General features: G+C 42.9%; 2 protein-coding genes across 6 annotated transcripts; both read left to right on the top strand.

The window, feature by feature from the left end:
- Positions 1 to 16,498: 16,498 nt before the first annotated feature.
- LOC124005609 (diacylglycerol kinase beta-like) lies at positions 16,499 to 77,086 on the top strand. 5 transcript variants are annotated; one of them, XM_046315022.1, is made up of 25 exons: positions 16,499 to 16,580; positions 20,522 to 20,647; positions 28,586 to 28,662; positions 29,030 to 29,050; positions 29,160 to 29,307; positions 29,973 to 30,122; positions 31,899 to 31,948; positions 36,554 to 36,628; positions 36,818 to 36,937; positions 39,933 to 40,050; positions 40,259 to 40,347; positions 40,619 to 40,735; positions 41,218 to 41,316; positions 41,465 to 41,569; positions 42,511 to 42,584; positions 43,268 to 43,342; positions 44,938 to 45,023; positions 46,203 to 46,292; positions 46,621 to 46,781; positions 51,589 to 51,653; positions 64,864 to 64,954; positions 66,056 to 66,251; positions 72,629 to 72,749; positions 72,920 to 72,980; positions 74,723 to 77,086. In XM_046315022.1, the coding sequence occupies exons 2-25, from the start codon at positions 20,578 to 20,580 to the stop codon at positions 74,828 to 74,830; spliced, it is 2,367 nt and encodes a 788-aa protein (XP_046170978.1). In that variant the 5' UTR covers positions 16,499 to 16,580; positions 20,522 to 20,577; the 3' UTR covers positions 74,831 to 77,086. The 5 variants fall into 5 exon arrangements, with proteins under 5 accessions (XP_046170978.1, XP_046170977.1, XP_046170979.1 ...); XM_046315021.1 differs by lacking the exon at positions 16,499 to 16,580 and adding an exon at positions 16,958 to 17,178; XM_046315023.1 differs by lacking the exons at positions 16,499 to 16,580; positions 29,030 to 29,050 and adding an exon at positions 16,958 to 17,178.
- Positions 77,087 to 80,171: 3,085 nt separating this feature from the next.
- Positions 80,172 to 102,033, top strand: LOC124005648 (ETS translocation variant 1-like). Its single transcript, XM_046315087.1, is given in 15 exon segments — positions 80,172 to 80,278; positions 80,657 to 80,777; positions 81,192 to 81,282; positions 81,614 to 81,661; positions 82,287 to 82,352; positions 86,365 to 86,418; positions 94,494 to 94,623; positions 95,644 to 95,701; positions 95,704 to 95,837; positions 96,067 to 96,314; positions 98,220 to 98,291; positions 98,394 to 98,462; positions 98,604 to 98,773; positions 100,029 to 100,130; positions 100,304 to 102,033. Coding segments are annotated over 14 exon segments (1,515 nt in total). The 5' UTR covers positions 80,172 to 80,278; positions 80,657 to 80,732; the 3' UTR covers positions 100,532 to 102,033.
- The last annotated feature ends 10,877 nt before the right edge of the window (positions 102,034 to 112,910 follow it).

Here is a 112,910-nt window from a genome sequence, read left to right as displayed (position 1 = left end):
GTTGCAAATATATGCATATTATTATTAGTATTTGATAGAAAACACTCTGAAGTTTCTAAAACTGTTTGAATGATGTCTGTGAGTATAAGAGAACTCATATGGCAGGCAAAAACCTGAGAAGAAATCCAAACAGGAAGTGAGAAATCTGAGGTTGGTCGATTTTCAACCCAGCCCCTATTGAATTCACAGTGGGATATGGATGAAGTTGCACTTCCTAGGGCTTCCACTGGATGTAAACCACCTTTAGAAACTTGAATGAGGCTTCTACTGGGTTGTGGGGCTGAATGGGAGCTGAAGGAGCCAGGTGTCTGGCAGAGAGCCAAGGGCTGGTCACTTGCAATTCACATGATAGCGACCTGCGTTCCATGGCTTCTCTACAGACAAAGGAATTCTCCAGTTGGAACTTTATTGAAGATGTATGATAACAGCACCATAATGATTGATTCTATACTTAGTTTGACAAGTTTCTTCGACCTGTAATATAACTTTTTGAAGTTTTTGTCGTTCGGATGGACCTGCACGAGTGATTCAAGCCCGAATCGAATCAAGCATTTATTGTGTACCTGGTGTTCCTGGGAGTGTATTCTGATGAAGATCATCAAAGGTAAGGGAATATTTATAATGTGATTTCTGATTTCTGTTGACTTCAACATGGCGGATCATTTCATTTATTTTCTGAGCGCCGTCTCAGATTATTGCATGGTTTGCTTTTTCCGTAAAGTCTTTTTGAAATCTGACGCAGCGGTTGCATTAAGGAGAGGTATATCTATAATTCCATGTGTATAACTTGTATGTTCATCTCCATTTATGTTGAGTATTTATGTTGAATTGATGTGGCTATGCAAAATCACTGGATGTTTTTGGAACTAGTGAACGTAACGTGCCAATGTAAACTCAGATTTTTTATATAAATATGAACTTTATCAAACAAAACATACATGTATTTTTGAAGAATTTTAATTATGAGATTTCTGTTGTTTTGAATTTGGCGTCCTGCACATTCACTGGCTGTTGTCATATCATCCCATTAACAGGATTGCAGCCCTAAGAAGTTTTAATCTCCCCTCCATTTTTTCCCTGCTCTCAGCATTAGGAGATGATTCACAGACACTGCATTTTCTTCCTACATCACTGGCTCAGTATGAAGATAAATTATGCCAGTGTGATATCATCAAAGCACTTGCGTGAGTCTAAGAGTGTTCCGCTCAGTCGACCAACACTAACTCACGTTAGCAGTCAGCTGAAACACAATGTGGCATTCCCCTGTGCAATGCATTTCAGTATCTCTCACCTCTGACATGTCAGTAATTGCAACCTGGACGTAAATACGAGAGGATATGCTGTCTGAAATAGCCGTAACACCTTTCCAACATCGATAGCCATATAGTAAGAAACTAAAACAACGTTTGGGGATATGATATAATTGTGGATATCTAATAGATGTGTTCTTTTTCTGGGATTTTCTTCTTCTACGGCACCAGCCAGCAGATGGATTTTTCTTCTCCCGCTGCCATAAATGTTCTAGTGACTCATGTTATGGTTATAGCCTTGTGCTACCAACTGTCAGCATGGCACTGGAAGGAGTAGTACACATACCACACACACACACACACACACACACACACACACACACACACACACACACACACACACACACACACACACACACACACACACACACACACACACACACACACACACACACACACACACACACACACACACACACACACACACACACACACACACACACACACACACACACATTCAATCGGACACATTGATCAGACAACGCTCCACTACCCCATCCCATCCATCTTCAATCTCTCCAAACCATAACATTTACATTTACATTTAAGTCATTTAGCAGACGCTCTTATCCAGAGCGACTTACAAATTGGTGCATTCACCTTATGACATCCAGTAGAACAGTCACTTTACAATAGTGCATCTAAATCTTAAAGGGGGGGGGTGAGAAGGATTACTTATCCTATCCTAGGTATTCCTTAATAACGCTGTCTTGTCTTGTGCTCTTGTGCCCTGTTTTATACTGTAGAATTGAGTGATGGATGGACAGATGGAGAAGTTGAGAGAATATAGATGCCCATTTAGAACGAGTGATGACATGAGGTAACTGTGGAGGAGGTCTGTGGAGAACAACTGTCAATCCCTTCAAAGTTCATGCTCCCATGCACCTCTCTGTGGGCATATACACAATGAGAGGCCCAACTGTCCAATAGGTAACTATCAAAACAGACCGCCAGCCACTAGGGACCCGTATTGTAGTTGCTGGAGTATACTGGGGATGGCACTTATGTAATATCCTATTATTATACACAGCCAGCCAGCCATACTAGATCGCCAATCAGCGGTCTACTCACATGAATATGTTTAATGACCGGTATACGCCCACACCATTCTGTTTGTTGGAGTACGCCTACACCATTTTTAATGGTATGTTTATTTGAACAGTGAGAGACAGAATAACAACAAAAAAATCCAGAGAAAGCCATGTCAAAAATGTTATAAATTGATTTGCATTTTAATGGGGGGAAAAAGTATTTGACCCCTCTCAATCAGAAAGATTTCTGTCTCTCAGATGTCTTTTATACAGGTAACGAGCCGAGATTAGGAGCACACTCTTAAAGGGAGTGCTCCTAATCTCAGTTTGTTACCTGTATAAAAGACACCTGTCCACAGAAGCAATCAATCAATCAGATTCCAAACTCTCCACCATGGCCAAGACCAAAGAGCTCTCCAAGGATGTCAGAGAAAAGATTGTAGACCTACATAAGGCTGGAATGGGCTACAAGACCATCACCAAGCAGCTTGGTGAGAAGGTGACAACAGTTGGTGCGATTATTCGCAAATGGAAGATACACAAAAGAACTGTCAATCTCCCTCGGCCTGGGGCTCCATGCAAGATCTCACCTCGTGGAGTTGCAATGATCATGAGAACGATGAAGCTCTGAAAGAGCTTCAAAATCTGGATCCCTACAAATCCGCCGGGCGAGACAATCTGGACCCTTTCTTTCTAAAATTATCTGCCAAAATTGGTGCAACCCCTATTACTAGCCTGTTCAACCTCTCTTTCGTGTCGTCTGAGATCCCAAAGATTGGAAAGCAGCTGCGGTCAAGCCCCCTCTTCAAAGGGGGGGCACTCTTGACCCAAACTGCTACAGACCTATATCTATCCTACCCTGCCTTTCTAAGGTATTTCAAAGCCAAGTCAACAAACAGATTACCGACCATTTCAAATCCCACCGCACCTTCTCCGCTATGCAATCTGGTTTCAGAGCTGGTCATGGGTGCACCTCAGCCACGCTCAAGGTCCTAAACGATAAAAGACAGTACTGTGCAGCCGTCTTCATCGACCTTGCCAAGGCTTTTGACTCTGTCAGACCTTAGATAGGCAGGGCAGGATGGATATAGGTCTGTAACAGTTTGGGTCCAGGGTGTCTCCCCCCTTCGAAGAGGGGGATGACTGCGGCAGCTTTCCAATCCTTGGGGATCTCAGACGATATGAAAGGGAGGTTGAACAGAGGTTGAACAGGCTGGTAATAGGGGTTGCGACAATGGCGGCGGATAGTTTCAGAAATAGAGGGTCCAGATTGTCAAGCCCAGCTGATTTATACGGGTCCAGGTTTTGCAGCTCTTTCAGAACATCTGCTATCTGGATTTGGGTAAAGGAGAACCTGGAGAGGCTTGGGCGAGGAGCTATGGGGGGGGGGGGGGGGAGCGGAGCTGTTGGCCGAGGTTGGAGTAGCCAGGCGGAAGGCACGGCCAGCCGTTGAGAAATGCTTGATGAAGTTTTCGATAATCATGGATTTATCGGTGGTGACCGTGTTACCTAGCCTCAGTGCAGTGGGCAGCTGGGAGGAGGTGCTCTTGTTCTCCATGGACTTCACAGTGTCCCAGAACTTTTTGGAGTTGGAGCTACAGGATGCAAACTTCTGCCTGAAGAAGCTGGCCTTAGCTTTCCTGACTGACTGCGTGTATTGGTTCCTGACTTCCCTGAACAGTTGCATATCGCGGGGACTATTCGATGCTATTGCAGTCCGCCACAGGATGTTTTTGTGCTGGTCGATGGCAGTCAGGTCTGGATTGCACCAAGGGCTGTATCTGTTCTTAGTTCTGCATTTTTTGAACGGAGCATGCTTATCTAAAATGGTGAGGAAGTTACTTTTAAAGAATGACCAGGCATCCTCAACTGACGGGATGAGGTCAATGTCCTTCCAGGATACTCGGGCCAGGTCGATTAGAAAGGCCTGCGAACAGAAGTGTTTCAGGGAGCATTTGACAGTGATGAGGGGTGGTCGTTTGACTGCGGCTCCGTAGCGGATACAGGCAATGAGGCAGTGATCGCTGAGATCCTGGTTGAAGACAGCGGAGGTGTATTTGGAGGGCCAGTTGGTCAGGATGACGTCTATGAGGGTGCCCTTGCTTACAGAGTTGGGGTTGTACCTGGTGGATTCCTTGATGATTTGTGTGAGATTGAGGGCATCTAGCTTAGATTGTAGGACTGCCGGGGTGTTAAGCATATCCCAGTTTAGGTCACCTAACAGAACAAACTCTGAAGCTAGATGGGGGGCGATCAATTCACAAATGGTGTCCAGGGCACAGCTGGGAGCTGAGGGGGGTCGGTAGCAGGCGGTAACAGTGAGAGACTTATTTCTGGAGAGAGTGATTTTCAAAATTAGTAGTTCGAACTGTTTGGGTATGGACCTGGTTAGACAGTAAACTCTCCTTCCAGACTCACATCAAACATCTCCAATCCGAAGTTAAACAATACTGTGCAGCCGTATTCATTGACCTGGCCAAGGCTTTCGACTCTGTCAATCACCACATCCTCTTCGGCAGACTTGATAGCCTTGGTTTCTCAAATGATTGCCTCGCCTGGTTCACCAACTACTTCTCTGATAGAGTTCAGTGTATCAAATCAGAGGGCCTGTTGTCCGGTTCTCTGGCAGTCTCTATGGGGGTGCCACAGGGTTCAATTCTTGGGCTGACTCTCTTCTCTGTATTCCTCAATGATGTCGCTCTTGCTGCTTGTGAGTCTCTAATCCACCCCTATACACCATTCTGTATACTTCTGGCCCTTCTTTGGACACTGTGTTAACAACCCTCCAGACGAGCTTCAATGCCATACAACTCTCCTTCCGTGGCCTCCAACTGCTCTTAAATACAAGTTAAACTAAATGCATGCTCTTCAACTGATCTCTGCCTGCACCTGCCCACCCGTCCAGCATCACTACTCTAGACGGTTCTGACTTAGAAAATGTGGACAACTACAAATACCTAGGTGTCTGGTTAGACAGTAAACTCTCCTTCCAGACTCACATCAAACATCTCCAATCTGAAGTTAAATCTCGAATTGGCTTCCTATTTCGCAACAAAGCATCCTTCACTCATGCTGCCAAACATACCCTTGTAAAACTGACCATCCTACCGATCCTCCACTTTGGCGATGTCATTTACAAAATAGCCTCCAATACCCTACTCAATAAATTGGATGCAGTCTATCACAGTGCCATCCGTTTTGTCACCAAAGCCCCATGTACTACCCACCACTGCAACCTGTACGCTCTTGTTGGCTGGCCCTTGCTTCATACTCGTCGCCAAACCCACTGGCTCCAGGTCATCTACAAGACCCTGCTCGGTAAAGTCCCCCCCTATCTCAGCTCGCTGGTCACCATAGCAGCACCCACCTGTGGCACGCGCTCCAGCAGGTATATTTCTCTGGACACCCCCAAAACCAATTATTCCTTTGGCCACCTCTCCTTCCAGTTCTCTGCTGCCAATGACTGGAACGAACAAAATCTCTGAAACTGGAAACACGTATCTCCCTTGCTAGCTTTAAGCACCAGCTGTCAGAGCAGCTCACAGATTACTGCACCTGTACATAGCCCATCTATAATTTAGCCCAAACAACTACCTCTCCCCTACTGTATTTATTTATTTATTGTGCTCCATTGCACTCCATTATTTCTATTTCTACTTTGCACATTCTTCCACTGCAAATCTACCATTCCAGTGTTTTACTTGCTATATTGTATTTACTTCGCCACCATTGCCTTTTTTTGCCTTTACCTCCCTTATCTCACCTCATTTGCTCACATCGTATATAGACTTATTTTTCTACTGTAGTATTGACTGTATGTTTGTTTTACTCCATGTGTAACTCTGTGTTGTTGTATGTGTCGAACTGCTTTGCTTTATCTTGGCCAGGTCGCAATTGTAAATGAGAACTTGTTCTCAACGTGCCTACCTGGTTAAATAAAGGTGAAATAAAAAAATAAAAAATAAAAAATCCAGTTGAAGTCAGACGTCTACATACAGTTTAGTCAAATACATTTAATCTCTGTTTTTCACAATTCCTGACATATAATCCTAGTAAAACTCCCATGTTTTAGGTCAGTTACGATCACTACTTTATTCTAAGAATGTGAAATGTCAGAACAATAGAAGAGAGAATGATTTATTTCAGATTTGATTTCTTTCATCACATTCTGAGTGGGTTAGAAGTTTACATACAGTCAATTAGTATTTGGTAGCATTGCCTTTAAATTGTTTCACTTGGGTCAGATGTTTCGGGTAGCCTTCTACAACCTTCCCACAATAAGTTGGGTGAATTTTGGCCCATTCCTCCTGACAGAGCTGGTGTAACTGAATCAGGTTTTTAGGCCTCTTTGCTCGCACATGCTTTTTCAGTTCTGCCCACAAAGTTTCTATAGGATTGAGGTCAGGGCTTTGTGATGGCCACTCCAATACCTTGACTTTATTGTCTAAAAGCCATTTTGCCACAACTTTGGAAGTATGCTTGGGGTCATTGTCAATTTGGAAGACCCATTTGCGACCAAGTTTTAACTTCCTGACTGATGTCATGAGATGTTGCTTCAATATATCCACATCACTTCATCCCTCATGATGCCATCTATTTTGTGAAGAGCAGCAGTCCCTCCTGCAGCAAAGCACCCCCACAATATGATGCTGCCACCCCCGTGCTTCACAGTTGGGATGGTGTTCTTCAGATTGCAAGCCTCCCCCTTTTTCCTCCAAACATAACGATGATCATTATGGCCAAACAGTTCCATTTTTGTTTCATCAGACCAGAGGACATTTCTCCAAAAAGTGCGATCTTTGTCACCATGTGCAGTTGCAAACCGTAGTCTGGCCTTTTATGGCGGCTTTGGAGCAGCGGCTTCTTCCTTGCTGAGAAGCCTTTCAGGTTATGTTAATATAGGAATTGTTTTACTGTGGATATAGATACTTTTATACCTGTTTCCTCCAGCATCTTCACAAGGTCCTTTGCTTTGTTCTGGGAATGATTTGCACTTTTTGCACCAAAGTAGGTTAATCTCTAGGAGACCGAACGCGTCTGTCATGTTTTGTCATTTATTATCTTGTCTTGTCCCTGTGCTTCCCATTCTATTCGTTTCCCTCTGCTGGTCTTATTAGGTTCTTTCCCTCTTTCTATCCCTCTCTCTCCCCCTCCCTCTCTCACTCTCTTGCTCTCTCTTCTCTCTATCGTTCCGTTCCTGCTCCCAGCTGTTCCTATTCCCCTAATCAATCATTTAGTCTTCCCACACCTGTTCCCGATCCTTTCCCCTGATTAGAGTCCCTATTTCTTCCTTTGTGTTCCGTTCCTGTCCTGTCGGTTCCTTGTCTAGAATTCACCGTGCTGTGTTTGTGTATCGCCCTGTCGTGTCGTGTTTTCCTCAGATGCTGCGTGGTGAGCAGGTGTCTGAGTCTGTCTGGTTCAAGTGCCTTCCCGAGGCAACCTGCTGTTCACCTGCTGTTCAAGATCGAGTCTCCAGTTTGTCCTCGTCATTTCGAGTGAAAGTTGTGTTTTTTGTTTGTATTTACTTTACTGGATTAAAGACTCTGTTTTCGCCAAGTCGCTTTTGGGTCCTCTTTCACCTGCATGACAGAAGGAACCGACCAAGGAATGGACCCAGCGACTTCAGACGCTCGTTACACTGCCGTCGAGATCCAAGGAGCCATGCTCGGCAGACACGAGCAGGAATTGTCTGCTGCTCGCCATGCCGTGGAGAACCTGGCCGCTCAGGTTTCCGACCTCTCTGGACAGTTCCAGAGTCTACGTCTCGTGCCACCTGTTACTTCCTGGCCTGCCGAGCCTCCAGAACCTAGGGTTAATAACCCACCTTGCTACTCCGGGCAGCCCACTGAGTGCCGCTCCTTTCTCACGCAGTGTGAGATTGTGTTCTCTCTCCAACCCAACACATACTCTAGAGAGAGAGCTCGGGTTGCTTACGTCATTTCACTCCTTACTGGCCGGGCTCGAGAATGGGGCACAGCTATCTGGGAGGCAAGGGCTGATTGCTCTAACAAGTTCCAGAACTTTAAAGAGGAGATGATTCGGGTTTTTGACCGTTCAGTTTTTGGTAGGGAGGCTTCTAGGGCCCTGGCTTCCTTATGCCAAGGTGAACGGTCCATAACGGATTATTCTATTGAGTTTCGCACTCTTGCTGCCTCTAGTGAGTGGAACGAGCCGGCGCTGCTCGCTCGTTTTCTGGAGGGACTCCACGCAGTGGTTAAGGATGAGATTCTCTCCCGGGAGGTTCCTTCAGATGTGGACTCTTTGATTGCTCTCGCCATCCGCATAGAACGACGGGTAGATCTTCGTCACCGGGCTCGTGGAAGAGAGCTCGCATCAACGGTGTTTCCCTGCTCCGCATCGCAACCATCTCCCTCCTCTGGCTCAGAGTCTGAGCCCATGCAGCTGGGAGGGATTCGCATCTCGACTAAGGAGAGGGAACGGAGGATCACCAACCGCCTGTGCCTCTATTGCGGAGTTGCTGGACATTTTGTTAATTCATGTCCAGTAAAAGCCAGAGCTCATCTGTAAGCGGAGGGCTACAGGTGAGCGCAACTACTCAAGTCTCTCCATCAAAATCCTGTACTACTTTGTCGGTCCATCTACGCTGGACCGGTTCGGGTGCTACATGTAGTGCCTTGATAGACTCTGGGGCTGAGGGTTGTTTCATGGACGAAGCATGGGTTCGGAAACATGACATTCCTTTCAGAGAGTTAGAGAAGCCTACGCCCATGTTCGCCTTAGATGGTAGTCATCTTCCCAGTATCAGATTTGAGACACTACCTTTAACCCTCACAGTATCTGGTAACCACAGTGAGACTATTTCTTTTTTGATTTTTCGTTCACCGTTTACACCTGTTGTTTTGGGTCATCCCTGGCTAGTATGTCATAATCCTTCTATTAATTGGTCTAGTAATTCTATCCTATCCTGGAACGTTTCTTGTCATGTGAAGTGTTTAATGTCTGCCATCCCTCCCGTTTCTTCTGTCCCTACTTCTCAGGAGGAACCTGGCGATTTGACAGGAGTGCCGGAGGAATATCATGATCTGCGCACGGTCTTCAGTCGGTCCCGAGCCAACTCCCTTCCTCCTCACCGGTCGTATGATTGTAGTATTGATCTCCTTCCGGGGACCACTCCTCCTCGGGGTAGACTATACTCTCTGTCGGCTCCCGAACGTAAGGCTCTCGAGGATTATTTGTCTGTGTCTCTTGACGCCGGTACCATAGTGCCTTCTTCCTCTCCGGCCGGGGCGGGGTTCTTTTTGTTAAGAAGAAGGACGGTACTCTGCGCCCTGCGTGGATTATCGAGGGCTGAATGACATAACGGTTAAGAATCGTTATCCGCTTCCCCTTATGTCATCAGCCTTCGAGATTCTGCAGGGAGCCAGGTGCTTTACTAAGTTGGACCTTCGTAACGCTTACCATCTCGTGCGCATCAGAGAGGGGGACGAGTGGAAAACGGCGTTTAACACTCCGTTAGGGCATTTTGAGTACCGGGTTCTGCCGTTTGGTCTCGCCAATGCGCCAGCTGTTTTTCAGGCATTAGTTAATGATGTTCTGAGAGACATGCTGAACATCTTTGTTTTTGTCTATCTTGACGATATCCTGATTTTTTCTCCGTCACTCGAGATTCATGTTCAGCACGTTCGACGTGTTCTACAGCGCCTTTTAGAGAATTGTCTCTACGTAAAGTCTGAGAAGTGCTCTTTTCATGTCTCCTCCGTTACTTTTCTCGGTTCCGTTATTTCCGCTGAAGGCATTCAGATGGATTCCGCTAAGGTCCAAGCTGTCAGTGATTGGCCCGTTCCAAGGTCACGTGTCGAGTTGCAGCGCTTTTTAGGTTTCGCTAATTTCTATCGGCGTTTCATTCGTAATTTCGGTCAAGTTGCTGCCCCTCTCACAGCTCTTACTTCTGTCAAGACGTGTTTTAAGTGGTCCGGTTCCGCCCAGGGAGCTTTTGATCTTCTAAAAGAACGTTTTACGTCCGCTCCTATCCTCGTTACTCCTGACGTCACTAGACAATTCATTGTCGAGGTTGACGCTTCAGAGGTAGGCGTGGGAGCCATTCTATCCCAGCGCTTCCAGTCTGACGATAAGGTTCATCCTTGCGCTTATTTTTCTCATCGCCTGTCGCCATCTGAGCGCAACTATGATGTGGGTAACCGTGAACTGCTCGCCATCCGCTTAGCCCTAGGCGAATGGCGACAGTGGTTGGAGGGGGCGACCGTTCCTTTTGTCGTTTGGACAGACCATAAGAACCTTGAGTACATCCGTTCTGCCAAACGACTTAATGCCCGTCAAGCTCGTTGGGCGTTGTTTTTCGCTCGTTTCGAGTTTGTGATTTCTTACCGTCCGGGTAGCAAGAACACCAAGCCTGATGCCTTATCCCGTCTGTTTAGTTCTTCTGTGGCTTCTACTGATCCCGAGGGGATTCTTCCTTATGGGCGTGTTGTCGGGTTAACAGTCTGGGGAATTGAAAGACAGGTTAAGCAAGCACTCACGCACACTGCGTCGCCGCGCGCTTGTCCTAGTAACCTCCTTTTCGTTCCTGTTTCCACTCGTCTGGCTGTTCTTCAGTGGGCTCACTCTGCCAAGTTAGCTGGTCATCCCGGTGTTCGAGGCACTCTTGCGTCTATTCGCCAGCGCTTTTGGTGGCCGACTCAGGAGCGTGACACGCGCCGTTTCGTGGCTGCTTGTTCGGACTGCGCGCAGACTAAGTCGGGTAACTCTCCTCCTGCCGGTCGTCTCAGACCGCTCCCCATTCCTTCTCGACCATGGTCTCACATCGCCCTAGACTTCATTACCGGTCTGCCTTTGTCTGCGGGGAAGACTGTGATTCTTACGGTTGTCGATAGGTTCTCTAAGGCGGCACATTTCATTCCCCTCGCTAAACTTCCTTCCGCTAAGGAGACGGCACAAATCATTATCGAGAATGTATTCAGAATTCATGGCCTCCCGTTAGACGCCGTTTCAGACAGAGGCCCGCAATTCACGTCACAGTTTTGGAGGGAGTTCTGTCGTTTGATTGGTGCGTCCGTCAGTCTCTCTTCCGGGTTTCATCCCCAGTCTAACGGTCAAGCAGAGAGGGCCAATCAGACGATTGGTCGCATACTACGCAGCCTTTCTTTCAGAAACCCTGCGTCTTGGGCAGAACAGCTCCCCTGGGCAGAATACGCTCACAATTCGCTTCCTTCGTCTGCTACCGGGTTATCTCCGTTTCAGAGTAGTCTGGGTTACCAGCCTCCTCTGTTCTCATCCCAGCTTGCCGAGTCCAGCGTTCCCTCCGCTCAAGCGTTTGTCCAACGTTGTGAGCGCACCTGGAGGAGGGTGAGGTCTGCACTTTGCCGTTACAGGGCACAGACTGTGAGAGCCGCCAATAAACGCAGGATTAAGAGTCCAAGGTATTGTTGCGGCCAGAGAGTGTGGCTTTCCACTCGCAACCTTCCTCTTACAACAGCTTCTCGTAAGTTGACTCCGCGGTTCATTGGTCCGTTCCGTGTCTCCCAGGTCGTCAATCCTGTCGCTGTGCGACTGCTTCTTCCGCGACATCTTCGTCGCGTCCATCCTGTCTTCCATGTCTCCTGTGTCAAGCCCTTTCTTCGCACCCCGTTCGTCTTCCCTCCCCCTCCCGTCCTTGTCGAGCGCACCTATTTACAAGGTACATAAGATCATGGACATGCGTTCTCGGGGACGGGGTCACCAATACTTAGTGGATTGGGAGGGTTACGGTCCTGAGGAGAGGAGTTGGGTTCCGTCTCGGGACGTGCTGGACCGTTCACTCATTGATGATTTCCTCCGTTGCCGCCAGGATTCCTCCTCGAGTGCGCCAGGAGGCGCTCGGTGAGTGGGGGGTACTGTCATGTTTTGTCATTTATTATCTTGTCTTGTCCCTGTGCTTCCCATTCTATTCGTTTCCCTCTGCTGGTCTTATTAGGTTCTTTCCCTCTTTCTATCCCTCTCTCTCCCCCTCCCTCTCTCACTCTCTCGCTCTCTCTTCTCTCTATCGTTCCGTTCCTGCTCCCAGCTGTTCCTATTCCCCTAATCAATCATTTAGTCTTCCCACACCTGTTCCCGATCCTTTCCCCTGATTAGAGTCCCTATTTCTTCCTTTGTGTTCCGTTCCTGTCCTGTCGGTTCCTTGTCTAGAATTCACCGTGCTGTGTTTGTGTATCGCCCTGTCGTGTCGTGTTTTCCTCAGATGCTGCGTGGTGAGCAGGTGTCTGAGTCTGTCTGGTTCAAGTGCCTTCCCGAGGCAACCTGCTGTTCACCTGCTGTTCAAGATCGAGTCTCCAGTTTGTCCTCGTCATTTCGAGTGAAAGTTGTGTTTTTTGTTTGTATTTACTTTACTGGATTAAAGACTCTGTTTTCGCCAAGTCGCTTTTGGGTCCTCTTTCACCTGCATGACAGCGTCTCCTTCCTAAGCGGTATGATGGCTGCGTGGTCCCATGGTGTTTATACTTGCGCACTATTGTTTGTACAGATGAACGTGGTACCTTCAGGCATTTGGAAACTGCTCCCAAGGATTAATATTTTTTTTATGAGGTCTTGGCTGATTTCTTTTAAAAAATGTTTTAAATTCAAGCAAAGAGGCACTGAGTTTGAAGGTAGGCCTTGAAATACATCCACAGGTACACCTCCAATTGACTCAAATGATGTCAATTAGCCCATCACAAGCTTCTAAAGCCTTGACGTAATTTTGTGGAATTTTCCAAGCTGTTTAAAGGCACAGTCAACTTAGTGTTTGTAAACTTCTGACCCACTGGAATTGTGATACAGTGAATTATAAGTGAAATAATCTGTCTGTAAACAATTGTTGGAAAAATGACCTGTGTCATGCACGAAGTAGATGTCCTAACTGACTTGCCAAAACTATAGTTTGTTAACAAGAAATTTGTGGAGTGGTTGAAAAACGAGTTTTAATGACTCCAACCTAAATGTATGTCAACTTCCGACTTCAACTGTATAGTTTATAGCTTTATCATATTGCTCTATATTTGCTAAGTAATATTATTTGATTACTAAGCCCACAGGCTAAAGCCTCATCTGTGTGGTGGATGATCTACGGAAGACAAAAGTCAATTATAGTGATGCTAAGATCAATAACGATTGTGTCAGGAAGTGGAATGACGTAGGTCTAGTCTATGCCCTCGCTCATACTTTGCTTGAGTGACTATTCATCACCACAGCGACTGACTGTTTTCATTCATAGTAGGGATGACGTAAGCATGGCACAACAGGCAGACAATCTGACTCATCTAGCTACTGCATTTTGATCGTATGCAATTCTATTAGCATTTACGTAGTGGGGTTTTCATGTCGTTCAGCCGCCATTGTTTTGGTCTGCGTCACTGGATCCATCCATAACATGGATGGGTGATGCGTGTGCTTGGAATCTCCCTCCAAAAATAAGCCAGCCACTACCACCCTACTAAACTCAGCAAAAAAAGAAATGTCCCTTTTTCAGGACACTGTCTTTCAGAGATAATTCATAAAATCTAAATAACTTCACAGATCTTCATTGTAAAGGGTTTAAACACTGTTTCCAATGCTTGTTCAATGAACCATCAACAATTAATGAACATGCACCTGTGGAACGGTTGTTAAGACACTAACAGCTTACAGATGGTAGGCAATTATGGTAGGCAAAATTGAGGACACTAAGGAAGCCTTTCTACTGACTCTGAAAAACACCAAAAGAAAGATGCCCAGGGTCCCTGCTCATCTGCGTGAACGTGCCTTAGGCATGCTGCAAGGAGGCATGAGGACTGCAGATGTGGCCAGGGCAATAAATTGCAATGTCCGTACTGTGAGGCACATAAGACAGCGCTACAGGGAGACAGGACGAACAGCTGATCATCCTCACAGTGGCAGACCACATGTAACAACACCTGCACAGGATCGGTCCATCCAAACATCACACCTGCGGGACAGGTACAGGATGGCAACAACAACTGCCCAAGTTACACCAGGAACGCACAATCCCTCCATCAGTGCTCAGACTGTCCGCAATAGGCTGAGGGAGGCTGGACTGTGGGCTTGTAGGCCTGTTGTACGGCAAGTCCTCACCAGACATCACTGGCAACAACGTCGCCTATGGGCACAAACCCACCGTCGCTGGACCAGGCAGGACTGGCAAAAAGTGCTCTTCACTGACGAGTCGCGGTTTTGTCTCACCAGGGGTGATGGTTGGATTCGTGTTTATCGTCAAAGGAATGAGCGTTACACCGAGGCCTGTACTCTGGAGCGGGATCGATTTGGAGGTGGAGGGTCTGAGCTTGGACTGAGCTTGTTGTCATTGCAGGCAATCTCAATGCTGTGCGTTACAGCGAAGACATCCTCCTCCCTCATGTGGTATCCTTCTTGCAGACTCATCCTGACATGACCCTCCAGCATGACAATGCCATCAGCCGTACTGCTCGTTCTCTGCATGATTTCCTGCAAGACAGGAATGTCAGTGTTCTGCCATGGCCAGCGTGGAGCCCTGATCTCAATCCCATTGAGCACGTCTCGGACCTGTTAGATCGAAAGGTGAGGGCTAGGGCCATTCCCCCCAGAAATGTCTGGGAACTTGCTGGTGCCTTGGTGGAAGAGTGGGGTAACATCCCACAGCAAGAACTGGCAAATCTGGTGCAGTCCATGAGGAGGAGATGCACTGCAGTACTTAATGCAGCTGGTGCCGCACCAGATAATGACTGTTACTTTTGATTTTGACCCCCTCTTTGTTTCCTGGACACATTATTTAATGTCTGTTAGTCCCTTGTCTGTGGAACTTGTTCAGTTTATGTCTCAGTTGTTGACTCTTGTTATGTTCATACAAATATTTACACATGTTAAGTTTTCTGAAATATATGCAGTTGACAGTGAGAGGACGTTTCTTTTTTTGCTGAGTTTATATACACTAATTGCACAGTCATGGGTTAGCACTGACATACCCTGTATAGTAAATCCATATTCAATTTGAAACCTGGAGTGGAATATGACAAGTATATGTTCTTTATTGCTGATCAAATGTGATAAACAACTGCTAGGGAATGGTATGTTCTCTACGTCAATGTGATGCGTATTCTCCCAACCACCAACTGTCACATGGGAGAAATTGTCAATACCTAGATTGGAGCCAGGCCCACTGGCAAACAACACAAATACCATTGGCCTCGGTCGGGCTAAAGACCGAGAGAGAGCCTGGAGGTGTTTCTGAAAACATAAACGGTATTGGCAGATTTGGCACATTGGTCAATGATTTCGCCTCTATTTTCACTCAACGTTTCAGGGATCTGATATTCAATTCAATACACTGCGACCTTCGTGTCAAATGAGACAGCCATTATTTGGAAGGTTGTGTGAAAGGTGTGGGGGCGATAGATAGCTGACTACGTGTAATCCGGGACTGTTAAATGAATTGGTGGGTATTAGCTTTGGTCCAAATAGCAGAGTAGACTGCTGGGAGGCACAGTGTGTTTTGTCCGACATGTTCTCTCTTTTGTAAGGCTGGTATATAACAGCAGCAAGTTGTTCATTCTGTATGAGTAGAAATAATGTCGCTGCTTTTCAGCAATAGCTATTATTGTATTCATATGTTGTGTGCTACCTTGGTGAACATGTGTCGTCAAACTATAATATATTGTAGCCCTCCAGTCTTTTCCCTTTGCATTTCAGCTACAGCCATAGAAAAAATGTACTGTATTTGAATTATCTAAAATGTCAAGGGCCCTGCCTATCCTTTTTCCTATTGATTCTGAATGTAATTGGCCTTGGGCTGCTGTTAAATAGCCCTCCACAGCTGCAGCACCACAGTGATGAGAGAATATTACTCCTGATTCATGTCTGTTGAACACGACACCCCCTCCCCTAGACCCCCGGCCCCTGCCCCTTTCACATCCCATCAGTTCAATCAAGAGGTATTCCCACAGGTCGCCGCGGTTACCACCTGCCTGCTGAATACTAATGGTGATAGGCGACACGGCAAAGGGAGAGAGAGACCGGAAGAAAGAAAGTGAGGGAGAGGGAAAGTGTGAGAGAGCGATAGAGAGAGTGGGAGAGAGCGTGAGGAAGAGAGAGGGAGGGAGAGAGAGAAAGAGAGAGAGAGGGAGAGAGTGAGAGAGAGAGAGAGAGAGAGAGAGAGAGAGAGAGAGAGAGAGAGAGAGAGAGAGAGAGAGAGAGAGAGAGAGCTCAGGACATCAGCCTCACCAGGGAATAGGGGAACAGAAAGAGGAGGAGAAGAGGGATAAGGGTGACGTAAGCAGTGAGTATGAGAACTGATTATCATTGCGGACAAGCGGTAGATCGTTCTGTGCTTTTTATCACTCTCTCCCTCTCTCCCTCTCTCCCTCTCTCCCTCTCTCCCTCTCTCACACACACTCACACACACTCCCCCTTTTTCTATTGGAGTTTCTATCCTCTAGCACTGACTGCTTCTAAAAAACACACACTTACACACACAAACACAGCCACACACGGATAATCTTACACACACAGCAGAGGGGGGGCGGGTCTAACACACACACACACACACACACACACACACACACACACACACACACACACACACACACACACACACACACACACACACACACACACACACACACACACACACACACACACACACACACACACACACACACACACACACACACACACACACACACCATCTGATGACAAACCCTCTACGCTCTCCTCCAGTACATTCAGCAAGGATGTGAGTGAGGGTGTGTATTCGTATGTGAGCGTGTGAGAAAGAGCAAGATGCGTGTGTGTGAGAGTGTGTAAGCGTCATCTGTTAAACATCTGTCTGGAAGACTACTCCCTGCTCCCGGCAGTTTGCCTTGGCTATCCAGCAGGTGAGTATCACCTTGATACTGCATTCTATTGTTTGTTTGTTCATTGACTGTATGTGAGTGTGTATATGTGTGTGTGTGTGTGTGTGTGTGTGTGTGTGTGTGTGTGTGTGTGTGTAATGTAGTGGGTTTATTTGTTCATGTGTAGTGTCAGCTACTCTTTAGTTGTATCGCTGGTGTCTCTTGCAGTAGAATCCTCTACCGGGGTTGGTATTACCGATGAATTCATTGATAGATACAGAGATTAAGGGAGAGGAGGACAGCAACAGTATTTGATAACCTACTGTTGCACCACTGGAAATGAATCAAGCCTATCAGTATCACAGTGCTGCTACGATAGATACTGTACACTGCTCGTGTAATTAGACTCGCAGCATTGAGAAATATGCTAAAGGGTTGAAATACTGCTGTGCTAATGTCGTTGCAGTTCTATGGATTGCAGTTCTATTATGATGAGGATATGTGCATTATACTGTATGTATACCAATGGAGGCTGGTGGGAGGAGCTATAGGAGGACGGGCTCATTGTAATGGGATGGAATGGACTAAATGGAAGGGAGTCAAACGGGGTTTCCATATGTTTTATGTGTTTGATACCGTTCCATTTATTCCATTCCAGCCATTACGTTGAGCCCGTCCTCCTATAGCTCCTCCCACCAGCCTCCAGTGATGTAAACGGATTATAAACAATAGAGAATGAGAATCATTTTGAGAATTTGTATTTTCTGTGTATCTAACACTCATATATGGAATGTATTGTAAATGTGAATTACAAGACAAATATAACAACTAGTATTTATGATAGCAATAAGTATAAGTCCTAGAGAGGGATTGCAGAGTTGCGATATGTATTTGTCACACAAGCAATAGATCGAAGATTATGGGAGGGAGTACAATGCCTATAGCGATTTGATTGACTACTGTGATTTTTCGAAGTCTAAATAGCAAAATAATGCATACATGGCACCACATTATGGTCTATTTAGTCACAGATGCTGAATGTATTTCAGAGATATACAGTATATTCTTCTTCAATCATCTGTCTATACTGTACAATTGCATCGATAATGTATAGAGTGCATTCGGAAAGTATTCAGACCCCTTTACTTTTTCCACATTTTGTTACACTACAGCCTTATTCTAAAATGGATTAAATCGTTTTTTCCCCTCATCAATCTACACACATTAAACCCATAAGGACAAAGCTAAAATATATTTTTGGGAAATTTTTGCACATTTATAAAAAATAAATAAAATAATTAAATATCACAGTATTCAGACCCTTTACTCAGTACTTTGTTGAAGCAAAGCTATCATTCGCTATCATCCAGAAGGCGAGGTCAGTACAGGTGCGTCAAAGCTGGGACCGAGAGACTGAAAAACAGCTTCTATCTCAAGGCCATCAGACTGTTAAACAGCCATCACTAGCACAGAGAGGCTGCTGCCTATAGGCATAGACTAGAAATCACTGGCCATTTTAAGGAATGGAACACTAGGCACTTTAATAATGTTTACCTATCTGGAATTTCTCATCTCATATGTATATACGGTATTCTGTACTATTCTACAGCATCTTATTCACTTAATAATGTTTACCTATCTGGAATTACTCATCTCATATGTATATACTGTATTCTATACTATTCACGGTATCTTAGTCACTTAATGTTTACATTTCTGGCATTACTCATCTCATATGTATATACTGTTTTCTATACTATTCTACTGTATCTTAGTCTGTTCCGCTCTGACATCACTCGTCCATACTGTATGTGCAGACACACACATGCACGCACACACGCATGCACTCATACTAGTACACTAATGGATGATTCCATGCCAGCTCTTTCATTAGGAAATTGTTGTGAACTGAGGTGGTAAAGTACTGTTACATGCACTTGTTGCTGTGAGGTTTTATAATTGGTCAGAGGGAATTGGGTCAAAAAGGAAGGAAGCTGGCTCTGAGACGAACACAGGTGCATTAAGAGAGCAGGGGGGAGTGGAATATTCAGCTTCAGTAGTCCACAGAACACAATACTCTAGGCTATATACTGTAGTAACCGACTACCCCAAAACACTCATGCACACACACACACACACACTCACATATGATTTATTTCCCTTTACATGAATGTGTAATGCTTTTTGAACCCTTCTCAGTAGTTAAAGTAGTTACAATGTAGAACGGATTAAGTTTACAGTAAGCATATCCTGTTTTTTGTCAACCCAGTGGGGGGTGTGTGTGTGTGTGTGTGTGTGTGTGTGTGTGTGTGTGTGTGTGTGTGTGTGTGTGTGTGTGTGTGTGTGTGTGTGTGTGTGTGTGTGTGTGTGTGTGTGTGTGTGTGTGTGTGTGTGTGTGTTGGTGGGGGGCTCTACAGCAAAGGAAAAGTGGCATAACATCTCCTCTTTTCTGACACTGTCCAATATTCTGTCACCATGGCATTGTCCATAATCAGTGATGCCAGCTGTCTGTCCCCTGGCAGCCGGCCCATCATTCTGTTGTTGTCAACAGGACATGCAGCAGTCCTGGACAATCATAACTTAAACTCCTACATGTCCCTTATACTGTCTGTCATAAATGCTTCTTTACACATAAACTAAATGTTGTCTTAGGTACAGCTGTAGGATCTTAATTTGAGCCAGTTTGCTAAAGCAGGCAACAGGAAATGTGAATTATTATGTGGATTATAATTAATGGACATTTTTGTAGGGGTTGATATATTTCTTGTAAGGGAAAACAAAGTCTGAAATTTCAGCATTTCTAGACCTCAAATACAAAGTTTGACCTCAAAGTTTTCCTGCAACAGGGTGATCAAATTAAGATCCTACATCTGTAAGTAAGAAATATGTCAAATTAATGCAGTGAGTTGTTGAGTTCATCTTGACATGCCAGTTAGCAAATTACTAGCTAGCTATAGCACATAGTGCTGGATAGTACAAGGTAGCATTAGCTTGGCTGTGAGCCATACTAAGATTAATGTACTTGTCTGATGTAATACTTATGGTAGCATGAAAAATGCATTGATTACGGGATTCAGTAATTATTATGAATCAAACAAGTCCCTAGACTCAGTCTCTAATTGACTGACAGACTGACTGATATACTTTTTGGTTACAGATGGACATAAGCATTTCTTGGTTTCTCCTAAACTATACTATACTATATTGTACTACACTATAGCAATGTAATGATGTGAGGATCAATATTCAATACATTTATGCAATTTTATGACCAGTGATGATGGAATGAATGTCAGAACCCAAACCCAATATCTTTCTGTTAACAGCCTGCCACAAAAGACTATAATGAAAGAGGCCTAACAACTTTTTCTATGTTCTGTTCCAGAGAGTGGACTGTGGGCTGATAGTTTGGGGATGTGAGGGAGAAGAGGACTCATCACAATGACCAACCAGGACAAGTGGGTCACTCTGACCCCAGCTGAATTCTCCCTTCTGCAGGAGTACGCTCAATGTAAGTCTGTGTCTCTGACAGTGGGTGTGAGTGCGTGAGCGTTTGTGTGTGTTGTGTGTGTGTGTGTGTGTGTGTGTGTGTGTGTGTGTGTGTGTGTGTGTGCGTGCGTGCGTGCGTGCGTGCGTGCGTGCGTGCGTGCGTGTGCGTGCGTGCGTGTGTGTGTATGCACGTGTACACCGTCACTTTACGCTCGCAATCAAGTTTAAACTTCGTTGAAAATTGAATCTAGTCAGGTATAAAATGTGACACTGGATTAGTAAACTACTGTAGATCCCATCTCAGGAGCATGTCCTGATCCACCTCACACAGAGAGAGATTTTATCTACTGCTTGACTACGGCAGGATAACAGAGCCCAGTTACTGTAATGGTGACTGCATAAGAGCAGAGCAGAGACTGTCTCCATGCACTGGCACTGTATTATGAAACCCAGCTTAATCCAACTTGATTTGGTGTAAAGCTCAAACAGTACAACACCCCCTCTTTCTCTGATGACTTGGAATCATCCATATGTCTGTAATCTGTTAGTGGAGCCCCTTGCTGATTTCGCAGAAAAACCAGCTCAAGCAGTACATCTGTCTGGTGCTCTGGTGCTCTTTATGATAAAACATGATCAATCATAACACAAAAGCATCCCCTGCAGGCCAAAGAGAGTTATGAACATCTTGAAGTTATTTTCAAGAACGCTACTGCAAGTATTCAGGTTTTTGTAAAATGAAAAATTTGACTGTGTATGTTTTGAGATAGATGGTTTTTCTTGCCTTCAGTGGGAATAGTGAGATATACTGAAACTTTTCTTGCATTGGTTGTTTCCAGGATTACAATTAGGTTTAGTATCATTATTATTTTCTATATTTGTTATATTTTGGTTTTAAAAAGTGTTTTTTTCGGAAAAGGGAGGATTCTCAAAAGACTTCCCACATCTCCAGAACAATAAGAACTTCCTCCCAGTGTGTCACACCCTGACCATAGAGAGCCCTTGTTTCTCTATGGTGTAGTAGGTCAGGGGCGTGACTAGTGTACTAGTTTATTTTTCTATGTTGGTGATTTGTATGAATTCCAATTAGAGGCAGCTGGTAATCGTTGTCTCTAATTGGGGATCATATTTAGGTAGCATTTTTTTGGATATTATTTTGTGTTTTGTGCATGTGGCCCCGCGTAGTCACGGTTCATTGTTCGTTTATTTGATTTTTTTTTTTTTTTTTGCTAAGCTTCACTTTATAATAAATATGTGGAACTCTACATCCGCTGCGCCTTGGTCCGTCTCTCCTCACGTACGTGACACGGTGTGTTAGAGAAGACTAAAACAACAGAGCTAATTTGAGCAGCAATAAGGACCATAAATCTATATAGCATCTTAACTGGAGGTATTTTATTAGATATTCACAGACCTCTGTCCAAATCTAAATAATGAATGTTTTTTTTGCTTGAGATCTCTTCTGCAGGCAAAGGGTTTCACTTGGCCATGACATCTCTCTCGTTAACTGCTCTACGTGTCTTGACAACATTGTTCCACTGACTATAAGCAACTCTCCAGCATATCTTTACTGTCTCTGATTCGGATGGATTTTTCTTCTTCTTCTGTAATGTTTACCAGGGGCGCAACTTTTGTTTTAGAAGTGGGGGGGACATAAAATCAGATTTAATATTGCAGTTAGATTGTGGCTTCCATCAATGTAATTGCCTGCATCATTTCTGATCTTTCAAAATGTTTTGTAAATATTTTCCATAAATGTATATATATATTTACAAAAAAATATATATGGGGATTGGAAATGATGCAGACAATTACATTGATGGAAACTACAATCTATCTGCAATATTAAAGCTGATCTACCACCTAAAATAAAATCCGGCTCCACTATAATGTTGAAAGTCTGAGAAGAGACAGGGTACGGGAACGGTGGGAAATGAGAAAGCGTGAGGGACAGTATGTGATAGAGAGATTTGGATAATCGTGTTTCAAATTGGCTCGCAGCTAGTCATTATCCCTGTGCAGCGAAAGGTTATAAAATATCCCATTCCCCGAGGTGCAACAATGGACCTTCTGCTGTTTCCACCTCTTCCTCCCTCCTTTTCAGTCCCTCCAGCTCACTTTAGCCCCCTCTCTTCTCATTAAAAGGTGAAATGAGCTCTATTGCACACTTTCCTCACTTCACATACTGCATGAGCACCAATACTCTACAGTCTACTTCACTGCAGTTATGATTTCATAATCAGAGACGATTATTAGAATGGATTGTTTTGCTTAGTGACATTGCGGTGTGTATTTTTCCAGGTGTTGTGTAAAAGAACATTGATGTGACATGTATTTTGGCCTAAAGTAACCTACGCTGGTCACCATACCAGCACACGCTCCAGCAGGTATATCTCTCTGGTCACCCCCAAAGCCAATTCCTCCTTTGGCCGCCTCTCCTTCCAGTTTTCTGCTGCCAATGACTGGAACGAACTACAAAAATCTCTGAAACTGGAAACACTTATCTCCCTCACTAGCTTTAAGCACCAGCTGTCAGAGTAGCTCCCAGATTACTGCACCTGTACATAGCCCATCTACAGTATAATTTAGCCCAAACAACTACCTTACATTTACATTTACATTTAAGTCATTTAGCAGACGCTCTTATCCAGAGCGACTTACAATCAAGGAATCTTTGTGTTGTCTGTGAATTTATATCACGACTTTTGATGTTCCTTGGTTGGGGTCTGAGCAGATTATTTGTTGCAATTGCAAACGTAATAAAATAGTGGTCCGATAGTCCAGGATTATGAGGAAAAACATTAAGATCCACAACATTTATTCCATGGGACAAAACTAGGTCCAGCGTATGACTGTTGTCCGCTGGCTACGTCCCTTCCGTCTTCAAGAGAGCGAGAGTTGCACCCCTTCTGAAAAAACCTACACTCGATCCCTCCGATGTCAACAACTACAGACCAGTATCCCTTCTTTCTTTTCTCTCCAAAACTCTTGAACGTGCCGTCCTTGGTCAGCTCTCCCGCTATCTCTCTCAGAATGACCTTCTTGATCCAAATCAGTCAGGTTTCAAGACTAGTCATTCAACTGAGACTGCTCTTCTCTGTATCACGGAGGCGCTCCGCACCGCTAAAGCTAACTCTCTCTCCTCTGCTCTCATCCTTCTAGACCTATCGGCTGCCTTCGATACTGTGAACCATCAGATCCTACTCTCCACCCTCTCCGAGTTGGGCATCTCCGGCGTGGCCCACGCTTGGATTGCGTCCTACCTGACAGGTCGCTCCTACCAGGTGGCTTGGCGAGAATCTGTCTCCTCACCATGCGCTCTCACCACTGGTGTCCCCCAGGGCTCTGTTCTAGGCCCTCTCCTATTCTCGCTATACACCAAGTCACTTGGCTCTGTCATAACCTCACATGGTCTCTCCTATCATTGCTATGCAGACGACACACAATTAATCTTCTCCTTTCCCCCTTCTGATGACCAGGTGGCGAATCGCATCTCTGCATGTCTGGCAGACATATCAGTGTGGATGACGGATCACCACCTCAAGCTGAACTTCGGCAAGACGGAGCTGCTCTTCCTCCCGGGGAAGGACTGCCCGTTCCATGATCTCGCCATCACGGTTGACAACTCCATTGTGTCCTCCTCCCAGAGCGCTAAGAACCTTGGCGTGATCCTGGACAACACCCTGTCGTTATCAACTAACATCAAGGCGGTGGCCCGTTCCTGTAGGTTCATGCTCTACAACATCCGCAGAGTATGACCCTGCCTCACACAGGAAGCGGCGCAGGTCCTAATCCAGGCACTTGTCATCTCCCGTCTGGATTACTGCAACTCGCTGTTGGCTGGGCTCCCTGCCTGTGCCATTAAACCCCTACAACTCATCCAGAACGCCGCAGCCCGTCTAGTGTTCAACCTTCCCAAGTTCTCTCACGTCACCCCGCTCCTCCGCTCTCTCCACTGGCTTCCAGTTGAAGCTCGCATCCGCTACAAGACCATGGTGCTTGCCTACGGAGCTGTGAGGGGAACGGCACCTCAGTACCTCCAGGCTCTGATCAGGCCCTACACCCAAATAAGGGCACTGCGTTCATCCACCTCTGGCCTGCTCGCCTCCCTACCACTGAGGAAGTACAGTTCCCGCTCAGCCCAGTCAAAACTGTTCGCTGCTCTGGCTCCCCAATGGTGGAACAAACTCCCTCACGACGCCAGGACAGCGGAGTCAATCACCACCTTCCGGAGACACCTGAAACCCCACCTCTTTAAGGAATACCTAGGATAGGATAAAGTAATCCTTCTCACCCCCCCTTAAAATATGTAGATGCACTATTGTAAAGTGGCTGTTCCACTGGATGTCATAAGGTGAATGCACCAATTTGTAAGTCGCTCTGGATAAGAGCGTCTGCTAAATGACTTAAATGTAAATGACTGTGACAGTGAGTGGGTCCAGAGACATGTTGGACAAAACCCACTGAGTCGATGATGGCTCCGAAAGCCTTTTGGAGTGAGTCTGTGGACTTTTCCATGTGAATATTAAAGTCACCAAAGAATATAATATTATCTGCTATGACTACAAGGTCCGATAGGAATTCAGGGAACTCAGTGAGGAACGCTGTATATGGCCCAGGAGGCCTGTAAACAGTAGCTTTAAAAAGTGATCGAGTAGGCTGCATAGAATTCATGACTAGAAGCTCAAAAGACGAAAACAGATTTTTTTTTTGTAAATTGAAATTTGCTATCGTAAATGTTAGCAACACCTCCGCCTTTGCGGGATGCACGGGGGATATGGTCACTAGTGTAGCCAGGAGGTGAGGCCTCATTTAACACAGTAAATCACATCAAGATTATGATCCGTGATTAGTTCATTGACTATAATTGCCTTTGAAGTAAGGGATCTAACATTAACTACCTCTTCCCCTAGTGTATTTATTTATTTATTTTGCTCCTTTGCACCCCATTATTTCTATTTCTACTTTGCACATTCTTCCACTGCAAATCTACCATTCCAGTGTTTTATTTGCTATATTGTATTTACTTCGCCATCATGGCCTTTTTTTGTTGCCTTTACCTCCCTTATCTCACCTCATTTGCTCACATTGTATATCGACTTATTTTTCTACTGTATTATTGACTGTATGTTTGTTTAACTCCATGTGTAACTCTGTGTTGTTGTATGTGTCAAACTGCTTTGCTTTATCTTGGCCAGGTCGCAATTGTAAATGAGAACCTGTTCTCAACTTGCCAATCTGGTTAAATAAAGGTGAAATAAATAAAAACATATTTAAAAAATGTCCTTTTAAGTGTTAGCATTAGGATGACAACTTGACAGTTTTTTGACCATATAGAGGAGTGATAAGAAAGTTAATACTTTATAACTTATTTTTGGTGGGTTTATCACATAGGCACCCAGGCACACGTTTCATGGTTTCATGTGGTCATCCTTCCAAATCTAGTCTTGTTGCTCCAGAAGCTACAATGAATGAAATGAATTCATGAATGACATTTTATTTTCGTGTCCAATCGCCATTTGGCAACCCATCCCTTAATGGATTAATTGACACATAAACAAACATTACAGTAATTCACTGTGGTAATTAAATGTTAATTATTCGTCTGGCGTTCTCCGTATGCGCATCACATAAAGAATGAAAGAAAAATGAAAAAAAGTACATTAATACATAATAGTAAGTAAGGTAATCCAAACAATAATTATATCCATAGAGCAGTAAAATAATATACAATAACATACAATAATACATATATACATACATACGGAAGTTTACATACACCTCAGCCAAATCGGAAGTTTACATACACCTCAGTAAGTCGGAAGTTTACATACACCTCAGCCAAATACATTTAAACTCAGTTTTTCAATTTCTGACATTTAATCCTAGTAAAACATTCCCTGTCTCAGGTCAGTTAGGATCACCCCTTTATTTTAAGAATGAGAAATGTCAGAATAACAGTAGAGAGAATGATTTATTTCAGTTTTTATTTCTTTCATCACATTCCCAGTGGGTCAGAAGTTTACATACGCTCAATTAGTATTTGGTAGCATTGCCTTTAAATTGTTTCACTTGGGTCAAATGTTTTGGGTACCCTTTCACAAGCTTCCCACAATAAGTTGGGTGAATTTTGAACCATTTCTCCTGACAGAGCTGGTGTAACTGAGTCAGGTTTGTAGGCCACCTTGCTCACACACGCTTTTTCAGTTCTGCCCACAAAGTTTCTATAGGGTTGAGGTCAGGGCTTTGTGATGGCCACTCCAATACATTGACTTTGTTGTCTTTAAGCCATTTTGCCACAACTTTGGAAGTATGCTTGGGGTCATTCTCCATTTGGAAGACCCATTTGCGACCAAGCTTTAACTTCCTGACTGATGTCTTGAGATTTTACTTCAATATATCAACATAATATTTATCCCTCATGATACCATCTATTTTGTGAAGTGCACAAGTCCCTCCTGCAGAAAAGCACCCCCACAACATGATGCTGCCACCCCCGTGCTTCACGGTTGGGACGGTGTTCTTCGGCTTGCAAGCCTCCCCTTTTTCCTCCAAACGTAACGATGGTCATTATGGCCAAACAGTTCTACTTTTTGTTTCATCAGACCAGAGGACATTTCTCCAAAAAGTACAATGTTTGTCCCCATGTGCAGTTGCAAATCGTAGTCTGGCTTTTTTATGGTGGTTTTGGAGCAGCGGCTTCTTCCTCGCTGGGCGACCTTTCAGGTTGTGTCGATATAGGACTCGTTTTACTGTGGATATAGATACTTTTCTAACTGTTTCCTCCAGCATCTTCACAAGGTCCTTTGCGGTTGTTCTGGGATTGATTTGCACTTTCGCACCAACGTACGTTCATCTCTAGGAGACAGAACGCGTCTCCTTCCTGAGCGGTATGATGGCTGCATGGTCCCATGGTGTTTATACTTGCGTACTGTTGTTTGTACAGATGAACGTGGTACCTTCAGACGTTTGGAAATTGCTTCCCAAGGATGAACCAGACTTGTGAAGGTCTGCAATTTGTTTCTGAGGTCTTGGCTGATATCATTTGATTTTCCCATGATGTCAAGCAAAGAGGCACTGAGTTTGAAGGTAGGCCTTGAAATACATCCACAGGTACACCTCCAATTGACTCAATTTATGTAAATTAGTCTATCAGAAGCTTCTAAAGCCATGACATCATTTTCTGGAATTTCCCAAGCTGTTTAAAGGCACAGTCAATTTAGTGATGTAAACTTCTAACCCACTGGAATTGTGATACAGTGAAATATTCTGTCTGTAAACAATTGTTGGAAATATTACTTGTGTCATCCACAAAGTAGATCTCCTAACCGACTTGCCAAAACTGTAGTTTGTTAACAAGACATTTGTGGAGTGGTTGAAAAACGAGTTTTAATGATTCCAACCTAAGTGTGTGTAAACTTCCGACTTCAAATGTACATACCATATTCAGACAAATAAATGCAGAAAAAAAAGAAACAGAAGTCCCTTGAAACCAGTCTGACACAACAAGAAGATTCATATGGTAGACAAGCCTATACACAATCTATATACACACACCATTAACCACTACAAATAACATAATGGAAGAGCTAGAATAACATAATAAAACAATGTCTACACCAGGGGCCCAAATGGACCAGTCCTGCCAGGTCACTCCTGGGACTAAACTCCCATAGTTTGAAAATACAGGAAGAGATCTTGACAGGAACCAGACCAAACGGACCAGGCAGAGGAGTCTAACCTGCTACCCGTTCCAGAGTCTGGTGATTCCCCCCTGTGATTTCGATGCGGTCTGGTGGGTGTCAGATGTGATTTCTCCTGAGCTGTGGACTGAACCTTTTTTTTTATAGACAATTAGATGAGTTCCTGCAGTGGGATCTCCCTTCACAGACATGTTGATATCATTTGCTATTTAATGGGAAGCATTTATGGTTATCACATGTGCTGAATGTTTTTCTTTTAGACTCAACCAAGAAGCTGAAAGATGTGCTGCAGGAGTTCCATGGAGACGGAGTGTTGGCGAAATATAACCCAGAGGAGGTAGTCTTTCTTCCCATAAGACACTGTTCTGACTGTTCTGGTAGTGATGTGGCATCATTAGCATTGCATGAACCATTGCAGAACTACTTTGAGGCTTCTTCGTAATGTAGACCAGTACCATCACTTCAGACTTGCTACCAATTCTTTGTCATTTTGATGTCAACAACATTCAACAATGTTATCTGTCTATATTCACCTCAAACCAATATCTTTGTTAGTTTTGGCATTTGAAATTAAGAGCCACTACTTACTTTGGTTATGGAGGGGATGCTGAAAATGTCACACCAGCTTTTCAGGATATGAGTAATTGACTTTTTAAAAGTTCGATTTATTGAGATGCCTAATGTCTTTATTCAATGCTGCATAGAAGCAAGACATACTCAATCAGGTAATGTAATTCCTTGTTCTCCCAGGCATGATATGGTAATGATATGGTTATGAAATCTTCCCTCATGGGAATTATACCAACCAGGATCATGTTCTGTGTCTTGTTTCAGGAGATTGACTTTGAAGGCTTCAAGGTCTTCATGCAGACGTTTCTGGAGAGCGAGCTGGCAGAGGAGTTCTGTCAACACCTCTTCTTATCATTCAGTAACAAGGGACCAAAACCCAGCCCCACTTCCATAGACAAGCCCAGAGTTAGTGGTAAGACCCTGCACTTCAGCTATAACCTTCAGATGACGTCCTTAAGGGGCCAACTAGCTTTTATATTGTCTGTGTGCACTGTTACTGAATTTTTAAAGCTACTTTGCCAGAAAGACCACCGCACCTTCACTTCAGACACAAACAAAGGAACAGATCAAGAAGGCCTAGAAACTATGACCTCAGCAGCAGACAAACAATCTCTCTAACACCAAATAAAAGGCTATAGTTGTTTAGGTCTGCTTTAGTTTTTACTCCTACCACAAAGAGCAGTGCCACTGGGTGATACTGTTGTAATTGGTTCAGTATTGTTAATTCTGTCGTCAGACCACCCCAGATTGCCTTGTTGTCGTGGACTGTAGCTTACAGGCAAGTCATTGAGTGCAGCGTTTGTAGCATCAGCTTGTACTTTTTCACAAAATGTGTCCTGAGGTACTAACTACAATCTTCACAAACTAAAACTGTGCCTTCTAGTCAACATTTACTACCGTAATATTGGCAAAAACTACACCTATATAACATCTGCAATCAATTTCACAACATGAATTTAGATTTATTGGTAGACAGTTTGAAAGACAGTTTGAGGTTGACATTAGAGGCATAAGCTCAGCAATGATCATAACCGGCCTACATTTTGACCTTCTTCTCTGGCCTTCTTCTCTCTGCAGGCCTCAAGTTGATCAAAGGGAACTCGACCCCTCTGAAGGTGCCCCCTCTACCCAGGACTCTGCCCAGACCTCTAGGCATGGTTCAACTGAAGGACATCGTCTGCTACCTCTCACTGCTGGAGGGTGGCCGACCCGAGGACAAACTGGAGTGTGAGGACTCATTATTATTTTTCCTCTGAAAGGGGAATATACTGGAGCTCCTTTGGCTATAATGTTATTTTGGGGTTTACCCATGAGAAAAATGACATTTATGTACCGTAAATACAAACACTCATAGCCAAACAAGTTAGAGCTTCGTCCCAATATGCTGCTCTATATTTCCCATTACCTAAGCAGGAGCAGCAGGTTACCCCTTTCGCTGTAGTCTACTTGAATCATTATGTTTACTGAAAGCCCTTATTAGCGTTGCCATGGTATCTCTTTATTCCACTTAAACTTTAGATGTGTACTTATTTATTTATGACATTATATTAGATAATTGAACATCGGACTTTTTATGTGTTCTTATAATTCTCATCCAACTGCTGAATAATTGAAGAGCAGAGCCGTTCATTAAAAATTAAGTGTGTTCATAATTTAGCAGGTCTGGCCCAGGGAGCACATTGGTTTAGCCTTGGATGCTACAGTATCTCTCCTTGCAGAGAGAATCCCACTCTGCCCAACCTACATCTCATGACTGTGGGTCGCTTTGGATAAAAGCGTCTGCTAAATGGCATATATTATTATTATTATTATCTCCTTCAGTCTGGCCTCGCTGATGTCTTGGGGTGCTAACAGGCCCCCTGCTGGTTCTTCTAAGAATGACTGGTTTCAATTCACACTTACAGTACATTCACTTTAGCTGCTATATCTGTAGGTCTAAATTCGTTGTGCAAAGTCAGGGAATGCATGGCAAAAAGAGAAACATCTCAAAAGTGAGTATTGATCATCATCAGTAGCAAGCTAAATTCCCTTGGTTCTGTATGACTGAGGAAATATACCCTGTCACTACAGTGGATTCAGTAAAACTTACTGCAACTAGTATTAGTTCAGCTTTGAAGAGCAGGTGAGGACAACGACAAATAACAGTCTTTATACTGTAGGTTCATATGGTTAGACAACTTAGCTCTATGCTTTTTTTGAGTGACTTCACTGCATGCTATTCCTCCCATCTCTCTATACACCATCACCTTCCTGTGGCCACGTTGGATTACCACCACAAACACCTTCCCAGCTCCAGCAGAGTTCCCAATCCTCCAGGCATCTACCTCACTTCCCCTTCCTCCTGACCGCACCACAGCAGGAAGCTGTCAATTAGCTCCTAATTAGTGTCTGACAAACAGCAGTTTGACGTCAACCCCATATGAAATTAACAACCCTCCTCTTCGAGTCCTTAGTGAACTCACCGGCTCACCCTCCTCAATCCAGCTGGGTTTGTCACGAGCCGCACCACTACTGATATTGGGGGAGGGGGTAGGTTCATGCGGAGACTGGGCTAAAAACACTTTTCCACGTATTGGAAACATCCATTAGTATGTAAATTACTTAGGGCAGAGGAGTGTGTTGTCATGATTATATTACTATAGTAATATGGTGTGTTTGTGTGTGTAATCTCTGTCAGTCACACTTGTATTGGATAGCCAATCACTGTTCTGTTGAGGTAGCTGCCTGTTTCCATGGTGACGGTATTGAGTGGTGGCTGGGGGCTAGTGGAGGAACCAATCAAACTTCAACACTGTGAGGCTAAGAACACTTTTATGTGGGGAAACATTGCTTTGAATTGATGGGAGCTGATTGTACCCTTAAAAAATAAAGGAAGTTTTAGTTCTTCGACATAGTAAAGTGCATCCGTGAAACTAAATTGGTCGTAAAAATGTGTCTCAATGACATCTATTGCCTCTAAAACACCAATTGAAACTCATAAATGTTTGATCTCTTTCTCCACAGTTATGTTTCGTCTCTATGATACTGATGGGAATGGGTCTCTGGATAGTTCGGTAATCATTTTTCCTTCTTCATATGTGTTCAAAAAATATGCCAAACAAATTATTTGAACACAGCCTTACATGAAACATCATCTTTGTTATTTGCTAAAGCCTATACCAGAGCCATGTTTGGTTCTGTCCTATACATGCCATGTTATTTACTGCACTGAAAAACGATTGGTGCTGCAACCATGAACTCAAGGGTAGATTTAACATAGTAAATGTAAATCCGTGACACTCCAATTAGAATGATATGTTAAGTATGGTATGGTACGTATTAATTTGTGGATGTATGTCATCCATTTCGCATGATGTGTTACACATTTGCAATACGTGTGATATGTTACGAATTCCAATTTGTTGTGGCTAACATTAGCTAGGTGGCTAACGCTAACGTTAGCTAGGTGGCTACCATTAGCAAGGCTAGGGGTTAGGGTAAGGTGACCAGATTTCTGAAATAAAAACCGGGGACATTTCCAGTTTGACAGTCAAACGTTATTATCTATGAAATGAAGAAGGGGGACAATTCCGGTTTCATGTATTTAGTCCAACAGGCACACTGTGATAGAGAAAACAACTATACTACAGAAACACTACAGACAAGACAGAACTGATCTGAACAGCCATTCAGTGGTCCTGGTAGTCTGGGTAGAATAAGAGCAGAAAAGAACATGAGCAAAATAGAAAAAACAGACAATAGTATATGTGAAATGCTTAACATAATAAAGAAATACGATTATGAGATTGTTAAACTACATAATATACTTATACCAACCTAATCTGTATATTTCTCAGAAGAAGGTATTTTCTTCAGGATTGCTCTGTCTTTGTCCAGCTTCTCCATTAACTCCTGGCGCAGGGGAGGTTGAAGTTTGTCATCACAATAAGCATGGCCTTGATGGTAGGAACAGTGAACCTATTTCTTGCTGCTGTCCATATATCATTCATTTGGGAGAACACTCTCTCGACTGGTGCATTACTTCCAGGTAAGCACATGACAACAGACGCTAATCAGCCACGTTAGTGTGTGGGATGTCATTCTCTTTGAAGTGGGTAACCACCGTGCTCCATCTCTGACTAAGCAGTGTCTCAGATGTTTTCCATTCTTCAAGCGATCCCCCCTTTATGATCTCTTGCAGGCCAGTAACCTCGTCAAACAATGCATCCTCATTGATGGTCACATTGGGGCATTTTTCCTGCAGTGTGGCTGCTGCCTTCTAGATCTCTTCATGCTGAGGTTGCCTTTTTAACAGGAGACAATGTAAATCTTTTAGATTATCTGTGTGCTTTCCCCAATGCTTGCAAGTAGTTCACAGCCGTAGTGAAGAACGATTGGGATGTTTTGGGAAAGCTCTCCTTAGACATTGCTTAATGTTCCTCTAGCTCTCTCAGAAGTCCTCTGACCAAAACTGGAATGAAGTTGTCATCACGTCTTGCAGTCAATTTTGCCTCAACGTTTCTCAGAATTGCAGCTGACTCCACAGCACTTTGCCTGGCCTCCAAGCATCTTGATCGTGTCACTGAATACGGTCAGGTTTCCATTTCAATGGCACATACATTTTCAGCACTCTTTCTAGAGCAGGGAGCATGGACAGCCAGCGAACATTGCTGTGTCCTAAAATGTTATGGTACTCCTGGCCAACAATGTCACAAATGCTCTTCAGTCTTTCTACTCTGATGGTGAAAATATCCAAATATCTTTGTGAGCAAGGTACTCAACAACAAGGGGAATCATATCCAAAGCTGTTCTGGCCGTGTTATGAATGATGTGGGCAGGACAACCTAAGCCAATCACCTCCCGCTGCAGAGCATTTTTAACTTTGGTATGGACATTGACCCTCCCCAGCCTATTCAGTCCTCCAAAGTTGGTATTTGTGTTGTCGGCAGAGAATGCCATGACTTTGTTTTCCAGGTAAAGTTTTGGGAAGACCACCAGGGAGCTCAGCTGCAATTTCCTCTGCTTTTTCTCCTTTCAATTCAACAAAATCAAGCAGTTTTGTTTCCACAGATGTGCTTCCATCATATATCTTACAATATCTTACTACTATTAGCAGCAACTTTACATGTCCATGATTGGACACCTCAATGGACAGGGACACATTCAACCTGGTCTAGGTCCTGTGTTACCAAAGTAGTTGCCCATGGTGCTAACACGTTACTCACTATGGCGTCACATTTTTTCCTAGCACGTGAACTTTGGCTCATAAATCTTTCGTGTCAGTTCTACTGTGCAGTCCATAGATCTGTAACTATGATTGTGTCGCATAGTGTGGTACGCAAAGACACCCTCCTGCACAGCTAAATCATATTATTCTTGGGAAGGTTCTACCTTCTTGAAGAATGTGGTGACTGAGGGCATACCAACACGGGCAATCAGAGAGGCTTTATGCTTTTTGGTCTGTTGATGTTCTACCACTGCCGTTATTCCCCAGCTGCCAATTGAAAAAGAGGAATTACAAAGGGTGCAGTGAACCATTCTATCGTCTTGACCTGAGCTTATAAATGGAAATTCTCTCATCATGTTGTCATTAAAATGACATTTCAGTTTCTTGGAAAGAGCCATTGTACCTCCTCTGTGTGCTCTTCTTCACTCACTTTGTGTCACTCTTCTTACTCTCTTTCTTCCTTTCCTTCTCTTTACCTCACTCTTCCACACTCTCCTCGCGTCACTCTTTTTACTCCCTTCATTTTTCATTCTAACTCTCTTCTCCTTCCTCTCTAATCTTTAATAATAAATAGTACACTAATAGATCAAATACTTTGGTTAACAGATTTCCATTGCTTGCCTCATTTTTGTATTTTATCTTAAAAACATTGTTTGAAATAATAAATTGGCAGGCTCTGTAATCATATCACCTTTCCTATCACCTTTCCTCCTCTCCCTCGTTCACTCTTCTTCCTATCCAGTCTTATTCCTCTCCACTCTCTAACAGAAAACATAATGGTAATGTTGTCCATGAAAATGTCTAAATATATTTTCACAAACCATTAAAATTTTAATCAACAAATAAATATTCAAATAATTAATTGTGCATTATCTTAATATAATCATATTTTCAAATTAGCCCGTTCACTGCATGTTTACATGTCAACCTTTTTTTTTACCTAGCTACCAGTAGTTACCTAACCTATAACTAGCTAATTTAGTCTACATACTGTAGCTAATGTTAGCTAGCATAACCTATTTAAAACCGTATAGAGCAGATCATCTATCTATTGTCACGTTCTGACCTTAGTTCCTTTGTTTTTGTCTTTTAGTATGGTCAGGGCATGAGTTGGGGTGGGCAGTCTGTTTGTTTTTCTATGTTGGTTTTTGAGTTCGGCCTAGTATGGTTCTCAATCAGAGGCAGCTGTCAATTGTTGTCCATGATTGAGAATCATACTTAGGTAGGCTGGGGTTCACTTTTGGTTTGTGGGTGTTTGTTTCCGTGTGAGTGTTTGGGCCACACGGTACTGTTTCATTTTGTTCACATCGTTTATTGTTTTGTTCCAGTGTTCAGTTTGTTTATTAAAAAGACATGAACACTTACCACGCTGCACCTTGGTCCTCCTCTCTATCTCCAGACGACAGCCGTTACATCTCTATAATAATCTGTGACATTATAACATCACTAGGTAGTATCTCAAACGATTGTAACTCACCTGGCTTGAAAAGACGTTTGTGGTGATGTTGTGGATTCATATGACACTTGCTAGTTTCTGGCCAAGTGTTCCACAGGAGTTTTCTCTATTACTAGCGCTAGCAAGTAGAAGCAAGTAGAAGAAGAAGAGTGAATGAAGCTGCTATAGCGAGCAGGGGTTAAGGTTAGAGTTAATATTAGGGTGGTTAAGGTTAGGGGAAGGGTTAGCTAACATGCTTGTAGTTGCAAAGTAGCTAACAAGTAGTAAGTTGTTGTAAATTTGCTGATTAGCTAAAATGCTAAAGTTGTCTGTGATGAAATTCTAACACGCAATCCTTTTGGGTTGCAAGACGTTTGCGTTATAAGTCTACCCATCCAACCCGACCAACCACCCTGCTTTCGTTTTTGCCTTAAGTAACCTCGTGTCTTATGTAACTATACCAAGCATAACATATCATACTAATTTGAGTGTCCCAGATATATTTTACTATGTTACGTCTAGTCTATGAGACCATGCTGGGTACAATGGTACATGATAGCTACCTAATGTTCTATAAATACAATTCTGCAGTAGAGGACCTTCTGGAAATCTGAATCTTACCTTTATCTCATTCTAACCATGACACTGACACATGGAAATGTAGAATATCTTGTACAATATAATCTAAAGTAACATTACACAAGCCCTCTAAAAAGCTTGGGCTTGTTACGGAGGAGCAGGCGGGTAAATGTCTCATGTTCATTGCTCTGGTCTGCATGTGATGACTCTCCCACTACACGATAATTGCCCTCCCGTAGGGCAACCATTGTAATTAAGTCATCAAGCCTGTATCAGTTTTCAAGCTGCTTTTGTTGTGCATTGTACAACTCATTTGGAGAGAGAAGATTGTACCAACTGACCAACTGACATGCTGTTCATCAGTCTAAAACCATAAATTAAAGAATGGCTATTGTATCATAGGTATATTTTGATGCAAGATTGGTTTTCCACTTCTAGGAACTGGATCACATCATCTCTCAAATGATGCATGTTGCTGAGTACTTGGAATGGGATGTGACAGAACTGAAGCCGGTAAAATGCGTATTTTTTCATAAACATTTAATATACTGCAGATCCATAGACATAAAGCTCTAGGGCCCGCTAGTTTCAGTTATATGAATAACAAGAAAATACTGTAACTTTGTATAGCTTGAATGAGGGTGTCATATATAATCTGTGTTGACCGATCCCACTGTACTGTCTCTGATTGGTTGTGAGTAGATTCTGCAGGAGATGATGCAGGAGATTGACTATGACCATGACGGCACAGTGTCTCTGGAGGAGTGGATCCAGGGAGGCAGCACGACCATCCCCCTGCTGGTGCTACTGGGCCTAGAGACGGTGAGTAGTCACGAATGTGTTACCGAAACATCATCACTGTTGTTACTTTCAATGGCAAATGTTCTAGACCGGAGCCAAAGCGATTGTCTATGTATGGCTCTGAAGTATCCAGTTCTGGTCCTGGATGGCCAGAGTGTGTGCAGGACTGCAAGTACCTCTCAAGCAAGAATTTAGCTAAAACCAGCTGCAGGCAGGTTTGGAAGTCTCTTTGTTATTGGTAACTTATTTACTGCCATTCAAGCAAAAACTGTTGATCCTGCGCAGATTGCATTTTCTTTTCTTTTGAAATTTTACCCCCTTTTCTCCCCAATTTCGTGGTATCCAATTGTTAGTAGTTACTATCTTGTCTCTTCGCTACAACTCCCGTACGGGCTCGGGAGAGACCAAGGTTGAAAGCCATGCGTCCTCTGAAACACAACCCAACCATGTGTCCTCCGAAACACAACCCGACCAAGCCGCACTGCTTTAACACTCTTTAACACTGCACGCATCCAACCCGGAAGCCAGCCGCACCTGGTGACCTGGCACCTGGCCAGCCGCACCTGGCCAGCCGCACCTGGCCAGCCGCACCTGGTGACCTGGTTAGCGTACACTGCGCCCGGCCAGTCACAGGAGTCGCTGGTGCACGATGAGACAAGGATATCCCTACTGGCCGAACCCTCCCTAACAATGCTAGGCCAGTTGTACATCGCCCCACGGACCTCCCGGCCTCGGCCGGCTGCGACAGAGCCTGGGCGTGATCCCAGAGTCTTTGGTGGCACAGCCACCCGGGAGGCCCCCTAGATTGCATTTTCAACCAGCAACTGGGTCGTTACACAAAGTGGGTGCCTTTTACGTGTCCCGTTAATATTTTAAGTAGGAATTGTGCACCAATATTGAATTTTAAAATAATGTTATATTAAATGAAGTGCCCTTTAATATAGACCACATGAGGAATTCAATATATCGTATTTTTAATATGAATAAAGGCATTTTCACGTCCCTCCATCCACCCTGTGTCACTTCTATGAAGATTTAAATCTACTTCATCCCAAAATGTATCACAGTATCATTATTGTAAAGCCCTAGTTATTTTTGTTGCTTTGACAAAGTCATCTCTGAAGATGATGGTTTTTTTGTGATTAGTGATTCATTTACGCATTTCCCTCATTTTCAGGAGAAACCTGTTGCGTGAACTGAACTTGTTTCAATATGGTGAAACTCCTCCTTTGGAAAAATGTTTTTCTAAAGAAACAATGAACATCAAATAGTCATCAAATAGTGTACAAGCAGGAGAGCTGGTTCTACTCTTTTTGCCGATTTTTCTGGTGTTTTGTGGTAGAAAAAGGAGCTGGTCGGGCGTAACACATCAACCCAGGCTAGAAATGTTTTAGATGTTACATTTTTTTATGAAGCTTGCATTCAGTTGCCACTCCCTGTTGCACACAACAAACTTGCATTCCTCATGCCACACAGGGATTTATGGCTGATTTAAGATGAAATCGTCATTCCTGTTACATTCCACTCTGTTACTTTATTTGACACATAATAGGTACTTACCTTAGTCGTTTTTGTTATTTTACCTCTTGAGAAAGCATGTGCTCTTTGTTTCAGAATGTTAACATTCTCAGTACCTCCAGGCTCTGATCAGGCCCTACACCCAAATAAGGGCACTGCGTTCATCCACCTCTGGCCTGCTCGCTTCCCTACCATTGAGGAAGTACAGTTTCCGCTCAGCCCAGTCAAAACTGTTCGCTGCTCTGGCTCCCCAATGGTGGAACAAACTCCCTCACGACGCCAGGACAGCGGAGTCAATCACCACCTTCCGGAGACACCTGAAACCCCACCTCTTTAAGGAATACCTACGATAGGATAAAGTAATCCTTCTCACCCCCCTTAAAATATTTAGATGCACTATTGTAAAGTGGCTGTTCCACTGGATGTCATAAGGTGAATGCACCAATTTGTAAGTCGCTCTGGATAAGAGCGTCTGCTAAATGACTTAAATGTAAATGTAAGTGTTAACATGAGGTGAAAACAAACGTCTTTTTTGACCAAGTTGCACTTTTTTACAGGCACCGGATTGGTGGAACGACCCAACTATCAGGAAATAACACAGAAACAAATTTACAGTGTTATTTTCATCAGCTGTTGTATAATATGATACAAAACACAGACAAAACATCATTTTGACTGCACTGGGCCTTTAAACCCTCTGTAGCCTGATTCACACTACCAGGCCAAACCGAGCCAAAGCCAGCTGTGTTAGGCCAGCCTGGTTCCTCGTCCACCATAGTTGCTGTAACCGTGCTGGAAAGGACAATGTGGGGAAAAAAATATTTGAGCCAGCACAGCATGTTTGGGGTGGGCCCTATTTTGTGAATCAGGTACAAGGTCTGGACATTCCCACCACTGCCTAACTACCCAATAGCTTCGTCAGATGGCACCACTGTTGTCCTAGCTCTCTTTGTCCACTAGATGGAGTCATCTTTTCAGTTTTTTGCTGCCTTGTCTTCAATGATCTTGAACAAGCCGTCACTTATCACAATGCTAATGAGACAGTTTCTTACAGTGTCGTCAGACTGTCATTTTGCTGTGATTGACATAATAGATGACATGATTAATGACACAGGATTAAAGGGAAGAACCCGGGCAATCCTCCCCACTAAAGTTGATGGCTTTGGAGAACAGTAAAAAATTAGCAAAATCTTTCACATGGGCCACATTCAGTTGCCAAACGTTGTCGAACGCTGCAGATCAAAATGCCACGAATAGAGCCGATGTGAATCCTTATTGTACATGTCAGAGAGGCATGTTTGTTTTACATGGCCTATTTATATCTGCCATATACACCTGCATTGCTTGCTGTTTGGGGTTTTAGGCTGGGTTTCTTTCTGTACAGCACTTTGAGATATCAGCTGATGTACGAAGGGCTATATAAATACATTTTGATTTGATATAACGAATGACCCAATTATCCAGTCAATAATTAACCAATCAATCATCTTCCCTTTAGAATGTGAAAGACGATGGGCAGCATGTGTGGAGACTGAAGCACTTCAACAAGCCTGCCTACTGTAACCTGTGTCTGAACATGCTTATAGGCCTGGGCAAGCAAGGGCTGTGCTGCTCATGTGAGTATGGTAACAGTAACACTTGTTTCCTCATGTCTACTCTCATTTTTGCCATTCATACACTTTTTCATCATTAAGAAGGCATTTTTGTGATCCAAATCGCCCCCTGAAAATGTGAATCTCCAACCTCAATTTAATGTTTGCAATTTTTTAATTGTTTTTGTGATGTTTTTTGTTGTTGTCAAAATGTGTGTTCCACCTCTCCCAGTCTGCAAGTACACTGTCCATGAGCGCTGTGTGGCCCGTGCTCCTCTGTCGTGCATCAAAACCTACGTCAAGAGCAAGAAAAACATAGAGGTGCATCCAATTGGAGTGTTTACTAATCGGCACGATCGGATCAGCGATGCTCCACGGAGCTTAGATCCAGGGCTCCTTCCCCACTAATGGAATTAAACAAGTCATTCTGATATTAAGCATAGCTAATTACAATATTTAGTCTGGTTTAAATACATGCCCAATACACAAACAACATTGTTACATTTTTCTTTCTTTCTTTACTATTATGGATATCTCACTTGTTGTCTGTTCTGCTTTCCTCCTCTGTTTCTCTCTGTTTCTCGCTCCACAGGTGATGCACCATTTCTGGGTGGAGGGAAACTGCCCGACCAAGTGTGACAAGTGTCACAAAACCATTAAGTGTTACCAGGGTCTGACTGGGCTTCACTGTGTGTGGTGCCAAATCACGGTACAACCCCCCTCCCTCCCCACCCCCCCAGGAGAATCAGCCACCTCCTCATTATTTTCCACTGTATCTTGCTGTTTATGATTTATTTTTTGCACCTTTTATCCGAGTCCTCTCACTTTACCAATTTACACCAAGTAACAGTTATTTCCAGTATTCTGCAAATGGAAAATAAACCACAGTTAAAATGTGTTTTGATATCAGTCTTTTTTAAATAAACCCAATGTTAGGAGTTGTGTTATTGTAAATTACACAACATGCTCTTGCTTTTTACTCAACAGCACTTGGCGTTTAGCTAAAAACAATTCTACTTAGCTGATACAAACTGAACGTTATATTTTATTGTCCCCATACATTTTAAAGGAACTGGACTATATTATCAAATTACAAATGACAATCGAATGAAAGGTAACATTGAATAATATTTTATGATCTTGAATGTCACCCTGATACTAATATGGTTGTAATTGATTCCCCTCATCCAGCTTCATAATAAGTGTGCCTCCCATGTGAAACCTGAGTGTGACTGTGGACCACTGAAGGACCATGTCCTGCCCCCCAACACAATCTGTCCTGTTATACTGGTGAATTTAACTTTCAACATGATACCATATTCTGCTTATATACAAATTTACCACAGGATAGCTTTATCATACGTAGATCACAGTTTCCCATATTTTTGATAACGTGCATTAGATTGTTTTCAAGATGTCTGTGCACTTTGACCCCCAGGAAAGACAGTCTATGGTGAGGAAAGATTCCAGATCCAGCCAATCAGGGGGCAGAGGGAAGATGCAGAGAGCCAACTCAGTCACAGTGGATGGCCAAGGACTACAAGTGACAATCCAAACATTTTTCTTTTTCTTCTATAGAAGCACCAGGATAACATTTAGTAGAATTTAGTGAAAAATGTGTACTTTAAATTGAAATTTCGATTCTAACCACAATTTAGACTTTGATGGGCGCAGGATAATATAAAATTACTCTGTTAGGATTAATATGAGATTAGTTTCTACTGGTGAACAAAACAAGAATCAGCTCCATCCAAATCCTCCCTAATATCTAACAGACAGACAACCGGTGACAATCAACCTGAATCATCTCCCCGCCACATCCATCTCTGCCTTCTCCGGCTAACCAGCATAATAATCAGGATTATTATTTATAATTAGAGGAAGTAATGGATCACTCCTGGCTGGACAGGGAGCTCATTAATCCACCGCTCGGCCTGCTGGGATAGCAGACGGAGAGTTAAGAGCTTCATCTGTGTCAGGGAGCTGCACGGGCGCACTGTCACCGCCGACCCGCCACTGAGCGGCAGGAAGGCCAACTCGTAGGCTACAGCCTGCGATTAGGGCTTGTTTTGTTTATGCCTCGCCTCAGCCCTGGCTGCCTCCTCTGTGGTAGAGGCCTACTGCTTCTCTCTAGCCACTGCTCTGCCAGAGGTAGCGATAGAGGGGCTTGTCTCTAAGGATAGCCCCCGTGTCACTCAAGACTCAAACTGCTTCTTCCAATCAGGAGATGGTGAAGGTTATAACTTGAATTAGGAGGGGTATTGTTCAGTTGATTTCCTGGGATTTTGTTTGTCTGTGGTTCACATGAGAAATGTTTGAACTTTTAATTGTCGATACCAGTAACTAGAATATATATAAATATACATATTTTTTATTCACAGTTTATAATAATGATTTTACGCTATACTTTAACGTAAGATCAGCCTACTACATTATAAGCAATTGGACTGAAATCGCTTTCTGTTTTGATATATTTTCCTATAGATCACAACAATAGAGGGAACTCATCCTCTGCTCGTGTTTGTGAATCCAAAGAGTGGAGGGAAGCAGGGCGACAGGTAAGCACACTCTCTCCCCACGCTCTACCTCTTTGTAAAAAGCCATTCTCAGAACTGCTCTTCAATCAAAGAGCTGCGTAGCCCGGCTGCACACGGAGTGCTCAAGGCTTAGTTAGTCAAATAGAAACACAATAACATGTACCTACGGACTCCTGCCTGGTTCAGCAGAGGTTCTTAGATGGCGCTGTCGTTGACTGTCACATCCCTGGTGGTCAGTGTATAGGTTAAACCTCCTTCTTTAAACCAGGGCCTAATTGGGTTATTACTGAACATATTCATTCTACTCCTTATTACTCCAGTCCTCATTTGTTTAAATGATGAGATCAAAACATGACTTGAGCCAGTTGATATAATGAAATGTAAATGAAAATGAATTAGTCTTTCTAATGACTTCTTCCTATAGCCCTCCCAGTTGCTGACAATGACACTGGGATAGGGCATTGGAGCTGTCAATCATACTGTAGCAAAATGGCATACAGACAATGTACAGGGGTTCAGTTCATCACATTTCAGTTAAGTGTTTGCATTTGGACTTTTCTTCACAATCCAGATGTTCTGTGGTAGCTGTAAGGGGGAGATGTTTCATTAGGTGTCTGTGGGTCAACTCAACACTGTATTGCTGGCTGTCACAATTTCATCCTCTTCTTTCTTCCTTTCCTTGTTTATCCTCTCCTCTCCACCAGGATCTACAGAAAATTCCAGTACCTCTTAAACCCTCGGCAGGTATACAACCTGGCCAAGAACGGACCCATGCCTGGGTAAGTTCTGCTCTAATCATCTCACACAGACTCCGCAACATCACCTAAAGTGCACAGAACACTATACAGTCATGATTCAACTATCATTATTATCCTCAAGTTACATGTGGAATCAGAGTGGTGGATGAGCGACTGTTTACAAAGCCCTAATGTATTCCGCTGTTGCCCAGTCATAATATCCAACATCTCATGCAAGGGAGGTCTCTCAAATTGAGCCTCTCACTCAATCAGGATTCATATGCAGACGTGATTGAAAGGTGAGATCAGAGATCACAAGCAGTGAGACAACAACACTGTGCTTGAGTCTAGTAGTGGTTACAGTGGGTGGCAATAGCGATATATTGTGAGTGACGCGATGCATGTTGATGTGTGATCACGCATACCGCTGTAGGCTGCACAGGCATGGGTCTGGGGTTGTTGGACTATCCGTGTCTATGGTTAAGAAGATGAGCAGGTCATGTCGATGCACAAGGTTCCGCCCCTTCTGTTGTAGACACATTACTTTGGGAGCATTCTGAAATGCAGGAACACGTCACTGCCGTGCTCTAATTTTGCTTGATTTTGATTAGGTTTTGAAAGCAGAATGTAATTGGTTAGCGAAGAGGAAAAACTTTTGTAGACGGTTTAGTTTGTGCTCATAATTACAGTGGCCCAGAGGGGCAAAACAATGGCTTTACTCCATAGATCTATCTTACACAGTCGTAAGATTTGAAATTGACCTTGTCGGCCATATTGTGTCTTCGCTGTTGATTCTCTGTGTTTGGAGCTTTGTTGGCTGGGAAGGCCATGTTTATTGACGAGGCTCTTAGAGACGTGTTGCGCTCAGAAGAAGCCTCTCTCTATCTTTAGCTGGGAACATTCCAGATGACCTTGCCCGGCTGTAACCTTGTTAATATTTGGTGAAGTGTATGTAATGCGGTTGGCATTAACAAGGTGACTGGTCACCGTGGCCACTAGCAGGCTGAGGCAGTTGCACACACTGCTGTCAATTAGCACTAGCGCTAACGCAATTAGCCCAAATTAAGTGTTTGTTTCTTGGTATTTAAATATCCCCAAAGTTGCCTTTCATGTTCGCGGCCGTCTGTTTTGCACCTAATACGGTTTGCAGTCCCAGTTGGAGAGTAATTGAGCGAATAATTTATCCGCCATATGAGGTTTGGAGGCTCCCTCATTCAGTTAGGGCTTTGTTATTGTGAAGGAACGGAAGAAGTTGGACTGAACATTGGCCATCTTGATCCGATTAGCCTCTGAACAGACTAGCTGGCTGAAGGAATAATTGTCAATGTGATCTGTGTTATTTTGTGAGATTATAGGGGCCTTTGCAGAGCCGCTCCAGTGCATCAGAGTTACAGTATAGATGTGAGATAAAATAGGGATAAGTATGGAGATCAAACACTTCCAGTACCTTTGAATAAGATAGCCTTGAGTTCAATTTACTATTGGACAAAATAGTACATTCTTTCAGGGCAGAATGTCTAAAGACTTTAATGAATTTATAGTAGATAAAGAAAATATTATGTTTCACTCTGAAAGGGGATTATTTCCTGCATTACATGATTGATATTGTGAATAGGATTTTTTTTGTTGTGTTCAAGGTTGAATTTCTTCCGAGAGGTCCCAGATTTCAGAGTGTTAGCTTGTGGTGGGGATGGGACCGTCGGTTGGATTCTGGATTTCATAGGTGAGTGTCCACTTCCACTGCCACACCAGTGTTACACTGGTGAACAGACTGGTGAACACATCCTGGTATACACTAGTGAGAGTATACTAGTGGGATGAATGGAACTAGCCCTAAGTATGAATTTGGTCCTCACAATTTCATAATCAAAATTGTATTTACATTGTAAATATAACAACTTTTGCATTATAACAGTTTTCCCCTTTCCTTAACATTTCATCGTTCTCTCTTCAAAACCTTGTGCTGTACTGTCAAATCTTTTGTGTGTTTTGATTATTATTATGTTGTATTACTTTGCTGAAATAAACAGTGCTCTCGTTATTTTGCAAGAAATCATCAAATATACTTTTATGATTTGTATATAAATATTTTCATTACGTCCAAGCCTGCGCATTCAAGGGAGGTAAAATAGGGTGATTATGTGAGTTCAAAATCGGCATATTAGTCGCCATTTGAGAAACAGCCTGCCTGAAGTCAATTTTTTCTCGAAGACATATTCCTTGTTCTGCCTTTAAAAATTGCCTCAATTTTTTATCAATCAAAACAAAGAGAAGTAATAACATGGACAGAATGAATGCTACAGTACTCCAGAAATAGACCGTGAGACTGGACATTCACGTCGAGTCAACGTCTATCTGTTGTTGCACAGATTTTAGATTTGAGTGATGGTCAGATAACCATGCTGCACTGACTGAGATTTTTTTTTTTTACCCAGAGACCTGGGCAAATCAAAGTGAAATCAAATAAAATAAAGATACAGTATATTAAAGTGGATTCGTGTTCAGTTTTGTTGTTGTGGTCAGAATGTAGGGGTGTGGTCCTCTGTAGCTCAGTTGGTAGAGCATGGAGCATGGACCACCCATACGTAAAATGCTTTATTTAACTAGGCAAGTCAGTTAAGAAAAAATTCTTATTTACAATGACGGCCTGCCCCGGCCAAACCCGGACGACGCTGGGCCAATTGTGCGCGGCCCTATGGAACTCCCAATCACAGCCGGTTGTGATACAGCCTGGAATCGAACCAGGCTCTGTAGTGAGACTCTAGCACTGAGATGTGATGCCTTAGACTGCTGCGCCACTCGGGAGCCCTGCTTGACTGTAAGTTGCTCTGGATAAAAGTGTCTGATAAATGGCATAGTAGTAATACTAAAGTAGGATGTTTTTGTTGTACCTCTTGTGTAGATAAGGCCAATCTGGACAGGAACCCCCCTGTGTGTGTACTTCCCCTTGGAACAGGAAATGACCTGGCAAGGTGTCTGCGATGGGGAGGAGGTATGTTTAGCAATTTAATGACCCAAAGTGTGCAAAAAATGTTTAATGAATTATATCATTCCTCTTAAATGAAGGAAACAAATGTGTGTACTCTATTTTTTTTTGTCCAATTACATGATTCATGATATTGAATTTAGATTTGACTATATTTTATTTTGTCTATGTTTTCATGGAGGAATAAACCAGTATAAATAAATAGTTAGAATAGCTAAAAGTCCTGAGAATAATGTTATATTAAAATACTTATGGCCTATACTATAATGTGTTTTAGCTTATGTTCTGAGGTATTATCTCCGACATAAGCTAACCTACGTTGTTTCTGTGTTAGGTTATGAGGGAGAGAGCATTCTGAACATCCTGAGGGACATAGAGAACAGCTCCGAGGTGATGTTGGACCGCTGGAAGATTGACGTCACACCCACGGACAAGGAAGAGAGGGGAGACCCTGTGCCTTACAGCATCGTCAACAACTATTTCTCCATTGGGGTGGTGAGTTGCCTACACTAATATACAGAGCATTTGTCACATTAAAGGCATAGTTAAGCGGTTTGAAAAATGTGTTTCCTAATACTAGCAAATCTTGGCAGTGGCTGTTTGAACAAAACGAACGTGTGGATTGCAGTCTCTCCATGTCCATAGATGGCTTTCAAGATAAGTAAACACATATCGAAATATCTAAAACGTATCCCTTTGAGCAAGAACAGTGGGTCAACAAACTGGACCAGTCAATAGGAGAGGGGCCATGTTAGATCTAAGGCTCTCGCCTAAAACAACAAGGCTGACAACTTCATGCTTATCGTGAATCATCCATTTCAATCGAATAATCTATATAAAGTCCTCAATTGGATAACACTGTATACCGAATTTAAAGCAGCAACGTAATCATATGTTCTTCTGAGTAATCTTACTCGTTTTGATCAAATGCTAGTTAATAAGCCTTTATTGAGATGTGCTTAAACTTAAATGACCTCTGGTTGAAGAATATGTAGTATGTTGTGCATCTGCGTGGTGTTACGCACCTTTAAACTCGTCTACAGCAGAGTCAGGCCCATCTCTGTCCATCTTCAACATAATGACACTGATTACACCCTGCTCATGTGGGTCATTACTGATAAATGTCAGGGGAAATATGGTAACTGACATTTGCAGGTTGGGAGACTCCGGCGTCTTGGTGTTGTGACATTCGAACAAGACGGGGAAATGAGTGATGCATGTCCTTACAAATGTTAGTCAAATAAATGCCTTTGTCCCGTATTGACGAAGGTAGGTCCACTTAACAGACGAAGGGGTCGTAAGCATTGGAATAAGTAGAGATCTTTTCTCTCATAATTCCTCAATATTCGTCATGGCTTGAGGCAAAACATGTTTTCGGGAATGCATACACAGATATTGCAATACCCTTCTACCAAACAACAGTAGTAGCCTTAGCAGAAGTATTACTTTAAGCCATTGCAAACAATCGTCTTCGTTGTTATAACACTATTTTCATGGCCTTCTAACGGTGGGATTAGTATCTAACGAACGTGTTGACAAATGAAGTTGTTTGCCCGGGATTAGGAAGATTCTGAGCTCTCGATGGAATTGAGTGTGATATATTTTGTGTCACATTTCACATCAAATGTTGCTTTCCGTTGGGGGGAAAAAAAACACAGAATACAATAATGATTACAAAACAAGTCAAGCTAATAATTACCTCAGAGATTATGCAGATGAAGAAAGATTGTTTCTGTAATGACATTTCTGTAGAGTCAAACTCGGAGGATCAGTAGTAACCAGAAGGGTTCACTATGTCGAGCCACAGAAAAGTGTAATCATAAGCATCTTATTCTTGGATTTCAAACATTTTATGTACAGTGTGCACATTGTTTTCATCTTAACAATTCTAAGCATTGCGTCACAGGTTGACATTTATTGGCATTATTGCAATTGGAGGCAGCTCTGCAGAACGGTTACTGGCTGGCACAGCCACAAAGTCATAATATCTGATTTTAAACCTAACCTTAAATTAAGACAAAAAATATCATTTTTGTTGTCCTGAATTTTTACAATATAGCCAATTTTGACTTTGCAGCTAGTGGAAATGGCTAATTTCTGTCTCCAGGGCAAGATTTATGACAATAAGCATCAACCTGCCATTGCATCAGGCGTTAAAGGTCGCTAGGGCATTGCACAAACCGAAAGGCGTCTGTTTGAACTTGTACAAGCCCAGGGGTCGGTGAATGAATGGGTAAAAGTGTTGTATGGGGAGAGTATATTTCAAAACGTACCATTCCTGTCAAACTTCACAAAGTACTAGGATCACCTACAACTTCCTCTTCCATTTTTACAAGATTTACACCAAACACAAGTCATAAAGTCTTCCCAATAGACCATCATCCGACCACATCGTCAACTATTGTAGCACACCTCCTGTTCCTATCCTTCCAATCCAGCCATTCCGTCCAGTTGAATGGAATTAATGGCGCCATCCCTTTATGAGGACGTTAAAAGTGACGTGAAGTGTAATGATCTCAATCAGGGCTTAGTGTGCTGAGGGACAGACCTAATCACAGAGGAGGTCCTAAGATGATGCAGTCAGTTCATCTAATGACCCAGGCTCGCATGTCAAAGTCATTACTCTCCCGGTGAAGGAGAGTCATCAGCTGCCTGAGTACCACTCATAATTGGACTAAACTTTGAGCTATGAGGGCATATTACATTACACATGTACTGTATTAATTTGGGTGCCAGAGTTTTACAATGGTAATTATTTGAAGGCGGCCCCAAGATGAGTGAGAGGGAGCGTGAGAGAGAGAGAGAGAGAGAGAGAGACTTCATTGTCCGACTGCTGTTTGGGGATTGAGGTTGAAGATGTTTGTATCATCAGTTCAGATGATCTACTGTTAATGTCCTCTTAATGTACATATGAATTCGCTCTACATTACATTGGCCCGAAGTGACAAAGTAGCTTTAGTGGAATGTAGTTGCCGTAGCAGTCCATCTAGTTACAGTTCGAGACTGACGGGAACTTCTACAGGGAGTTTAGGAACTTCTACAGGCGCACCATTGAGAGCACTCTGTGGGGCTGTATCACCGCCTGGAACTGCACCGTCCGGGACTGCAGGGCATTCCAGAGGGTGCTGGCATCTAGAGCACCTGGTGTCACAGGAAGGCCAAGAAGATCATTGAGTACCCTAGCCACCCGAGCCATGGCCTGTTCACCCCGCCACAATCTGGAGACAGTACAAGTGCATCAAAGCTGGGACAGAGAAACAGCTTCTATCTCCAGGCCATCAGACTGTTAAATAGTCACTACTAGCTGGCCTCTGCCCAGTGCCCTGCCCTGAACTTTAGTCACTGTTACTACCCGGCTAACACCCAGTACTCAAGACTGCTGCCCTATGTACATAGTCAGTGATAACTGGTCACTTTAATAATGTTTACATACTGTTTTATCTACTTCTTATGTATATACTGTATTCTAGTCAAGGCACGTCCTATATAACTACTACTGTACACACATTTTCCATTCATATACTGTCCATAATGTCTATACACACCAGTCTCTAACATTGCTCATTCTAATATTTCTTAATTCCTTTATTTGTATTTTTTTGATTGGCACGTATTGTTTTGCACTGCTGGAGCTAGGAACATAAGTGTTTCACTACACCCGTGATAACATCTGCATAATATGTGTATGCGACCAATAAAATTAGCTTTGATTTGATTCAACATACCGTATACAGGGTTATAGTGTACCTTCTTCAATTTGGAGGTTACTTGAAGTGGATCCTCCCTGGTTTCTGAGCTGCAGTATATTTTCAAACAACTCCTCCTTCCTTTCGCTCTCTCGTTTTCAGTTATTGTCCTGTTTGTACGAAAATCAAGTTCCAATCTTTCAGATATATATCCATCATCTCACCTCTTCTGGCTCATGTTGAAGATAAATCGAGTCTGCGGGGATCTTGGAAATTCTTTGGTCTTTATTTAACAGAGTCTTGAAAAGACATCAAGAAAACGGCATTGATTTTTTTGTTGGTTTCTCCTACATGTTGTACTGAGAGCTAGCAGGGGGTCCTCCCTGTGGCTGGCGTTTCAATAGAGCCACTCAACATGGAGCGGGTCAAAACAGATTGCTCAAGTGGGGGGGGGGATAGGAACAAACCCTAAAAGTTTCCTGAAGTTTTCCCCCTTTTTTGTGGTTGACAACTGTTCGTCAGTTGTTGTTCTTACTTGGCAATCATCGTGACTCACAAAGACCATGGGCAATTCTGGCCCAGGGGTAGTATACTTTTTGGTAGCATTTCATAGAACACACAGATTTTTCAACAAACACGCACAGATTTACTTACGCCTTAGATTCTCTTGATTAATAGAGTAGCTGTCAATCTCACAGTCTGTCATTCTCATCACACATGCCTGCACGCAAACACACACACTCACACCCAACACTGCCAGTGAGTCTACCAATGTGGTAGACTTCTAGCCCCGGGTCAGAGAAAGAGAGAGAGAGAGAGTAAGAGCGAGAGAGTAAGAGAGAGAGAGAGAGAGAGAGAGAGAGAGAGAGAGAGAGAACAAGTTGGTTGCCAGGGGAGCCGGCAGCATCCTGTACGTTGGGAGCTGTGATTACGAGCAATGTGTGTTTAATTAATTAGCCTGTGTGGAAAGACGGCGTGCTGTTCGTCAAGCTCTCTGTCAATACCCTCATCCCTGGCTCAAACCTCAACCACCGCCCGCCTTCCAGTTGGCCAGGAATTCAAAAACACCCTGGTTCTGTTTAGGCATATCAATATGCATCGGGCATATGTGTTGTTTTTTGGGTGCAATAGAAAGTTGGCTGAGATGCTTATCAGCAGAGGGGAAGAAGTTGACTTTAATTGGTGTTAAAAAGCCATCTTATTGATTTTAGTACCAACATCTTGCCTGTATTTTGCGACATCTTTATATCTCATCAATTAATTAATTGAAATAACAATATCCCAAATAGAAATCTAAACTATTTTAGTTGTGTAGCTTATTTCAAAATGAAAATATTTATTTAGGTTTATACCCATAATATACAGTACCAGTCAAATGTTTGGACACGCCTACTCATTCCATGGTTTTTCTTTATTTTTACTATTTTCTACATTGTAGAATAATAGTGAATACCTCAAAACTATGAAATAACACATATGGAATCATGTAGCAACCAAAAAAGTGGAAAAATGGAATGAGTAGGTGTGTTCATTGGTGTCCATTGGTTAATAGGCCTTTTCCACTGTATAAATGAGTATCAAAATAAAAGTCATGTTATTTTCTCTCCCTTATTTAGGATGCTTCCATTGCACATCGGTTCCACATGATGAGGGAGAGACACCCTGAACGCTTTAACAGCAGGTATGTGTTGTTGGTTTGTAACCAACACTTCACCAACACCGCATGTTAACTCCTCCCCCCCTGTTGATTGTCAGCACCTGTGAAGCTGCCACTTCTAACTGGTATGTGGTTAGCACTGGTATTTCCTCCCCCTCTCTCTCTCCTCGTACTTTAGCCCATCTCTTACTGAATTCATTTTGTTTACTACAAATATACAAGGGGGACTTTTAGATTGTTTGATTGGTCAATGTATACAGTGGGTTCTGTCAAAGTATGTAGTTCAAACATACTAGGGATGGTTCTGAAGTTTAACATTCATTTAGCAATATGGGGAAAAAAAGTGGCATTCAAAACCTCTGGTAGTGTGACATCTATGAACAGAAATACTCACCAAGTCAGAAAGCTCTAAAAACATGGCCGGAATCCTCATTGCAATAGACTCTTCTTCTTCTTCTTCTTCTTCATTTTTCAGTAGTCACTTGATACTGTAAATGGACTTGTCTCATATTTAGCATCTGTGATTACCTTAAATAGATGTGTTCACCTTTGGAGATGAACAAATGTGGCATCTATGTTCCCATCAATATTTAACACGACCAATACGTCTCCACTAGCAGTAGGGAGTAATGGCGTGGGTAATTGAATTTGCTTGGGTAGTTTGACATCATGCGTGTGTCGGAGTGATGACACACAGTCTCCTAATAATCCCATTTGTACTCATTTATCATGTTTACTCTGACTTTAGTTCAACATACAGCAAACTATTGTCCAAAGGTTCGTTTGGGATACGTGATCTGCAAGGGTTGCTGCAGTGCAAAGAGATATATGTGAGAGAACTCAAATGTTCCTTACATTGCCGTTTGTGTTTTTACTGATCGGTATGTGTGTTTTAGGCATATTCTAATGCTACTGTTGCCATACATTGAAGGTACAGGTTTAGCCACACTGTATATTGTTTGAATCATTAGGTTAAATCTCCATTCCCAAACTGTTCAGTAACACGATATGGCTGTACATATTAATACACAGGACGAAAAGAATGTATACAAAGACATCAAATATATTGTTTTATACCATTTTTAAGCGCATGTGAAAAATGATTGAGATATTTAAAGAAAATGATACCATCTGTTATTTGAATTCAATGAATAATTTACAGGAGGGAATGGGTTTAGGATCTCTCTATTACACACTATCCTTGCCAATTGAATAATGCATGATTATAGTTTTTCAAGGTAGCGTATATTTTGTTGGATTTGTCCAAGGGGCTCATGTCCGTTGCAAGTAGAATGCAACTTATCATGGAGCCATTTCCTTCCGAGTGTATGAACCGTGTTCAATAGCAAGTGTAAGGCAGAGAACACTGTCTGTACAGGATAGAACATATGGGTCTGTGTAAAGCCAACACCAAGACACATGAAAGTGCACAGCAGTCTTAACTCAAAAACACAGCCTGACACACATTCCCACATGTCACAGTTGAACTGCACATCACTGACTCTTCCAAATCAGATATATTCACCATCTCTCAGTTACTGTATTAGAGTCTTTCAGCAGCCATCAGGCCTGGCACCGGAGGCTACTAAGTTACAATGAGTGGAAGAAGCATTCCCCACTCCCTACCTTTTCCCCGCAGGGCCCCTGTGGACCTGGACAGAGGCCGCCCTCGGACCTCATTTGAGGATGAAATCGTTTGTCTGACCAGGATGTCATCTATAATTAATGGCCACTTGTGAGTGTAATTTAGAGAGATCTCACCTGTGGCCCTGTCCCCAGCCCAGCGTGAATGTACACACAGTCACACACATGCGCATACGCAGGCAAGTGAGCGCATACATATACTGTACACACAAAGATAAACAAACGCACACACTCACTAATGCATGGACATACACACACACACACAGCCGTATCCTATATAAACTTAGTTTCACACTTGTCTGGACCTCAGAAGTGAGCCACCAGTCTTCTTCAGTACATTCCATAAACTCTAATTCAAACTGGTTGGTATGTAATATTTCATATGATACTTCTATACAGGCTTAGAAAGAAAAGGTGTAGAACCCGTTTGGGTTCCAGGTATCACCTTTTGGGGTTCCATGTCGAACCGTTTCCAAAGAGGGTGATGTCACAGTTGAACTGCACATAAATGACTCTTCCAAATCAGATATATTCACCATCTCTCAGTTACTGCATTAGTCTTTCAGCAGCCATCAGGCCTGGCACCGGAGGCTACTAAGTTACAATGAGTGGAAGAAGCATTCCCCACTCCCTTCCTCCCCCCCCATCGAAATCACAACCGACTCTGCACTCCTTTCCTCATTTATTTCTCTGTCTTTCTCTCTTTCTTCAGAGCGTGTCATTTACATTTGTCGTCGGGTTGACCTTAAAGAAGACATACATATTTGATCAGGTTTAATTAGCAACAAAATAATGGCATATTGTTTTTTAAATTATGGAATGAGGGGATTTGGTTGATGAATGTAATGAATGCTGGGGCCGGGCCGGGGGTGACTCCCTCTCTGTTTTGGCACCTCTGGGCGATTATGAGGGAGAATGTGTGAAGATTTGACACGTCGGCAGATAGATTCATTTACTGACTGCAGCCTGGCCAAGAGGTGATAATGAGGTCGAGGATTAAAAGTAAGACAATCAGTCGACCCGTGACGACGCCACACACTACCTCCCTCTGCCTAGTTCAAACATACTACTCCTTTTTTCTCTCTCTTGTTACTGATCTCCCATGTAATTACACACTAATCTCTGCCTCAGCAAGAGAGAGAGAAAGTAAGGGAGAGGGGGGGAGAAAGAGAGAGAGATGGAGAGAAAGAAAAATACACAATTATAGCGAGATAGACTTTGTCGTCGTCGTCTTTGCCTTTGTACCCTCAAAAGCAGTTACACTTTCAGCCAATTTCAATAATCTGTTAGCAACAGTTCAATGGCCACCGACACGGGTCTGTGTTCTAAGCCTGAGGTATTGTATATGATGTATGGCAGTCTATTACTATTACTATTACTACTACTGTCGTAAGCACTGGTTCTATTACCACTCTCCCTTATGTAGCCTGTGGCTGTTCTGTTGAACCATTCTGGCGTTAACCTTTCCTGGAGGCACAGGGAAGCCCAGGCATGGAGCGCTCTTTAGCATAATGAGTGTGTTCATCAAAGCCTGCCGTGTGTGCAGGGCCCACTGAATCCACTCGCACACTGCCACACACACTCCCAAACCGCTTCCCCGCAGGGCCCCTGTGGACCCGGGCAGAGGCTGCCTTCGGACCTCATTTGAGGATGAAATCGTTTGTCTGACCAGGATGTCATCTATAATTAATGGCCACTTGTGAGTGTAATTTAGAGAGATCTCACCTGTGGCCCTGTCCCCAGCCCAGCGTGAATGTACACACAGTCACACACATGCGCATACGCAGGCAAGTGAGCGCATACATATACTGTACATACAAAGATAAACAAACGCACACACTCGCTAATGTATGGACACACACACACACACACACACACACACACACACACACACACACACACACACACACACACACACACACACACACACACACACACACACACACACACACACACACACACACACACACACACAACCGTATCCTATATATACATAGTTTCACACTTGTCTGGACCTCAGAAGTGAGCCACCAGTCTTCTTCAGTAAATTCCATAAACTCTAATTCAAACTGGTTGGTATGTAATATTTCATATGATACTTCTATACAGGCTTAGAAAGAAAAGGTGTAGAACCCTTTGGGTTCCAGATATCACCTTTTGGGGTTCCATTTCGAACCGTTTCCATAGATGGTGATACACGGAACCAAAATGGATTCTGCCTAGAACCATAAAGGGTTCTCCTATGGGGACATCCATTGAACCCTTTTGTTCTAAGATTGTAGATGAAAGCCCTATAGTAGTCTCAATGCCCTCTGATTTCTCACATTGTAGCAACAGCTCTTACTGTCCAAGACCCCAACCACATATTGACTCCCCATCACTCCTCCAAAAGTCTCCTAGTCCCTGTTGTGTCCCCCATCCTCTGTCGAGCCCCCATAGCCCCTGTAGAGCCACCAGCTGGCTACACGGTTTCCTTCTCACACCTTCCCACCAGCAGTATGTTCACGTCTAGGGTGAGAGATAACAGACAGAAAATAATGTACATTAAATAAATAGATAGTTTTTAGATTTTATGTGTCTGATTACTGTAGTCCCTATGTTATAACAATTGATAGGACCATATCCCTTACAAGCCCTTCTGTTACTTCAGTATATTTATTGTGATGAATCTAGGATTATTTGTATTTTGATATTGGACAAAAAAAACAAGACCTCACTTTATAAACTCAGCAAAAAAAGTAACATCCCTTTTTCAGGACTGTCTTTCAAAGATAATTTCGTAAACATCCAAATAACTTCATAGATCTTCATTTTTAAAGGGTTTAAACACTGTTTCCCATGCTTGTTCAATGACCTATAAACAATTAATGAACATGCACCTGTGGAACGGTCGTTAAGACACTAACAGCTTACAGACGGTAGGCAATTAAGGTCATAGTTATGAAAACTTAGGACACTAAAGAGGCCTTTCTACTGACTCTGAAAAACACCAAAAGAAAGATGCCCAGGGTCCTTGCTCATCTGCGTGAACGTGCATTAGGCATGCTGCAAGGAGGCATGAGGACTGCAGATGTGGCCAGGGCAATAAATTGCAATGTCCGTACTATTAGATGCCTAAGACAGCTGATCGTCCTTGCAGTGGCAGACCACATGTAACAACACCTGCCCAGGATCAGTACATCCGAACATCACACCTGCAGGACAGTTACAGGAAGGCAACAACAACTGCCCGAGTTACACCAGGAATGCACAATCCCTCATCAGTGGTCAGACTGTCCTCAATAGGCTGAGAGAGGCTGGACTGAGGGCTTGTAGGCCTGTTGTAAGGCAGGTCCTCACCAGACATCACCAGCAACTACGTCGCCTATGGGCACAAACCCACCGTCGCTGGACCAGACAGGACTGGCAAAAAGTGCTCTTCACTGACGACTCGCGGTTTTGTCTCACCAGGGGTGATGGTCGGATTTGCGTTTATCGACGAAGGAATGAGTGTTACACCGAGGCCTGTACTCTGGCGCGGGATCGATTTGGAAGTGGAGGGTCCGTCATGGTCTGGTGCGGTGTGTCACAGCATCATCGGACTGAGCTTGTTGTCGTTGCAGGCAATCTCAATGCTGTGCGTTACAGGGAAGACATCCTACTCCCTCATGTGGTACCCTTCTTGCAGACTCATCCTGACATGACCCTCCAGCATGACAATGCCATCAGCCATACTGCTCGTTCTATTTGTGATTTCCTGTAAGACAGAAATGTCAGTGTTCTGCCATGGCCAGCAAAGGGCCTGGATCTCAATCCCATTGAGCACGTCTGGGACCTGTTGGATCGAAGGGTGAGTGCTCGGGCCATTCTCCCCAGAAATGTCCTGGAGCTTGCAGGTGCCTTGATGGAAGAGTGGGCTAACATCTCACAGCAAGTCACTGGCAAATCTGGTGCAGTCCATGAGGAGAAGATGCACTGCAGTACTTAATGCAGCTGGTGGCCACACCAGAGACTGACTGTTGCTTTTAATTTTGATCACAACTTTTTTCAGGGACACATTATTCAATTTCTGTTAGTCACATTTCTGTGGAACGTGTTCAGTTTATGTCTCAGTTGTTGAATCTTGTTATGTTCATACAAATATTTACATATGTTAAGTTTGCTGAAAATAAACGCAGTTGACAGTGAGAGGACTTTTCTTTTTTTGCTGAGTTCAGTATGAGCTGAGCTTTGCAACAGAAAAGTTCCAATGACAAGGACATTTTTTATAAACTCAGATAAAATGATTAGAGCTATCCCAGAAAACCGGGAACATTCCCAGAACATTAGCTAAGATTCCCATTAAGTTCTAGTTAGGGTTGTATTAACATTATGATGATAACATCCCAAAAACATGAAAATAATGTTTTTGATAACAACATTTAATTAAATGGATGAAATGAAATGCTGTGTGTCTGTATCACTTTGTAGTTGGCCAACAATACAATCTTAAAATTCAAATTGCCATTAAATCTATAGGGAAACATAATTGGGATGTATTCCAATCTGCTTTCTTATGCTTCAAGGAACTAGAAATATGTATGCTGAGAATGTTGTGATAATATTAGGTAAAACTTTAATATAACATTTTCTAAATGTTCTTGAAATTTTCTGAGGGCTTCCAAGACAATGTTAGTCTGGAGGCGAAAGAAACTCACAGCTGTTTAGGCGAGGTGCTGGCTAGCGGAGTAGAACACTTGAAGAAGATAAGGCGAGCCGTACACTCTAGGAGTTCAGATGCAAAAATGTAATAACCAATGTTTCGAAAGACTGTCTTCATAAGGGTACCTCCAAGACCAGGTCAAATATATATTGTGTGAACATCAATGGAATAGTATGCTAAACCTAAAACAAATAAAAGTAATAAAAACAGACTCATTTGCAAATTGTGGAACACTGTGCAACATTGTGGTTATGTTCTATGCAGCCTTTTAAGTACAATATGTGAGAATCACAAGAATATTCTTGCAACATCCCAGACAACTCCCATAACTTAATACAATGTTCTGGAAACCTTTAAAAAAATGGACCAGGTGTTTTGTCAACATTCTTAAAACATTAAGGGAATGTCGTGTCCAACCTAACTTAAACATTGTATAAACGTCATCACAACTGATCATATCTTGTACCCACACTGTTCCCATAACCTAATTAAATGTTCTGGGAACCTTTTAAGAACTCGCACGCTGTTCTGTCCACATTCTTGCAACACCAACGGAACGTTTTGTGCACCCTGAGACAAACATTATCTGAATGTCAGGACAACTGGACAGTTTGTGTTTTGGGAATCTTGTGATATCCCCACAATGTTCCGACAATTTAGTGAAACATTCTGGGAACCTTTTAAAGGCAGGCTAAATGTGTTCTGGGAATGATCTTGCAACATCAGGCGAATGTTTCATACAAACTCATCAAGACTGAACCGTTTTTGTGTTATGAGAACAATTTTAGTTTGCTGAGATGATACTGATATGATAATTACACCCAGGGATAATGTTCTTGTAGTTTAAACCCATTTCATTCTACTGTTTTTATTTGGAATATCTCTTTAAGAAAGGGGAGACGACACAACACAGGCCATTTTTCAAGCTGCCAGTCAGAGTTGTAAGCACTCGGGGCGGTGTCATGTTAAACAAAACAGTGCATTGATGCAATGCACAAAGACTTGGTTATGTCAATGTGATATTTATCACCTCTGATCAAAAATAAATTAGTGTGAAAATAAGGTCATAGATCATGGGGGCTTAGATGAAGTGTCAGAGGGAAAAATCAATGGCGCTGTGCCTCGTGCTAACAGTGGACAGTAGAAAGAGCATTGAAGAGTATTACATGGCGCTGTGCCTCGTGCTAACAGTGGACAGTAGAAAGAGCATTGAAGAGTATTACAAGGTGCTGTGGCCTGGGGAGAGCCTAGCCATGCTACACTGAAGCCTGTTTGCCTTTGACACTTTTTAATACAGTGACAAGACAGGGGTTTATAAAGTAGATGAGTTGACTGATGAGGGGAGAACAGGGGCATAATACTGTGTTAAGTCTGCGCAGGCGAGCTGCTTGCTTCAGTGGTTGGTGAAACCTGAGACAGTGTTGTCTTTTGACATTGCAGTTGTAGCTACAAATTGTCTCTCGTGCACTCAGTGGTGTAACAAGTACCTTTCTTTGTTTACCTGATCTTCAAAATGAATTTACATTTGCGATATATTATAAGTTATGATATTATGGACACACTCTGGTTAATGAAACCCCTTTATATGAACTTTTATTGCAAAGTCAAACCTCTTGACCCACATTAAAAATATCAGCCTGTTCAGACGATCATTTTCAGTTGATTCTCCATTGATCCTCAATGGCCATCTCATTGGAGCTTCTCCCTGTTCCAGCTGGGTTTCAGATCATGGTGCTGAGCGCCAGTCTATCAGCACATAAAGGATGGGAATCCGATGGGGCCAATGGGATGCTCCTAATTATCTAATGAGCAGGGAGATAAGGCCGTGATTTGTTGCCATGGCTCTCTTGTTAGGTTAAGTGGAGGGAATCGACAGGACAGTCAGATGTCGACTATCAATTCCATTTATTCCCATGTTTAACTACTACACAAAGTTGTAGACGCCAAAGTGCTGCGTTTTGGTTTTGGTTATATTGTACTGTAAAGAAGTCAATGTGTAGTAGTATATATTCAGTAGTATACATTCAGTAGACTTGGGGACGACAAAGTGCTGCGTTTTGGTTTTGGTTACAGTAAAATATAACCTTGATATAGTACTATAATTGTGAATTTGCTGTAACAACTACTGTATGTTTTTACAAGTGTTTTAGACATCCTAAGTGGAGGGAACAAACGGGACATTCAGATGTCAGCTATCTATTCCCATTTTTAACTACTACAAAGTCGACTTGAGACTCTCTAGAAAGTGCCATGTCTGGTGTTGGTTATATTGTACTGTATGTGCTGTGTGTACTGTATGTGCTGTGTTTTAGACATACTGTATTAAGCTTATTAAGCCTATTACTGTGATGATATGGGGTGCACTGTACAAAAAGGTAGTGCACGTCAGAGGAGATGAGTTTGCCTCTCATGTAAACAGAGAGAAACTTTCCGCCTGGCAACCAAATAATACAGCTGCTTGGAGACCTGGGTAGTTCCCCTGTGTCTAGAGGACGCTATGCTTCAGATGTGCGAGGGCCTCTTGAAAATAACAAAAACAAACCCCCAATCCAACAGCTTCAGAAAGACTGCACATCGAGGTTTCAGCCTGCTTTGAATAGACTCGTGAATAGGCCACTGCATTTGTTTGCTTGCAAATTATGCTCACGTCTGTATTTGTGTTTTGTCTACAACAGGAGTGTGTTTTCGTTCTCGGCTGTCATAGACAGGTTTCTCAAGAGAAGGAACCAGACCTGGGTTCAAATAGTATTTGAAATAGCCTACATTGCGCATTTGCTTTAGCCTGCTTTAGCCTAGGTCGGGAGGGTGAGGGGGGGGTTGTGCACTTTTGGGACTTTTCTATTAGTACATTTCAACAGGCAAGTTCAATCAAGCACAATTTGAGTAATTTAAATGATTTCAAATCATATTTGAACCTAGGTCTGCTAAGCACACAGATTTATGGTGAGGTTTGCACATGGAGCCCAGGGCAGCTGTTGGAAGTCATGTTAGAGAGATGCTAAATGTGTTATTGTGTAGTAGGCCCTCTCAGCATGCCCCCATGTCTCCCTCCACTGTCTCTCTCTCTCTTTCGCTCTCTCTTTTTCTCTCCCTTTCTCTCCTTTACTCCTCTCTTCCCGCACCTATTGACCATCTTGCACATTATAAATCAACATCGAGCCGGGCTATCCTGCAAGTGGCTAATGAAAGCTAATTTATAAAGCGGCTAAATGGTCCTGACAAAACTCCTAATGAGGAAATCAATAATTTAGTGATTGTTACTTTGCTTACACTAATACATCCCGCTAGTAAGGCTTTGATTCCTAGCGAAAAGAAGGCCATTTTTTATTGCATTCAGTTCTGCATGTCAGCACTGTTGTAAGGTTGTTTTTCTCTCTCTCCATGATGATAAATCATCTGTTGCGGTCTCTGGCTAAATTAACCAATGGCTGTGAGGTGTGCTTTCAAAGAACTCTCGAAAGAAAGTCAAGCATTTCGCTATAAAGAGACATTGGTGCTCATAAACTTTCTCGATATGGATGTGATGCTATGAATGTTAGAGCAGCATTCAGTCCACAATCAATTACATTTTTTATTTATTTATTTTACCTTTATTTAACCAGGCAAGTCAGTTAAGAACATATTCTTTTCTTCAATGACGAATGAAATCAGATGTTATTGGTCACATACACATGGATAGCAGATGTTATTGCGAGTGTAGCAATGCTTGTGCTTCTAGTTCCGACAGTGAAGCAATATCTAACAAGTAATATCTAACAATTCCACAACAACTACCTAATGGAATAAGGAATGGAATGGAATGAGAATATATACAGTTGAAGTCGGAAGTTTACATACACCTTAGCCAAATACATTTAAATTTAGTTTTTCACAATTCCTATTTAATCCTAGTAAAAATCCTCTGTCTTAGGTCTGTTAGGATCACCACTTTATTTTAAGAATGCGAAATGTCAAAATAATAGTAGAGAGAATGGTTTATTTCAGCTTTTATTTCTTTCATCACATTCCCAGTGGGTCAGACATTTACATACACTCAATTAGTATTTGGTAGCATTGCTTTAAATTGTTTAACTTGGGTCAAACATTTTGGGTAGCCTTCCACAAGCTTCCCACAATAAGTTGGGTGAATTTGGGCACATTCCTCGTGACAGAGCTGGTGTAACTGAGTCAGGTTTGTAGGCCACCTTGCTCGCGCACGCTTTTTCAGTTCTGCCCACAAATGTTCTATAGGATTGAGGTCAGGGCTTTGTGACGGCCACTCCAATACCTTGCCTTTGTTGTACTTAAGCCATTTTGACACCTTTGGAAGTATGCTTGGGGTCATTGTCCATTTGGAAGACCCATTTGTGAACAAGCTTTCACTTCCTGACTGATGTCTTCAATATATCTAATTTTCCTACCTCATGATGCCACCTATTTTGTGAAGTGCACCAGTCCCTCCTGCAGCAAAGCACCCCCACAACATGATGTAGCCACCCCCGTGCTTCACGGTTGGGATGGTGTTCTTCGGCTTGCAAGCCTACCCCTTTTTCCTCCAAACAGAACGATGGTTATTATGGCCAAACAGTTCTATTTTTGTTTCATCTGACCAGAGGCCATTCCTCCAAAAAGTACAATCTTCGTCACCATGTGCATTTGCAAACCGTAGTCTAGCTTTTTTATGGCGGTTTTGGAGCAGTGGCTTCTTCCTTGCTGAGCGGCCTTTCAGATTATGTTGATAAGGGAATTATTTTACTGTGGATATAGATACTTTTGTATTCGTTGAAAAACAAGTTTTAATGACTCCTACCTAAGTGTATGTAAACTTGTGACTTCAACTGTAAATATATGGATGAGCAATGACAGAGTGACATGGGCTAAGATGCAATAGATAGTATAGAATACAGTATATACATTTGAGATGAGTAATGCAAGATATTTAAACATTATTAAAGTGGCATTATTAAAGTGACTAGTGTTCCATTTATTGAAGTGGCCAATGATTCAAGTCTGTATGTAGGCAGCAGCCTCTCTGTGCTAGTGATGGCTGTTTAACAGTCTGATGGCTTTGAGATAGAAGCTGTTTTTCAGTCTCTCGGTCCCAGCTTTGACGCACATGTCCTGACCTTGCCTTCTGGATGGTAGCAGTGTGAACAGGCCGTGGCTCGGGTGGTTGTTGTCCTTGATGATCTTTTTGGCTTTCCTGTGACATCGGGTGCTGTAGGGATCCTGGAGGGCTGGTATTATGCTCCAGGTGATGCGTTGTGTAAACCACACAACCCTCTGGAGAGCCCTGCGGTTGTGGGTGGTGCAGTTGCCGACTGGATGCTCTCAATTGTGCATCTGTAAAAATTTGTGAGGTTTTTAGGTGACAAGCCAAATTTCTTCAGACTCCTGAGGTTGATTAATGCCTCATTAAATTAACTTATTAAACTTAACTCCAATGTGTACTACATGTACAGTACAGAATCTACAAAGAGTAGCTAATATTCCTCAGACTGCTCCATCTGTTTTTTTTTCTTAGCACATCTTGATAGATATCTTCTTTCCCCACTTAATTCTTGCTCGAAGGGGGATGAGCTGTGAGTTATTATGAATCTTTCAAGGCTCACTAACTCTATGGGCAGAGTGCAATAAGTTGAGACAAGTAATCTTTGCTGGCCAAACTGTGGCTACCAGAGCGTTTAGTAATATTGATTCACCTTGTAGGCCTTTTAAGCCTGGAGAGTCTATAAAAATCCTGTCTTCATAGAGAATTTTATTCTCTGTTCTGTATGTTCATTTCCCTTTGTGTATTAGGCCTACAGTTCTCCATTCTCACTCAGCGGTCCACGTGGAGTATTTCAGAGTTTCTATTTGCTTTGTTTTACAGCTTGCTCTGTCTTAAGATGTAGCCTACATTCTGCACCAATCTTCAGATTAACGTCTGGGACAGTATTCATAAAGCATCTCAGAGTAGGAGTGTTGGTCTAGGATCAGTTTGACCTTTTAGATTGTAATGAATGGACAGTGGGGACCAGATCCTAGATCTGCACTCCTGCTCTGAGACGCTTAATAAATACAAGCCGGCTCAGTAAAGTAAAAGCATACAGCTCTATACAGAGTATCACACTGTTATAAAGACAGATGGTGACTCTAACTAGCAGGGTCATTGATCATCAGGCTTAGCTCTGGGATCATGTGTCCCTAGGAACCAGGAGCAGCACCCCAGTCCTCGGTTAATTGAAGGGCCAGTTAGATTACCCTCTCTCACCCCTTGCTGTGTTTTAATGCAAGGTACCCACCCCACATACGCTAGTGGTTAATCGGCTTTACGTTAGTCTTTGGGCTTCTACGTGTGTGAGACATGATTAATGAGTGACGTATGTTTTTGGAGATTGGATTTTGTGAATATGTTTTAAAATCCAATATCAAATGTATTTTATATTCTCAAACAATGGTGGATGGTATTCACGGTAACGGGTTATAAGGCAGCAGGTAGCCTAGCGGTTAGAATGATAGCGGTTGATGATTTGAATACCCAAGCCAACAAGGTGAAAAAATTGTCGACGTGCCCTTGAGCAAGGCCTTTAACCCTAATTTGCTCCATGGGCGCCGTACTACTATGGCTGACCCTGTAAAACAACACTGCACCTCTCCTGTGTATATGACGATAAAACATTTGTTTATTATTAGATGGTGGAGAATACTTCCAAGTCAATTCTGAAAAGTCTGAAATAAATATATTTCTGACAAACTACATCAATCAATGCTATTATAGAGAGCTATTCCATAAAACCCAGACTAACTAAAAGCGAGAAATTGCGAGGAGAGAGGGAAATCACTTCAACCACTTTTTGTATTGCTGACTGTATGGCAGTAGATTTTGATGTGGGGAGAGAGAGATTTTCCTCCTAGTCCCCTTACACTTCTTGTTGTCTTGTTTTTCAGAACAAAGAATAAGCTGTGGTATTTTGAGTTTGGCACTTCTGAGACCTTCTCGGCCACATGCAAGAAGCTCCACGACTTTCTGGAGGTTGAGGTAAGTACAACTGCCTGCTTTCAATTTTGGGAGATTGGGACTGAGTATTTTTATGCCATTTAATCCTATTACTTGTCACCTTTTTAATTGCACTACTGTGTAATGAATATGTAATAATTCAACATAAACTACTCTCACTTGTACTGTTCTCTGCAACAATAACACATACTGTTAACATGCTAAATGAAGTCTTTTGAAAGCAGACACAATGCAGTGAGAACAAGAAGCAAAAAGTAAAGCACCTAGGTACAATCTCCCTGGGAGAAAGAATAATGCCTCTAATCTAGTGCACACCATTTTAAGACACTGAGCACCAGCCACCTCCTGATCCACAAATAGCCTTCCATTTGTACCAATTTCAGTCTTGAAGTGTTGAGGAGGGAGGGAGGCATCCCCTCTACCCCTCCCACTCCCCTAACGGATACTCAGCCCAACACACAGGTAATTATCCCGGCACGGCCCTGCTGTGTGTGATATTGAGGGATAATGAAGGTGGTGTCTATCTGATCCATCTCCCCCTCCTCAGAGCCATCAGCGGTGGTAGAGGTCTTCATTAATTAGCCGTGGATGGCTACTTAGTATGGTACTGAAGGGGAGCAGGTTCGGTGTGGAATACATGCCATGTATATAACTCCACTGAGAGGGAGGACAGAGAAGTGGCCTTTTATTACACATCTGGCAACTGAGGGTATTCCTAATATGGATGCTGTACTAGTATAAGGTTGTTAGGAGTCATGGCTGGTGGCAGGTCCCCTTCTGGTGGACATTTACACCTTGTCAAAGATCAAATGGCTTCGACATAAACTGTTAATCATCACTCAGCAGTGAACACTGTCAGATGAGCGTGGTAAAGTTTTGAAAACACCTAACTGAGAAGCTCTGGCTCAAGCAAAATTAGCATGATCTACTTAACATTATTTTATTGCTACACAAATGTTTCAAGAGGAACACTTTGATTATTGATATGATGTAATCACTCTCTCTTGCTCCCTCCATTTTCCCCCTCCTCTCTCTCTCTCTCTCTCTCTCTCTCTCTCTCTCTCTCTCTCTCTCTCTCTCTCTCTCTCTCGCTTTCTTTCCTGACCCTTGTCCTTTGTAAAGTGCGATGGCATCACTCTAGACCTAGACAGCATCTCTTTGGAAGGCATCGCCATTTTAAACATTCCCAGCATGCATGGCGGCTCCAACCTGTGGGGTGAGAGCAGGAAAAGGCGGAGCAACCGCCGGGGAGGGAAGAAGACCCAGGATAAGAGGACAACAGTGCTGGACCCCAAAGAGCTTCAATTTGCTGTCCAAGGTAGCTATCGTAATGATGGATACTGGTGAATTTGAAATGTATTTATTGCAATTCCAACTTTGAGGAAACATTGTTCACATTGTCACATTTATTTTACATGGGGTATTTTACATAGGTCCTTTAAGGTCTTTTAAAATGTCAAAGGCTTGCTCATATTCAGGTATGCCTCTTACAGATCAGTACTACAACCAAACAAACACCGGATAACAGCCTTGAAATGCTACAACTCAATGGCTGATCGGCTGCCATTTTGTGTATAGTTTTGTTAGCATAGAAGACCCTTTCTCCTAATAACCTGTGACACTAAGAGGCAAGACCTTGTCCAATCAGAGACAAACTTTGGGACAAAGTTTTCCCTGGCGCTGGTATGAATATTTCACCAATGACAAGTTGAATCACAGTGCTTAGATTTGGTTTGGGATGAAGGGGTGCGGTTTAATGTCACTGTTTCGCACTGTCACTTGACTGGTAATGGCTTGTGTAGGTGGAAGTGGACAACCTTGTGTAATGGGAGCAGACTGAAGGAGCTCAGTGTCAATTCTGCTGCCTTTATGGGCACTGAATACAGAAATATGTCAGATGGGAAGCCCATCAAGGAGAATCTATGAATTAACACACATTATTGTTTAGGAGGAGTTAAGGTCAGCCGGTAAACTGATGAACTGTCTACTCATGTCTAGTTTGCAGATGATCACCTTAGTCACTGGTTAAGTTCCTGTAAACACGCATTTATCACCTTCTTAGGCAATACTATGTCGAGGGTTGTCCTCACATGGAGCAGCATCATGTAGGGAAGTGTAATTCACAGTGGACTAGGGCTACCGCTTACACCTCGATCACAGCGACAGCGTCACTGCGTTTTGGTACACCAGAAGTACATTCATTTCCAACGGAACGCTGCTTTTGCTTTGCAGCATCCCATTGCAGAGGCAGTTGCAGTGAGTTCTGTGAGGTGCATGCTTTGGAGTTATCAAACACATCATCAAGTTGTATGTGTAGACCGCTTGACAGAAATGGGGAGTGTTAAACTTTTGTTGCACACATGTCCTGATGATCATACGTACCATTGTGCGCAATGATGCTGTAGCTGTGATCAAGGTGTTTATATTAGAAGGTGTACAGTATTTTATTGCAAGGGCATTGGATCTTAATTTGACCAGCATTGTTGTAGCAAAATAATAGATTTAAACGCTTAGTCCATAATGTTGCTTGATTGGTGGTTAGGCTATTAGTTGGAAAAAAGTATGCCACATGAAAAGTGCTTTACTGTTAATACAACCGTGTTTTAGTGCGGGTTTTCAGTGAATTTATGTAAATCACTAAACTAATCTGCCTTTCCTGCACCGCAGGAAGATTCTCAGCAACAAAAGTGATCAAATTAAGATTCTACATCAGTAGAATGTGGTAGTATTTTGCTGGTGTATTATGTCCAGGCTTGATTAGATCATAGATCACCCAAATCAGATTCATACAGTGCATAGTGAAAGTCAAATCACACAAGACTGGGTATGTGACAATTTTTCATTGTCAAATGTGCAATCATACCAAGGATGTTTTCATGAATTAGTACCACTGCGGTGTACACTGCACTGTATAATAGGCAACCCATTGACTACATACTCTGGGATGTATCCTCCCCAGTTAAAATCAAAGTACCAAATCCATTATGTGCTTCACCAACAGTGAAGTATCGAGGAGATTCCCCCTGCTCTTTAATTTCAGTCAATACGAGTCAAGCACTGATGAATGCACCCATTTGGATCATGCATGTTCTTTCTAATAACCTAGGGCATCATCCATTTCACTGAGTTCTACTCTTATAGACTGGGAGAGAGGCAATGGACAGAGCCTTAGAAATGACAGCTTTGGCAAGGGGGGTTAAGATGGTAGTGGTGGTCGGAGATGATCAATTCACACCCCATCGATACACTACAATAGTCCTTCCCTTCCGTTAATTCACCCACATATCATTTGATTTGGTGCAAATCATTTTGTTTTGTTTTATCCTAACCCTCAGCCTGAACCTGAACAGGCACTTAGTGGCCAGTGAGTGAGTGCTGGTTGCTGGTTGCCCTTGCTGAAGGTGTGCTCAAGATGAGAGGCCCATCTTGTCAGATCAGAGAATGGAGTATTAGAGGGGCCCATAAACACCGAGTGCATTAGCCTGGGGGGGCTGTGGTGGGGCTGGGGGGCTGTGGTGGGGCTGGGGGTCGTGGGGGCTGGGGGCTGTACACGTACCCAGAGCACAGAGTGCGAAGTGTGGATCAAACTGGGGGAAAAAACGACTGACCTTTCTGGAGCTGTTAAGTCATCCCGCTGTTGACGCCAGGAGACAAGCCCCTCAGGTGGAAGGGAATGGCTCGGGGTGAATTATTTAGAACGGGGACAGAGGGGAGTGGCAATGGGGCGAGGGGGGGGACTGATTCCCTGAGACATGTACCATGGAGATTCTAAAGGTGGTCTCAACGTTGTTCACCCACTCCCTCTCTGTCACTCTGCATGTTGTCAGTGGAGTAGAGACTGCCCTGGACAGGTATTTGACAATGACAAGGATTCTGGGACTAATCGTGCACTGTGACAACTCGATTATGAGGCGTGGGCTGCCTAATATAGGACTTGGCTGTGTGTGTGTAAGCCACTGTAACATCTCTGTGACTCAGTCTTGTCTTCTATCTGAGATAAGTCATGTCGATGTGCGATCAGGAACGATTTGGTCTTTATTTAGTCCCCTCTTTTAAAACAGATTGTTTTGAAACCACTATGAGTGTAAAACTACATTTGTATTATTTGTATGACTGTATTTTCCATTTATCTACAAGGACAAGTTTTAGTGCAAGCGATTAACCAAAATCAAGACCACGTTAACCACATGAGAGAGAAATGTACACAACACTACTACGAGTGATAGAGATAGAGACAGTTTGTGAAAGTATGCCTTATCTATTTTGAAGAACTCGTAAAATGATTTCTTCAGACAGCTCTGCAGCATACTTGGGCAGGCTAGCCTAGCTAAACAAGATGACAACAGACAGTACAGTATGGCCAGAGAGAGATGAGATGATGACTTTAAGGAATGAAAAATAATAAAGCCATCAAATAAAAATTAAGTAATATACACAACAGAAATGTTGTATTATTTCATAGTAAATTGCTATGTTTCTAATGATGTCTACCCAGTGTGAACCTGACAGAGACAATATTTTAAATGTTTTGGCGATTGAATTATCACTATTTTTGGCTTTGGAATTTCCATAAAAAAACTCTAAAATCGGGGCCTCCCGGGTGGCGCAGTGGTTAAGGGCCCTGTACTGCAGCGCCAGCTGTGCCAGCAGAGACCCTGTGTTTGCACCCAGGCTCTGTCGTAACCGGCCGCGACCGGGAGGTCCGTGGGGCGACGCACAATTGGCCTAACGTCATCCGGGTGAGGGAGGGCTTGGCCGGTAGGGATATCCTTGTCTCACCGCGCACCAGCGACTCCTGTGGCGGGCCGGGCGCAGTGCGCGCTAACCAAGGTTGCCAGGTGCATGGTGTTTCCTCCGACATATTGGTGCAGCTGGCTTCCGGGTTGGATGCGCGCTGTGTTAAGAAGCAGTGCGGCTTGGTTGGGTTGTGTATCGGAGGACGCATGACTTTCAACCTTCGTCTCTCCCGAGCCGGTACGGGAGTTGTAGCGATGAGACAAGATAGTAGCCACTAAACAATTGGATACCACGAAATTGGGGAGAAAAAGGGGGGAAAAAAACAACATCTAAACCAATAATTTTTTTGTAATGCATCATGCCAAAACATTCAACCGAAACTGCACCGACCACAAAAATCACTAATCGCTCAACACCAACAAGTTTTTATTTCTGCAAGATCTATGTTTCCACTTCACCCTCCACCTTTTGCCCATTTAAACACTGCATGATGAGTGGATGACGGTCTTCTCTCAGAGCGCTTGATGATATGTCCCAAAACCTCTCCGCTATGACCAACTCTCAACCAATAACACATGACCAGAATGTAGTAGACAGATAAGTGAGAGCAGAGCCATATATTTACATGGCTCTGAGTTAGAGAAACCTTTCCGGAAGTGCTGGTGTAACTAGTGTTGCCCTTTAAAAAAAAAATCACTTCACAAGAAGAAAGAAAAATACATCTTTAATCGGTCTCTCTCGTCTGACACGTGCAACCAGTGCCTCTGAGCTCATCCTTTTCAAATCTGGGGAAACTGGAGACTGTTCTTTCTTCCATGACTATAGACTACAGACCAGGCTATAGTTATGCACCCATCACTATTATTAAACGGGCACTGCACTGGTTGTAACAGTCAGATAGTATTATACAGGCATTTATTCATCCTTAAGTGTCACCTTTGCCTCAATCTAAGTAACGTAATAATAAAATCCCCATCAAAATCTGTCAGTTTAAGCTAGAGCTTAAACTGTTTTTTTTTTGCATGGGCTGTGTCTCAATCCACCTCATCTGCCGATTTCGGCCTTGGAAGGTGGCAGAGCTACAGCAGTGTTTGTCAGACCATGAGACATCCCGAAAATCAGTCTTCTCAAGAAAACGTCTGTAGTGTCCCGAACAGTTTGGACTACAAACGAATATGACTTCACTATGGAAAAGGGAGTCTCTCGCGACCGCGATGTTCTCCATTATGCTCTACTGACCTCCTCAAGTCTCACGGGACTCATCTGAAGTACAAACTAATGGAAGTAGTTTTGTGCCACAGAAAATAGTTGAATATTTAGCAAATTCATGAATGTGTTATTCATGCATTTCTATGGACTATAGTAGTAAAGGCCATATTTAATATTTTCCCAAATTATTTTATTTTATTTTTGGGGGATTCAATTCTAAATCAAATAGCTAAATGATCCATGGTATGACCATGTTAAAATAATTAAAAATGTTAGCTTAGTCCCTCACCCCTCCCCCAACGGCATAAACTTAAACAACTGAAGTAGCCTCATGAAAATACTAATACAACCACCACTGTTTATGATAATCATATACCAATCGTTTGCTATTTTCAAGAATAGACAAATTCAAAGCCTTATGAAGCCATATGTCCATTGACAACCTCCCTGCCCTGACCTTGGTTACTGAGAGCAGAGCACACTCCTGGCCCACAGTAAGCACTCGGGGTATACTATATGACCTGTGTGTAGCCCCGGGCAACCAGGAATCTCCACACGTTTATCCATTGCCGTGGTGACGCTGTCCATCGTGCGTGTCAGCCAGGGGCTCTGTGAGCCAGCAGCGCTAACGTGACAAGGCATGCTGGGGGGGGGGGCAGTATCAGTGGGCTAGCACATTGTGTACACACACACACACACACACACACACACACACACACACACACACACACACACACACACACACACACACACACACACACACACACACACACACACACACACACACACACACACACACAGGCATGGAGGCAGGCATAAACACACACACAGGTGTGAACACACACGTATTCACACACAAGCACACACGTGCGAACGCACACAAACACGTGCGAACGCACACAAACTCTCTTTTTAGCTCTCATGCCAGGGCAAGCTCTCCATTCACAATTTAACACAGAGGGTGCCGACCCAGCCTGTTGCTATAGTTACAGCTGGACACTACCCCTCAACAGTAACATCCATAGAAATGAAAATATGGTTGATTTATATACTGTGTCAAAGGCATCACTCAAACATCTTAGAAGCCCTCAACATCAGCCTGACCCTAGCAGCAGCAACCTAGCATTAGAAACAGCACCATACAGCACGATCAATGACAGCATGCTAGTTTGTTCTACCATACCCACCAAGTCCCTAAAATGGGTCTTAGTTTCAATTAGTGTCTCTCTGCACTCCCAACAGGGCTTAATTTGCGGAGGGGTAGTCTGAGAGTAGGAGGAGTAACAGGCCCGCTGAAACAGATGGGCTCAGCGCGACACTGGGCTTCCAGCAGGGGCAAAATCAATGCTCATAACTTCAAAACAGAAAATAAATTAATAATTATAGGAAGACAAGATTGCTTTGCATTGCCTGTGCAATCTAATTAATAGGTGTTTTGTTTATGGCTGCTGGTTGTTGTTCTTGTTGCTTCTTTTTTCCTTTCAACAGTGAATATTCAGACTTCAGAGAGCGGAAGGCAAACTGTGCACCTTGAAAATGAAGCACACTTCCTTTTTGCCTCTTTTATCCCTCCTGTTCTCATCTTTCATCTTCTTCTTCTTCTTCTTCTTACTCAAGATGCATGGATTCCAGAGTTAACCAATGGCTTGATTTAGGATCAATTCAAACTGTAATGCTCGGCTCAACAAGCTGGTCGAGAGATGGTCTGAGTTCTATGTGTGGCTGTGTTTATGTCTCCGTGTCTGTTAGACCCGTCAGACCAGCTGTTGGAGGTGGTGGGTCTGGAGGGAGCCATGGAGATGGGACAGATCCACATCGGCCTGAGGAGCGCAGGAAGACGCCTGGCCCAGTGCTCCTCGGTCACCATCAGGTCGGTACCCCTTGACCACAACCACTGATCACTGTCTGACCACAGTCGACCTTCTTTAATCCCATCCAGCCGTTTTGAACACTGACAACAACATAGAAACAATCTAGATAGAAGACATGACAGAAGTCAAGAATCATGTTTTAAGGGGGATTTTTGTTTGTCATTGTCAGGACCACCAAAGCCCTCCCCATGCAGATTGATGGAGAGCCCTGGATGCAGACTCCCTGTACTGTAAGTCATGTCAATGTTCTGTGTATTGTGGTATTAATGCATGTAGAATGTGCGGCACACAGGTGGTTCATATAGAAAGTTCATCATCTAATTGTCACTATGCTCCCACATAAGAGATGAATGCTTTAAAGTACCCCGGCAGAAGGTTCTCGAGAGGGAAGTTGCATTGTTTTAAATATTTGTAATTTATCATAACTGACATGTAATAACACGACCCTTTCTTTGAATGTATTCACCTGGTCCCTCAAACTACTCCCCTGCACAAGTACAAGTGTTTGTTTTGTTTTACGTTTTGTTCACTTTTCAAAATGAAATGGCTCAATTTGTGCTGATTAAACCAGTGTTTGCTTTTAATTACAATCTGACAGCATCACAGATGAAGTGGAGCCAGAATTTACATACAGATCTTTCAGTTATTATGGGAGAATCTAGTGCATGACAAAACAAGTAGTTTGTAAGTGCACTTGTGTCTGTTGGCAAAACTCCACAAATCAAAGTTAGGCTCTGACAATACATAATTGTGTGTTGGATGATTTCCATGGTGAGTTACAGACGTCTCGATGCTGAATTTTGAATCGGTCAACCTGTTAAAAGTTCATTAAAATGATTAACAACAACAGTTATGCAAATCATGTCTCGCATACATAAGATAATTAACCACATTCATTTGCACTTATAACATGTATTACTACATCTCTATTGTACACTGGAATAACCTTTTAAAGGGCCATACATTTTTTTTAAAGTATAAATAATCATGGATTATTGACGACTATAACTTGTAAATTCCTTAATTATCTTAGTTTAACCGTTGTACAGCATCAGAACCCAAAATATACTTTTGTTTTACTCCATTGTTTGTAAACCAGTCAGTTGTAAACAAACACTGACCGTGTAGCTTTAAAACATGGTTAAAACTCTCATTTTGATCTGATGGATGGTCAGTCCCAGTATTGATAGCATTGTTTGGTTACGTTCTCCAGCACCATCCCTCAGCTATTTACCAAAACAGTGGCAGGGTAGCCACTTTGTTGTGCTTTGCAGATTGCCCCTTTTAATTCATCTATTTGACAATGAGTATCAATTTCTTTACCATAAAATACAAAACTCTTATAGCCCTTTAAGCTTTCAAACACGGCCGGCTTCTCTTTCAAGTCCTTGTTTTGTGCTGAACCTTTTTTTGACCTCAATTCTCGTGGAAAGGTTCATTTGTCAACGAAATGATACTCCAGTAACATTCAGTTCGGTCACGTTGAATATGATTTGGACATCAAGCCCACGCACAATAGCGGCCACTACAGTGTTAGAGTTCATGGACGATGAACGGCACGCGTCTCTTTGAAGTAGAAGGGTTTCTTTTATGCTGATGATACTGTTCACCTTGCTCATTATTCTTGTTTATACTGCGAGGGCTATAGCGTAATGAGCTGCGTCCAGGTCAGGGCATACCTTGATGGTTGATATTTACCTTCTCATTGATCTGTGGTAGTTTCACTTGTTCTTGTTCTTCTGACATACTAATAGCGTCTAATACTCATAGAATTCAAGCATCAAGCTTTTCTCTGTGGTCGCTAATTGGAATGGTAAGATTACATTATTACACAGGCCATGACCTCCCTTGCTGTACAGTGTACAGGTATGTTCAGTGGGTCCGTGTTCTCCATGTTATGAAAGCATTCACCCAACCATAGCATACCACCATGTAACTCTGTCCTGTTTCCCTCACTCTCTGTCCACACCAGATTGAAATAGTGCATAAGAACCAGGCCCCGATGTTGATGGGTCCCCCACAAGGCAACAGCTTCTTCTCCTCTGTGATCCGACGAACATGCAGCGAGAGCAAAGACTGAGAGAGAGAGAGAGACTTAGCCTTCGTCCTCTTCTCCAGAGAATCAAGCCGTCTTACCCACGGAGGTCGCTAGGTGTGATGCCAGGATGCTAATTTGTTAGCCTAGCTCCATGTGGGTCGCTAGGTTATGATGCTAGGATTCCAATTTGTTAGCCTAGCTCTATTCAATAGCATACTGTAGCTGTGCATGCTACTTCTGCCATAGAAATGTCAGTGCCCCCCTTACTTATTTAGAGTGAGGAACTACAAGGACAGAAGCTTTGGTTCATGATGCGGTGCCACTCCACAATGCCAACACAGTGGTATTGTCATTACATTTACATTTAAGTCGTTTAGCAGACACTCTTATCCAGAGCGACTTACAAATTGGTGCATTCACCTTATGACATCCAGTAGAACAGTCACTTTACAATAGTGCATCTAAATCTTAAAGGGGGGGGGGGGTCCCTCTGGAACAGTTGTTTACCTTTCCAGATTTCAACTTTATACTGTTACGATGGCATGTTTTTTTTCTAAATGTCATTTCTATAGTGGTCTTGTGCAACGTGCCATGTGGATCAAGTCCTTTGAAGGAAGTGACACATTTCTGTCAATCATTGAAAATCATTTGTATGATAAGGTATTGATTTTATGCGGCGTCAATGTTTTGAATGTGTTTGCGTTTGAACACCCCCAATGCATGATGGACATTGGATCACTGTTTATGAGGTGAACATATCTTTCAGGGTGCATAAGGACAGTGATGACATTGAGTTAACATATACTTTAAGCATTTGGTCTAAGTTAACGTTTCAGGTTATTTGCTTCGCATTTCTTCGGGCACTGACTATCTCTTCAATGTTGACTTCATCGGAGAATGGATTTAAGAATCTCAAAGGCTCTGTTAGGTTTCCCACAAAACATGTTTGACAGGTTCTTGCTCAAATGTCTTGCAGCTGGATCATAGAAACGATTTCCATTAAGGCTCATAGACCAATTAAGGGAAATGAATTGGTAACAAACGCATGCACACGTCACATGACATATACACTTTTTCTATATTGCACGGGATATCCAGACAATTTCTTCTAATTGTGCTGTGCACATCTTGAGTTGCATGGATAACCAAGATCTATTTTTGAACGTGGAATTGTACTGTGTTGTTCATTTTGGAAGTAAAACACTTTGTCAGGGTTCAACTACTGCCTTTCTCTCACACTAAATGAAATCATATCAACCTGAAATCAACCTTTTGTGGTCAGGGAGTCCTGTTTTTCAGGGGCAGGTACTCAGGTATTTTTAAGATATAATATTGCTCAAAGGTTTATACACCTAACTATTATTATAGAAAAACCTTTCAATGAATAGAATTGAGTACATCGTGTAGTACAATTATCACAGTCAAGACTCCAGAGCAGGTTTTGACCTCCTTAGGTCATTGATTTGTTCAGTCTTTTCCAGCGGTTTGCCATTGAGCATGTTTACAATACATGACTCATACATGCACACATTAACCAATTAGAACTCAAGTCCAAATGTGAAATTACTATTGACATACTTGAGCTAGAATTGAAGAATCAATCTTGAGAATCAGTCTAATCAATTTGCACGACTGGGTTATTCAGAGACAAGAAGAAGCTCTGCATTCTCCCTCTAGATATCTGCAGAGGCTATTTGGTCTGGCATATAATGTGCAGATAAGTAAGACTAACCATAGGAATGGCCTGATATTGTTAACCTGAACAGTATATTGTATTCTTAATTTTCTGAAATCTATAGTGACTTTTCATTATATTGACATCCTTCGTCCAGTTTTCACCAAAACCTCTGACCCATATCTCAATATAATATACTACCAAAGATAAACAGAACGGAAGGCCATAATCAGATCTCAGATCAGATCCATACACTATATGAAATTCTTCAAATCTGTTACACATGAATGACACCCAAACAGTACATGAATAGATACACGTTTTCAAGTGAACTGCATTCCTGCATGTTGTCTAAGTACATACAATTCAATGATCGAAGATGACTGTATTGGATTTCTGTCTCTGTTCAAAGTCCCACCCTGCTTATGGAAGATTTGGTTCCACCAACTTTTCCATTACTTTGATTTGTATGTGCAGTGTTTGCTTTGTACAGTGAAGTTGTATTTTTGTACACAATGTTATTTTTCTGCGTAAAGCATTGCTCTCCTCTGTAAATCACGCCAATGTGTTCTTCTGTTCAAAAACTGAACAGAACATGAAAACAATTAAATGTTGTCGTTTGACATGCTCACCGACATGTCTTCTTACCTTTGACCCTGTTGACACCTAATGGCACTCAATGGCACAATGTCACCTGAGACGGGTTGACTGTCACCGACAGGACACTCACGATCCTGTTAGTGTTCTTACACCTGCTCTAAAGCTATTTATACAGTGGATACACTCAAGCCATGAGAGATGCCTGTCAAACTTTCTTATGGCTCATGGTATGTCACACTTGACAGTGCTGTGTACAGTTTGCACCCTGATCCTGCGATGACCCTTCAGTGACCCTGTAACATGCTTTTTTCTTGTTGCTTGAGTCAACTAAATCAATATAGGATTAGTCTTAAAATAAATGTCCCTTAACAAATCTAATCATTTCCTTTAGCCTACATTACTTTTAAAATAATGGAAATATTTGTGATTATATTACATCATTTCAATCATAACTCCTCATTCATTATGATCTCATTTATATCTTTACTGTAGGCTTATGTGACACATAAAACAATCAATGCCTTCTGCACAAAGTAACTACATGGTGTTGCTACTAATACAATACAATGTCAAATCTCAACTGGAACACATAGCTAATGTTTGTTTTCCTAACTCTCTAGGGATGAGGCAAATGAGTGTGTTTACCTCTTCGCTTGGTGTCAGATGGACAGGACACCTACGCTTGACCTGTGTTTCTCAGGCCTCCGGGGGGGGGGTTCCACGGGAGTGACAAGATAATTCACTTCCTATCCCCATCAATGTCTTAGGCATCAGGTAGCTTAGCAGTCAGAGCTTTATGCCAGTAACCGAATGGTCGCTGGTTTGAGTACCCGACCCGACAAGGTGAAAAATATGTTGATGTGCCCTTGAGCAAAGCTCTTAGCCCTGATTTTTCTCCAGGGGTGCCGTACTACCATGGCTGACCCGGTAAAACAACACATTTCACTGCACCTCTCCATTGTGTGTATCAATACAACATGTATTTTTTAAATGTAATAATGGCCATAGGACGACTTCAAGATTTCTACTGACATATAACATCCTTTCAACTGAACATTACATGTGTTTCTTTGATATTTTCATCAGCCATGCAAGTGTTTTGATTAATGTAATAACCAATTTGTATATTATTAGAATAAATGTTTAGAATTTCCCCCAAATTATTCGATTTTTATATTTGATAATAACATTTGAGTAATTTAGCAGACAGCTTATCCAGAGCAACTTAGAGTTAGTGCATTTATTTAGTGCATTTATAGCTAGCTGGGACAACCACATATCATAGTCTTAGTACGTACATGTTTCCTCAATAAAGTAGCTATCAGCAAAGTCAGAGCTAGTAGGGGGGGGAGTCAGGTGTGAGTGTTAGTGATATCTTTATTTTGTAAAGCACCAGACTGCTCTCACTGTGTGTCAGTGTCGTATTGACTGTGATGCAAACCTGTCCTCAGTTGCCCAGTGACCTGTGATTTACTTACAGGTCAGTGCCTTCTGCAGGTCTGAGGCACACAGCAGTGCATCCCTTACATTAGGGGAGAGCTGCAGCTTTAGCAAGTCCCTCTGGAACCACTTCAAAATGCTGTTTCCATGGTCACAAAGTGTGTGTGCTCACATCTGTGTGTGTGTTGCCTCTGATTGAGAAAGAAGGACAGAGGGAGCGTGTGTGTGTGTGTGTGTGTGTGTGTGTGTGTGTGTGTGTGTGTGTGTGTGTGTGTGTGTGTGTGTGTGTGTGTGTGTGTGTGTGTGTGTGTGTGTGTGTGTGTGTGTGTGTGTGTGTGTGTGTGTGTGTGTGTGTGTGGACGTGTTTAACTATACTTGTTGGGACCAAAATGTGACCAACTGGGGACATTTTGTTGGTCCCCACAAGGTCAAATGCTATTTAGGGTTACGGTTAGAATTAGTGTTTGGGTTAGAATTAGGTTCAGGGTTAAGGTTAGGAGCTAGGTTTAGGGTTAAGGTTAGAGTTAGTGTTTGGGTTAGAATTAGGTTCATGGTTAAGGTTAGGAGCTAGGGTTAGGTTTAGGGTTAAGGTCAGTTTTTGGGTTAAGGTTAGGGTTAGGCTAAGTGTGTGTGTGTGTGTGTGTGTGTGTGTGTGTGTGTGTGTGTGTGTGTGTGTGTGTGTGTGTGTGTGTGTGTGTGTGTGTGTGTGTGTGTGTGTGTGTGTGTGTGTGTGTGTGTGTGTGTGTGTGTGTGTGTGTGTGTGTGTGTGTGTGTGGATTGGTTATTCTATCCTTGTGGGGACCTAAAATCACAAGGATAGTAAAACAAGGAAAAACATTCCTCGTGGGGACATTTCCCATGTTCCCATGAGGACAAAGGCTATTTTAAGTTTAGGGGTTAGGTTTAGGGTTAGTGGTTAGGTTTAGTGTTAGGGGTTAGGGAAAATGGGAGAACATAAGGTTTGTGTGTGTCTATGCGACTGTGCGTTTACGCGACTGTGTGTTTACGCGACTGTGTGTGAATGCGACTGTGTGGGTATGTGACTGTGTGTGTGTGTGTGTTTGATCAAGAACGTGCTCTGAGAAACATGTTCTCAAACAAAACAAAACAGGTTCTGTACACAGGTAACCTATTTCCTTCTTCAAATGTAATGTTATGTTCTGTTAATTACTGATGACCCCTTTAAGGATGGAGCACCCTAGTCATGCGCAGTGTTGTTCTATGTTATTCTGGTACTAACTCGTTTGAGTAAATGTGAAGCTCCAGTTCAATTGCTTGTATTCAGAGTCTTTCTTATTACATAAATAAGTACTAAGTGTTAAGACACTACAATGGCATCAAGTAAAAGTATAATAAGTGGCTTTTTAAAAGCCCAATTTTTGAGAAACATTGTGCAAAGTGATAAAGTTTAAAACAGACATGCACACGCAATTACAAGCACACAGACAGACAGGCAGGCAGGCAGACAGACAGTTGTGACACTGTTCCTCACAAGTTGTTCTCTATAGAAGTTAAACACACATGATTAAAAATGTGCCTGAATGAAGGGTGGAAATCGGATCCAGTGAAAGACTGACAACCAATAGGAAACGGAGCGCCTTCTTTTTCCATGGGGGGCCCCAGAAGGCGAAGCCAAGCGGCGCCAAACCAACACTAGAGCTGAGTGTGCGCAGGCTTCAGCCGTCAGATTCAGCAGCGGGCTTCACATCGCTGACTTTTGTTTCTTACTAAATACAGACAGAAACCCGTGAATGAATGCGGCGCAGATTAATTAGGTGAGTGTCCCTATTATTTTATTTTCTATTTTGTGTTTACGACATGCTTTAGAGTATTATTTAGTACAGCTTTTGGTCACGTTAGGTGGTGTTTCTCAATATTTATCGCCATCCTTGCGCACAGCCTATAGCTAGAAGTTGACCGTTTGTAAACAACCTTATGCATAGCCTACCTCTTTACAAAGGTGAGTAAACACAACTCATTGAGAGCTATGCAGCTAATATGTCAATTATTTACTTTTGTAGGGGGATAATCGTAGTGCAAGTTCACTGCGGAGGTGTTTGTACCTTTATGAATGAAACTGTTTCAGGTCGACTACCTCGGCAAGTTTAGACGGTCCATTAATTTTATTCTTCCCCCAATCCATCTTGATATAGGGTGGTCGGACGGCACACACCGCGGACAATTCTGGCTAATTGCTTATCAATTAAAGTAGAGCATTAGCGTTGGAGAATGGATGGGGTTCAAGACCAACAAGTGCCTTATATTAAATCCAATGTGAGTGAGAGACACGTTTTTTTATACGTATAACCCGAGACCAAATAACAAATAAACAGCACTTAGATATCAGGATAATGTTATTCATTACTGTGTTATTAAGTTGATGTAAAACCTGCAAGCTGGTCACTCGGTCGCAGATGTATGAACGGATAGCGTAATATTTAAACTATTACTGTGTAATACATGATGTTATATATATTCTAAGAAATATTGTAATAACGTTATTACTAGTAATCACTGAAGTGTTGCCTTTCCTCTGTAGTTATAGGTAAAGAAAAGGGACAGGGTCAAGTTTAAAAGTGTGTGAGATGTGTGATTGATGGCCATCTATTGCTCTCTCAGCTGTCATCTGTGCTAGTACACAACAGAATCACTCCAGTGGGAGACATTGATTTGTTTCCTCCCGTTTAGAGGCCACACGGGAAGACGACTTGCAGTGAGAGACCGGCAAATGACAGAAAAAGAAAATTAATTAACTCTGACCTAGCCCTGGACACTGAAGGTAGGTAGAGCAGAGGGGAGGGAAAAGTCCATTTCACGGCTTCTTAACATTTAGCTAAATTCAATTGGTTTGTGGCCACCTGCACTCGTAAGCAAAATCTCAATTACAAGACATTCACCTGTGAAGATTGCGAGTAGCATCTGTCAGTGGCTACAGGCCCAAACTGAGTTGTTATTAGTTACACACGTGCCTCTGAATCATCCGGCCAAGCCTCCAATGGCATTCTAAGCCTATCAGCCCGTCACAGTGGAGGGAATCGTTTCTGAAGCTTTTTTTTTGTCCTGTTTTTTCTTCCCCTCCATGATTGTCCTCCATTGTTTTATTCTCCTAGAACTCTTCCAGGACCTCAGTCAACTGCAAGAGACCTGGCTGGCGGAAGGTAAGTGTTTACCCATTTACTGTAGTGCCGAAGCTCAACAAGCTCACTTGGTTTAAAAGACAGAGTAAGAGAATTGGAGAAAGGGAACGGGAAAGGTAGAGATGTAGAAAAAATTGGCCCCAAGTTCCATTCCTACTAACGTGCGGTCCAATTAAAGCCTGTGTGGAAGAGGCACCTTGTGTGTCATGCATACATTAGAGACTGTGATGAGCGTGGTCTTGAGGGAGACTGAGGAGGCTCTACCCAGAGTGTCATCACAAATTACCAGGAGAAAGCTCTCCGCTGCTCACTGTCTCTTCTGCCTTTGGCAAGAGCTAACGCACGCGAGCCGCCACCACCGCACCACCTCCACCGGTCCTCTACCATCTCCTCTCTATCGCTCTCTCTCTCTCTCTCTCTCACACTCCCTCACTCATTCTTTCTTTTCCTCTCAGCGCATCTCCCTAGAAATCATCCTCCATAGCTGTAGTATCAGCTGTCTTCTCCGTTTCTTTATCTTTCTATTGGAAGAAAAATAACGGATTGACTTGTTTTTTTTTTGTTGAGAGTTTATTTTTTTGTTTGTTTTTGTTTATTTAATTATTTTTTTCTAATGGCAAGACTTGCTCTGTGTGGTATAACTCAGACGTGATGCTTCAGGATTTAAGCGCGGGTGTCTTCTTTCCGCCCTGTTTGCAGCACAGAAGTTTTGGTTAGTAAAGAATATTGATCATATTGTACCTGTACCATTTTCGTAAGATGCATGTTTCATGTGTTTGTGCATGTCTAAGTCTGTCAACGTATTAGTCTGTCGGTTGTATCTACATTTCATCTTCTTGAATGTCATTTACATATTGAAAATGCTTTTCTTTGCATGGGACATTTGCATTAGTTTGCCATGTTTCTTCCTTACAATTGATTGCTAATAAGCTGCAATATGCATTAACAGAAAAACATGGCCTTTTATTCTTTAAAACTTTTGTTGCTACATTTCTGGATGTTAATATTGCTTTGATTACATTTAGAGTGACCTATAAATTATAATATGCAGTATGTCCAATCTATGTTATTGGCATTAGGTTTTAAAACAGGAAATCACAAAGTTTCTGACTCTGAGTAAATAGTGGTGTAAATATGAAGTAGGTTGTGGATTCAACGCGCGAGTTCTTTGTAGCTTCTATAAAAGTCATCTACATTACTTTTTAATCATTTTAATTTCCCATGTCAATATGATTGTATGCATGCATGACAAATCTTGAAGTTTGTACTTGCCGCTTGCTTAGGGACCGAAACAAGCCCACAACATTATGTGCTGTATAATGTGGTCCCATCATCTTATCTCGTATTGTAAATGCACCATGTGTTCCCTTTCTACACAAAATATAACTACGTTTATCTCTGTATGTGGGATATCTTTCTCAAAAAAATTTTTTTTAAATGGATCCTTTATTTAACTAGGCAGGTCAGTTAAGAACAAATTATTATTTATAATGACAGCCTAGGAACAGTGGGTTTAACTGCCTTGTTCAGGGGCAAAATGACACATTTTTACCTTGTCAGCTCAGGGATTCAATCCAGCAACCTTTCGGTTACTGGCCCAATGCTCTAACCAGTAGGCTACCTGCCGCCCCAATGCACTGCATATTTACTTTTCTCCTTAAATGCACTGCATTTGTGCACTGTGGACTGCATTATGGAAGACAAAAACATGCCAACATCTTGTGTCAGCTAACTATTTAAAACAAATTTCGTTTGGATTAGAATTAGGCTACATTTGGTATCAATAATGACATCATTCTTTTGTTGTTCAATCTATGTCAGTGTCAGGGCTTTTGTTCTTTGTTGGTCTCTCGGGTTTTGAGGGGAATCGAGGTTTGATGACAGATTGAACTTTTGAGGATTTATATTCAGACCACATATTTGAAATTAATCTAGAAAAATGTGTACTTATGGGAAATTGTTTAGATATTTTCTCCAGCTCTACTGTTGCGCTATGTTAATATTGAACAAGACAGCATGTTTCTTTATCCAGTAGGCCTTAGTCTCTACTGGCAGATGATTCTAGTTGTAATGTCAAGGTCTAAAGTGTAAATCCTTAACCAGTAATATACATTTTTATCATACTCTTATCAACTGTGATGTTTTTCTGGTAAGTTTTTTGAAGTTATCTTATTACATTTTCCAAAGAGGTAGAAAAATATTTCCCCCTGCTTTGCACAGGTGGATAGGCAACTTAATCATTGATGAGATTCATCTATTCTTTAATACATTTAAAAATGCTTGCAGTGTAATTTAGGGGTTTTAAAAATGAAAAGTATGCTTTGAAATAGATATTGGAATACTTTACCAGCTACTCTCTGCCAGTTAGATTATGAAGTATATACCGCAGGGCTTGTAAAAGAATAAGATGTCGTTTTAATATTTTAGTATTTAAGTGGGGGGAAAAGGCCTTGGTTCCTGATATAGATATTACTGTAAGGAGTACAGTTCTGCATGTCGTGGATCATTGTGATGTACGTTTCAAGATTGAAGTAGATTTAATAAATTACTTCCTGTCCATTAAGATAAAAAGGAATACCTACCTACCTATATCAAAGATTTATTCATTCAGGTAATTGGAAATAAGAGGAGGAATTATGGGAGACAGACTGAATTTCTGACATCACAAACCGAGAGGTTGAAGGGTTCTTAACCTGGCCATTTTGGCCAAGGCTATTTTTCTCTTTCTTTTTGGGAGTTCTTCAAAGTATCAATTTCACTTTGAAATCTATTCGGTGAGGTTGCCACAATTTTATAATACTGTAATTTTTTAAATAAAATGTTGACACAAATGTGAAAATGATAGCTGATGCAGTCTGGTCTATTGAATTCAAACTTTTAAAAAGGAGACAGTAAATCTTTTCCTCAACCCGTTCTTTTCATCTCAGCCCTGTTGTTGGCGCGCTCGCTAGATTTGTTTGAAACCTAACACCATCAGACACACAGTACTTGTAGGTACAGGAGCCTGATGGTGTTGGGCTGGGATGAAAAGAATGGGCTGAAGAAAAGACAAAGGATGTGCCACTACTACTCAGGGCCTGTGAATGGGGCTTGGCTGTTTTTCTTTTCTCTCTTCTTTTCTCTCTCTCTCTCTCTCCCTCTCTCTTTCTTTCTCTCTCTCTTTTTTTTGTGAATGGCGGCAGAGTTCTAATTTTGGTGCTCTCCCCGGGAATTTTTGCAGGGATCAGCTGGCCCATTCACAGACTGGGTCCGGTGACTCATGCATCCGGCTTCAACATCACTTTCTCCCTCTCTCCTTTCGTTTCCGCCTGTCTGTCGCCATCCTTCTTCCCCTCTCGCTTTGAACCTTGCGACTTTGTGATGCCTGCAGTGCGCGTGTGTTACACAGTGCTCGCGAACTTGAGGTAGAAAGAAGTTGTACACGGTTGTGGTGGAGACATTGTTTCCTTTTCTTTGAGTGGTCCGGCTTGCACTGGGGGAATGTTTTCCAGTCATGGTTTTGTGGTGGAGCCTGTATTTTGAATTGAGAGAAAGTTCTGGTCTGTAATTATTTGTGGTGGCAAGGTATGACACGATTTTGCACGAAAAGGTGCTTTGTAGTTCTTACAATGGCCATCTTGATGCAGAAATCACAGTGCACACCACAATCCCACTGCAAGAGGGGGCTTGGCTGGCACAAAGAATTGAAGTCAGCAGGTGCACAGGGTTTTTACAATTATACTTCAGTTGCTGTTATGTTGATCTTTACAGTATTGCACCATACCATATATAATTCATCTTTCCTAGTGTGTATCAGATCAGTCTACTGTATTGACACTTGTTTTACAGTGAACATTAGTTCACACAAGGCTGGACCTAATAGTTTTCCACCTGTTTTTCCACCACGCATATTGTGAGAAAATAGGTTTTCCCCTATTTCTATTTTGTTGGATCGTTCCTTTTCTCTCATTTTGAAAAGTGAAAATACAAAACATGATCATCTAATACCGACCTGCCTCGACATGATACTGATTCAGTGATAATGAGAATCCACCTCTTTGTGCGTAAAAATAGACGTGCTAATGACACATTTTTAAAAAATCTCTCATATTGCCGTTTGCCACAATTCTCCAAACTCGTCAAACTTCAGGGACCTAAAAAGTGCAAATATGTGTGATATAAATATGTACATGCCTAATTGGACCCTGTGCAGAGACTTCATTGTCTTAGCATTAGCCGAAAGCACAGGAGTGTGAATGATAGGTGAAACACTCTGGATTGGAGCAGAGCTGACTCGGCAGGTACAGGTGGATTCAGCAGTGGGGAAGAACCCAATTAGCTACTGTTAACAATGGGTGTTATTGCTATCGGCGTGGAGATAGCAAACTCCTGAAGCTACAGCATCATCTAAAGACGGACCAGACAACCTCAGGACATATGCAATCAAGAGAAAGTGGGGAAGAACACAATTCATTCTCCCTAGAGACTGTTATTTTAGCTTTTAGCTGCTCCATTTGCATTCTATTTGTCCGTTGGTGCATTCTAACTCGGATAAACATTGGGAGGATTCTGCATTTACATTGCTTTGTTCATGAATAGATACATGTCCATAAAGGGATTTTTTTTATGTCTTTAGAGGCTTTTGCCAAAATAAATGATTGAGAGGGTTAGACTGGATATCGTGAGTCTGGTGTTGTCCATCGGCATGAAAATCTGCTTTTCCTTTCCTCTGCTTCTTTCTCTAGCTCAAGTTCCCGACAATGACGAGCAGTTTGTCCCAGACTACCAGACTGAAAACTGTGAGTATATGATGCCACAATGTTATTGTATTTGTGTATGTATGTGTGAGTCTCTGTGTTTGGGTGTGAGTGCGTGTGATTTTTTTTTCCATGTCTGTCAGTACCCCCACCTTCACTCTCACATGTGGTCTCCGGAGAGCTCGTCTTGCAGGTTGGCAGACAGGTGCAGAAGAGAGGGGGTGGAAGAGAGATTGTGGAAGAGAGGGGGTAGAAGAGAGGGTAGAAGAGAGGGGGTGGAAAGAGGGGGTGGAAGAAAGGGGGTGGAAGAGGGAGCTATGATATTATAGCACTGGGGTTTATTTATGTAGGAAAACATCAAAATATTTTGAGTCATTTGCAATGAGTGATAATAATCAGATAGTGTTTATATAAAATAATAATAATCTCAAACTAATTTTTTTCCAACAGTATTTTATCCTCTGTAACTGTCAGCATTTGTTGTGGCGGTTATACGGGAAGAAATCCAATATGTCTTGACATAAATGCACTATACATTATGATGCACTTGGTGGCACAGTACAATGAGCACTTAAAGTGAGTGGAGACGAGGCTGTTGTTGGCACAGTGGGGTTATGAAGGAAGTCTGCCAACGTGGAGACAGAAGTGGAGTGAGTGGAGCTCAGTGGGATCCAGTGCTAGCACATGTCTTTTAGATGAGCCAAAAGGCCTGTGCAGCAGTGAGAAAGCAGGAAACTGTGTCTGTAATGACCATTACCCCCCTTTATCGCTCACATGTTAGATATTCACCTCAGAATATTTTATTCATTTCAATACTTTTATTTCTACATTTGTCTCAAGAAACTGTTTGCCTTTGAGGAACCTCTTACCAGTTTCTCTGAGCTCCGTAGACGTACAGTATGGTACATATCCACTATAGGATCCAAAATGGTTGCACAGTAACATCCATAAGGTCTTGAGGTCCCCATGTCCTTCAAAGCCATCCAGGGCCCATCGTGTCCATTGTAGTAGGGGACTGCTGACCATAGGAAACGTCCTGTTGGCATGCTGGAGCAGACTGGAGAGGCAGAAACAGATGGTGGGTGGGAGGGCGAGGGCACTGTGGTTGGGCTCTCGAGCAGGCGTCCCAGCCTGCAGGACTCCAATATGGGTTTCACCAAGGAGAGAGGATGGTGGGATTGTTTAGAGGTCAATAGAGGTAAAACGAGGTGTATGACATGTATAGTCAATTCATTCGTACGGTATGAGAAAATAGACATAGAGAACAGGTGGAAACATGGAAATAGATCACTGCGGATATTTTTGACATGTTTTTTTTTGCGCTTCATAGAGAAGCATTCACGTCCTCACTTTATCACCTCACTTGTGGACAATTTTCCCATGTCCATCAGCCATACTTAACATCACATTTGAAGGGGAAACTTCCAGACATTGAATCTTAAGGCTTTGCGCATGGAGGAGACATGTTCTTTGTCTATTACCTTCAAATTTAGTGGTTTCCAAGCTCTCATTAGCATAACTTAGCAGGGTCTGAAGAAGTACTGTAGATGGTGTAAAATGAGTCCATGTAATCAGCGGATCGGAGCTACTAACATTAACAGTAATGGCAAGCACTTACACTGTGTGAAAATTGACGTTTTTTTCCCCCTGTTGCCAAAAGACTGATATTTTATGAATGGACTGGAGAAATATCTGCCAAAAGTAGACTTCGCTGTAAATGCCAAAATACACAGTTTGTAACCCAATGCACACAACTGTCGCCCTCAAGGGGGTTTTGTGGTAATTAGGAATGATTGGCACCAAAATGACATTTCTTAGCTTGCAGCTAATATAGTGGCTGTATTGAGAAAATTCACTGTGAACGGCATAGCTGGTTGGGGGGTATTTCAGATATGATTTAAATAAGGGAACCAAAATAATCAGTGAAAGAGATTGTGTGCACTGCAAAGCGTAAAGTCAGACAAAATGCAAATACACTCAAATCTGTATTTATAAAAATCAATGATCAAAATGTTGTTTTGAATCAAATGTATAGTTTGGTTTCTAAATAAGGAATAGGGCCAAACAAACAATAGTAATTTATTTATCTAAATACTAAAATGCCAATTAATGTGGGCAAGCATAACACATGTTCATTTTGTACAGAAAACTAGCCAAAGAAGTTGACAGAATATTTGAGAAATTCAAATGAAACCATTCAAAATGGTGCAAATAACTGTCAAAAATGCTTGTTCTTAAAATGCACAGTCATTTAGATAAATCAATCTGTAGATACTCACAGCAATTTAACATGGATGGACCTGACATTCTAAAAAGATTTATCTGTTGTCATTACAGGTGATGTCTTCCATATTGATTAGTGTACCTTGGCACCCCACTGATAAATCTATTGTGACATTTCCATCTCTATTTTAGGTGCCTCTCTTAGAGCGCATGAGCTGTTCTTAACGTTGTAGTTCATTCAGTTCATGTGCATATTAACTTACTGTGTTGTAGGACAAATACATCATTTCCTAAACCATAATTATATTGAACAAAAATAGAAATGCAACATGCAACAATTTAAAAGATTTTACTGAGTTACAGTACATATTAGGAAATCAGTCACCTGAAATAAATAAATTAGGGCCTAATCTATGGATTTCACATGACAGGGCAGGGATGCAGCCATGGGTCAGCCTTGGAGGGCTGATATAAATAAAGATATAAATAAAAAATATAAATGCAACATGAAGAACGTGAAGAAGCCTGGATTTGAGGTCCTGGGCTGGCGTGGTTACACATGGTCTGAGGTGAAGAAGCTGGATGTGGAGGTCCTGGGCTGGCGTGGTTACACATGGTCTGAGGTGAAGAAGCCTGGATTTGAGGTCCTGGGCTGGCGTGGTTACACATGGTCTGAGGTGAAGAAGCCTGGATTTGAGGTCCTGGGCTGGCGTGGTTACACATGGTCTGAGGTGAAGAAGCCTGGATTTGAGGTCCTGGGCTGGCGTGGTTACACATGGTCTGAGGTGAAGAAGCTGGATGTGGAGGTCCTGGGCTGGCGTGGTTACACATGGTCTGAGGTGAAGAAGCCTGGATTTGAGGTCCTGGGCTGGCGTGGTTACACATGGTCTGAGGTGAAGAAGCCTGGATTTGAGGTCCTGGGCTGGCGTGGTTACACATGGTCTGAGGTGAAGAAGCCTGGATTTGAGGTCCTGGGCTGGCGTGGTTACACATGGTCTGAGGTGAAGAAGCCTGGATTTGAGGTCCTGGGCTGGCGTGGTTACACATGGTCTGAGGTGAAGAAGCCTGGATTTGAGGTCCTGGGCTGGCGTGGTTACACATGGTCTGAGGTGAAGAAGCCTGGATTTGAGGTCCTGGGCTGGCGTGGTTACACATGGTCTGAGGTGAAGAAGCCTGGATTTGAGGTCCTGGGCTGGCGTGGTTACACATGGTCTGAGGTGAAGAAGCCTGGATTTGAGGTCCTGGGCTGGCGTGGTTACACATGGTCTGAGGTGAAGAAGCTGGATGTGGAGGTCCTGGGCTGGCGTGGTTACACGTGGTCTGAGGTGAAGAAGCTGGATGTGGAGGTCCTGGGCTGGCGTGGTTACACGTGGTCTGAGGTGAAGAAGCTGGACGTGGAGGTCCTGGGCTGCCGTGGTTACACGTGGTCTGAGGTGAAGAAGCTGGATGTGGAGGTCCTGGGCTGGCGTGGTTACACGTGGTCTGAGGTGAAGAAGCTGGATGTGAAGGTCCTGGGCTGGCGTGGTTACACGTGGTCTGAGGTGAAGAAGCTGGATGTGGAGGTCCTGGGCTGGCGTGGTTACACATGGTCTGAGGTGAAGAAGCTGGATGTGGAGGTCCTGGGCTGGCGTGGTTACACGTGGTCTGAGGTGAAGAAGCTGGATGTGGAGGTCCTGGGCTGGCGTGGTTACACGTGGTCTGAGGTGAAGAAGCTGGATGTGGAGGTCCTGGGCTGGCGTGGTTACACGTGGTCTGAGGTGAAGAAGCTGGATGTGGAGGTCCTGGGCTGGCGTGGTTACACGTGGTCTGAGGTGAAGAAGCTGGATGTGGAGGTCCTGGGCTGGCGTGGTTACACGTGGTCTGAGGTGAAGAAGCTGGATGTGGAGGTCCTGGGCTGGCGTGGTTACACGTGGTCTGAGGTGAAGAAGCTGGATGTGGAGGTCCTGGGCTGGCGTGGTTACACGTGGTCTGAGGTGAAGAAGCTGGATGTGGAGGTCCTGGGCTGGCGTGGTTACACGTGGTCTGAGGTGAAGAAGCTGGATGTGGAGGTCCTGGGCTGGCGTGGTTACACGTGGTCTGAGGTGAAGAAGCTGGATGTGGAGGTCCTGGGCTGGCGTGGTTACACGTGGTCTGAGGTGAAGAAGCTGGATGTGGAGGTCCTGGGCTGGCGTGGTTACACGTGGTCTGAGGTGAAGAAGCTGGATGTGGAGGTCCTGGGCTGGCGTGGTTACACGTGGTCTGAGGTGAAGAAGCTGGATGTGGAGGTCCTGGGCTGGCGTGGTTACACGTGGTCTGAGGTGAAGAAGCTGGATGTGGAGGTCCTGGGCTGGCGTGGTTACACGTGGTCTGAGGTGAAGAAGCTGGATGTGGAGGTCCTGGGCTGGCGTGGTTACACGTGGTCTGAGGTGAAGAAGCTGGATGTGGAGGTCCTGGGCTGGCGTGGTTACACGTGGTCTGAGGTGAAGAAGCTGGATGTGGAGGTCCTGGGCTGGCGTGGTTACACGTGGTCTGAGGTGAAGAAGCTGGATGTGGAGGTCCTGGGCTGGCGTGGTTACACGTGGTCTGAGGTGAAGAAGCTGGATGTGGAGGTCCTGGGCTGGCGTGGTTACACGTGGTCTGAGGTGAAGAAGCTGGATGTGAAGGTCCTGGGCTGGCGTGGTTACACGTGGTCTGAGGTGAAGAAGCTGGATGTGGAGGTCCTGGGCTGGCGTGGTTACACGTGGTCTGAGGTGAAGAAGCTGGATGTGGAGGTCCTGGGCTGGCGTGGTTACACGTGGTCTGAGGTGAAGAAGCTGGATGTGGAGGTCCTGGGCTGGCGTGGTTACACGTGGTCTGAGGTGAAGAAGCTGGATGTGGAGGTCCTGGGCTGGCGTGGTTACACGTGGTCTGAGGTGAAGAAGCTGGATGTGGAGGTCCTGGGCTGGCGTGGTTACACGTGGTCTGAGGTGAAGAAGCTGGATGTGGAGGTCCTGGGCTGGCGTGGTTACACGTGGTCTGAGGTGAAGAAGCTGGATGTGGAGGTCATGGGCTGGCGTGGTTACACGTGGTCTGAGGTGAAGAAGCTGGATGTGGAGGTCCTGGGCTGCCGTGGTTACACGTGGTCTGAGGTGAAGAAGCTGGATGTGAAGGTCCTGGGCTGGCGTGGTTACACGTGGTCTGAGGTGAAGAAGCTGGATGTGGAGGTCCTGGGCTGGCGTGGTTACACGTGGTCTGAGGTGAAGAAGCTGGATGTGGAGGTCCTGGGCTGGCGTGGTTACACGTGGTCTGAGGTGAAGAAGCTGGACGTGGAGGTCATGGGCTGGCGTGGTTACACGTGGTCTGAGGTGAAGAAGCTGGATGTGGAGGTCCTGGGCTGGCGTGGTTACACGTGGTCTGAGGTGAAGAAGCTGGATGTGAAGGTCCTGGGCTGGCGTGGTTACACGTGGTCTGAGGTGAAGAAGCTGGATGTGGAGGTCCTTGGCTGGCGTGGTTACACGTGGTCTGAGGTGAAGAAGCTGGATGTGGAGGTCCTGGGCTGGCGTGGTTACACGTGGTCTGAGGTGAAGAAGCTGGATGTGGAGGTCCTGGGCTGGCGTGGTTACACGTGGTCTGAGGTGAAGAAGCTGGATGTGGAGGTCCTGGGCTGGCGTGGTTACACGTGGTCTGAGGTGAAGAAGCTGGATGTGGAGGTCATGGGCTGGCGTGGTTACACGTGGTCTGAGGTGAAGAAGCTGGATGTGAAGGTCCTGGGCTGGCGTGGTTACACGTGGTCTGAGGTGAAGAAGCTGTATTTGAGGTCCTGGGCTGGCGTGGTTACACGTGGTCTGAGGTGAAGAAGCTGGATTTGAGGTCCTGGGCTGGCGTGGTTACACGTGGTCTGAGGTGAAGAAGCTGGATGTGAAGGTCCTGGGCTGGCGTGGTTACACATGGTCTGAGGTGAAGAAGCTGGATGTGGAGGTCCTGGGCTGGCGTGGTTACACGTGGTCTGCGGTTGTAAGGCCGGTTGGACATCAAATTCTCTAAAATGATGTTGGAGGAAGCTTATGGTAGATAAATGAACATTAAATCATTCTCTCTGGTGGACATTCCTGCAGTCAGTATGCCAATTGCATGCTCCCTCAAAACTTGAGATATCTGAGGCAATTGTGTTGCGTGACAAAACTGCACTTTTTAAAGTGGCCTTTTATTGCCCCCAGCACAAGGTGGACTTGTGTAATGATCATGCTGTTTAATCAGCTTCTTGATATGCCACACTTGTCAGGTGGATGGATTATCTTGGCAAAGGGGAAATGGTCACTAACCAGGGATGTAAACAACATTGGAGAAAAATAAGCTTTTTGTGTTGTCTGGGATTCTTCATTTCAGCTCATGAAACATGGGGCCACCACTTCACATGCTGCGCTTATATTTTTATTCAGTGTATGTTCACTAATAAATACATGTAGATCACAAAACAGTAAACAATATGTCTCTGTTACTTATTGTACCTCTTGCCATAAGCCTTTAATTAGCCAGATAAGGCTGCAGCCTCTGTGTCTGCGACGCCTGTGACGCCGTTCGACCTCGTCAAAGGTCTCCCCTCAGGAGGTACCACTTTGACCACCGATCGATGAGCCGTAAAGGTCACGCCCCACCGAGGCCAGCGAGACCTGTGAACATCCCCTGTGCTTTGCCCCAACGTGCCCCGTGCATCAGTCCCCTGGGACACAGGCGTCAGATGGGGTGTTGACAGATCGACTCCTCCACACAGAGAGACTGTGACACTGTCACACAGGCCAAGCTGTCAGTCACCAGTGAGAAACTCAAAACATCCGCTTCTCTCAGCTCCTCAACCCCTAAACTACTTCCTCAGTCATCAGCTCTGGAAAGGGCTTGTTTTCTAAGGCCCATTCTAGAAAAACTGGCCCGGCAATCCCCCAGGTAGACAGTTGAGCATGGTTCTAGCCCTAAATAACCAGAGAAAAGACAAGCATTTTTAGTGCTTTGTTTAGTTTGATTGATTTTCACTTCCATTCATGATCGGTATCTACTTTGTTTTGACGTCACTGTGGGTCGGATGCAGATTTTAACATGAAGATTGACAAACCACTTCCTGCGAACGGTAACGAGGAAATGATTGTGCCATATTCTCTGCATAAGTAAAGCACTTTGGGTTTATACTCTCCTCAGCAGTTGTGCATGTGCCTGGTGCAACCGCGTGTGCATGTTCGCGCACGTACGTAGCCTATGTGTGTTTATTAGCGGTGACACGCTAGCTCTCCAGGTACCCGGGACTGACTTGATCCTGAGTGACTTGGTTTTCATCACCGTGGCCAATTGAATTAGTGTTGATCATGACTCAAGATGATGGGATGTTAATCAGGACTGATTTGGCACTTAACAGCTTCTTAAATGCACAGGCCACTGTGGGAAACTGGGCATAGGTACAGAGAGTGGGTTCAGATCAATGGGCCTTGTTAGTGTTGTCTGGACAGTATTGGCAGTTAGCTGAAACGTAATAGGGATTTACTGGTGTCTAGCCCTGCTTTGAGATTGTCATATTTCAGGAAGGAAGAGACTCCCATTGTGTAACTGCGAGAAGTGAGTTACAGTGAGTGATGAAGACTGGGATTCTGGACATAGAAATAGTCTGCATAGATATTCCCTGTCCTTCGGGATAGCAGTGGAGTAAGATGAAGTACTGGACATGTATGCCTATTACCCAAGTGTTGAATAAGGATTTTGTATGTGGTGGAAGGGCCTTTAACATAGGTTTACTTTTCATGGGGACTATATGACTATTGTACATTTGGACATATAGAGTACTGATAAATAATGAATTAGTTACTGAATAAATGTTTCAACGTCACCAATCTAAAGTCTCCTCCTCCATCCTCCCTCCTTCCTTCACTCCCTCTCACACATGCATGTCATAGTGGCATTCCACGGACTGCAGCTGAAGATCAAGAAGGAGCCCCACAGCCCCTGCTCCGAGCTGGGCTCCGCCTGTAGCCAGGAGCGGCCCTTCAAACTCCACTATGGGGAGAAGTGCCTGTACAACATCAGGTAGGTAAGCCACAGCACCAGCCTCAGCTTGATAAAATAAGTATTAACAGGTTGAAAACATCCGAGCTCTCTGCATCAGCCAGTATGACATCACATGAGGTTCCACTTTCCCCTGTCTGGAACCAACAGAGCCAGATTGCACACAAAGAGATGGACTAACACACAAAAATGAACATTATAGGTTTTGGTGGTTTGGAAAATATCCTGTGGGATATTGAAGTTGTATTTATTTTACCTGTAGTGAAATCTCACAAGGATTCTGCAGGTAAATCTGGTTTGATGAAAATGAAAATGAATCACATTTTGTACAGTCTTTTTTCATCCCCACAGGTTGTCCAATATATCGCCACGCTGTTAGATGGATAATGACTGCTTCATTATGATTGCTTGATAAACTACAGTACTTCTGGCTTCCCACCCTGTTTTCAACGTTGTATTACTTCCTTCCATTTTGAGAATTCAAGACATTGGAATTGCAGCCATTCCCTATGAAACAAAAGGCCAGGTGCTGTGCTAAATGTTTCAAGTGGGATGCGCTTGACTTGGGGAATAGATCTTGGATAATATACTGTCTACCTAAGGTGTTTTTTCAAATGAACCAAAATGCCTATGGCACAATAATTGCCTAGTTACATCAAATCGTGAATTGATTTGACTTGTGATATATGGCATTGTGATATATGCTTGCGATATTACAGTGCCGTGCACGTCAAGGGTCATCATGAAGATGTATTCTAGAAGAGGAAACACAAAAGTATTTTAAACCCTGAACATACGCTAAAATATATATTTATATATTCTTAAAGAAGGAAAATGTGTCAAAATTCAAGTTCAAATTTTTGCCCGAAAAGTTTTTAAACTGTCATTTTGACAATAACTATAACATAAAAGACGATTGGATATGGAAAAGGATAGCGTTCAAATACTAGGCCACACTACAATGGCTTCTGTCAAATGGCATGCGTCGACATAATGTAAAAACAACAACAGACTGATCCCTCCACCCCGTGTGTCTCTCAGTGCCTACCAGCAGCACAAGCACCCCACAGGCATGAAGCCCTCCAGCCCAGCGACGCCCCCCCTGCAGCAACCCCGTGTCCCCCCCTTCGTAATGGCTCCCCCACGGCCATCCCCACCCCCAAACCAGACAGGACGTACCCCCACCTCCAGCCCTCCCAGCCCCTCCCGGACAACACTTACTCCATGGACCACAGGTAAAATGGCACTAACAAAACATTATCGACATAGTTTCAAGTGCACATTTTAAGTTTATTTGATCATTATAGTACATTCAGTACAGCTTACCTGAATCCCGATGTACCATTCTAATTATACACAACAGGTTGTAAGTTTTAGGTATAAAAATGTGTATTGACGTCAGTCCATCTGTCTCAATCGGTTATCATGAGAATTTGTGAAAATGTCATTTTCTTGCCTTTTCAGATTTCGACGTCAGCTGTCGGAGCCCTGCCACTCATTCCCCTCCCCACCGTCGATGTCTCGGGACGGAAGGCCCATGTACCACAGACAGATGTCCGAACCCAACATCCTGTTCCCCCCACAAGGCTTCAAGCAGGAGTACTCCGACCCCTTGTTTGAGCACCCTGCCATGGTAGGGGCGCCCATTCCCCCCACGTACCCCCCCTCCATGATGATCAAACAGGAGCCCAGGGATTTCACCTATGACTCAGGTGAGTGGGTGTGTTAGTTGTCCTCTTCTTTTTGGGGGGAGGAGGTGGTGGTAATAGAGATGCAGTAAAATGTGTTGTATTTAATATTGTGGTGTCATTGTCTTATTTAGTCTTTGGTGTTTTAGTAGGATCCCTATTAGCTGTTGCGAAAGCAGCAGCTCCTCTTCCTGGGGTCCAACACAGGACACGAAACATGAGATAATACAGAACATTAATAGACAAGAACTGATCAAGGACAGAACTACACACCTTTAAAAACATCACACAATAGCCTACGTATCTATACATACAGCCTGCAGGTCTTGCTTTGTGGAGTGTGGTGTCAAAAAAGAGTTTGTTTATTACGGACAGACCTCTCCCCACCTTTACGACCGTTGAATCTATAACCTTGGTTAGAGCTATAGAAACATGTAGCCTACTGTATATTTATATTTTAGTGTACATCATTAGAGAAATAAGACAAAATTCGGACAAAGGAGACTCTTTTCACTCAATAATATCACCAAATACTTGAGCATTTGGACCCACCACAGCATCAAACCACCCTGTTTTTAATCAGACCAGATAGTTGTCATTTGAGGAATGGGCCTGTTGATTGGATTAACCCATTATTAGCGCAGGGGTTTCTGGTTTGGGTGTCTGTGCCGGGCTCCATTTCCTGTGGTGCTCTAATGTCTGTGCCTGGTCACAGTCCTCCCCCGCAGAAGGGGTGGTGGGGTGTTCTAATCCCGCTGGCTTCATTCATAAGCTAGAGCCAAGGAGAGATTACTGTGGAGTGGTGCAATAGTGTGCCCAGTCAGGGTGGAATGTGGCGTCCACTCTGCTGCCTCATGCAGAGAAAGATTTCAATATAAACAGCACTGAGCTCCCTTTGAGTTGGCCTTCTCTCTGTAACATGAGCCCTTTTCAACAGGGACATGTTCATAAGAGAGCGCGTACAGAAAACATTTGCAACAGAAGACAAATGTTTCTATATCCAGGTAGTCCTCACTATTTACATCTGAGCTATTCAGCAGGCTCTCTTATCCAGAATGACTGACAGTAGTGAGTGCATACATTTTCACACCGTTCCCCCGTGGAGTGGAACCCACAGCTGTGGTGTTGCAAAGCACCATGCTCTACCAACTGAGCTACACAGGTTTATTTCAGTCTGTTGTCTTCAGTTTGGTGCCTAATGAACACCACCCTGCAAACATTTACGCAGGTTTCCCAAGTATCTCGATGGCGTGGATGAACAGAGGGAGCCCTTTTCCAGCATGTTTTATATCCCAGATTGACCATTTAGGCGAATTTATTAGCAGTCATTCTGCAGCTTGTTTACTAGACCAGGCCTGTGGAGAGGATGGGAGGGGAGCCTGGTAATTTCATTAGCAGTAATTTCCTCTACAAGCCCATTACTTTGATGAAGTTCAGAGAAATGTTGATGGACCCTAAATGAACGGGGTTAGTCATTTTATTGACCATTCACTTTGTAACTGTTTCGGCCCTTTGATTGTAACCAGCAGCTGTAATGTTGTAGGAGGGCCAGACATATGTAATATTATACTGTTGTAAATAGTACCAGTAAAGTTGCAGTCAGTGAAACAAAGCCATCACAGCCATCATGCTTCACTGCTGAAGAAACAGAATGAGCCGAAAACATGCCCAACATTTTATGCTACATTCACTACGATGCTGCTAATAGGTTATCTTGAGCTTAGCCTAGACTACGACACTGCACTGTTCAGGACTAGTGTCATATTGTGCGCTTAGTGTTGGCTGAGCTCCAGTGTCATGCTAGAAGACATGTTCTTTAATCAGGGGCAGTGGTGCAGTGAGTGAGCAGTAACTGACTGCTCTCAGATAGCTGATACTGTCCTAATGCTCCCTTAAGGGCTTCTAACACCCATTCTTCCCTGTCTCCAGTAGAAGTGCCTAGCTGCCATTCTGTCTACCTGAGGCAAGACGGCTATCTGGCTCACAGCAGCAGGACTGAAGGTGAGGGATGACGCTTGGAGACATGCATGTTGGTTGGGTTATTCATCCCGTCCAAGTTGCCGTTTCCCTAACGTGATTTCTCAACACTGTCTCGTCTCTCAGGCTGCATGTTCGATAAAGTCGCAAGACATTTCTACGACGACACCTGCGTGGTCCCCGAAAAGGTTGAAGGTGAGATGTCCAAGAGTCGACACATAACCGGCTGCTTTCACTTGGAATTTCAATCAAAGATATTAATTGAAACGTGAAATAACAACCTCCCCTCCATCCCTCCCTCCCTCCATCCTCCTCCTCCCTCCACCCCCCCTCTAGGTGACATAAAGCAGGAGTCAGGTCTATACCGTGAAGGTCCAACCTACCAGCGCCGAGGCTCACTGCAGCTCTGGCAGTTCCTGGTGGCTCTCCTGGATGACCCGTCCAACTCTCACTTTATCGCCTGGACCGGCCGGGGCATGGAGTTCAAACTCATCGAGCCAGAGGAGGTGAGTGCATGTCTGTCTCATCATATTCCACATGGAGTATCTTTGTCCCTTCAAGCAACAGTGACCAGCTTATTCTGATCATTGAAGTGAGTTTGAGGTGAAATCTGTTCTTCAAACGGTCAGAATAATGTGTTAGGAAACGTTTGAACGAGGCAATGTACCGTACTGACGTTCCTTTTCTATTGCCTCACCCCGTGCTAAAAGTATGAAATCTGATCAAATCAAACACACTGTCAACCGGAGAGTGGCCTACTAAATGTTTCAATGAACCTGTTCCTAAAAATATAAACGGTGTTGACGGTTCTGCCCTTTGAAATGGAACAGGTCTGGGTTTGTGCGCTCACATCGCAGACAGAGAGGCACAGTCAGTGTCTGGTGTGTTGGTAGGGTAATGGTTAGAGGAGTGTGTGTGTATGTGTGTGTTGGGGGGGGTAACTTGGCATCGGTCCACATGGCCCAACTCAGTGGGACCAGCCAGCTGCAGCGAACAGGGGGGCATTCATACCATCAGGTGACCAAACGCGCTAACTTTGGGCCGTAAATTCTGCCTTTGGCCCGGGCAGGTGTAACACATGAATGAGCACATGAAAGGGGGTGCATCGTTTTTAGTGTTGGGTCCAGGGAGGGAGGGAGAGGGAGGGAGAGGGAGGGAGAGAGGGAGAGAGGGAGGGAGGGAGAGAGAGGAGAGGGAGAGAGAGAGAGAGGAGAGAGAGAGAGAGAGAGAGAGAGAGAGAGAGAGAGAGAGAGAGAGAGAGAGAGAGAGAGAGAGAGAGAGAGAGAGAGAGAGAGAGAGAGAGAGAGAGAGAGAGAGAGAGAGAGAGAGAGAGAGAGAGAGAGAGAGAGAGAGAGAGAGAGAGTAGGGCTTTAGAATGGAGGATGGGAGGTTGTGTGGTCTGGTAGACAGGTGCTGTAACATCTGCTGCCTGCTCCACTGGGTGGGTGACAAGTTCCTAATGAACACATCCCTGTCAAGGGGTGTGGAGTCTGGTTCCACTCTAATTGCTGTTATTAGGAAATATGGATTAGTAAGCTCTGACATGAAGACAACGTCATTGCATTTTTACCGGGAAGTTGTGCAACAGGGGGGCGTGTTATGTTCTCACCTCTTATTATGCACAAGGGATATGTTACAAGACTGAAGCCACTAATCTGTACAATGGGATCCTTCTATGACATTCTGGTTCTATTCATTTCAGCATAACCATTTCCCCTTTGTTTATGTGTGTCTGTCTGTTCGTGGATGTGTGTGACAAAGGTTGCACGTCGATGGGGAATCCAGAAGAATCGACCTGCTATGAACTACGACAAGCTCAGCCGATCGTTACGCTATTACTACGAAAAAGGCATTATGCAGAAGGTAAACGAGAGGCCTAAGGCGGCACCCTGACAAGAGACATATGACGATGGTTCCACGTTTGATTAGCTGTAATACCGTCTTCTCCATAGTCAACCATGGGCTCTGACAACTGTCCCTTTGGGGACAATACATTTCATCTCATTTCATCTTATCTAATCTTATCTTATCCCCAGGTGGCAGGGGAGAGATACGTGTACAAATTTGTGTGCGACCCCGAGGCTCTGTTCTCCATGGCCTTCCCTGACAATCAGCGGCCCGTGCTGAAGACGGACATGGAGCGGCAGATCAACGAGGAGGACACAGTGCCGCTGTCACACTTTGACGAGAACATGGCCTACGTACAGGAGGCGGGGCCCTACTGCAACCCGCCACACCCGTACAGCGAGGGCTACGTTTATTAACGTAAAGCCCCAGGACGCCGAACTGGTGTACTTCACAGTCGCTACGAACGGAGGGGAAAGACTTTTGTCATTCAGAGGATCCCGAGTCACCCTCTCTCACAAACACCACCCCTTTTTCTTCCATTTTTTTTTTTTTTTTGACGTCCAAGCTGTGCTGCAGGATGGAGAGTGCACTTTATGGACTGACTGACAGTTTGTGAACCTGCGGGGGCTAGCTATGTAATTTAAAGGAGGGACCCCCCCCCCATAAGCATGCCGTATTCGTATGAGACAGGACTCAAAGGCCAAAGGTCACATATGGACATATTCCTGCAGTCTAGGCAGCTGAATCCTCAAGAGCTTGAAGAAAAAAAATCCTCCTGATCTTTTCGACAGCTACAGGAAGCATCCTCAATTATTTCTTTCATTCCTCTTTTTGTTCAATTGCCCTTTCATCTCCATCATGTGTACTTTCTTACTCATTTAAGTGAATAATGCAATGTATCGTAATGACATGCTTTTAAGATACTTTTATGGTGAAGTGACATAATTCTAGACTTGAAACAGTACCGTAATTATAACAATCTTAGTTGACATCTACATGCTGCCTTGCTGCCAGTTTTAAACGTGCCCCTTTGCCAGTACTGACTGACCCACAGTGCATCATGATATGACTGAGTTTTGGGTTCCTTTTCAAAACTGCATTGACTGTGTAGACCTGTAGGAATTCCACAAGAAACGATCAGATGCAGACAAATTCACCCTAAACATACTTTATTATATGTAATGCAAATGACCTGTATTCAAAAGACAAACGAAGCAGAGACTGTACCTTATTTAGTCTTTGCAGTGTTGTGTATATCACACCAGCGGCCAACTTAATGATTTACATATGTATAACAAACATTTAATTCTGATTTGTCCTACATGATACGACACAAATGTTTTTTTTTATGTCAATGATGTGTATTAATTCAGCCATAACACGAGTTATCCAATATTTCAAGGCCACAATGTGGGAATTGTACAAAACAAACATTCCCTTTATATCCTATCACACAATGTTGTTGTCCCCCTTTTAAAACCAAACGTAATGTGAGGAATGGATACAAACAAAGAGTTCAATCAAATCATATCTAACTTTTTCCGTTTTGTTTGTAGACAAATGATGTACGTGTTGCATTTGAATAAAAAGGTATCAGAACTATTTTGAATTTTCTAGTATTATAAAGATCCATGTTATATCTGAAATAGGGTTTCCATGTATAATCAGGGAAATGCACATTGGTTGCTGCTTCGAATTGTAACTGTCATTTTATAGTCTAAGAATAATGGCAAACTGCAATCTGCAATTCTGCGTTCTGTGTTTAAGTGTTTTGTTTAGTCATATGTTTTGTTTTATATTCTTCAAAAAGGGAAAGAAATGAAGTCACCACGATGAAGTTCTGTAAAAAAAAGTATACAGGTTGTGAAGGAATTAGCAATAGACAAAATTCTGTAATAAAATAGTGCTGAAAAACTGGTACATGCGTGATTGTCACCCATGAAAATATATACATTTGTTTTACCATGAATACAATATTTTCAGATTTATTAGCAAGTAAACATTTTTAAAGAGAATTGAAGTATGGGATCTTGGTGAGCTATCTACTGCAACTACTGAAATAGAACATATCATTTTTAAAGATAATTGAAGTATGGGATCTTGGTGAGCTATCTACTGCAACTACTGAAATAGAACATATCATTTTTAAAGAGAATTGAAGTATGGGATCTTGGTGAGCTATCTACTGCAACTACTGAAATAGAACATATCATTTTTAAAGAGAATTGAAGTATGGGATCTTGGTGAGCTATCTACTGCAACTACTGAAATAGAACATATCATTTTTAAAGAGAATTGAAGTATGGGATCTTGGTGAGCTATCTACTGCAACTACTGAAATAGAACATATCATTTTTAAAGAGAATTGAAGTATGGGATCTTGGTGAGCTATCTACTGCAACTACTGAAATAGAACATATCATTTTTAAAGAGAATTGAAGTATGGGATCTTGGTGAGCTATCTACTGCAACTACTGAAATAGAACATATCATTTTTAAAGAGAATTGAAGTATGGGATCTTGGTGAGCTATCTACTGCAACTACTGAAATAGAACATATCATTTTTAAAGAGAATTGAAGTATGGGATCTTGGTGAGCTATCTACTGCAACTACTGAAATAGAACATATCATTTTTAAAGAGAATTGAAGTATGGGATCTTGGTGAGCTATCTACTGCAACTACTGAAACATATCATTTTTGTTCATTTCCACAGCCAATTTTACCACAAAACCTCTTATTGCATAAAACACAAATATTCTGTAAGGTTTCAAAACCGCATTACTCAGTAAGGATAAGATGTTGTAGTTCATAGATTTACTGACAGGCATAGACAAATTTAGAGCAGTTCAACCAAGCATGAGTGGGTTGGTGTAGAGAAGTGCAATGGAGAAAAGTAACTCGTCAATTTCCAGGTTGGTGGAGATACTCTCTACCGCAAAGCATTTAGCCAAAAGTGACACCCAAAGAAAAATCAATGTCTAATTTAAGGTAGTATTTTTTTCATGTTGGACAATTGTTGGTGTCTTTTGTTCCTACTCTTAAAAAGCTGTAGTGTCAGTAATGAAAAAGTAACACTGCCTTAAAGTTATTATTGCCTCTTGTAAAAGTGTCACTCGCAAAAAAAAAATCAATGGCTAATTTAAGGAAGCATTGTTTAATTGGTTTCACTGGGGGAAAAATGAAAACGGATGTGTAGGTAATGAAAAAGCACAGTTTGGCTTAATTTGTCAGGCCAGGTTACAGGAAAACCCTATTATAGGTCCTAGTCTTAGATGTTTTTATTGATTGCCTATAGTGCAATGTATTGCCCCTTTACCTTTATCCATCTGATTGCTTTTTTGAAGCATTTACTAACACCTGACTTTTAATATGATGAATGACATATGATTTGATTACAGGGTCGTTCCACCAATTCTGTGCTTTGAGAAGTGTAACTTGGTAAAAAAAAACAGTTGATTTGACCTAATTTTTACATTCTGTCATAAAGAACAGATGTTCAACTATACTGAACAAAAATATAAACGCAACATGCAACAATTTCGATGATTTTACTGAGTTACAGTTCATGTAAGTAAATCAGTCAACAGAAATAAATTCATTAGGCCCTAATCTATGGATTTCACATGGGCGCAGCCAATCAGAGTGAGTTTTTCCCCACAAAGGGCTTTATTACAAACAGAATTACTATTTGTTTTGTTCAGTATACATTAAAAAAAACTAGGTTGACCGTAAGAGGGTTGGAGATTTCATCTTAATTAAATCAGCCATAAATCTCCTCGTGACAAGAGGAATGGAAGCTTGTTTGTGTGCAACAGGGAGTGGCAATTTAATTGCTAAAATATTTCTAGCCTGTCTATCTATGGGTAACAGGGTTAACGTGATATGCTCAACCCGCTCAGATTTTCACCACAAAACATCAGAAAGTGGCCAAAAAATAGTCGACCCAGCTCTTTTGATTTGACACTGCGATTGTACTATTGGATGTTCAATGTTTCTTTTGATTTTTTTTTTTTAAGGAATAGTTTCACCATATTAAAGTGAATGTTCAGTACATTTGAATGTTTGAATTGTTCAGTACATTTTAAGGGTTGACCTTAATATGAGGGACAGAGTCACTAATCACATTAAATAAATAATAGTCTTCAGAAATTACTTTATCAAAGCAACATAATAAATAGGTCATTACAATGATGGCGAAACATTGACTTTTTTTCACTTTAGCAAGCCTCTGTTCATACTACAAATGAGATTACATGGTCTATATTAAAGGTCATTTCATTTAATATAACAGGCTTTTAAAATTAAATATCGATTCACAATTTCTCCTTAAAATATCAAAACGTAAAAGGCACTTTTTTCGTGGACCGACCGTATATTCAAACTTGTGCTTCCGGAGAAAATACTTTTAGTTTTGGTGCCTCATCTCAGTTGTGTGTGTCCAAGGCTGTGGTTGACTTTGGCTGTTGAAATGAACTTCACGGTTCAAGAGCGGACACAAATGACTGTGGTTTATTCAAAGTTCCACATTGAAATCCCATGCAAACCTCTGTGTTTTACATACGTGGTGAGCGTTCATGTCATCAGGGAAATTGAATGCCCTACAAAAGAGCATTAAGCAAGAGAGCTTATAGAGATCCTATAACATTTTATTTCACCAATAAATAAATAGGTTTCAGAGAAAGGAGTTCATTTTGTGAAGTCCTCTAGGCTTCATGTATAGGAGCTGAAAATCGCCATGCTAATCCTGTTATCTGGTTACAATACATAGAACATGGGTTAAAGGGAGAGTTCAGCTAATTTATCATATTTCTGTCATTGTCCATATACTTCTTTTCAAAGAGAATGCATATCTAAATATGTCAAATCACTAAACTATCACTTTAGATTTCATTTAAAAAAAAACCTTATGCATTGTGTGACAGTAGCTACATTTTTCCCTTTACTACCAGTCATGCTAAAATGGGATGATTCGTGTGTCTCTGAACTGTGATTCTGTCCATTCTGTCCTCCCCCACTGGAGCAAGCAGATGGCCCTTGGTTCTTGAGTCATCACAAACCCATTACGGGAGTGACTCGTGTTCACCGTGGCTGCCTTGATTCGTGCCCGATGGTCCTCGCTATACCTCGCCGGTGTTTGCAAAGGCTCTAAGTTCTCTTTGGGCTTCATGACACGCAGTGTTTGCTCAGGTTAAATGGCTTGTGTTGCCAGCCGAGTCGCCTGATTGGCTCTGACACTGTGGTATTTGACAAGTGAAATGACATTGGGCCACCCCCATGTAGCAAATGTGTTTGGGCTTTCGAAACAAGTGTGCTTTTAATATGGTGTGTTTACCCATGAGAAAGCCCCTAAGTGTGTTTCTATCTTTCCTGCCATGGTCTATCAGTGGCCAGACCAGTGAGCATAAATCATTCAGGGGTAAATCAGAGGAACAACAGTGGTTTTACAAGGATATGCAGGGAGATAATAAAGCCTCTGTAATAGCAGGACCATTACAGCTGTTGGTACAGTTAAAGGCACTGTCTGCTGATTAAAAAAATATACATTTAATAGCGTGGGAGGGTTGAGGGGGAGGCTTGAAGCGCTGGACATCTTGCTATGACATGCATTATATGAACTAGGTCTACAGAATTATACCTAGGAGAAGCCACTTCCATAGAGGAACTTTGAATGTCCTTTGAGTCAGCTAGCTAACAAGCTTGAGCTAGCTAGCTAGAAAGCTCATGTGTTCAGAGCGCCACCAGAATTAAAAACACATCTTACCTTTTGTAGTTAATAAATCCAACGTAAAAAGTAGTATCTTGGCCTATAGTATCCTTAACTAACATTGAAAAAGTTAATCTATTCTTCTCTAGCTCATAAAAAAATCTCTCTCCATAATCTCTGAATCATGCTTGCAACTTCAGTAGCTACATTAGCCTATGCTTCGGAGGGGGGAGGGGCAGGTAGCCTAAACATGCACAGGCAAAGATTTTCAAATTGCAGGCAGACACTAGAATGAGTTTCTGATTGACAGAGTGAGGGCTTTACATATGTGCTTTGTTGTGTTTTGTTGTGGGAATAGAAAAAAATGCTTGGAACATAAAATAACATTATTATCTGATTCCTATGCTTTTAAAATAACGATTCTGTTCTGAAACAGTATGGATCACTTTCGTTCCAGGTTCCATTTCTGTTCCTTGAAAAATGTCATTCTTTGCCAGTTTTTTGTTCTGTTCCCTGAACGGGTTTCATATACATTACCAGTCAAAAGTTTGGACACACCTACTCATTCAAGGGTTTTACTTTATTTTAACCATTTTCTACATTGTAGTGAAGACATCAAAACTATGAAATAACACATATGGAATCATGTAGTAATGGGAAAAAAAGTGCTAAACAAATCAAAATATATTTTATATTTGAGATTCTTCAACGTAGCCACCCTTTGCCTTGATGACAGCTTTGCACACTCTTTGCATTCTCTCAACCAGCTTCATGACGTAGTCACCCGGAATGCATTTCAATTAACAGGTGTGTCTTGTTAAAAGTTAATTTGACAAATGTATTTCCTTCTTAATGCATTTGAGCCTATCAGTGTTGAGCCTATCAGTGTTGTGACAAGGTAGGGGTGGTATACAGAAGATAGCCCTAGTTGGTGAAAGACCAAGGCCTTGTTATGGCAAGAACTTAAAAAATAAAAAAGGAGGCCTCCCGGGTGGCGCAGTGGTAGCTGTGCCACCAGAGACTCTGGGTTTGAGCCCAGGCTCTGTCGCAGCCGGCCGCGACCGGGAGGTCCATGGGGCGACGCACAATTGGCCTAGTGTCGTCCGGGTTAGGGAGGATTTGGCCGGTAGGGATATCCTTGTCTCATCGTGATCTAGCGACTCCTGTGGCGGGCTGGGCGCAGTACACGCTGACCAGGTCGCTAGGTGTACGGCGTTTCCTCTGACACATTGGTGTGGCTGGCTTCCGGGTTGGATGTGTGCCGTGTTAAGAAGCAGTGCGGCTTGGTTGCGTTGTGTTTCGGAGGATGCATGGCTCTCGACCTTCACCTCTCCCAAGTCCATATGGGAGTTGTAGCGATGAGACAAGACAGTAACTACTAACAATTGGATACCATGAAATTGGGGAGAAAAGGGGGTTAAATAAAGAAAAAAAGAAAAGAGTAATGACAGTCCATCATTAATCAATACAGTGAAAGTTTCTTCAAGTGCATCGCAAAATCCATCAAGTGCTATGATGAAACTGGCTCTCATGAGGACCGCCACAGGAAAGGAAGACCCAGAGTTACCTCTGCTGCAGAGGGTAAGTTCATTAGAGTTACCAGCCTCAGAAATGGCAGCCCAAATAAATGCTTCACAGAGTTCAAGAAAAAGACACATCTCAACATCAACTGTTCATTGGAGACTATGTGAATCAGGCCTTCATGGCCAAATTGCTGTAAAGAAACCTCTACTAAAGGACACCAAAAAGAAGAAAATACTTGCTTGGGCCAAGAAACACGAGCAATGGACATTAGACCGGTGGAAATCTGTCCTTTGGTCTGATGAGTCCAAATTTGAGATTTTTTGTTTCCAACCACCATGCAGAGTAGATGAACGGATGATCTCTGCATGTGTGGTTCCCACCGCTTATTTGACCAAGAAGGAGAGTGATGAAGTCCTGCATCAAATGACTTGGCTTCCACAATCACCTGACCTCAACCCAATTGAGATGGTTTGAGATGAGTTGGACTGCAGAGTGAAGGGAAAGCAGCCAACACGTGCTCAGCATATGTGGGAACTCCTTGAAGACTGATGGAAAATAATTCCAGGTGAAGCTGGTTGAGAGAATGCCAAGAGTGTGCAAAGCTGTCATCAAGGCAAAGGGTGGGTACTTTGAAGAATCTCAAATCTCAAATATATTTTAATATGTTTAACACTTTTTGGGTTACTACAGAATTCCGTATGTGTTATTTCATAGTTTTGATGTCACTATTATTCTAATATGTAGATAATAGTAAAATAAAGAAAAACCCTTGAATGAGTAGGTATGTCCAAACCTTTGACTGTAATATTTATTTTTTTACACACCAATCATATTTCAAAACATGAAAACATACATTTTCATAAATACACATGGGCCCTTTAATGTCCAATGTAGGTGAGCCTACATCTACAACAGTTTCATCAATTGCACCGAGCCCATCCAGGTTGTGTAATGTATAGTCTGACGTAATTGTTTTCCCCAGTAGCCACTCACTCACAGCGAATGGATCAAAGGTCTCAGAGAAGCTGCTGACTCCTGAGACGAACAGCGTCGTCTGTAATTTACGAGGAGCCCTCTCAGATCTAGGCATCGCCGGTGGTTCCATCCACACTCATTACACTGTTCCCCCTGTTGATCTGGTTGCCATCTTCCTGTTCTGGAGCAGATGAAACACCAAGAGCAGACTGCCTGACAGAAACTGACACCAAGATCATGGCAGTAATAAATAGGGGCCTGATCCATGTTTAGAAAGCTGTGGAATTGGATATTGAGATGCTTTTAGGTGGGAGCGTCAGGTCGAAGTAGTTTCTGACTAGACTGTGGGCAGAAGATGATCTGATCATTGACGGGGTAGTAATCGGTTAACAGCCCTATCCTTTATCCAGTGGGTGGAACTGTTGGAGAATGGATGCCCTGCTTATTTTCAATGGGGATTTCTCACATTCATCTAATTCTGCCTACTACGACTAAATGAAAACAAAAATACTTTGCCAGTCAAAGTCTATTCTCAATATGTAGACCTATCTTTGTTACCGTTTACACAATATCCTTTGTCAAAATGGGTGATGTATTTCAACAACCCTTTACATGACACTGTGTTTGTGTCTTGATGATGATCTGTGATTGTATGGCAGCATGGCATCTATTGTTCACATAGCTTTGAAGTCATTATTACTGCCTGCATCTGCAAATTGGTTTTGCGTTTAGTGATGAGGATGATGGTGATGATGGTGATAATTTGTTGTTGTACTTGTTGTTAGTGTGGCTACTTTCTTTCGTCTCCTGCCTGCACTACGAGTGGTGAGGGTTAATACTCTCACACGACAGCCCCAACACACCATGTGGCGTGCCACATTCACCGCCAGCCAACGCTCAACTCCGGAGACGTTTTGTACACACAAACGGGAGGCTGTCAAAACCAACAGTCGAGGCAGGGTTGCCACGACAGCGCCTCGTCTCGCATCTCCTTCTCCGGGTGTCACACTGTTGGCCTGGCGCTCGACCCGTCTCTTCACCTTCCACAATGTCGTTTGATCTCTGCCACGCCAACACCACAGATCAGTCTCACGACAGACCCTAGTACACAAAGCCACCCAGTGTCAGTGTGGTGGCCAACCATCTGTCGCCGGGCCTAGAGAACTTAGCAGCATAGGGCCCAACCTACTCACGCACAGTTTCCCCTCCCTGGACCATTAGCTCTGCTACATACAGCGAGTGTACCTCAGAGGGGCTCTTAATAGGCACAAAATGGAGCCCTAGCTACATAATTCCCATACGGCTGCTTTTCAGTGTATACATACATAATTCATTTTTCAACCATTTAAATGCCTTTCCTCAGCCGTTTAACAAATATTTTCTGCCATATAGACAGTAGCGTAAATAACAATAATGACAACGCTAAGAAAAATGTATCTGGGAAAGTAAACATTTTTTAAATAAAAATAAGTTTAATATAAGAGTCAGGGAATCCACTCATTTAACTCATAGAGAGAGTTTAGTCAGTGCAGAGCCTGGAAAGTACACTAATGTAGTCAGATGATGATAGATGTTGCATGGCTAAATGTAGACCACCTCACATTTATAACAACCTAATGCTCTTAAAATAGGCTTAAGAGGAGAACTAGAAATAGGTCCAGGGAAAATGATCAGTTTCTTTCTCTGTGGAGTTTTTACAGATGCGCTCGCTGTGCTAATACATGGCAGCCATGTCAAATCTACTAAATAATGCACCTATTAAAATACACCTTCATTTCTTTATGATGAGAATTTATGGGCCATTCACCTGTGTGATTGAGTACAGGTGGTAGTATTCTAGTCATAACTCTCTTAAAGTTATTTTATTATTTTGTGGCTCAATGTTAAAGTTTCCCTAATGTTAAATAAGGCAGGCAGAGAACAGTTTGTTTTGGATTGTTAGCTAAATCCAGGATCTGGCGAGATTCTAAAAATGTGCATATATTGGAACCTAACAGAGTCAATAAAGTAGGCGAAAACAAAATAGAAACACTATGATTTTAAGCTTAACAAAATGCTCCAAATAGTGTACATATTAAATGGCACAAGCAAACAATTGTCTGCGGAGGCCAACACAGACCCTGGCCAATGATATCTAAAGATAAAAAAATAAACTGTGTGGCGCCTGTCAGATTTAGAACACCATCTCAAAATACACGTCATAAACAAGGGAGACAAATATATTTCTTTCAAGGTGTAAACAGAAGACAGAAGAACAAGACCCCCCCCCCTCTTCTCGTCAACCATATTGGGAAAAACAAAGGTGCTGTGTGATATTGTAAATGGCACACCCAGGCTCCTCCACAAGCTTACATGATGTAACGTCATATATATGACACCGTAATATATGCCTATATATGGCATATACAGTATATGATATATACACAAAACCTGAACAAAGCCTGAGAGACAGCCATGGCAGTGAGTTTGAGTTGACCATTACAAACCCACTCATGTGAGGATCAATTCTGCTGTAGACCCCCATCGTCTTGTTTTGGCAACAGAGGGCCGAGGGATTGGATGCCGAGCCAGGACAATATGTTTTTTCAAATGCCCCTCAACCAATATTTATTTAGCTACAAGCTGGCATGTCTGAAGAGATTTACAGAGCCAAGGCTACGGTGGAACCCTGGTTTAAACACAACGAGACTTTAGGATCAAACCCTACTTCAAAACCCTACTTGACATTGACCACAGTAATCTACTGCTCAAAGACTGCACTAGTAAGTAACATGACAATTAAATAATTCATAAGAGACAACAACACGTATTGTGTGAAGTCAATCAATGAATAATGTTGCGGACAGAAAAAGAGAATCTAACAAAATATGGGAGGTTAAATAAAGCCCATTAGACAGCGAGGAGAGTCCTGAATCAATGCCATCTAGGTGTCGAGAAGTACTTGTTAAGTCATTCCTTTAAGATAGAGACACTAGGCACATTAGTCACTTTTAACGCTATTTCATTGGCTATTCAGTGAAGTATGAGGAGTAGCTATGTTGTAAAACACTTAACTGTAGCATGGTCATAGAAGGATGGGAGGAGGGAGGAAATGGGTGGTATAGAGAGGCACTTAATTTATTTATTTTTTGTCTTTAAACAGATGGTTCCTTATGTGCCGAGCGGAAGTGTCTGTTAACTCAGTTGGCTCGCTATAGCGGTGGCTGCTGGCCAACGACAACAACGGGATCGGGGAGTGCGAGCAACAGTGCAGTTTGCTATCTTCAGATGCACTGCTAACAGAAGGAAGGCAGGCTGTACATACTGTTGCACTGGCCATCCCATGTCTATCTGTGCCAGGGGGACTCACTGTGGGCAACGGCTCGTCTTCTCTCCTCCTGCAAGTCCAGGCAGGGAAAACAGTGGAAATGGGGAAAAAAATAGTAAAAAGTGATGATGATCACAACACTTTGTACAGAATGTGGGCCAAACATGTCAGCATTAAGTCTGTTGGGAGGCAAGGAGGTTGTTTGTTTTGTCCCTGGCTCTGCCCTTCAGTGTCTGTAGGCTGGAGAGGGTATGATGTGTGATTACTTTATGTGTATGTGTTTATTTTCTAGTGTAGTGAGAAGTCAGTCAAGCATTTATCTACAGATGTAGGATCTTAATTTGATTACTCTTTTTTTGCTGAGAATTTTCTTTGCAGGAAATGCAGATGAGCTTCATGATTTACATGAATTCACTGAACACATCGGTTATATTAACAGTATTGCACTTTTCATGTAGCCTACTTTTGCCAGCTAATAGCCTAACGCTGATCAAGCAACACTATGGACTGAACGTTCAAATCCTGTTGCTGCAGGATTTTGCTGTGACAATATAGGTTCAATTAAGATCTTACATCTGTAAACTTCTTATCTTTAGATAAGATTTCATCATATAAGAAAGATATATACAGTTGTAGTCGGAAGTTTACATACACCTTAGCCAAATACATTTAAACTCAGTTTTTCACAATTCCTGACATTTAAACCTAGTAAAAAGTCAGTCAGGATCACCACTTTATTTTAAGAATGCGAAATGTCAGAATAATAGTAGAGATAATGATTTATTTCAGCTTTTATTTCTTTCAGCACATTCCCAGTGGTTTAGAAGTTTACATACACTCAATTAGTAATTTGTAGCATTGCCTTTAAATTGTTTAACTTGGGTCAAACGTTTTGGGTAGCCTTCCACAAGCTTCCCACAATAAGTTGGGTGAATTTTCGCCCATTCTTCCTGACAGAGCTGATGTAACTGAGTCAGGTTTGTAGGCCTCCTTGCTCGCACACACTTTTTCAGTTCTGCCCACATATTTTCTATTATATTGAGGTCAGGGCTTTGGAAGTATGCTTGGGGTCATTGTCCATTTGGAAGACCCATTTGTGACCAGCAAAGCACCCCCACAACATGATGTTGCCACCCCCGTGCTTCACGGTTGGGATGGTGTTCTTCAGCTTGCAAGCATCCCCCTTTTTCCTCTAAACATAACGATGGTCATTATGGCCAAACAGTTCTATTTTTGTTTCATCAGACCAGAGGACATTTCTCCAAAAAGTATGATGTTTGTC

The sequence above is a fragment of the Oncorhynchus gorbuscha genome, linkage group LG19 (genome assembly GCF_021184085.1).
Source record: "Oncorhynchus gorbuscha isolate QuinsamMale2020 ecotype Even-year linkage group LG19, OgorEven_v1.0, whole genome shotgun sequence".
Lineage (NCBI taxonomy): Eukaryota > Metazoa > Chordata > Actinopteri > Salmoniformes > Salmonidae > Oncorhynchus > Oncorhynchus gorbuscha.
This window is presented reverse-complemented; position numbering and strand designations above follow the sequence as displayed.

What these genes read in the sequence shown, in the direction of transcription:
- LOC124005609 (XM_046315022.1), top strand. Translation starts at nt 20,578, where the DNA reads ATGACCAACCAGGACAAGTGGGTCACTCTGACCCCAGCTGAATTCTCC. An exon ending in ATGTGACAGAACTGAAGCCG is followed by an intron (nt 36,629 to 36,817) that starts GTAAAATGCGTA and finishes GGTTGTGAGTAG; the next exon opens with ATTCTGCAGGAGATGATGCA. An exon ending in ACGACTTTCTGGAGGTTGAG is followed by an intron (nt 64,955 to 66,055) that starts GTAAGTACAACT and finishes TCCTTTGTAAAG; the next exon opens with TGCGATGGCATCACTCTAGA.